Here is a 143,063-nt window from a genome sequence, read left to right as displayed (position 1 = left end):
TTCCCCTCACATGCTGGGTGTTCTTAATTTCTGAACTGTGTAGGGAGGTAGTGGAGAATGTGTGTTCGTGCACACACGCATGCACATGGGTGTGGGAACTAATAAGGGGCTGTAGAGGAAAGAGGGGGAAGGGAGGATAGCCCACGTCCCGCCAGAGTTCCTCCTATGCTCTGGGCAGGAGGACTCAGGAAGGCTGCGAGACGCTTTTCACTCGGCCCCGGGTGGGCATCTAAGCCACTGACCCCACTCGACGGGGGAAGGGGATGGACAAGGGGCAGCCCCCGAAACCAGGGGGGCCCCGGGCGATACCCTGTAGCCTCAGGGTTATGGGAGAGAGGGCGGAGGGGGAGAGTTTCCCACACAGGTGAGAGTGTGCAGCAGGCCTTGATGAACAGAGACAGTCTATAGTTTTAGAGCTTTATTGTAGAAAGGCAGGGGGAAAGAGAGAAGGTAGAAAAGAGAGAGAGACCGGCCATGGCCAAGAGGAGAGAAGGGGAAAGGAGAGAGAGAAGAAAGGCTAGAAAATAAGAGGGAGAGACCAAGAGGGAGAGAGAGTAAGAGGAGCAAGAGGAGTGAGAGAGCTAGGAGGGGCCAAACAGCCCCTCTTAAAGTAAGCTGCTATCTTTTCTGTTGCTAGGTAACTGGGGAGGAGTCTAGCCTGAAGGTCAGAAGCTTGGGACATTGCTTATGTGTCTACTAACCATGCTTCTCCTGTGGGGGCAGAGGTGGGGCGGTAACTTCAACGGGAGCCAGGGTCCAGGAGACATGAGAGAACTCCTTCTGTCCCATGTGGGTGAATTATCACCACCGGGTCCCGGGGTTCAACATCTCAGCTGGACTGGAGACCAGACTGTCTTTGCATAGCTCAATGCCCTACATGTGGGCACACCATGCATTCACACAGAAGCCAGAAGAGGACTTCCTGTTCTTTCATTCTTCATCTTACTCTCTCACTGAGCCTGGAGCTGGCTGGAAGCCAGGAAGCTCCGGCAATCCTCCATCTTCACGTCCCACAGTGCAGGGGTTGCAGAGGCCTGCACAACCATGCCTGGCTTTCTTTTTAAAATTAGTTTCTTAATTAAAAAAATTAACTGGGTTGTGATACACACCTTTAATCTCAGCTCTCAGGAGGCAGAGGCAGGCAGACCTTTGAGTGTGAGGCTAGCCTGGTCTACAGAGTAAGTTCCAAGGTGGCCAGGGCTATACAGAGAAACCCTGTCTGGAAAAACATAAAATAAATAAATAAATTTTCCGTACAATAGATTTTAACCATGGTTTCCCTTTCCCCAATTCCTCCTAGGCCCCTCCCACTCCCTACCCACCCAGCTTCATGTTTTTCTTGTCTGGCTTTCCCCATGGGTCTGAGATCCAAACCCAAGTGCCCATGTGTGCCTAGAGGCATCCTTGCCCACTGAGCCGTCTCTCCAGCTCTCTCCTCCCCACACTTCTCTCTCTCCAGGATCTCTCACTGCTTGGGGATCAGCACCTCTGCCAGGCTGGCTGGTCTCTGCCTTCCCCATGATGAGGTCACACAATCCCACCATGCCTGTCCGCTTACTGTGGGTTTGGGGGTGGGGGGTGTTGAATCCAGGTCCCCATGTATCAATGATGACTCACTGTATCAACTGAGTCATCACTGCACCCCAAGTCTCTTTCTAAAATATTTTGTAGCATCTCTCCTCCTATCCTGAAACCCCTGAATACTATCCAGAATGACTGTGACTTTAAATGATTACTTTAGTGTGATCCAGATGAGCCAGGTATGAAAGGTAAATCCTGACAGACAGATGCATTGCACCATAAGGGACACAACACTAATCCCACCACTGGTACTCTAGGTGCGCTCACAGAAGTCCACCATAACTGCTTGGGTTTGCTTGGCCCAAGTCACTGCCATGCCGGCCCTGGAACTTTCTATTCTTCCTCCTATGGTATCCTTAGTGTTCTGGAGTTGTTTGGTTTAGTCCAGAGCCAGGAAACCAAGAGAAAGACCCCGATCTATCTGTGTGTTCAAGGCTAAAGCAGAGGACTTCTTCATGACCCTGGGTCCTGTAGCTGGATAGATCATCACGTGCCTAGGTCTGACCCACCTCAGCCTTCTCTTCCTCAGGAGTTCATAGGACGTTAGGATCTAACTGAGCAGCCTTTAGTTTGTTACTGAACTGAGGACTGACTACCTGCCTGAGGCACAGGCGCTTGTGCCTGCCTCTCTCAATCCCTCTCCCTGTCTCCTGCCACCAGAGACCCCTGGTTGTGGGTGCTGCCTCTATGAATGGGGGGTGGGGGCGGTGGGAGCCAGTGGGCACTCCTGCCTTTCTCTGCTCCCTGTGGAATGAAGGAGCCAAACAGCACTTGGGAAGACTGAGGAAGCAATGATGTCTGTCTCTGTTGTCTTCCTGCACACATGTGGACAGCCAAGAGCCCCTTTAGCCATTGTCTCCCAATTGGCATATCAAACAATGCCCATTGAGATTCCCACCAAATCTCAGCAGGATGCCAGGGTAGGGATTTAGCCTCTAAGTGAAGCTAACTGTGTGGTCCACCGTTTGTCCTTTGATCTGTGACTGCAGTGATGAGTCTAGGGTGAAGCTCCATGGGTTTTTTTTTTGGGGGGGGGTAGGGGAGGACTTTCTGAGGTTCTGGAAAGGGCAGATCCTGTTAGGTCAGGGTCAGGTCACGGCCACTGTATAGACTGGAAGCTTCTGTCTATATAGAAGCAAACTCCTGCTTCCTTCTGCAGGGAATCGCAGAGCAGAACACTGCCCCTTCCCGCTGCAGTGAGCTGTAGCTTTGCCAGGGTCCCCAGCATTAAGGGGTGGATGGCTAGTGTCACTCACTGCCACTCTGCAGAGCCAGCGCTGCTGCATCTAAGATTGTTGCTGTCAGAGCTTTAGCCACAAAGAGGATTTCTTACCAGGATACAGAGTAGTCTCAGAACCGGAGCTCAGTGATGCAGCTGGTCCCAGGAAGAGCTGTGGTAGCTTAGCGGACGTGCACCCGAGCCCTGGAGGGAGGCTAACAAAGCCCCCCATCCCTAAGCTGCACCTCAGATCTGCTTTAACTGGGTTGAGGGTTCTTAAAGCTCCCCAAGCGACCAGTCGATCGATCGATCACACTTCAGCACATTCTGTGACCCACTGTCCTGCGCTCATTTGCTCTTCCGCCCCTTTGTCTCATCACCCGGGTCTCGTCCCATCGTGAGCTTAGGTTGCCCGTTCAGCAGGAGGAACTCAGGTAGACGCTCACTGAGGTCACCATGGAGACCTTCTGCTGGAGCCTCAAGAAAGCCCCAAAGGACTACCAGTCATTCCCAGATGTCTTATTTAGCATCTCCATAGCAACCTTGGCTTCTTAGTGCAAGATCCTGTTGATCAGTATCTCCGATCTGACTCTGTCCAGACTCATGCTGTCCCTGTTTCGACTTTGCCTCCCTTGTCCTGGTGAAAACTCACATGGTTTCAGCCTTTGCCACCACACACTCTGGCCCTTAGTGCTGACTGACAGGGGAGCTTGTATGTCACTCCTGAGCTGCCCGGTACCTGTGGCACTGGCCCAGGTTGTTTGCCTGTGAAGATTACTTGCCAGGTGTGTAGACTTTAACCCAGGTGTGTAGACTTTAACCCAGGTGTGTAGACTTTAACCCAGGTGTGTAGACTTTAACCCAGGTGTGTAGACTTTAACCCAGGTGTGTAGACTTTAACCCAGGAGGAATAGGTGATAGGTAGGACGGAGCCAAGAAACTGCTTCTGGACTCTGTTTCTGGCAGTTTCTCTGTCACTGGCCTGTAGCCCACACAATCAGCTATGTGAGGTGAAGCTCCCAGAACCGCTCTGTGTACTCCTCTGCCTCCCTGCCTGTGTCATCTCTCAAGCTTCCATATTCTTGATGAAATCAACATGAAGACTGCTCTCTCTGCTTCTGTCCTTGAGAGGACCAAGATAAAGATGTGTTTTGAAATGTTAAGACAGTTCACCTGGTTAACTGACAGAAGCAACCAACAATAATAAAAACCAGGGCTTCAGAATGTGATCTGAGCCTTGCCTGGCTCCGGGGGATGAGGGAGTGTCTCCAGGATGTAGGACTTTCATTGCTTATATGATGGAAAGTCTTAGGCCAAGCAGAGCCACTGGTCACCCTGGTCAGAAGGTGAGAGCTCTCACTGGTCCCTGCCTTCTTGTCTTTGATCCTATACGAAGGCCCCCCTCAGTTCTCTCAAATTTTAGAAAGCAGGCAGGCTGGTAACTGGTAGTCAATTAGTAAGGGCCTCCTGAATCATTTGGTTAATTCTCATGTGCACAGCGTTGTCCATACTAGCTGTCAAATCTTGGAAAGAGGAGGCCCATCAACAGTGGCAAAACAGGGGAAGGTGATGGAATACTGGGATATAGCGTCCGTTTCACTATGGTAGATTGGGATTGATGCGAACAACTCCTGCACCACTGATAGCTGAAGGCCGCAAAGGTGAAGGGCACTCGCTCACTTAATTCAGGAGACCTGAGCCTAAGCCCTGCAGGCCAGAGGGTGAGAAGCTGCACTGGGCATGCTTCCTCTGCTTCTGGGTTGCATGTACCAGAAACCCGCGGTCATTCGTTTTAATGGTTGCCAGAGACGTGCCAATGGCATGGCACATGTTAACGCCTTAACACAGTAGTAAACTTTCGAGAGATGCTAATCTTGCCTTGCATACTTCCCTCTTCTTCGGAGGGGAAGAAAAGAGGGAGCAGCCATGATGAGTGTCTGGGAACTTGGACCCAAGGCCTTTGGGGTCCGTACCCTTCCGTGGTCGGTGGCCTCGCATCTGGGTTAGCCGGGACGCCTACCCACGTGACAGGTGTCCGGCGCGAGTGCTGCGGGAGACTGCCCCGCCCCGCGGGTCCGTGGCTTCCGTGCACGTGACCGCGCAGTCGCGCTCTGATGCGTTTTCCGCGCCCGGCTGCTTGGCTTCCCTGGTGGCTCCGGCGGCGGCTTCGGGACGCCGGGCGAACTCGGGACGATCCGGCGGGGACCGGGGACCCGAGGCTCGGAGATGGAACCGTAAGTGGCGGGGCGGGGTGTCCCGGGGCCCGAAGTTAGGGGTCCCCGGCTCTCGCGCGCCGCGGAGCTCAGGGCGCGCGAGGGTTTCAGCGGGGACCCGCGGAGAGGGCTGCTCCGCGGCTGCTCCGCGTCCGGAGTCGGTGGGGGCGCCCGGGCTCTCGCATCCGCCAGCTGGAGCTGGACCCCCCGCCCCCCAACCAGCTGCGATCAGAGTCCCCAGCTGCCCCCGACGCGCTTCTCGGTGGCGTTTGGTGACGTGGGCACGCCGGAGCTGGCCCAGCTCTCTCGTAAGAGCTCTCGGGTGCTGAGTTTTATATGAGTTTTACAATCTGCTGACTTGGGACCCGAGTGGTTTCTGTAAAGTGCCGAGGTTTTAACGAGGAAAACTCAAACCCCAGGGACGCCATCCCTGAAGCTGTCGTCGACGCAGCTGTCGTTGGGGTGTGCACCGAGGTAGCGGTGAGGGCGTGACGGTAGTTGGAGCGGCCGGGCGTGGAGGTTGGTAGGTGGCCTCGGGGCGACCGGATGCAATTCCAAGGCTCATTTGGGGGTTCTGGAGGCAGCAGGGTAATTTGGGAAGCGTTTTCTCAGTGCAAGAGTCCACGATGGGAAGCCTTTCCTCGTGCTTGCATAGAAGTTTGACTTTGGTTACTTCAGCCCGTGATGGAATACCGGAATCAGGTGGATTAGAAGCCAGCTGGAGGTGAGTTAGCCTTGGGGATCTCTGCATAACTTACAAGTAGTCCTCACCTTCTTGGGAATGGAGTTAGGGTTCTGGAGTAAAAAAAAAAAATGCTGCACGCTTCAGGGTGTACTCACAAGCCTGGATCTGCCTGCCAGTCTAAAGTCCCCCTCCTCAGAGAGGATGTGAGGGAGTTGGGCCTCGACCAGTTCTGCAACCCAGAAGTCTGGGTTACAGGATAAGGAACTAGACCCGGGAGGGGAAAGCCATTGCTAGGAAAGGTTACTGGGAGAGATTGCAGACTTGAGCTTTGTAACGACCTGTTACCTATGTGTGGCAGCCCTGGGCGTTTGCCGTCTCCGAGACAGGTCTTGGGCTCTGGTAGGCAAGAGTAGGGTAATTTTCTTATGAATAAAAATGATGTCTAAAAAAATTAAAGAAAACTTCTTAAATGTTAGCTGTGTGGTAGAGAGTGTTGTATCTCTTTTATTTTTAATGTGCGAGAATATGCCGTGTGCGTGTGTGTGTGTGTGTGTGTGTGTCTGTGTGTTTGTGTTGGAGCCCAAAAAGGCCAGAAGAGAGTGTGGGCTCCCCAGAGCTAGAGTTATAGGTGGTTGTGAGCTTCGTGGTTGGGTGCAGGGAACCAAACTGGGGTCCTCTGGAAGAGTAGTGAGCTCGCTTAACTCCTGAGGCATCTCTGCGGCCCCTACCGTGTTCCTTTATACCTATATTCTTCTGGGCTTCTCACTGATAACCTCCTAGAAAGGAGTTTCTCTACTACACCAAGCTACAGATGTGAAAAAGGAAGCGGGCATAGGGGTGAGCGAGTGCCTGGATAACTCAAGCCTCAGTGAGGGGGTGGCTTCCATGGCCAGGCTCCAGAGCCCACACTGATGACAGCAGCCCTCAGCTGTGTGCTCCATCAAGGGTGTTGGGTAATCTGCTTCACCCTGGGTTCTGGGACTGTTCAGCCTGGGCACACGGGCCACATGCAGGTGGGCTGACCCATGTCTGACATGCTTCCTCCTCCTGTTTGGCTTGAGAGGGTGTCTGATGACCTAACAGCATGCATCTGTGAGCCTCTGGGCTTACGACCCGGGAAGAATACACTTGATCTCATGCTTTCTCACTGAGCCTTCCTCTGTTAAAATGTGGTGAGGTTGTTAGGCCTTGGATGACCACGGAATGCCTGCCCAATGGTTTGTAGTTTAGCTGGTTGAAATTTCAATCTTCAGATCCCCCTCCCCCTGCAGAAGTTTCCTGTCAAATGTCCATCATTTAAAAGGTGACTGTAGAGAGGTCATGAGGGGGATGGTAGACCCCCCTTCCCAAAGCTAGCCTTTCACATGATGGGGGTACATTGTAGGTTCAGACCCTACCCCTACCTCCTACTGACCTGAAACCTGCCCCCCATTTCCCCTTATACAAAATGGCCTGGTAATACCTGTGCTCAGTGTTAGTTCCCCAGGTAGCTAACCTGGTGTCAAGAAGGTACACAGGAAATACCAGCTTTCCCTCTCAGTGGCTGGGGCTAAAGGCGCAGAGGTTTTTTGCACAGTGGATCTTCAGAGATATGATGCTAAGGTCTAAAGTTTGGTCTGTTCTGTTTTGTATTTTCAAAAATAAGGAGAAAATCTGGGCATGGTGGGGCATGCCTGGAGCTCTTGGTCATATCTGGGGAGGCTAGGGCAAGAGCGTCTCTTAAACCCAGGTCTAGCCTGGGCAACAAATTAAAATCCTGCTTGAAAAATGAAACAAGTTGCTGGGTATGGGGAACATGCAGAGGCAGGTGGGTCTCTATGAGTTTGAGGCCAGAGAGTTATACAGAGCAGGTTCCAGGCCAGACAAGGCTACACCACGGGGTGGGGGTGGGGAGACGGACTATAAATAAATCATAATAAAAGAAGGTTCCCCTTCCAAGCAAAGACCGCACAAGTGATAACTAGCATGATCCAGATTTGGCTGCTTTCTCACTACGGACTATATTTGTTCTGTAGATTGACAACCTGTATCAACAGCCTTCTAAGGACTCAGCTTATCCCTATCCTATAGAGGAAGGAGAAAATGTCACTTGCATGGTAGAAAGCGGGGACCCAGGCTTCTGGACACAAAGCCAGTACACTGAGCCAAATAAGAGATTGTTCTTATGCCACTGTGAAAAAAAATTGACTCTTCACTGGAATGTGAAGTGGGATGGTAGATTTAAAACTTTTTTACCGAATTGGGGAATCTGGGTATAATTTGACTGAGTGGTAAACCTGTCATACTATCGAATGCTACAGGTTAGCGCTTCTTCAGGAGGCGTCTCTCCCCCCCCCCCCCCCCCCCCCCCGGCATCCACCACCTTGCGCTTTGAGATGGTCTTTCACTGAATCTGCAGCTCACAGATTTGGGTAGAATGGCTGCCAGTGAGCTCCAAAAATTTACCTGCCTTTGCCTCCCCGATGCTGGGATTGCAGGCGTATGGCAGGCTGTGCATGGGGCACATCTCACTCAAACCACCACAGTAGCTGAGTTTTTGAATGTGCCCAGCCTGGCGTCTGTGCAGGCCAGGTGACGTCTTGTGTTCCTTGCAGGTGATGGTGTGGGCTGCTGTTGGGGTACTGTAGAGGTGATGATGGCTAGCAAGGGCACCCTGAAGGGGCTTTCTCACACTCTCCACTGAGCTAAGTCCCTCCTTGTCGTTTACTTCCAGGTCTGGACAGTCATTAGCTCTCGTCCCCTGCCCTCTGCAGTACCATTTTATGGACTGAGGAGCCTGTGTGGCAGAGAGAAGTGCTTAGTGGGCATCATGGTGGGGGCAGGGACTCAGAGGCACTCAGCCAGGCTAATGGAGACTGGACTTTCCAGCTGGCCACGCCAGGATGCTACATGCACCTGCTGAGCGAGCACAGCCGTCGAGGACTGTGGCGTGGATGTTGGTCAGAGAGCCTTTGGACCAAAGTGTCACAGAGCTGCTTTGCTTGCCTTTGATGTAGAAGACAAAACCAGCCACAGGTGCTACTAAAAACGGACCTGGGTTGACTGTTTAGCAGAGCAGAGAATGTAGTAGAACCCAGAGCAAGAAAAAGATAGGCCGGGGCAGAGAAAGTAGAGCTTTGGTGACTAGACATTTCCCATGTATAAGACACATACTGCAAGCAGCAGGCAGTTCTGGGCTGGTGAGGAGGGAGGGCAGAACAAATAGTTGGTCACGTCTAGTAAAGCCCTCCGTCCTGAGAGGTAGCCTGCACTTCCTCTCACAGTGGTTGGGGTGTCTCACCCAAGGCAGGAGAGGCGCCTGGGGGCTGGCTCTAATAGATCAGCCAGTGGCAGTGGGAAGGGCAAGTCCTGCTGGCAGGATGCCTAATAACTGTCAAATGCTGAAAACATGAAGGATGCTGGCAGATAGGGATGGACATATCTGTGGGCCTTAGTATTTTAAGTTGGGGGGAGGACATACGTACTCATAGGAAGCTTTTGGCTTTAATAGACGATCTTGTGGGAAGTGGCTTAGCTTGCAGTGGGGACATGACCTCAGTTCCATAAGTCGGTGGCTAATGGCCAGGCTCAACCCAACAAGGCCAGACTCCAGTGACTTTAGATGTGACTTGCCACCTCCACACCAGACTGCTTGTGGCATCTACGATTCGGGCTTAAGCAACTAGGACCTCAAGTGAAGAAGGCTGTAGAGCAGATGACAGAGAGGACCAGGAGATTTGGGTCAAACAAGTCACATGGAGGTCTCTCGTTGGAGCCCCGAGTGGATCAGGCAAGTGGGTAGTTCCATGGGGGTCTGGACTGAGGGCTAGTTGGAGATGGAGGAGGAAATTCCTCCTTAACTTGTCCTGAGATAAGCCGGGACAAGCTGAGGTGTGGACAGAGACAAGACGCAGGGAGCAGCAAGAGCCAGGTGTGTCCCCGGTAGACACCTGTGTTGCAGAGAGCCCTGTAGCATGATTTGCTCATGTGCCTCGGTGTCTCCACAGACTTCCCCTCAGTAGAAGCAGTCCCTTGCGAAGCGGTCATGGCTGTAACATATGAAGGGCAGCAGGGCGTGGACAGTTTTGATTACGGCTGCAGTTGGGGATGGGGGTAGACTTTCCAATGAAGTCATGTTGTATTCCTCTGGGAGATAAGTCTGTGGCTGTAGACAGAGCTCAGAGCGTCCATAGGAATGGCCTGTTTCATTACATTTGGAAGATCTTCCAAGGATGTGCCAGCCCCAGCTTGGTCAGGCGTATAGGGCATGTTCGTGAGATCCCAAGTCAGGAGAGGTTGACAGACCTAGAGAGGGAAACTCCACGCCATAAAGGACAGCAGAGAGCCTTTGGGGGAGTGAGTAGGGTGGGGTCACAGAAGTCCTCCGCCCTGGAGAGGCAGGGATCCCTTCTCACTCCCTAGCATCTCACATTGGCTAAAGTGAACCACACACCGTAGTAGCTGGGGAATTTCAAGATCATGGTAGCCACAGAGTGGAGGTGAGTGTGGGCAGAACTGTGGGCCTCTGATTTTTACCTCACAGCCCTGCGTATAGCAGCTGCAGAAGTGGTCTTTGGTTGTTCTGACCCTGAAGGACAACAGGCTTCCCAGCCAGCTTGACATTTCAGCCGGTTGAGCTGGGCAGTTGGGATGCATCCGCCAGGCCGATCTCTGGTGGCTGGAATGGCTGTTCTGAAAAAGGACTGCTCTTTTCTCTCGGCTTTGGGACCGAGGCATCTCTTGCTTGTAAGTTATAGACTCAGAGTTTATCAAGGATAAGCTGAGGATTCTCAGCTATCAAACCCTTCAGATTGGGAGCTGGGAGAACCCTGGCTGGGATGGACGGGGCATCTTTTGCATGTGACCATCCTGTCTAGCCCAGTGCCCAGTTGAGCCCAGCACAGGTGGCTCCCTGGGGCTGCGACTCTCAGGCTCAGGGGTTAGTTTGCTATCCTGTGGCTTCTTCCCACTGATTTGGGGCTTGATTGCTAAATCAGGGAACTTTTGCTTGGGTTTAAGTGGAGGCTTTTTTTTTTTTTTTTAAGTAAAAAAATGTGTGTGTGTAATGTATGTGTGTAGAGATGTGGAGGATCAAGGTAAGCATCGGGTGTTTTCTGTCTTCTGTCTCTCTCACTTTATTGTTTGTTTTGTTGTTGTTGTTAATTGAAACAGCCTTTCACTGAACCCAGAGCTTGCTGAGTGCCAGTGATCTGTCTGTGCCCTTCAGCGTCAAGCTAAGCAGCCACTATCACGCCCAGCCTTAACATGGGCTCTGGGGATCTGAACTTGGGCCTCACACTTGTGTAACGAGCACTTTAGGCACTGGGCCATGTACCCAGCACCTCGGTGGAACACCTAGGAAGGGAAAATGTTGGCGGGCGGGGTGTGTGTGTGTGTGTGTGTGTGTGTGTGTGTGTGTGTGTGTGTGTGTTTGCGCATGCGTGTATGTGTACTCAAGCCAGTTAGTCCAGAGTTGTTTCTGCCTCCCCAGTGCTAGGCTTGCAGGTGTAATGCTGCGCCTGGCTATTTTATGTGAGTGACTGGTATTAAACATGCTTCCCCTGCCAACTGAGCCAAAGTGGCTCTTGTCCTGGGAGGCAGGGAGGGGAGGCACATGTTATTTACATTTGACCCATGTCATCAAGCACTTCCTGAATGTCTGCTTTTTTCTCATCTGCTGAGTGACTGAGTTTAGGGTGTCAATGATGCCTTTGTGTGTTGAGATGAGATCTCTCAAGCCCTGGCTATCCTCATGCTTGCTATATATATATCAGGCTGGCCTCGATCCTACAGAGATCTTCTCTGCTTCTGTCTCCAGAGTGCTGGGATTAAAGGCGTGCCCCATGGTGCCTGGCCAAATGATACACTTTTAATTCCAGGTTTAAAATCTAACCTTCCTTTGCTTTTCTCTGCCTCTAAGCCTCTGCTTTTAGCCGTTGGCCGAGGAGTTCTCCTTGTTGTTGATGTCTGACAACAGGACCCAGCCACTGAATACAGTGCAGTTGTAGTTCACAATGGCTCTGAGATCTCTGAAAGCCATTTTCAATCCATAGGAGAGTGGCAAAGACGCCACAGTTTCTGGATGGCCCTCTCCAGCCTCCCCTAGTCCCAGTGTCTCCTGGAGACCTGGCACATTTTTCTCAGTTGGCACCATTAATATGGGTGAGATACTGTTAGCGAACTCTGTTTGCACTGTTTCTGCCACCCAGTCCATTTAGCTTTGTGTAAATTTTGATTTCTACATGGAAATGTCTTATGCAGTTGCCTGGAAACCTTCCCTTCTTTACAGCATTAAAACAAACGTATATTCAAACACATAGTATAAAGAAATAGACAGCTGGGTCACAGAGATGGGACGAGAGGGACATTTGCTCTCCTGCCAGGACTCAGTTCCACGGGGCTTTTCCACACAGGGATTAACTGGGCCCTATTTCCTAAGGCCTCCTCCCTCCAGGGAAGCCATAGGTGCTGCCAGAGAGCATAGCAGTGACAAGCTGGGCAGGCCCGTCAGCCCCAGATCTCAGCTTCCCTGTAAACCCAGAGTGTGAACTGCAAAGCCCTGGGAAAGCCACATCTATCCTGAGGACCTGTAAAATGATTTTGGAAGTCGGAGCACAGCTGATTGAGAGCCAGAATTTCCTTCAGAGCTCAAATTCTCCAGTTGGCCATTTACCACCTACCTCTGTGTCCATTCTGACTTCCTTTTAACTGTCGGGCGAAACTTTTTCGATGTAGTAACAGATTGTACTGGCTAGTTGTATACAGCTTGACACAGCCTAGAGTCATCAGGGAAAGGAACCTCAATTGAGAAAATGCCTCCATAAGATTCTGCTGTAGAATCAGTGACTGGGGGTGGGCCAGCCCATCGTGAGTGGTGCCATCCATGGGCTGGTAGTCCTGGGTTCTATAAGAAAGCAGGCTGAGAAAGTATCCAAGGAGCTAAAGAGATCTGCAACCCTGTAGGTGCAACAACATTAAGAACTAACCAGTACCCCGGAGCTCTTGACACTAGCTACATATGTATCAAAAGATGGCCTAGTCAGCCATCACTGGAAAGAGAGGCCCATCGGACACACAAACTTTATATGCCCCAGTACAGGGAGAACGCCAGGGCCAAAAAAATGAGAATGGGTGGTTAGGGAAGTGGGGGGGAGGGTATGGGGGACTTTTGGGATAACATTGGAAATGTCATTGAGGAAAATACGTAATAAATAAAATAATAATAATAATAAAAGGAAAAAAAAGCAGGCTGACTGGGCCCTGGGGAACAAGCCAGTAAGCAGCACCCCTCCATGGCCTCTGCATCAGCTCCTGCCGCTAGGTTTCTGCCCTGTTTGAGTTCCAGTCCTGGGTTCCTTTGATGATGAGCAGTGATGTGGAAGTGGAAACCACTTTCTACAATATACACCCTTTCCTCCCCGAGCTGCTTTGGCCATGGTGTTCATCACAGCAATCGTGACCCTAACTAAGACACAGACCATTAGGCTCCACCAATCCCAAAGCTAAGAATATCATCATGGCATCTGAAGCCAACAGCAGGGATTTCCTGTTACAATGTGACCTGCCTGCCTAGTGGCCCCACTGATGTACTTGGTAAATGTTTTGACTGATAAAAGTTGATGTAGCTGATAAATGTATGCTGGAACATAACATCATCAAAGCAGCATGAATCTCGGTACCTGGTCCACGGTCACTCACCTTTAGCTCAGAATAAACTCTCTCTTACCACCCTTTGGAGAGAGCTGTGTTTTAAAGAAATCTGGCCCCATCCCAGAGGCCAGTTCCAGCTGATAGCACAAGGCCCTCGGGGCCCAAATTTGAGCCAGCAGCACATTGATCAGTTTCTCTATCATGCCAACAGAATGGTTTATGGGTCCCCTCGGGGAATGCAGTCCCACGGATGCCTTGGAGGCTCCACTTGGTCTCTCACCAAGTGAACAGCATAGACAGCCAGAAGTCTGAAAGTCAGCCAGCCTGAGAACTGGCTGGGTGGCTGCACAGGCCTTGCAGGATTAGCAGTGCCACGTGTCAGAGTGGCGATGGTGACCAAGCCTCACCTTTGTGTGGAGACCGCCCAGCCCCAACGCTCACTTCCCGCCTGCTATCCGGAATTTCAGGCACTCGTGGAAGGGAGTGGGTGTGTACCCTGAGCACAAGTCAACCTTTCTCTGTTCCCAGGCCACGCCTCTATCTGGGTTGATTCAGATTTCCTGTTGCTTTCAGCTCCCAAGTCAAGTACCAGGCTGAAAGTGAGCCCCTAGCTCCTCCCTAGGGGGCTGGCCGCCTCTTTAGGCCTCTAGTGAGGTTGGCCACTTCCTATCAACACTGTTTTTTTTTATTAGCGAAGCTAACTGGAGTGCAAGCACAGTTCAGACCTTGGCCACTCTGCAGGGCACAGTAGCCTCTTGGTTTGCCTCTCTAATAACGCAACATGGAACACTGAGGAGGACTTTTTTGTTTTAAAGATGTATTTTCATTTTTAAATTGTGTGTGTGCACATATATGTTTGGGGAGTAGGGGTCAGAGGTATGTGTCATTTTGCCCACTGGGGCCAAGAGGGCCTCAGATCTCTTGGCGCTAGAGTCGCAGGCTATTGTGAGCCACCTGGTGTGGGTTCTGGGAACTGGACTCAGGTCTTTTGCTAGATAGAGCAGTACGAGATCTCGACTGCCGAGCCATCTCTCCAGTGTCCCCACGCGCCATGCTCTGTTCTGAGGGAATGTGTAGGTGTATACTGGAGTCAGTCCTGTGAACGGCTTCGGTATTCCTGTAGATGACAGAAGCTTGTCACCCTGATGAAGGGAGAGATTCAGAAGCAGGCTTCTGGGAAGGCTGGGCTGCTCTTCACCAGGCTGAGGGTCTTTGGCCGGATCTCAAGCTATGAGGGACCCTGAGCCTAAGCTTGGGGCTGGATGGAGATGGCTGGTGCCTCTGGTCCTTGGGATTCTCAGTGATAGCTCTCCGATGCAGGGAGTCAAGGCTCCTTGTTGGTCTGAGCTATGGCTCTCCTCTGGCAGCTATGAGTAGGCTATGTAAAAGGTTATGCCACCTCTGTGGTGTGGTGACATTTCTCCCTGGCATGGGAACCCCAGTATTCATTCTCCCACCACATGAAGTGAGTCTGTCTGTCCTGCAGGAGGCAGGCCAGAGTGGCAGTGGCTCTGATGTACAGGAATGATCCATTCCAGAGGTGACCAAGCCCAGCAGTCAGGGGTGGTCAGCTGGCTTGGGAGCCGGCGTGCTTCCGAGGCCAGCACTGTGCTGGGGAGATGCCGGCCTCGTGCAGCCTGGGTGGTGGCACTGGCGTGGGCAGGGCCCTGACCGTCCTCACTCCCGGCTTCTTCCCTACAGGTTGGCACCCATGCGGCTCTACACGCTCTCCAAGCGCCACTTCGTCCTTGTGTTTGTTGTCTTCTTCATCTGTTTCGGACTGACCGTCTTCGTCGGCATTGAGGGTAAGTCTGCCTTTTAATCGTTTTTCCTCTTACAGCACTTAGGATCGGTTCTACCCGCCCACCCTCAGTGTGAAGGGAGATGTGCCTTCTCTCTGAGCCCGCAGGGCAGAGCGTGGTTACACCCTGCGCCTTGTCTTCCCGGGAGGCCTAGCAGGCATGCTGGGTAATGTCAGCATGCTGTTCACAGCTCAGGGCCCTGGATCAGTTTGCTGGGACTGGCAGCTGCTGCTACCTGCCATTTATTTGAATAATAATAATAATAATAAATTCATTATTATTATTTTCTCTTCCCCTGTTTCTCCTCCTCCTCCTCCTCCTCTTCCTTCTCCTCTTTAAAAAAGCCAACCTGGCTTTGAACTTGCTTTGTAACCCACGGAAACATTTCTAGAGTCTTGTGTCCTGGGGAATCCAGCACCCACTGTCTAAGGGGGATACAGGCCTTGTGAACATCTAGGTGAATGGGACTGGGGGTGCAGGGAAATTTGTCTGGTGACCCCAAGCTCCAGGACCCTGTGAAAATCATGGGCATTAGAAACTGCCCAATAATTTGTAGCTCTGACACATCCTCTGGAAAGGCTAGCCTATTTTTGTTGTGGTGGGTGGTGGTGGTATTATGTGTCTGTATGTCCAGATGTTGGTGTCAGATGTCTGTGCCTGTATCTGTGTATGTCCAGATGTTGATGTCTGTGCCTGTATCTGTGTGTCTGTGTGTCCAGATGTTGGTGTCACATGTCTTCCCCTGTTATTCGTCACCTTGTATATTAAGGCAGGGTCTCTCACTTGAACCCAGAGCTCACTGATTCAGCCTGTCCAGCCAGTCAGCTCGCTCTGGGGATGCCACTCTGCCTTCCGAGCCCTGGCATCTAGGCAGGTCTCTTCCTGCACAGCGTTTGCTTGGGTGCCAGGGTGTCAGGTCTAGTCCTCATACTGGCGCCTCACGCTCTTGGCCCGCTGGGCTGTTTCCCCAGCCCCCAACTTCCCTTTATACAGCCATAAAACAGCCACGGAAGCTGAATGGTCTTCCCAAGGTTTCAGGGGCTGGGGCTGTGTCTTTCCCCACCATGGGCAGCAGAAGCCAGCTTTGCCAAGAGAGTGCTCTCCTTCGTTTCTTTTCCTTTCTTTTTAAGTAAGCTAGCATGCTCATTGAGGGTGGATTGCATTCGCTCTTCTGAATGATGCATGTAACACTGAGTGTGGATTGCGTTAAGCCTCAGTTTTATATCCCAGGGGTGTTTGTGTCTCAGAAATCGAGGGTGGGAGATTGACATGCTTCTTGCCTTGTGGTAATGAAAAGGGCACAGTTGTCACCATAGCGACTACCGACAACTTCTCCTCCTTGCTGTTAAGTCACTAAGGGATTAAGTCACAGCAGTTCTCTCCATCGTAACTGTTACCAGGGCTCACCCATTGTCACCTGCATCTTAACCTGCCCTTTCACACGGGTAGGGAGGCATCAGGATTGCGTGCAGTCTCTGTGAGACATTAGCCAGCTTTTGTTTCCTCAAACAGCTATGTCTCAAACACCCTGACTATATTCAGCCTTTGAGATGAAGGTGGAAGTTGGTGCCCCAAAGCCAATACATGGGGCACAAGAGTTTCATCGCTTTCTCTCATGTGCAGATTACTATGCATCTTCTAGAGAAAGAGAAACAATAGGGAATACATATGTGCATATGTATGCACACACATATATATGCATACATGTGTATCCACTATATTATAATTACATCTCACTACTGTATACAATCATAATATATAATATAATCATTACAAACAATGGTATTTATCTTAAAGTGGAAGTGAATTACACTATAAATAATTGTCGGTATTATTACTAGATACAATATATTGCTAGATATGTAATATAATTATGAGATATAGCATATATTATATAATCATATATGATATTATTCTTATATCTATGTAAAGTAAAGGAACTGGAGCATGCGATTTGGGATATTAAGACATCTGCAGGTCTCTAGTCAGCAAATGGGAGCCAGTCAGGGTCCAGGGGCCCAAGACCCAATGGGTATATTGTGTGAGCCCAGTTCAGGTCTGAGTCTCACAACAGGAGACTAAGGTTCCTACTGAAGATGGGCGACCAAGTTCTCCTTAGCTATCTGTTCAGCTCTTTGCTCACTTTCCCTGCATAGGGCGGTCTGCTTTATTCAGTCGACTGGCTGAACCATGAGAATCTTACCCAGTTGTCCCTCAGAGACTTGTGACAGCCATGTTTAACCAAACACCTTGCCATCCACGCCCTATGACCCACTGAGATTAACACGTGAAGTTAACTGTTGTTAACACTCTCCTCTTAATTACTTTATGTGGCAGTGCTATATTGGAGAGCAGGGGTAGATTAGGGACTGCTATGTTACTACCTTATTCTGCAGACATGGGAACTGAGGCCCAGAGCGACTAGCTAGCTTAGCGTCCAGGTTCTTCAGGTACTGGTTGCTAAGTCTCTCCGAGAAGCCAGAGACAGTGTTGAGTCCGCTTGGGAAGCTCTTCCTATACGGAGACACCCTCACAGGATTTGCAGGCGCCTCTGAGACATGGCCTTGTACCGGTCAAGGTCCACACACTACACCAGCACGGTCTGAGTTGGATGGAGGAATGTTGGCAGCAAGCTGGGGCAGCCACGGAGGCAGCAGAGAATTGGCATCCCAAGCTGAGAATGATTTTCTTTTAATTTACTTTAAAAAGAGAGTCTCACTGTGTAGACCCTGACTTCCAGGTGCCATAGCATTGCCTTTAAAGACAAAACCGACTGATAAATAATAAAATATGGCTCACCAAAAGAAAAAAATTATAAGTACATCAGACTCTATCCTTGAAACCATGTGACAGATCTGCTAGACAGAACAGAGGCTGTGATAGCCGTCATAGAGAGTAAGAGGAAAGATCCAGAGAGCATTAGGGGATGCCGGGAAGGGAAGAGAAACTAAAAGGAAATTCTGGACCTAAAAAGTACCATAGTGAATTAAAACGTCCACTGGATGGGTGAATCAGATTGGAACAGGCCAAGGGGAAGCATCTACAAACCCGAAGATAGGCTGACTGGCATGTTTGAGTCTGGGGAGCAGAATAGAAATGATCGGAGATATTGAACAGAGCCTCCAGGGCCTTTGGGCCACCAGCAAGTAATCCATACACAGGTTGTGAGTCTCAGGAGAAGGCAAGAGGGCAGGGAGAATAGTTGCCAATTTGAACGAAAGGTGAATAAGCAGGAAGTTTAATGAGCTGCCGTGGTCTAACTTCAGAGTCTCCTACCAAGACACTACAGCCTACACCAGACAGAATCCCGACCAGAGCAAGAAAGAGGGACTCACTACAGACAGGCAGTCCTCGGTGAGGTTGCCAGCACGGGTCTCAGCTCAGTCGTACCGGGCAAAAGACAGACTGATGCATTGAAAATGCTCAGAGTTCTCAACCAGGAATCCTGCTGCAAAACTGTTCTTCAAGCAGGAGGTGGAGCTCGCGTGTGCTGGCTCACGCCTGAATTCCTAGAACTTGGATGTCTGAGGTCAGGCAAGGCTAAATAGCAAGACCTTGTCTCTAGATGAGAAAGTGGGGGTGAAAGGAAGATGTCCCCAGGAAGCTAAAGCCACAGGGCCAAAGGAGCAGCTGCCACTACACCTGTGCTGCAGGCAGAGCCGCGGGTTTGAACACAGCAAGTCCAGCAAAGGCGACGTTAGTAATTATAAAAGCTCATGTCATTCTGATATCAGTGTGAAAACCCACTCTCATTTTCCCATTGCTTGAAGGCCTGCATGTTTACAATGAGAATGTGAAAGCTGCTATTCCAGTAAGAATGCAAGTCCACACTTTGGTTCCTACGTAAGAGACTTAATTGTTAACATTATTTTATTGGTTTGGATATAAAATAACAAATAAGTGGGAGAGTACTTGACTACCTAGCACATTCGAGGCCATGGGTTTGATTCTCAGCACCTCTCCCGGTGATGTGCAAGCTGTGTATGTGTCTGTGTGTGTGTCTGTATGTCTGTATGTGCATATCTGTTCAGAAAGATCACGTCACAATTGTAACATGAAAGATGAGACAGAGTATTTATGTATTGTCATATTAAGCTGTTAGAAACTCCAGTCAGACTATGACTTTGGGTGTCAAGTGCGGAACAAAAAAGCTGTGGGGCCAATGGGAAACAAATGTGCAGGAAACAGAAATATAGAGGAACTGGCATGAGCCCTCCTAATGAGTAACTAAATATAAGGTGATTAAATCCTCCGATTAAAAGGCAGAGCTAGACTAGACTGAAAACACTACATGAGGGGTTGGAGAGATGGCTCAGAGGTTAAGGGCATTTGCTGAGAAACCATGAGGACCTGAGTTCAGATCCTAGCACCTGCCTGCATCCCCATTCCTGCTGGTGGGGAGAGATGGAGACGTAGCAATCACTGGAGGCTCGCTGACTTCCATCCTCCTTGGAAAATGTGAGTTCTAGGTTCAGGGAGAGACCCTGCCTCAGAGGACCGCCATCAGAAGTGAGAGAGGAAGACACCAGAGCTCTTCTCCCTGGCCTCTGCACACACATATCCATAGGTATTTATACCTCCCCTGTATGTGTACATCACGCATACTCCGTGACACACGTGTGCACATGCACAAATATGACACAGACCGTATTTTGTCTACAGAAGCCTTATTTTCTAACCAGGGACAACGTACAGGTTGAAGAGAAAGGGTAGAACAAATATCGCATACAAGTAGTATTTATGTTTTTTTTTTTTGTTTTTTTTTTTTTTTTTTTTTTTTTTTTTTGGTTTTTCAAGATAGGGTTTCTCTGTATAGTCCTGGCTGTCCTGGAACTCTGTCCATGCCCGGCTGTGGCACACGCCTTTAATCCCAGCACTTGGGAGGTAGAGGCAGGCAGATTTCTGAGTTTGAGGCCAGCCTGGTCTACAAAGTGAGTTCCAGAGCTACACAGAGAAACCCTGTCTAGAAAAACCAAAAAAAAAAAAAAAAAAGAAGAAGAAGAAGAAGAGAAGAAGAAGAAGAAGAAGAGAAGAAGAAGAAGAAGAAGAGAAGAAGAAGAGCTCTCAGCTTTTCTTGCTTATCTGTCAGGGAGGGGCCCAGTGAATCTGGTCAGTTTCAGGGACTTCCTGAAGCTATTTCGAGCTATTTACTTTCTGTTTAAAGCAGTGGTCCTCAACCTTCCTAATACTGCTATCCTTTAATACATAGTTCCTCATGTTGTGGTGATCCCCAACCATAAAATTATTTTCCTTGCTACTTTATAACTAATTTTATTACTGTAAATATCTGATATGTGACCCCTATGAAAGGGTCGTTCACAGCCCACAGACAGGTTGAGAACCACTGGCTTAAAGAGCTTCCCTGCAAGAAGATATTACACAGCAATGGCTCAGTGGGTAAAGCCAGTGGCCTGCTTGCTGCCAACCCCCCAACTCCATAGGAGGTCACCAACTACCTTGCATAGTCCTCTGATCACTTATGTGCACACACTATGACACATATGCAAACAAAAAGGAAAAAGAAAAAAATTAGACAACTTAGACACATTACTGCATGAGTCATGAGTACCCTGTACTAAATTAAATAAACCATTCACAAACAGATAGTACGGTGTGACCCCACCTAGCTGAGGTACACAGAGATGCCTGCTGGGCACAGGGAGGGGGGGCGGGGAGCTTACTAGTGCAGACTGAGTTTTACAAGATGGGTGACCGTGTCTACACAGCACAGAGTCCTGAGTCCTGCTGAATTGTACTCTACAATGTGCTTAAAATCGTAGGCTCTGTAATCGCTGTAAATTTAGGGGAGAAAGAACTTAATGAAACATTGATTTCAAAAAAGCCATATGTTTCGCTCCTGCTTAGTGTTTCTAGACAACTAGGTTAATTGGAGAAGTTCATTAACCAGTCTTCTTTCCTTAGTAATGTTTCATTGGGGCCATGTACTAGAAAGAGCGTTGGGGAAAGTCTGGCGATCTCACATTGCTTGCTGGTCTTTCCACCTTAATGCGCATGGAAGCTGTGTCACACGGCAGAGCGTCTACTGTGTTGGCTATTTGACCTGGTTACATAAAATCTCTTTTTTAAAATGGGGCCAGGTACGAGAGAGCTTTCTGTCTAATGTGTGAGTCTTTCTTGCATTTAATTTGATTACAGAATCAGTAAGTTATCCACTTTAATCCCTCGCTCCCCTTCTCTTTGTTGCTCTAGGACCCAGAGTGATCGAGACTTTGCCTGCTAATTATTCACTCAATAGTAGCAAAAAGGTAAGAGGTACTGAGCTGTAAGAATCGGGTGGTGTTCATCACACACTTCACCCTGATGAGAGCCTGCTGAGGATAGACTGCTCAGCCTGCTCTGCCAGCACACAGTTCTTCTTTCACAGTTGGGGTCCTGTCCACTGAAATTCCCTTGTTAGCGTCCTCGGTGTCTTAGGGGGGATGGTGGTGGAAGGACACTGTGTCCCCCTGACAGAACTACAGCTCACTTCCAAGCGTCCTTAACTCATGCTGACTGCTTATGTGGGATACCCTGCTGCACTCACTGTGATGGCACAATGATGACTTAGGCATCTGATCCTTTCCTTTAAAAAGCTTAATTTGTATATGTGCACTCATGCACATGTATGTGGAGGCCAGAGGCTAGCCACAGGTTAGGTCCTCAGAAGCTATCAGCTGGGTTTTGTTATGTCGTTTCTTTGTTTGTTTGTTTGTTTTTTGAGCTGAGTGTCTCTCGCTGGGACTTGGCCTTGCCCGCTAGGCTGGCTGGCCAGTGAGCCTAGGAATCCTCCTGTCTGTACCTCCCCAGAGCTGGGATTACAACTGTGCGCCACCTGGCCTGATGGATGCCGGGTGGGTGTGGGGGCGGGGGCATGGACCTCTGGTGCCCTTGCTTGCATGGGAGGCACTTAATGGCTGACCTCTCTCTGTTTGTCTAAGGTAGGACCTGTTCCCTGTTAGTTCCAATAGCAGCGGCTCTCTTTGTTGGTTGAGATTCCCTGCATGAGGGCAGCTTAAATGAAAGTCTGCTGGCCCCTATTTAAATGTTCCTTGATTTGTCATCACCTTTATCAAAAACAAGTCCTTCCAATTGGAGAAGTATCCAGTCTATAGCTGAATATGCTCCCGGGTCTTCAGAGCGCCATGCTGCGTGTGCCTTCACAGTCGTTTGTCCGTCCTCCTGTCTCCAGCCTGCCTACCTATTAGGGTCTCGTCTTACAATTTCTGATTTGTTTTGAGGCATTGGTCTCTTGGTTAGCCTAGAACTTGATATGTAGATCAGGCTGGCCCTGAACTCACAAAATTGCACCTGCCTCTGCCTTCTGAGTGCTAGCATTTTTCACAGTGCCTGGCTCCCTTACGATTTTTACAGTATACAGTTCTCTGCCACTGCCACCCTGGAGCCACCTCTGGGTAGCCAGCCTTCGAGGCCTCTTTGCATTCCTCGTCGTATTGAGCTCTGAGGCAGAGGGTCTGATTTGAAGGGGCACCACCATGAGGTTTCTTGACAGTTGTGGGTCTCATAGTCCCTGCCTCTCAGGGTCTCTCTCTGTGACAGGGAGAGTAACGGTCATCCCGTGGAACTCAGAGCTTCTAAAAAAAAACATTTTGCTTCAGAAAGACAACTTTCCTGTCTAATAGTTTTCACTCCCCAATGGCTTTCAGACAAGTGTGGTCCCAGAAAGTTTGGTAGAGACTCTGTTAGCCTGAAAACAAGATAAGACATTCACCTCTGCAGATGAAGCTTTCAAATAATTCTGGCTGTGGGAACGTAGGTAGGCACCTTCACCAGCTTCCTCCACAGCCTTGGCCATGGGAAACCACTGTGGTGTTTACAGGAGATAGACACTGTAGATGACCATTGTCACACGGCCAGCCGTCTCAGTTAACTCCGCTGGCAGGTTGACATCAGGCAGCGATGTCTGACCCCAATCACAGCACCACAGAGATGCGATGTCCACAGCCAATCACAGTACTACAGAGATGAGGATACTGTGAACATGGACAGTTCTCTGCTGTCTTGTACCACCGCACGAAGGCAGTGCAGCCAGGCCTCTGTAGGAAGCTAGTTCCTTGTGGTCTGCAAGAGAAAGCTGACCCAGCTCTGTCAGGGCTTGCAAGCTGAGCTGTGTGCAAAGTGTTTGTTTTATACTTTATGATGAGGTATTCAGGGAGTGTGAACAGGTCATGTGATTACTTTGTTTTGTTTTGTTTTTTTTTTTCTTCTGCTTCAGCTAAAGACAGTTATACCTTCAAACCCACTGTCCACATATAACCAACAACTATGGCTGACGTGCGTTGTGGAGCTGGAGCCCTCAGAAGGTATTTGGGGTGGCTTGTTGTTTTTAGTGTAAACTCTCATTCCAAAGAGGTGGAAAAGACTTTACATTGTCTGGGCACATGCTATCAGGTCCATGTAGGAAGATGGCCACGCCTTACATTAGAAAAATGCGTCCCAAGGTAAGCCAGGGTGCTCGTCTGTAGGGTGTGGGCAGCTGAGAAAGCATCGCGTCTTGACACCCCAAGGCATGCTTTGGATCCCTAGGGATGCTCGGTACCCGTGTGGACAGTTTGACTTGGGGAGAGGGAGTATCGTGGGGTAGAAGCCAGGGCTACCACTGCACGTGCTGGGCCTGTTCAGTCGGCAGTGGGAGAGGGGAGCAGCCCAGTCCTGGGGCACCGTTGCTGACAGAGACTAGCCTCTGCATCTTCTGTGAGGCAAGCTGTATTTCATTCTGGTGAGAACTGAGGCTGGTTTCTGATCAGCTGAGGTAATCCAAGAAAGAAAACAATCCCTTGATCATAGTAAAAAAAAAGTGAGAAAAAGCAAAAGTAAATTTTACATCAGGATGTATGTATTTAGATGACGGTCTAGGGAAAGGACGGACGCAGAAGATGTTAACTCTGGTTATTTGAGTGGGGTTTTAATTGTTCTGTGAAGCCACTTTTGAGTTATTGTTGCTGTTTAAATATCTGTGTACATGAGTGAGAGGGTGCATATCTGCTGCTGACACAGAGGCCAGAAGAGGACATCTGGGCCTTCTGTCACCCTCTGCCTGTTCTTTTGAGGCATGATCTCTCCCTGAACCTGGGGCTCACACTTCCTGAAAGCCAGAAAGGCTCAGCGATCCTCCTGTCTCCTCTCTCCACGGTGCTAGGGTCATAGGCGTGTGTGGAACACTTGTATGCAGGTGCTAGGATTTGAACTCCAGTCCCAAGCAGCAAGCCTTGGGAACGCCACACCATCTCTCCAAAATGTCCCCACTCTGTCCCCACCTCTCTCTCTCTTAAAATCTACCACATGTATTTATTTGAGAGAGTGTGTGTGTATGTATGTGGAGGTCGAGGTCAGCTAGAGGGAGTTGATCCTCTTCTACCATGTAAATAAATTCTTGGTGTAGAGCTGAGGTGGTTTAGCCATAGGCTTCTCTATCCACTGAACCATTTCAACAGCTCAGTTCTCTGTTTTATACTAAAAATATAATTAGACAAATTTTAGTAAGAAATAGAGATTTGTTTTATCTTGGTATAACTTGAAGAATCTCTGTGAAGAGTGAAAAGGGGTAATTTTATAGCCCTGCACCTGTATGTGAGGTGAAACAGATGGGTCATCGATGCAGGTTTGACATAGCACAGGCCCCTCAGCAATGGTGGGAGGTAGCAGAGCCTTCTCAGCACGTAGGGCGGGCGGGGTGCTTCCCAGATCTCTGTGGATGCCTGTCGGCAGGAGGCTCTGCTGCTGCGAGTTGCCCGATGTGGTCTCAGGTAACAGAGTTCTCTCTCTCTCTCTGTAGAAACATCCATCCAAACCAGCTTCACCATGACAGTGAAGGTCGATGGTGTGTCTCAAGATGGAACCACGACGTACATCCATAACAAGGTTCACAACCGGACGAGGACCCTCACGTGTGCAGGGGTGAGTGTGTTTCATGTCTCCACAGTCAGTCATGAGCCGCAAGTGCGTCACAGACCTGCTTGTCCACGTGCAATTTGCACACACACTTGGCTCGCATTCATCCCCTTTCCCACCGCCCCCTCACTCACCTGGCCCCTGGCCCCTCCACTGCCCACCCCTGTCATTTGTCTCGGCTCCTCTGTTCCCGTCCCTGACAGGTATTTCCATGTCACAGCCCCACACACACATGGAAACTCCGGTACATAATTTTTAAGTCTAGGTCCCACATATAAAACAGGCACTGGGCTGGTGAGATGGCTCAGTGGGTAAGAGCACCCGACTGCTCTTCCAAAGGTCCAGAGTTCAAATCCCAGCAACCACATGGTGGTTCACAACCATCCATAAAGAGATCTGACTCCCTCTTCTGGAGTGTCTGAAGACAGCTACAGTGTACTTACATATAATAAATAAATAAATCAAAAAAAAAAACAAAAAAAAGGCACTGTTTATCGTTTGTAGTTTGGCCTGTTTTGCTGAGTGTAAGGCTTTCTGCCACATCCATTTTTCAAACACCTCATGATGTCATTTTCCTTATTGTTAATAAACTCCGCTTTGTATACGTGCGTGTTTCTTTTCCCCAGTCCTCTGTTGGTCGGCACAGAAGCCTCTTAATTTACATAATCACACACACAAACATGCACACGCACATGCGCATGCACAGCCACAAACCCCGAGCCCGTAGGGCACCTGCTGACTGCTGTTCCTAGGCAATGGAGGACCAAGTCTCGGGTGAACCTCTGCCCTCTGTTCTAGGGTTAGTCCTGCTATCTATGGCTTCGGGTCGGTTATACTGGGTATTGAAAGCTCTGATCCATCTGTGAGCGGGGACAGAGTACCCAGGCCTCCTGGAGTCAGGGACTACTTTTGTAGGCCTCCGCGGTGGGATATAGCGTGTGGCCACTGGATCCACATAAGAATGAACTCTCACTCCATTATCTGTCGATACTATATTTTCAGAAGCCATCAACTCTGCCGGGCAGTGGTGGCGCACGCCTTTAATCCCAGCACTCAGGAGGCAGAGGCAGGCAGATTTCTGAGTCCGAGGACAGCCTGGTCTACAGAGTGAGTTCCAGGACAGCCAGGGCTACACAGAGAAACCCTGTCTAGAAAGACCAAAAAAAAAAAAAAGAAGAAGAAGAAGAAGCCAGCAACTCAGACCCCGATCCTTGAAACTGCCACATCGGGACTCAACAGGTTCCTGCAGCAGGAGCCCTTGGAGAGGGTCAGAACAGGCAGGGCGTGGAGGAGTTGAGGAGAGGACTCGCTAAACAAGCGATGCTGGCATGGGCTGCCAGGTCTCATGCTGAGGACCTTCTCTGTGCCACTCATTAAATCCTCACAGGAGGTCCACAGGGTAGGAGCTACTATCAAATTCTATTTTATAAAAGAAGAAACAGAGGCCTCAAGAGGTCACAGCAATTGTCCAGGTTGACACAGATGCTAAGTAGAAGGAACAGGATCTAAGCTGTTTTTTTTATCCAGAAGCCCTCTGGTGTTCTTTTATCCAGAAGCCTGTGTGTGGCTTTATCCGCATGCAGTCTGCCGAGTTACTAACAGTAAAAATACAGTTGATTTCTCCCGGGAAGGAGAGCGTTGAACAGGGAATGACTGTGCACTGGCCAGTCCTCGTCTCTTGTTTCCTTCCTGTTGATTCAGAGGGTTTAGAACTCGGATGAGGGCCCTTTCTCCACCTCAGCAACCCCAGCCATGGCTGTCACAGACAAGATGGCATTGGAGAAGTAACTGACGCCCACACATACACACCCGCCATCTCGCCTCCCATCTAAGCAAGCAGCCTGAGACATTTCTGGAATATATTCTCATCTGTGGGGGATTAAGCTCTTCTGGTCTGTTCTGGGAAAGTCACCAGGATCAAGGTCCCCCTGTGTCCTCACCATCCTGTGTGCAGAAGGCACACAAGTCAATTCTGTTGAGCAATGAGGATGGCATGTGTAGAAGTCCCAAAAGCATCTTTGCAGCCCCAGGCAGGAATGAGCAAGATCCCCTTGGCCACCAGAATGGGACACAGCTGCTCAGTGAGTACTAGTTCCATGGCTGCTGTGACTGGTCACCCTGGCTGGCAGGTCGGAGGCATTTTCCCAGCCCACAGGACTCTCAAGGAGAGTGGGCTTGGTGGGGTGGGGTGAGGTTGGGAGTGGGGGGCCTCCCTGCTCCTGGGATGCACCGTGGATAGCCTGCATAACTTTACACCAGTCAGGATTTGGGAGTGTCTCTCCTAGTTATCCACTCTGTAATCCCCTTATTGCTGCAGGGAAATGGTCCCACCTCAAGAAAACAAGGACTTTTTGTGTTAGATGGATATTCGTCACCCTCTTGGGGTTTTTACGTTTCTCTGTATGTATGTGTGAACTGTATGTATGTGCATTTCTGCATGCTTTTGTGCATGCATGTAGAGATCAGAGTTTGGTATTGAGTGTCTCCCTCAGTCATTCTGGCTTTAGATATTGTTAGGTTCATTCACTTGCACCCAGAGCTCACCATAGGCAGCCTTGCTTTAAGGATCTAGGATTCCAGTCTCTTCTCCAGCGTAAGGAATCCCAGGAGGCAGAGGTGGGAACGCTGACCTCGTACATGGCGTTCTCCACCAAGCCACCTCCTCCCTAGCCTTTGTTGTTAATTTGATATAAAAAAAACAAAAACAAACAACAGAAAAAAAAAAAAAAAAACAAAACCCAAACCACTCGCCCCTGAGGTGGTGAGGACGCGTCCATCCTTTTGCCAGGTGCTTTGTAATCTTTCAGAGCGTGGCTTGAGCCTGGAATCCACATCCCCAGGTTGCTTCTCTGTGGGCTGTGACAGTGCATCCAACTTGAGCTGTAACTTTTGTTTTTTAAGATTTATTTTATTTATATGTAGCTGTCTTCAGACACACCAGAAGAGGGCATTGGATCCCACTACAGATGGTTGTGAGCCACCATGTGGTTGCTGGGAATTGAACTCAGGACCTTTGGAAGAGGAGTCAGTGCTCTTAACCTCTGAGCCACCTCTCCAGTACCCAAGCTGTAACTCTTAATAAAACGCCTCTGGCTGGAGAGGTGGGTTGTATGAAGGTCATTTGCTGCTTGTCCAGAGAGCAGAGTTCATTCCCCAGCACCCACAGCTGGGGGGTCCACGACCTCCTGTAACTCAGGCCCTGAGGGATCTGATGCATGCTAGCACACACAAATAAAAATAAATTAATCTTTAAAAATGGTAAAATGCCCCACGAAAATTGGAAAAGATTCTTGTATGTTTAAGAAATGTTGCCGTCTCATGGAAGGTGTGCTGGTGTGTGCTGACATTGAATGTGCCTGGTCCTGGTTCCACTGAGTCCTTAGCTACACCTGTGACTGTCAGTCGCAGCAGAGAGGGGAGGAGCTTAGCTTCGCTGGGTATGTGAACCACACACTTTGGCAGGGCAGGCAGCCAGTACTGAGGAGGTGGGAAGCCACTCAAGAAAAGAAAGTTAATCCCAGGGTGACTCTGGGGTGACTCCTGCTTTGGCTTGGGGGATGGGTTAGTGAAAGAAGGACTCCTATCCAGATAACGGAGCAATGTTGAAGGTCCTTGTGGCAGGGTTGGAGCAGAGCTGTGATGGAGAATGGTCTCAGACCTTTGTAGGCTGCACAGCCACATGCCAGGGTGAGGTTTTGCTACATAGTAGGGCCCCAAGTCATCCTGAAGGACTGAGCAGGGGACTCAGTAGACTGCAAAGCATCCACATCTGCCACCCACAGCCTTGGCTTCTGTTGTGGGGAGGAGAGGCATAAGGGAAGGAGATCTGTGTAGAAAACAGCAAGCTGAAAGTGAAGAGAAGCAGCTATGGTACACACTCTGTCTGGTCACAGCGCTGCATAGGGAGCCCAAGACATGTAGACTGTGATGCTTGTGTGGTGGCTAAGCCTGCGACTCCTGTGCAGTAGAGATTACCGACTGGCCAGGCTGGTGTTCCTGCAAAGTTAGCTTTTCTATGCAGGTGATGTATTCAGTTGTCTGCTGGAGATTGATTCCGATCACTGTAAGTCCCATTGGGTGCTTGCTTTCTAGGAACCATCCTTGGCAGGCAGCTGCTGGCGTTCTCTGAGCTTTTGGCGGCGAGTTCTCCCATTCGGCTCATCTGTTGTTGAAATGAGTCGCTCCGGGCTGTGGGTGGCAGGGGTCCTCTTCACTTGCTTTTGTGACGTGGACCTCCTCCTTTCAGAAATGTGCAGAAATCATCGTGGCCCACCTTGGCTACCTGAATTACACACAGTACAGGGTTACTGTGGGGTTTGAGCACCTGAACCAGCCCATCAAGGATATGAACTTCACGGTGAGTGTGCCGTGCAGCCAGCGGCCAGCTTCTGTGACTCCCTTGTTAGGTGGTTTGATGCATCAGGGTCTCGTACAGTTTATCTCGGAAAACCAGCTTAAGTGTGTAGAACTCAAGAATCACTTAATCAAACAGCCCGGACACTGGAGAAGCCAGGGTGCGCTCAGCCAGCCAGCCATCCCACGCTTAGCTAGCTGCCTGTGATTTAAGGCTGCAGATTCCGTCCTCACATACTTTACTTATTTTAGGAGAGAGAGTCTTCCCACACTCAGATCTTACACACAAGTCTGTTTCTTTGCATGTAGATATTGGTGTTTTCTAGTGAAGGTTGACTTTTGATAGAAAATTAATAATTCAGATGATAATTTATCTGCTAGATTCACCACTTAAAACCATTTCAATAAATGTTGATACTTAAGATTTTGGATCTGTTCTTCAGTATAGAAGTAAAATTTGTTACAACATGTGAAACAGAAGGAAGCAGCATTTTAACCTCCTCGGTAATTGTTACTAATCGTTGGGCACCCTGTCATCCTGTCTTGCCCAAGCCCTCACCATGGGAGAACTGTTTCTGGTAGTCAGGTGTCGCCCCTTCAGGTGCAGATCTGCCTCTTGGTGTCTTGCGCACAGGCGTGCTCACACAGACACTGTCTGACCCCATCCCCGCCCCTGCATTTCCCGTTTCAGTGGAAGACATACAACCCTGCGTTTTCCCGGCTGGAGATCTGGTTCCGCTTCGTGTTTGTGGTGCTCACCTTCATCGTGATTGTGAGTAGCGTTTGCCTGAGGGGCTCTGCCGCGGTCACTGAGGGTGGTGCTGCTCTCTGCCAGCTCCAAACTCGGAGCCCTGCTGGGGCTCCCAGTGTGGGCTGACTGGGGCTCTGTGCTGCAAAGAGTGAATGAGGTGTCATTCTGTGCTCTCTCCTGTGTAGTGTGAGAGTCATTGCTGACCACTGGTGTCCAGTGAATTCCCACCCCTGTAAACACCACGTAGCCCTCATAGAAGGGAGCTGCCCTTGTTGGAGTGACAGTCTCAGTGCAGACGTGGCTTTCTTTTGTCCTGAACAGTTGAGTCTTTGGGCGTTTGAAAGCTTGCAGAGATACGATTCTGCAAATGCAAGCTTTTGGTTCATTTGGGACCTGAAGTCTGTGCCCACACTCACTTTGAAGAAACTGGCAGAGCATAGAAGGGTCCTGAGAAAGCCTAGCCGTAAAGACAGAGCGTGCTACTCGGTGGCTGATGGCACCGTTCCGCTGTCAGCTGCTCTGCACCTGGTGCTGACGGGGAATGTAGCATTAGGTCTGTATGGCGTGTGGAGATGGCCTCTCCAGCTGCATGGTGTGTTAGAGACCCACCGTGGAGACCAGCACATAGGCATGTGGCAAAGGTGTAGGAAGTGTGGTAGAAAAAGGGCCCTGGACCCTTGACTGGAGGCCATGGAGAATGAAGTGGACCACTGGCCTCCCTCATAGCAAGTCTCACAGAATTTTTTGTTTTGTTTTGGTTTTGGTTTTTCGAGACAGGATTTCTCTGTATAGCCCCAGCTGTCCTGGTGTCCCAGAACTCATTCTGTAGATCAGTCTGACCTAGAACTCAGAAATCTGCCTGCCTCTGCCTCCCAAGTACTGCGATTAAAGGCGTGCGCCACCACTGCATGGCTTTTTTTTTTTTTTTTTTTTTTTTTTGAGAACTACCTGGTGTCTGGATTCTCCTAGGGCCTAAAGATTGATGCACACAGCCCTAAATATGTTCTTAAATGGGGAAGAGGCCTGAATCTCAGTAGAAAACAGCACACAGGCCAGGAAATTAGTAGTTTATGTTAGATGACAAGGAAAAAGGATAACAGCCCTAGATATAACACACTGTACAGTGTGTGAGAGCTGTTTAGAGAACTTTCTCCCAAGGGCTCTACACACACATGGAGGTGTTTGAGAGAATACTTGCCTCTGGGTGGCATGACTTTGCCTCTCGGCCCAAGCCGAAATGCAAGGGTGCGACCCCTGTCACCCGTGGCCACACGCAGCAATCATATTTTTTTTTGTTTTGTTTTGGCTGTCACTGTCACTGATGGGACCACGTTAGTCATTTTAAGCAGTGACTGGCCCAATGGATCCTGCCTGGTACCTCCCTGACTGGGTGAGACTCACCCTGCAGGCAGTCAGTGGCTGTTTGCTTTGCAGTGCCTGTTTGTACATTCCCTGAGTGCTACGCTCTCTGGTCGAGTCAACTGGACAAGCCGAGAGGCTTAAAAGTCACTCATGAGGCAAAAGAGTTTCAAGGAAGCTCTCCTCCTGGAGTCTAGCGTTCCCTACCCATACAGCAATCTTTCATTCCCGAGTTCCATCCCCGCGTTAGTCTAGTGTATGGATCCACGTGCTCTCTTTCAATTTTTTCCTATCATAAGTGCCTTTTAAGATTGAATTCTGACATAGCTAAAGCCGTCCGCCTGTGTTCCAACAGTCCTAGTTCTTCCTTAGCAAGACCTTGGGCTTGGAATTCAGTACTGCCCCTGGTATTACACTATCTCTTTGAGTAAAAGTTAGGTCACTGCCCTTCACAGGAATTTACCATCACTAAGGAAGAAAGAAGTTTCTGACCGTAGGAGAAACCAGAATAGATATTTAGAATTATAGCTGAGTTACACCTATATACAGGAATTTACAATGGTTTAGGAAGTAGATCCAGCTGTGGTTTTAAAGTATTGCATTATTCATGAGATGGTTAGCTAGAACGGAACTCCCTAGTTAGAACCATGACTTGGGTGTGAAAGCCCTTGCACTAGGAGAGTAAAGTTCTCACACCTGGCTTCTAAGACTATAGCTGACCTTAGACAGGGCTGACTCTGTCTCAGTTGTTTTATTGCCCAGTTCCTTCCGATCTTTGCATTTTCATTCCTCTGTTCTGTGTAAGAGTCATTAAGCATCCGGTTACCTCATTTGTACCTTGTGGGTATGTCACCCAACTACCTTGTTGTCTTCTGCATAAAAAGTCTGATGTTCGATTTGACAAATTACATTCAGATTCCACACAAACTCTCCTGCGTGTGTGTCTGTCTGTCATTCATCCACGCTTTGCCCACCCGCGTCGAGAGACCCCGTTCCACGCAGACACAGGGACCCAGAAGGTCTGCGGCACCTGCGCAAGTTCTCCATGAGGGACTGGGGCATCGAGCAGAAGTGGATGTCTGTCCTCCTGGCCCTGCTGCTGCTCTACAATGGTGGGTGCCGTCTTTATCTCCAATCTTTCCCCGCTCGGATTGTGAGCTGGCAGGCATTGTAAAGAGTGGCCTGGTCCCAGAGTCCCCAGGAGTGCCCGAGGGGAGTCCCTGGGGGAGTATGTCGTGGTGCTCTTCCTGGGCCCCATGTCACACAGGCCACTGCAGATGCTTGGATCCTGAAGAGACACGAAGCTGCAGGCTCAGCAGTCTTGGAACTTGGCTGAGGTGCCCGTGCTCTGTCTCTTCCTCTGTCCCCATTCCAAAAGGCCCTTGCTGCAGTGCAGGAGATTCTCGGGCTGCAGGAGGAGCTGACGCAGGGGCAGATGGCTCTCCGCTAGGATCACTGTTGCAATCTGTTCTGTGCCTTTCAGACATTCAGAAAACAAAATGCTTTGCTACCTGCCCTTGAGCTCTGACCAGGGGAAATCTTGATATTGAGCCCTAAGCTTGAGAGTGGCCGGGGGCTCTGCTGTTTAGCAGCCTCCTCCGGTGGTCTTGACAGCGTTCCGCCTTCTCCCTTCCAGACCCTTTCTTCCCACTCTCCTTCTTGGTGAATAGCTGGTTCCCGGGGATGCTGGACGACTTCTTCCAGTCTCTGTTCCTGTGTGCCCTGCTGCTCTTCTGGCTGTGCGTGTATCATGGGATACGGGTCCAGGTAAGCAGACAGACAGAGCTTCAGAATATGGTCCCACGAGATGGTCTCTGGCCCACGCTGCAGAGCAGGGACAAGATGTGTGGAAGCGTTTGGGGTTTCTGCATGTCTGTTAGAATAAGACACTGTTTGCTGTATATCTTACTTTTTTCCTACTGTTTGTTTTTAGGGAGAGAGAAAATGTTTAACTTTCTATTTGCCTAAGTTCTTCATCGTTGGACTGCTGTGGCTGGCTTCTGTCACGCTGGGAATATGGCAGACGTGAGTAACGCAACGCTTCTGGGTGTGAAACGTCAGCCCTGGAAAGTGCTGACAACAGAGGGCAGGCTGAATCTGCCTGCCCTGCCATCTCACCCAGAAGACAGCTTCTGCCCAGCATAGTCACATAACTGGATCCAAGGAATTGGGCTTGGCTTGTGTGGCTTGCAGTAAAGGGGTCTTCTAGCCTAAGTAGAAGGTGAGAACGCCTGTGTCATCGTAACCTTCTTCAGCAAGAAATGACTCGGTTTGCTGGGACAGCAGACATGCTGCGATCCCCTCATGCACCTCAGACACTCTGATCCTTGCAGAGCTTCAGGCTTGACCCTGCTTAGAGTCACGTGACCCTGCTTAGACTGCCGTGATCCTAGTTAGACCCACATCCCTTTCTGTGACTAACTGCTTCCAGGCCTGTGTAGCACTGCCCAGCTCCTCAGAGACCCTGCTCAGCCCCTGATCAGCGTGGTTGGTCTGTGGCTTTTCATGCGTCTTTCGTGCCACCGTGGCCTGATGCGTTCTGCAGCATCCCTGCCACATGCCACTTACTTCCCTGAAGCTCAGGTCCCATGCCAATGCTAATTCTGACATTTAAGCTCATGCACTTTATAGTTACTTATTATCTATTTGGCTTGCTTTGCCTTCGTCTATCTCACATGTCTGGGTATGCCATTGAAATAGCCCCTGGGGCTGGAGAGATGGCTCCGTTAAGCGTACTCTTCCAGAGGACTCAAGTGTACTCCCAGCTCCCATGTCAGGTGGCTTAGAACCACCTATGACTCCTCTAGGGGAGCCTACAGCTCTGGGCTCCAGCGTCACCTGCACTCATGTGCACACAGCACTCACAGAAACACAATGAGCAAAAGATAAGCCTTAGCTACATAAGGCATAAATAACCCTGCCCCTTCGCCACACTGATGAGCATGGACACAGTAGGCATGTTCCCTTGCCGGCTTAGTGCTGGATGCTTTCTCAGTGTATAATACAGGATTGCTATTTTAAAATCCTCCAGTGGTTGTACCAAGTGCTATACAAGCAAAAAAACAAATGAAAAACCCAAGTTGGGGGAAGTGTGAAGTGTAGAGTAAGTGCTCTTATTAATCTGTATTTTCAACATCATCCTTTTAGATTTAATGAATTAAATGATCCCATGTACCAGTATCGGGTTGACACCGGAAACTTTCAGGTAAGCAGTATCCGTGAAGACTCCAGACAGACATGCTGATCTTCTTTGATGAAGTGCCTGGTTTAGCTTCTAAATGGCTGTTGAGATAGGAATATAGAAAGTTCAGGAGTGGGATATAGGCTGGGGAGACAGCTCACTTGCTCAAGTCCTTGCCACACAGGCATGAGGACCTCACCAGTGAGGGTGATAGACTGAGGGCGAACACTGGTCTCGCTAGGTACTGGGGGACCAGAGGAGGAAGACTCCGGGGTGAGGGGCCAGAGCGGGATGTCCTAGGAGGAGCTTAGCTCAGAAAGGGGCGTCAGTACTGCGGGGTGGGGAGCTTGGAGCCAGCTGTAGGCAGGGCAGAGCTTCAACGGGGTTTTCTGGGTGGAGGCTGGGTTGAGGAAGAGTCAGTGAAAGTCCAACGTTTAGAGGAATTGGTGGTTACAGACTGGTCTGCTCTTGCCTTTGTGTTTGTCTGGCCTGGTTCATCATTTCTGTGGGAAACTGAGGCAGGAAGGAAGGCTACAGAGTTAGGAGCTAGACTGCAAGGGTAGGCAGCGCAGGCCACTACAGGTCCAACTGGAGACTAAGCCCCTTACGTTTCTTCATCTGTGAAATGGGGGCAGTAATGGAATCTCTTTCATCACACAAGGGATGTAGAGCTCTTGGCCAAATGTCGCAGACAGGACTTCATCCTGAATTGTCAGCAAGCCCTTCCCTTCCCAGCCAGGCCATCTGCGATATAGCTTCAAGGGCCTCAGAACAGGGGGTAGCCCACACCCTTTACTGAAGGATACTGCAGGGATCAAAGACTGCCAGGGTGCTGGGAACAGCTGTCCTGCCCCTCCCCGCGATGAGGAAACAACCAGACTGAGGGTTCTTCCACAGCAGGAGCTGAACCCTGCTCTTTGACCTGCAGTCGCAATCTCGATGCTGTGACCATGAGAGAGCGGCTCTGCTTCAGAGAGATCAGGAAAGGTGTAGACACTCCTACCCACGGGAGCCTCATAGGCAGGGGGGCTCAGTGAGGAGGACATACATCATCTGGAACCTGCTCTCACCAGAGCCACTGACCTCTGACCCTCAGCAAGGGATTTCCCATCCTCCGACTGGAAGGGAATGCTCATTCCAGCCCCTCCTTTCTCAGGAACTCTGAGGCCCAGAACAGTCAAAGACTTGTATGAGGACCAGCTGGGTCCAGCCCTCGTTGGCGTGACCTTTGTCCTCAGTAGCACAAGGGTCAGGCCCCACCCCAGGCAAAGTCATCAGCCGCTAGCAATTGCTCAGCACACTCTGGCCTTGGGTTCTATTAGGCCAGGCACCTGTGCTTGTGTCTATGTGATCGTGACACGAGGTGCCCTGCTTGAGGGGCCCTTCCTGATGCTGTGGCAGTGTGGGTGACCCAAGGCTCTGGGTCGATTGCTGTGGGGGTGCTAGAGGACACATGAAAGCCTAGTCTCAACCTCACCCACCTCCTTTTTTCCAGGGCATGAAGGTCTTCTTCATGGTGGTGGCCGCTGTGTACATTTTATACCTTCTATTCTTGATAGTGCGAGCATGCTCCGAGCTCCGTCATATGCCTTACGTGGGTGAGTGCCATGCTGGGAAGCATAGGGCACCAGGGGCCACACCCCCAGAAGCCCTTGGCCCTAGGAAGCCAAGAGATTCCTCAAGAAGGATTAGCAGTGTTGAAAGAACCCTTTAGAGTAGAATTCAGTGGCCCCTGGTGCCACAGAGCTACGTGAGCTGCCCGGGACCTGTAAGGATCATTAATAACAATGTCCTTCACTGGGGCGAGCCACATGATTGAGAGGCCTTCGCCAGAAACCACTGTGTTGGCCCTGCTGTACGTAGCCTTTCCCAGCCACAGTAGAACAGACTTAGAGCATGCAAGGGTGAGGGCCTGCCCAGGGGTGGATTGGTTTTTGGTTTTGATTTTGTTTTTGTGTGTCAAACTCTGAGGTGAAGTGGAATTTGCATCTTCTTCTTTTTTCAGATCTCAGGTTAAAGTTTTTGACTGCGTTGACCTTTGTAGTGCTAGTTATTAGGTAAGACTTCACTGTGGGAGGGTGTGTGTGTGGGGAGGGGGGGCTCATGTATGTGTGCGCCTGCGTGTGCTTGGGTGTGCGTGCATGTGTGCGTATCTGGATGTGCATGCATTATGTGTCTGGGTGTGTATTCATGTGTGTGGGTGTGCTTGGGTGTGCCTGCATGTGTGTGTCTGGAGCCAGAGGGTTAACATGAGTATCTTCCTTTTCCATTTTCCATGTTTAATGTTAACTAATGTGTGTGTTGGGATGGTACAAATGTATGTGGAGGTCAGAGGAGAAGGTGCAGGAGTAAGTTCTCTGCTCGCTCCTCCATGTGTGATCCAGGGACAGCTCTCAGGTAGTCAGGCTTGGCCACAGGCATTGTAACCTGCTGAGCTATTTTGTTAGCTCAGCTCTCTGTCTTTCTCTGGACCGGGAGCTCACTAATAGGTTAGGCTGGCTATCCGACAGTCTCTGTGTCTGCATGCCCCAGCTCACTTCCCAATGCTTACAGATGCCCTCTGCCACTCCCACGCTCCCAGCTTTTACCTACGTGCCAGGCACCTGAACTCACGTCCTCGAGGCGACATGATGGGCCTCAAGCCTCTCCACAGCCCCGGGACTTCATGATGATTTAACACTTCATTTCCTTTCTCCCTGTTATCTCCTTGCATGGAGTTGATTCAGGGTGTTTGTGGCCACACATATCCACAAAGTCAGAGGGATGGTTTCTTAGGGTTTTGTTGCTGTGATTAGACACCATGACCACTACAACTCTTACAAAGGAAAACCTTTAGCTGGGGCTGGCTTACAGTTCTGAGGTCTAGCAGCATGGCAGCATGCGGCAGACGTGATACAGGAGAAGGAGCTGAGAGTTGTACATCTGGGGCCACAGGCATCAGGAAAAGAACCGTGTACCACTGAGCCTGGGCTTCCTCTAACAAGGTCACACCTAATAATGCCACTCCCTATGGGCCAGTCATCAAAACATGTGAGTCAATGGGGCCACAGCTCCTGATCAGTTATACAACAGCCGGATGGTGCTGGTGCACGCCTTTAATCCCCGCACTCCGGAGGCAGAGGCAGGTTGATCTGAGTTCGAGGCCAGCCTGGTATACAGAGCAAGCTCCAAGACAGCCAGGGCTACACAGAGAAACACTGTCTCAGGGGGTGTGGGGAGGAAGCTATAATGGCCTCGGTTACAAACGTTCCATCATAAGTGCCCAGGCATGTGAGGCATGTTAACCCACATTTACCCAAACCCTGCACATTTACAGTCAACTGCATCACGGAAGCATAGCCTGCAAAGTTTCCTGAAGGGTGCATGTGCCTAGAGACCTTTTTGGTGCTGAGGACAGGGCCCTGTGTGAGCAGTCAGCAGGCATCAAGGGGAAGCCACTGTTGGGACAGGTGGCAGCCATCCACAAAGCCCTCCCCCAGGCAGTGTTTGCTGGACTATGTTCTAAGACACAACTTGGTTAGTCTTGATCTCTACTCCCTAAAAGCTAAAGCGGCCCAGCAGAGGCCTACGCTCCTCTTTAGTTGCATTGGTTTTTTTGTTTTGCTTTTCCCTGGAGCAAAAATGACTGGGGGTGGGGTGTCAAATAGTGTGTCTATAGAAGCATAGAAGTTTCCTGTTAAGTCTTGCTGAGGTAAGCCCTTCTGTGTTTCTACATGGTGGCTCCCTCTTCTCTTTCAGCATCGTCATCCTCTACCTACGGTTTGGAGCACAAGTGTTGCAGGACAACTTCGTAGCAGAACTGTCGGCTCACTACCAGAACTATATCCTTGTCTCGGAGAGCTGGGCCTTGGAGCCACACTGTGTTCATGGCTAGCACCTTAGCCTTAGACATTTATGAGGGGATCAGTCAGTCCCTTTTGACCTGTGCTCAGCAGGCCTCAAGCATGGCTTGCCCTCCTTCTTGGCTTCCTGTTGGCCCTGGGAAGGGTGAGTTTCATCCGTCCTCCTCCTGAGGTAGGAGACTGACACACAGCAGGGCTGAGTCACTGCACAGCCTGAATCCAAAAGGATGACCACACTAGACCATTCTCGGTGCTCTGCTGCTTGCTTCTTGTGGGCAGTCCTGAGAAACTGAACAGTTGCAGATTCAAATCCCCAGTCAGTCCAGAGCTGTTGACTCCCTTAGACAGACAGACAGACAGACAGACATCCGGAGCGCACACCGAGGACCAGCCAGGGATTGGAGTCCTGGGTGCTGAGAGCACCTTCTAAGCTTCATTCAGGTGTAGCCAGGTGCCAGCATCGCCATGGTGTCAGCTTGAGTCTGTGGGAAAGCTCACACAGCGCTGAAGCTCTAGTTCCGCTGTGCCCACATCCGGTCCATAGCTTGTTGCTCTTGCTGTCCCTGTCTGAGGTCAGGCTGAGGGACAGCAGCTGTGTTGGGATGAACGGGGCTTCTGTTGTGTCCCTTGTGACTGAGCTCCAGCTGTCAGGTGCTCGGGGGTCTGTGTGTGGAAGAGGTGAGGACACTTCAGGTTTGCATTTCTTATGTCAGCAGACCTCAATCCCTCCTGTCCTTCAGGAGTCATAAACCTATATGGCACTAAGCCCCTGAGGCCCCTTATGGCACCTGGCCATGAGCTGGAGCTGCGGCGTCCTGGTATCTGGGCTGGACCCCCATCTGGTTTATCCTGGAAAGGGCTGCAGGGAATGGGAGGCAAAGGGCTTGTGTGTCCAAACCCATGCTTCTCCCTTGACCGTCAACACCAGCTGAATTCCTGTCTTTCTATGGCCTGTTGAACTTTTACTTGTACACGCTGGCCTTTGTGTACTCTCCGTCGAAGAATGCCCTGTACGGTAAGTCACCATGGCTCTGGGTCGCATTGGCTCAGGTGTTCCCCAGGTGTAGGGCACTGTGACTCACTGTGCCTTTTGTTAGGACAGAGGCAAAAGGCAGCTAAATGGTGTTTGGAACCATAGTATCGCAATCTCACAGAATGCCTCGGCCAAGTCCAGACGGGGCTTGGGATCCATCAGACTCCCACCTAGACTAATAACACAAAATGCTGTCATTAAAAAGGCTTTTGTTGTCTTTCAGAGTCCCAGCTGAAGGATAACCCTGCGTTTTCCATGTTGAACGACTCTGACGATGACGTGATTTACGGGTAAGTCGCCGCCACCTCGCGCAGCCCGCCTGGCTCTGCATGCGTCCTCACTCGCAGTATTTGAAAGCTGTCTCCATGGCAGTAGACTGTTAATGGCTTAGTTTTGTGTCCCTTGTGTGGATTTAGTAGCATTCCGTTTTGCAGAATGCATGCAGGGTGTGGTAACTACAGAACTATTCTGGGGTGCTGAGAGTCAAGTTGGAGAGAGTGGGCTTTTAGTTGACCCTAAGAGAGAGACCATGAGGTGAGTTCCAGGATAGCTGTCGGTATGACGGCAGAGAGGCAGCCAAGGGCTACAAGATGGTGGCTGTAGTGACTTACGCATGAGCACCCACATAAAATGCCAGGTTCTGAGCCGGGTGTGGTCGTATATGCCTTTAATCCCAGCACTTAGGAAACAGAAGCAGGTGGATCTTCATGAGTTCAAGGCCAGCCAAGGCTACATAGTAAGACCCTGACTCATAAAACAGCACAAGCCAGACCCCGTGGTGCATGCCTGTAACCCCAGCACTGGGGAGGTGGGAACAGAAGGCTTCTAGGCCTCCCAGGCAGCCACCCCAGCAGAATCAGTGAGCTCCAGGTCCTGTGAAAAACCCTGTCTCAAACCCTGAGGAGGTGAGCCATTGAGGAAGACACTGATGTTGACCTCTGACTTCCACACGCATGTGCATGTACAGAGAAGAGCTGCCAGAGTGGCCGAGGGTCACAGGTCTCTTTTGCCACAGGAGTGACTATGAAGAAATGCCCCTGCAGAACAGCCAGGCCATCCGTGCCAAGTGCAGGGAAGAGTCGGACAGTGACTGAGCCCCGGGCAGCAGATGGGACAGCAGGGGGCCAGAGGCCTGCCTGAGTGACACATTCTGGCCCCTTCTATCTGTTTGTGTCTGGACTCCTCTGTAAGCAAAGGTTTCCTGTTCCTTATTTGTTTACATATTTTTAAAGGAAAACCCAAATGGATTGAAATGTGGGGTGGAGTTTGTTTGGGGACAGCCCCACTATTTAAGAAGAGGGGCTGCCTGGTAGAGAATTCAAAGGCATATCCTGTACACCGACATCAGGTGCGATGGAGCCCGTATGCAGTCATGAGGAGAAGTTACCCATTTTTAATAAAAAGAATTATGTACTTTTTCTTTCCTTTTAAAAAAGCAATTGAGTCTGTGGGAGGCCTGACGATCAAGGTCCCAGCGTCGCAGTGATGACTCTCTCCTCTCTGTGGCACCGTTCTTGAGTGCCCTACCCTCAAGGGAAGTCTAAGCTGTGCCCGCCTCAGGTGGGCGGTCTGCCTCCATCTTCTCCAGCACATGGTGGGGTCAGTATGCTCACTCAGGCATCTGCTGTGAGACTTTGATTGTGTTTGATGAGCCACATTCAATAGCATCTTCAGGAATGGCAAGTGGCCAGGTTCCCGTCCATCATTGCCACCCCCCACCCCCAGCAGAATTGCCATCGAAGTTGAGTCCAGAGTGGGCTGATAGCCTGGAGGACGCCCAGGCAGCTACAGGCCAGTAGCGCTGTGGGCAAGGTCCTGTGTCATGGTGCTTTTCAAGGGTCTGTGTACAGTTAGGATTGGGTCTCCCTGTGCTGGAGGTGGAAAACGAGGAGGCCCTTCCGACCAAAATTTCTGCATCTTCACTGAGTGTGAACCCCCGGAGAGCTCTATTATTATTATTATTTTTTTAAATCAAAGCTACATGAAATACAACTGTATTAGAAATACTTTATTGCCAGAAAGACTTTCTGTTTTAATTAGGAACTAAAGTAAAGAGAAAGTAAGACATTTTGAATGGCTATAGAGACAGCTGCAGATGAAGGGACTCGCCCCAAGGTTGTTCTGGGTTTGGAGTGTGGCTCTGTGGAAAACGGATGTCACCCACACTGAAGTTCAGCATTGGAAGTCCTCAGGGCCACCGCCTTCCTTCCCGCTCCTCAGTTTCCCCACACAGCGTCTCTGCGAACACCTGGTAAAGGTAGCATCCTGCCTGCCTCTGTCTTGGCAAATCCAGAGGCCCAGTTCCGGTAGATCCCTCTTCTGTTCCCTTCGTCTGTGCATCGACTCAGATTTCCGCTCTGAGCTGCAGGTTACTATCCGTGTGGGCCCGACTCCAGGGTGGAAGACGTTCTTCAGTCTGCCTATCTTCTTAAACTTCATACTTTAATATGGATTCCATGTGCATTTTTTTTTTAAAACAAAACAACTTGTAACTATGAACATTGGAATGGAAACTCACTGCGAGGGTAACGGGTTTACATGAGTTTGCACTTGCTGTGATCACTGAGTCTGTTGGGGAAGATACCAGAATATCTTATGTTACCAGCCCTTCCCTTCCAGTGGAGCCCTGCAGCTGCCATCTTATGGACGCTGACTCGTACTGATCCCAAGATGTTCTAATATGTGAGAGTTTACATGTCTTCATCATTATAAATAAGTCTCCATGGTTTATAACACTATGTATCGGTCAGTGTAAGATATTTTAAGCATTTAGGTACAGACTTCAGAACTTTTAAAAACTGCCCTATAGAATAATTATAAACTGATCCTAGTGTCCGTAAAACTAAGGGAATATTTTTTTTGCTGTTGAAATATGAATTATAAAGCAGCACTCCTAGGGTCGTGTGCATCATGTATTAGATGCTGTGCAAAGCTCTGCTTACAGAGCTAAGACTTCAGTGTGTAGGCAGCAGCTCAGGGGTGAGGTTAAAACACTAAACACCGCCGGGACTTTTGATAGTCACCGGAAGACTGTTTTGTTCTGAGGGGATTAAAATTTTGTAAACTTAAATTATAAGTTCAAAGGGCTGACTTAGTTCTTTCAGGGTAACGGTTTGAATCCTACTGTCTTTGGGGTATTTTTTATATTGGTCCAATCCAGGGGAACCTGGAAGGTGACGGCTCCCTGATTCCCGGTGAGAGCTTCATTTTCCCTGTGGGTAGTAAATCTGCTTGATTTATTGTCATTCATTGCAGCAGTGATTTGGTGCCTTCAAGCCCCATCGAAAGGCTAGAGAAGAGGGTATGTAAACTTACACCCGAGGCTCATGAGGCGCTTGCTCTCTGTACAGTTAGACTGAAGTAAGCTTAGGTATGTAAAGCCATCCTGCAGATGGGCAGTTTATAAAGCAAATCTCGCCAGCCTCAAGTGCTGAACCATTGAAGGCACAGTTAGGATGAACAGGTTCAAATATGGTTACTAATCTTTATAGGAAAAACACAAGCACCCACAAAAGAGAGAACTAAGTCCCTCCATGAGGAACAGATATGAGGCTTGATATGTATTGTATATTTGAGCGTTTGCCTTAGTGATTAGATTTTTGGGGGTTGGGGGAGATGTGGCTCTTTTTTTTTTTTTTTTTTTTTTTCAGGCCAAAGGAAAATGGATGTCGTCAGAAGCCTTGCTGAATGTTTCTCTTGGTGGCTCGGGTGCTGCTAGGTGCTACCATTCTGTGATCTGTCCTGTGACACAGAACAGGTTAATTCCATTGTATGACAGAGGGATTGTCTGCTCCTGAAAACTACCTTTTTACAAATGTCTGTAAATATCTGTTAAATAAAAACACTAGCCTCTAAGTCCAGAAGGAACACCGTTTGACCATCAGTGCACCAGTGTTGTCTGAGCAGTCAGTCAAGGAATAAATGCTTATTTATGAAAAACTCAATAAAAGTCACATTTTGAGATTTTGTATGAGACTTTTTGTTGCTGTGACCGAAATCTGATGAAAAACCTCACAGGAGAGAGTCACTTTAGCTCACCAGTCCATGGCTGGCTCCTTCCACCATGAGCCCGGGATGAGGAACACAGTGCCTACAGAGTGTGGCCAAGTCACTCACCTCCTGGTAGCCAGGACTCAAAGCAGAATGACGGGAAGGGGCCAGAACAAGGCAGAGACCCTCACCCACTAGGGATGCTAGCAGTATCCTGCTTCCTTCAGCAAGCTCCACCTCCAAGTTCCCAGATCCTCCCCAAATGTCACTGCCAGATGAAGAGCAAGTGTTTGACACACACCTTGTCTTAGGGTTTTGTAGTCTTTTCTCTCTCAGCCCGAGTTGCCATCTCAGCTGAACCATTCGTTGCAAGCTGCAGGCCGGCCGCAACAGGGTTTTACTGCTGTGAACAGACACCATGACCAAGGCAACTCTTATAAGGACAACATTTAATTGGGGCTGGCTTACAGGTTCAGAGGTTCAGTCCATTATCATCAAGGCAGGAGCATGGCAGCATCCAAGCAGGCATGGTGCAAGCAGAGCTGAGAGTTCTACATCTTCATCTGAAGGCTGCTAGCAGAATACTGGCTTCTAGGCAGCTAGAATGAGGGTCTTAAAGCCCACACCCACAGTGACACACCTTCTAACAGTGCCACTCCCTGGGCCAGGCATATTCAAACCATCACACACCGATGGGGGACATTTCTCATCCATAACAAACCTTATCAGCTTCATTCTGACACTGTCTCTTGTTCACCGATGTTAATATATTTCTAATTTTTAATTCTTTATGTATTACTAGCTTTTTATATGAATGCTTTAGAAAGAAGACCACAGCAAGGCTCTTCAGCCAGGGATATCGGGGAGACAGGTCAGTGGGTTAAATGCTTGCTTTGTGAGAATGAGGGCCCAAGTTTAGAGCTGCAGCATCCATGTAAAAGCGGGCACAGTGGTGTGTGTCTGTAACCCCAGGGCTGGGAAAACGGAGCAGAGACAGGTGTGTCCCACTGTTTTGGTGGCCAGCAAATTTAGCTCAAACAGTGTGCTCCAGGTTCAGTGAGAGACCCCATCTCAGGAAATATGCTGGAACTGGGCACACACAAGACCATGCATGAGCGTGCACTCCTTCAGACATACACACACCAAGTGGCAATGCCAATCATAGTGCCTTAGGTGGCCCACAAGGAGCACCCCAGAGCGGTCAACAGACAACCTAGTCTGTTGGGGTCCCTTCTCACTAGGATTTATGACTTGAAATTAACTGGATAAACTGTGGGCCCTTTGTGATACCCAAGCTAAGCATTGTTAAGGACACAGCAATCCTGAAACCATTCTGTAAGCTGTAAAATTCTAAATATGTAGCTGCTGCTGCTACTAAAATGCCAAAGCCTAGGTCCGAAAGCAGCAGGCGAACTGCGCTGGGCCAACCAGACATAGGTCGGAGCTCATGGCTTGAACAACCGTCACGTCCAGGAAGCAGGGACTAGGAATGTAGGATTGCAGCATGGCTAGGTTCCTGTCCTACAGGTGAAGTGGCCTATTCCCATCCTGGAGGACCAAGGCGTTCGTTCATCTCGCCCTCTACTGAGAGGGCAGACATGTTTGCCAGATTGCTAGGGTAAGCTTTCCTCCTGTTCTTTTTGCTTCCTGGTTTGTGCCACCTGAGGCTGGCAGTGAGTGCAACGAAAGTAAACTGGTGGGCCAGTGAGCTGGTACAGCAGGTAGAGGGGTTTGCCACCAACCCTGACTACCTAAGTTCATTCCTGGGACCCAGTGGTGGAGAAAGAGCCAAGTCCCACAAACTGCCTTTGACCTCTGAACTCCACAGGTGTGCCATGGGACGCATGCTTACTCGCTCTCACACACGAATGTAATTAAAAAATTAAACAGAGCTAAACTGATGTAGCCCATTTCCCCAGACATCGGCCACTTTTCTAGATCTCTGCGTGAGGCCACATGTCACAAGTGCCTAGCCCGCCCCTGAGGTCTGTGGCCTCTCTCCAGCTCTGCCAATGTCAGCAGGTTTCGCCATCACAGTAAGAAACAGGCCCGCGGCTTCAAGCATGACCTGCAAAGCTGGCTGTGCACTGTCCTGAGACCAGCAGCTCAGGTATACTCGATGTCAGCATGCAGAAGGCTAAAAGCAACCTTCTCCCTTCTCAAACTCATTCTCGGGTGATGCTCCGGGCTACAAGGAACACAAAAACTTTAATTTTGAATAATTTATTATTCTAAGAAAGAATAAAGTATGGAAAGTTAGTGTATCTGAATCATTTCAGAAAGTAGAGCTGTTTCCACCAGCAGACTTGAGTTTTTAGCACCTTGGAGAAGACAGTTAAGACAAGTGGTACTGCCTGGCTCAGATGACAGGTGGCTGCTAATCTGGCTGAAGTCATGTGGTTCCTGTGACTGGGGAGTCATTTGGTTTTTTGAGAGTGCCACAGAACAACTTAGGAGGAAGGGGTTTGCCCAACATAGCTGGTGGTTAAGATGGACTGGAAATGCTGGGACCACGAGGCTGAGGCTGGCAAGGTGGTCAGATGGACAGTCCGAAGGTACTGACGATGCAGTACATGGTCTTGTTCTCCCATCGGACTGTGCAGCTTCCTGTGGGGGACACAGACAGGCACAGGAAATGAGGCAGCCCAGGAGATTCGGGTCCCACCATGCCAGCACTGCACTGCATGCCTGACATACAGAGAGGGACTTTACTGCCTAACTTTACTTATAAATGGGCAAGTGCCCCCAGAATGTTTTGAGATTTTGTTTGTTTTTAGATAGGGCCTCAAACTCACAGAGATGGCATGTGCACCAATCTACAGGCAATGGTGACTTACAGAATTGCATCGACGTTGAAACATCTAAGTGTGCGCTTCAAAATACTGCTTAGCGCTGCAGATCACCAAAATTGGAGCTATGGGCAAAATAACATTGCCTAGGAAGGTGAGAGTCCTACCGTCTGTGGAGCTGTCCCAGAAGCAGGAACTTGCGGAGTGTAACCCAGCACCGTTCTTCTGCATGATCACACAGGTCACTTAAATTAAACAAACGTGTTAGAAAAAGTCACAATATAAGGGGCAGACTGTGCTGTCTCACTTTGACAAACTACCGATTTCCTTTCTTTTAACATGTTCTCAACATGTCTGATCAGACATCCTATGAACTCTTCTTTGACATAATCCCTAAGACACTGGCATTAGCCTGACATGCAAAGCACATGGTACATTCACTACACAAGGGACCTGGTCCTGGAGAAACTTTCTTGGAAGTTCGACAACCAATTGCTAAGTGACCTTTCTTCCAGCACCAGACACACCTCAGATCAGCATTTAGAGAACCTCTATCAAAATACACAAGATGAAAATCCATTACCAATGTATTTAAATGGTCTCCCCAGTTTGGTGAGTTGGCTCAAAGTCTGTTCTAGGACATTAGTGGTCCACTGGTTGACTTTGCTGTGCTGGTAGGCATTACCACCGATGGCGCTTTCTATAGCCTAGGGGGAAAAAAGCACAAGAGGTCATGGAGAGAACCCACTCACCGGTCCGACATGGCCCATGGCCCTCCCAGGAACTGAAGACAGAACTCTCAGGAGATGCGAGCTTCTGCTCAGTCAAGGGCTCCTCTACGTGTGTGGCTTCTGCTAAGCAGCACTGACTGCATCCCATGTCGAGGAGCTTTACACGGCCTGAAGATGTGTGTTCTACAGAGCCTGTCAGCTGGGCTCCACAGTTCCACTGAACAATGGACTGAATAGTCATGCTGCTCTTCATTTCTAACAGTCAACACATTTTCTTATTGAGGCAGAAAAAATATTTTGCCAGTTTCTTACACATATACTAGTCATTTTTAGCCAAGCCATAAAACATACATGTGTGTGTTAGATGACATTTTATTGGGTGTTGGCACAACCTGACCAGTCTTGTAGTACTTGTGGCCTCGTTGTGTGGGTTTTGTCGTATCACACTTTCTAGATAACTGAACCTTTAACACTGGAAGCTGGAGCTTACAGCAGCAGCGTTCCCCCTGAGTCCCAGGGCTCCTGGATAGCACAGCTCACTGCCCTGTCCCTGTAATATCAGTGACACCCTGTGTCTTTCTCCAGCATCCTCTCTCCCAGATGCCAGTGTGGCTCTCAACAGCTCCCTCCCCACCCCTGCTAACCTGCTGGAAGCCTAGAAAAGGTTTCATGATTCCCTACAGACAAGGCAGACACAGGTCCAGGGGCCCTCACTGCACACGGTGGAGGAGTGGGCCACACACTCCACGCTGAGGGCAGCGACAGCGTATGAGGGATGCACCGTGGTTTCCACCTCCAGACTTGGGGCTCGGATCCAGCTCCTCTGTCCCGCCTGCCCACTCGAGGCTGAGAGCACACTGTGGGCTCAAGACTGGCTTTAGTAAAGGTAAGGCTAGACACAGAGACTGTCAAAGGAGGAAGAGCAACCCCCTCTGTGCACTATGAAGTCCAGTGTTTAGGGAGAAAGGAAAACTCTAATTTTGGACCTACTCATTCCAACTACTTAATACTTTTTTAAAAACAGCTTGAGGACAGAACGAACCTACAGCCAGGGCAAAAATGCTGAGTCACCTCATGCTTCCCTATGGACTGCTGATGGCACTTCCAACCACCTGCTGCCTAGCAACACAGGAAAAGTGGATGCGGAGACAGGAGGCAAAACTCAGCCCTAACAAACCCACTCTATTCCTGCCAGTTCTGGTTTAATCCACCACCTTTCTGCTTCCCACCTGTTCCACTGGAAACACTGCACGGAAGAAACAATAAAAGGCAAACTTACACTCCCTGCAAAGCACCAGAAAAGTCACACTGGATGCTGAACAATGTACATAAAAGTGAGAAAATCATTTTGATTATTGAGTACTTCTCACAAAACAGTGTGTGGTTCTTTAACACTCTAGCATTATTGACTTCAATATTGGGCATCAAAAATCTTATATTGTAGTAGATCCAAAATTACTTCAGGGAACATCAAATAGGAAGAAGGGTTTATTCTAGCTCCCAGGCCATGATGGTGGGAGAGTCCTGGCAGTCGGGGTTTGAGGCAGCTGATCACAGCTGCAGTCAGGACTGCTGGGCTAAGCACGCTTTCTCCTTTGGCTTCAGATTGGGGCCCTCCCTGCCTGTGGAACAGTTCGTCCACATTCTGGGTGGGTCTTTACCTCAGCTAGCCTAATCTAGAAAATTCTTGCTGAACATAAAGATGCGTGGTGACCAGCCACCTCACAGTCCTGCCACCGTGGTGGACTGTCTCCCTTCCAACGGTGAGCCAAAATAAACTTCCTCCCTAAGCTCTGCTGCGGTCACTCCCACGGTGTCCAATTCCCTGGGCCTGTCGTCCACCTTGTTTAAGAGAAGTACTATGATTGCTATCAATAATGTATTTTAAAATGTAAGAAAAACCTATGAATAACCCCGAGCTGTATCTCCAGGTCCTGAGTTATAGACGTTGTTAGATTTTCTCTGCAGTTGCTCTTCCTCACGAGCACTGGAGACATTTATGCGTGCATCATGAGTCTTCATGCTGCAAGGTTACGGAATCTGCCTCGACACTTTCTAACGCCACTTAAGACTTCTTGATTCAGGTTATATAATTTATGTAATATAGGAGTCATTTTACTTAGATATAAAGTAAAAATGTTTGAAATGTCAAAACACAGAAAGCTTAACAGCTCTTGAGATTTTTCCATTTTAATTCACATAGCGTTCTCCTTCATACATGCTATGCTGGCTCCTTTTCTGTCAGCCTGACACAAGCTCAAGTCACTGGCAGGAGGCAACCGCAATTATGAAACTGGAGTTGTAAGACATTTCTTCTTTCTTTTTTTTTTTTAAAGATTTGTTTATTATTATATATAAGTACAATGTAGCTGACTTCCGAGCACCAGCAGAGGGCATCAGATCTCATTATGGGTGGTTGTGAGCCACCATGTGGTTGCTGAGATTTGAACTCATGACCTTCAGAAGATCAAGTCAGTGCTCTTACCCACTGAGCCACCTCGCCAGCCCCCTCCTCTTTCTTTTAAATAAAATTTTTAATGATTTATTTATTTATTTGCTTTATGTTGTGAGTCCACTGTAGCTGCCTTCAGACACACCAGAAGAGGACTTCTAATCCCATTACAGGCAGTTGTGAGCCACCATGTGGTTGTTGGAAATTGAACTCAGGACCTCTGGAAGAGTAGTCAGTGTTCTTAACCGCTAAACCATCTCTCCAGCCCATAAGACATTTTCTTAATTAAGGATTGACTGGGAAGGGCCTGGCCTAGGGTGGGTTGTGCCATCCCTAGGCTTGTTGTCCTGGCTGAGCAAACCATAAGGAGCAAGCCAGTAAGCACGACCCTCCATGGTCTCTGCATCAGCTCCTGCCTCCAGGTTCCTGCCCTGTTTGAATTCCTATCCTGACTTCCTTTGATGATGAACTGTGATGTGGAAGTGTGAGCTGAAGAAACCCTTCTTTGTTCCTCAAATTGCTGTGGTCATGGTGTTAAATCACAGTAATGGTAACTCCAAGACACATAGTATCAACCAAACGCCTGGAAAACAAGACTGTTTCCTCTTACCTCCTTTACAATGCTGCTCACTTCATCAACAACAAATGCAGTCTGTTAAGGAAGAAAATGTAGGTAAGTTTGGTTTAAAAGAGCTTTCTGCAGAGCATCAATGAGCACACAATGAGATACTGAACGTGACTTAGAAATCAGGCTGTCGACTGTGCAGATGAACCTCAGAGCCCAGAGGTGTGAAGCAGCTGAGTGTCACACTGCAAGCCAGGTGTCACTTCAAACTAGAATCCTGTCTCTCCTTCCCCTGCAGCTGGCTGTCAGCACCATTAGCCAGTGCAGGTGCCATATTCCGAGCCACTCCACTGCCATACAAAGCAGCTGAAGAAACATAAGTCATCATTGTAGAGATACTGACTAGGATGTTTAACACGTAAAAGGCTCATGTGTGCCCATCATTTTCTTAACCCCAATGAACTACTTCAGGACGAAGCATCAGCTGACTTGAGGGCTGCCAGCAGCAAGGTGATGCCCGAAGTAGTTTTCTTAGTCTCCTCTTAACATAATACTGGATTTGAGTGGGTGTAAGGGTTTCCTGAAAACATTGGCCAGGCACTAGCCTGCAGTATGCTTCTTACCTGAGAACAAATGAACTATTCCAAGTTCTGGGATAGCCTTAGCACTGGACAGGCCCTGGATCGGATAGCACAGCCTCCCTCGGCAGTCACTCAGTCCTGTTTTGCTACAGACTTCCCTTACTGCTGACCACAGTGGACCCTGCCCTGTTCCAGTATTGAGTATCACCCCTTCCTCTTCAGGAGAATGAGCATTGACCACCCAAAGCCATTTCCCTTGCTAGACCCTCTAAGAAGTCAGTTGGAAACAAAGCCGAAATCACTGAAATAGTGAAAATGTGGTGACTCTCCAGGGTAAGTCGACTGAAAGGCTCTTCCTAAGTGACTACAGTGATCCTAAGCCACAAAGCAAAGCCCTAGTGTCACTTCCCATACAGTCAGAGTAAGAAAATAACAGAAGAGAAATTATATTGAAATCAGGGAGCACTGCCAGCTGCTACCAGAGAGGGAAATGAGCTGAGGGAAACCTGGGGAGCTAGAGGCAGGTAGAAAAGGCTCAGCTGAGAGGGCTGCTGGGTAAACAATGGAGAGTGGCCGTCCTCCTGCTGCTGACACTCTGTGTAAAACACAGATCACTGTCTGGACACTTCACTTCAGTCAGCCTACATGTACAAGCTGGAATTAGAACGCGGTTGTCAGGGCTACCTTTTCACATGGCCATTTCCTTCCTATAAAGTCTAGCTGGCTGTGACTACCATAAAAGCCAATCTTCAGCCATACATGAGATCGCTGTCTGGCCAAACATCCCCTGTGCTGCTGCTTCGGAATCGTGGCTTCAGAGTCTTTACTTGCGTTCCACCAACGTTCAAACAAAATGATCCTGACTGCCGAAAATAGACCAAAACTGAAAGATTCTGATAAATGCAAATGTCTTACTCTTCCCTCAGAATATCCTTAGTTGACACTTTAGAAATGTCAAAAGAGGAAGTGTTAGGGTTTTATTATTATTGTTTTTGACAAATTGTGTGGGATTTTTGACAAATTGTGTGTAGGCTCATCAGCCTCGGGCCAGGTGGCCGTGAGCAGAAGCTGTGTATTCCCAGACCGGGCCCCGCCACACCCGGATCTCCGCCGCCACCCTCCCTCTCACGACCCAACCCGAGGTTACCTCCTCTGAGGCCTGGAAGTCTTCCATCTTTAACGCATCTCCTTCGCCCGCCGAGTAGAGTGGACTGCGCAGGCGCGGTCAGGCCACGCCCACTCCGCCCCCGCGCGGGGGACCCTGACCACTACCAATAACCACCTACGCTCTAGGGCCCCGCCCCTCCACCAAAGGCTCCTCCTACCACCGGCCCCTCCACTAGTGGCTCCGCCCACCCTTCGGCCCCGCCTGCTGCTCCTCTTCAGTCTCCAAGTAACAGGGCTTGTGTGTCTCTGAGCCCTCTGGGATGTGGTTTCCAAAGCAAACTGTCAGAGCCACCTAACCTCTCTCTAAAAACCGACAACCCAAACCAAACAAAGGAACAAAAGCTGGTCTCTGAGGGGAAGAAAGAGGTCCTGGCCCTCCCTCCCGCTCACACTATAGAAAATGAAACTTTCAAACAAATCTTGACTAGGAACAAATTGTAGAATGATTTCCAACAGTATGGAGCATTGGTTGCTTCTCCTTGCGGATCAGCTATCTGCACAAAAGTTGGGAGCTCTCACCGGGCGTGGTGGCACACGCCTTTAATCCCAGCACTTGGGATGCAGAGGCAGGCAGATTCCCGAGTTCGAGGCCAGCCTGGTCTACAAAGTGAGTTCCAGGACAGCCAGAGCTATACAGAGAAACCCTGTCTCGAAAAAAAACAAAAAAAAAAAAAACAAAAAAAAAAAGTTGGGAGCTGTCATGGTAAGAAGCACATTGGCAGGCTAGTGCCTGGCTAATGTTGTTGTCAGTCATCCACCTGATGATCCTGTGGCCAAGTCAACATCACCACTCTTTTAATCTACTCTGTTTGTACCTACCTGCTCAGCTTCTACACATCTGTCTCTGCCAACACCGTGACCTGCTGCTCATTGTAGTTGGGAGCTTCAGATGAGAGTCTCCAAGCTCCCTTTATTGTTTCCTTTGTAACCCAAAGATATATTTTTAAATGATATACTCGGACATAGACTCTTTTGCTGAATAGCAATGAAGTTTAAATTTTTTGCTTTTTAATAATGAAGAGAGGGCCTAGTGAGATGAATCAGCAGTTAAGAACCCATCCTCTCTTCCAGAAAAGCTTGGCTCCCAGCACACATATGAGTCATTTCTCATCCTGTAGCCCTTTCTCTAAGGGAGCTGATGTCTTTTTCTGGCCTCAGCAGACACATAAATAAAAAATAAGATCTTTCAAAATAAATAATAAACCCAGGAGAGCAGGGCGGGGGGAGGGGATAGGGGACTTTCAGGATAGCATTTGAAATGTAAATGAAGAAAATATCTAATAAAAAATTGAAAAAAAATAAACCCAATCTTCACATCTCTGTTTTATGAATAAATAAAAATTTTAAATGACTAGAAATAACCCAGGCATGGGTGGCACACTCACGTAATCCCAGCACTTGGGAGGGTGAGGCAGGCGGCTAGCCTGGGCTATGAAGCAAAGAGAATGTAAAAACAATAAAAACAAAAATGAAAATGGGCCTCACTCAGCCTTGCCCGTATCTTAACCTTGGGCTCCCAAATTGTGAGAAAAGAAGTTGCTATGCAAGCTGCCCCTTCCGTCATATTTGTTATGCAGCCAAGCAGACTGAAGTGTCTACATTTTAGGTAACGATTCTCATTTTCAAAGCATTTTCTCTCAAATATTCCTAAATGGGTTGACTCAGCACTTCATGCCTATAGTTCTACTAACCAATAAATACAAGTTCCTATTTATTGAGGATTTTACCTTAGGGCCAGAGCTTCTCCATCGCAGCCCCTGTGGTGGTACCCAGCCCATAACAGACACACCACAAACACAGCGATTGAACGGGAGCAGGCTATCAAGCCAGGAGGCAAGCCTAGTGAGTCTCACCAGGAAGTGGGGATTCACAGAGTGATTTGCTTGAGATTGCTCAAGATTGGTGTTACCCTTTACTCCAGTTTTTAATGTATTTATTTGTGGTCATGTGGTATGTGTGTGCACGCGTGTGCATTTGTAGAAGGCAGAAGTAGGCATAAGCATAACCTGCTATTACTCTTTCTTATTGAATCAGGTCTCCCACTGAACCTGGAGCTTGCCATTCTTCCTAGGGAGGAGGAAGGGGAGGAGGAGGAAAAGAGTACCCAAACTCTTTTGCCTCTCTCTACTCCTCCCCAGCACTGGATGACACCTCTGCACCTGGCTGTTCTGTGGGTACTGGGAGTCCAGACTCAGGTCATCATGCTTGGACAGTGTGATGGTTTGTATATGCTCTCCTAATGGGGTGGCACTAGTAGAAGATGTGGCCTTGTTGGAGTAGGCGTGTCACTGTGGGTGTGGGCTTTAACACCTCATCCTAGCTGCCTGGAAGCCAGACTCCTCATAGCAGCCTTCAGATGAAGATGTAGAACTCTCAGCTCTGCTTGCACCATGCCTACTTGGATGCTGCCATGCTCCTGCCTTGATGATAATGGACTGAACCTCTGAACCTGTAAGCCAGCCCCAATTAAATGTTGTCCTTATAAGAGTTGTCTTGGTCATGGTGTCTGTTCACAGCAGCAAAACTCTAACTAAGACAGACAGCTAGTCTTCTATCTGCCAAACCATCTCCACAGCCCCCAAAGCTCACCCTCTTACTTTAGTCTCCCTACTACATCCCAACCCTCAGCATCTATGCTGAAGGTGGGCAAGTTCAGGGTCCTGATACTGGCATCTAGGTCATATACAGAGGGAAGGCATCCCATAGCAGAAGTGGAGATGGAAAGAAGGGAGGGAGAAGAAGAGGAGGAGGAAGCAGAGGAGGAAGAGGAGGAGGAGGGGGAGGAGGAGCAGTAAAGCACCCAAACTCATTTTCTTATAAGAAACCCACTCTTGGGGCTGGAAAGATGTCTCATCCGTTAAAGGCTAGGCTCACAACCAAAAATATAAGAAACCCACTCTTGAATCAAGGGGCCCACTCCCAGGATGCTACTGTTAATCTAGCCTGAGAGTAGAGACCCTGTGGCCTTCTCGTCACACCACTGATACCCAATGCCATGGCAGTTACATTTGAATAAGTTTGAGAAGGGACAGCCATTCAGAACATGACAAATATGCTTATGATTTACATACTATCCTGCATGCATGTCAGCCTTCAAAAAAATTTACCCTAGAAATGCCCATGACGGTCCATGAGAAGCTGTTCTTTGTGGTGTCAGTAGTCATGCACCTGAGGTCACACACAGGAAACACACTGTGCTCTGCTGGACGTTTGGGGGGAAGGATGAGGCATTTCACCGAAGTCTCTTATCTTCTAGCTTGCAGTGTAAAATCCTCATGTGAGCTCCTTGGCGTAGCATTAGGACGTCTCCGCTGTCTGGGTCCTTGGTGACGTGGGATTAGCTACAGCCACACTTGGGACAGCCATGTAAACCATCAGCCTCAGCCAGTGCCTGGCAGGCAGGAAGAAGACACACAGGTCAATGGTGAAGGAACTGACTTCCTCATCAGGACACACTCCAGATTAAGGTAGGAGGAAGCCCGGAGTCTACATGGGAGCTCGTGGTCTTTCAGCTGTTAGAGCTGTCCCTAGATTGATGGCAGGAACAGCAAGCCTTGTGATTGTGTTGAATAGGAGACATTGATAATGTAATGATGAGCCTGGCAGTGGTGGTACTCAGGAGGCACAGGCAGGTGGATCTCTGTGAGTTTGAGGCCAGCCTGGGCTACAAATCAAGTTCTGGGGCAGGTTGAGCTACTCAGAGAAACCCTGTCTCAAGAAAGAAAGAAAGAAAGAAAGAAAGAAAGAAAGAAAGAAAGAAAGAAAGAAAGAAAGAAAGAAAGAGAAAGAAAGAAAGAAAGAAAGAAAAGAGAGAGAGAAAGAGAGAGAGAGAGAGAAAGTAATGATGTTCTAATCAGGAAAGTAACTTAAGATTTAAAGAACAAAACACGAGACAGCATACCAAAGCCGCATGGCATGCCTTCTTAGGCAATAGCATAGCATCTGGCTACCTTGGCTTTCAAGGTCTTATGTACACCACTTGTTTTGTTCTGAATCAGCTTCACTGGTTTAGGCTGTTTTCGTCAACCTTGACCTCTAGTTTGAAGATGAAAGATAAATATAATTTTACAATAAAGAAGTAAAATTGCCCAGGACCTACTTTAAACCCTATTTTCTCTCTCTATCTTGACAGGTTCTCACTTTGTAGAGATTTTTGACCTAAGCTCACTATATATAGACAAGCTGGCCTCAAACTTACTATAGGTAGTCCAGGCTGGCCTTGAACTCACCGAGATCCACCTACCTCTGATTCCTGAGTACCGAAATTAAAGGCATGACCCACCAGACCCTTAAATTTCTCTTAATTGAGCTTTATTCAGTCCCAAATAGATACCTCAGTATGACATAAGTTGTCAAAGGAAAGTGTATATTAGATCTTTATTGATAGTAGAGTTGATAGAGAAAAAAAAATCATTCAGACAAGATAATTAATTGGAGACTATAACTTCTTAACTTCTGTATCCAGACAAAGAATCAGGTTTCAGAGTCCCAGTGTGACTTCAGGTAAATTACCAAATACCCTGCCTCCATTTTCAAATCTGTAGAGTGGGTACACTGACTTCAGCCTGCCACAGAGACCTTTAGTGTATAACATACTTGCTAATCTGCGGGGCCTAGAGGGAGTACTAAACTAACAGTGGCTATCCCAACAACAAAAAACATAGTGACAAGAGTCTGTGGTTGCCATGGCAACGTTGTGTTAATTTTTACTTCTTTGAACTTCTGTGTGAAGAGGTCAAGTTTAAACCATGAAAATCCTGATTTTTTTTTCCCCTCTCTTTTACTCTGATTCTACAAGACCATGGGAGGTGCAGGGGAAAGCTGGGTAGCACGGATCCACCAAAATGAGGAGCATACATAGCACTCTCACAGAGAGCCATGGTTCTGCCCCACTGGGATAGCCTTCCGGGAGTATGTTCTAAGGGATCTGAGGCTGACCCGCCTTGTAAAAACTGTCAAAATAAACATTAAAGAAACGGGACCTTGGCCGGGGCTTGAATTCCCCAGAAAACACACCAATGATTAATGATAATCGGCAAAGATAAACTTTTTGAGCACACAATTCCCTTCCTGTGCAAGGCTTTCTGATAATGTTCATTTACGCAAAATCTTGGAAGCCTGTAAATGGGAGCCCAGTTCTGGCTGGAACTAGAGATAACCGCTCTTATTCCTCTTCTGCCTTGGGTGGGCGCGTGTTCTTTGCGGCTATCAAAAACCTTCATAGAGAAAGAAGCTACACAAGGAACATAAAGGGTGTGATTTCTCAGGGACAGTGTGAAGGTCTATTTGGTCACCCCGGCTTGTCCTTTGCGTTGGAGGCAGAAGTGTTGTGGTCCCACCCTGAAGCTGAGAAGATTCTCAAAAAAAAAAGCTGTGGTGGAACAGCTGGGCCTAGCTGCAGCCTCCAAAAGCTCGAGGCTCCTCAGTGAGTGGCTGTGGCCTGCAGGCTGTGGGAACAGAGCGGGGCGGGGTGGGACAGTGTGTTCTCAGGCAGGCTTGCACTAGCACACTGCTACCTGCTCACTTCCATTCTGCTGGCGTGCTGGCCCACACAATACAGGACCGACATCTATTTCCTTTGGTTCAGTGGCTGCCAGCTCAAAACACCCATCAGTAGGTAAAGAAGCAAGGGCCTGGCTACAAACAGTGTCGGCCTCCCCTTCTCACCCCCTTTGTCTTTCTACTCTCCATTTCCTGTTCTGGCTCCCTTGCCAGCAGCTCCAGATGCCTGAATCAAGGTCGCTGCCTGCCGGGCCCAGGGCAGCAACCAGCGTTGTAGCAAGAATGAATGCAGGCATGTGTCAACTACAGGGACAGGTTTTGTCCCAGAGTGTGAGGTTTGCTGATATTGTCACTGTGCAAAGGCCACAGAGCATAGATGGCTTCGACATCCCCAGAGGACACAGTGTTCTGGGACTGCATGGTGGTTAGCTTTAATTGTCAACTCGCCCCAACCTAGAATTCCCTAGCAGGAGAGTCTCAGTGAGGGACTGTTTGCATTGCGACAGTCTGGAGGCATGTATGTGAGAGATTCCCTTAACTGAGCTAGTTGGTGTGAGTGCCACCATCCTAGACAGGGGTGGGGGTGGGGGTTGGGGTTCTGAAGTGTATAAAAGTAGGAGGATTGAACTGATCACAAAATTAATTAATTAACTAAGCAAGCAAGCAAACTTGCCTGTGCTCATACTCTGTCTTGTCTATGGATGTAGTGCGACGAGCTATCTGAAGATCCCGCCTTCACTTCCCCACAGTGAACTTGGAATTGTAAGCTAAAACCAATCCCTTTTCTCTCTGCTGCTTTGGTTGGGATATTTTATCACAGCCACAGAAATGAAGCCGGGACAGGCCGCTGTTCTATATGAGGTCTCTATAGCTGTGTGACTTTTCCCATCGTAGACGCCACCCCTGTGCCCTAGTCAGCCCTCCCTGGTTCTTCCAGCCCTTTCTTCCCTCCCAGTGTGCATTAAAGCATGCTTTCTTTTCCCAACCATCCTCCTGGAGTGTGAGTGGTTTGTTTGCCCGCTATTTTTCTGGCCTCTGGAATATAGATTGGGTCCGACTTGGCTTTGCCTTTGCAGTTCCTCACACCTGGCAGCAGCAGGTCAGTAAATGATGCTAGATGCTGCACCACGTCCCGTGCACAGACGGTCTGGATGCTGTAGCCCACCCTTCCCCTGGGATCCAATATGGCTACACAGACAAAATAGAAACACAGTCAGTCCACTCCTGAACCATGGTTACATCTTTCACATTTTTAGTTACTCAGGGCAACCATAATTCAAAAACTTGAAATGGCTAATTCTAGAAGGACGCATTTCACGTGTTTTAAATAATTTACTGTGGCCTGTGTGGTGGTTGGTTTCTGTCAATTTGCCACAACTTGAAAAGAGTGATTCTAAAGAATTAACCCCAACAGATTATCCTCTGTGTCTGCCTGAGAGTGATTGTCTCAACTATTTATTTTGTTGGATTTTTTTCAAATTATATATATTTTTTTTTTTTTTACTTTTTCACTTTACATCCTGCTCACTGCCCCCATCCTGGTCACCCCCTCCCACAATCCTTCCTCCATCCCCCCTCCCCTTCTACTCTGAGTAGGTGGGCCCTCCCCCTGGGTACACCCCCCCCTCTCCCTGCACTTCAAGTCTCTGTGAGGCTAGGCACTTCCTCTCCCACTGTGGCCAGACAAGGCAGCCCAGCTAGTAGAACACTGCACGAGTGCAGGCAGCAGCTTTTGGGACAGCCCCTACTCCAGCTGTTCAGGACCCACATGAAGACCACGCTGCACATCTGCTACATAGGAGTGGAGAGACCTAGGTCCAGCCCGTGTATGTTCTTTGGTTGGTGGTTCAGACTCTGAAAGCCCCAAGGGTCCAGGTTAGTTGACTCTGTTGGTCTTGCTGTGGAGTTCCTATCCCCTTAGGGGCTGCAACCCTTCCTCTTATTCTTCCCTAAGAGTCCCCAAGCTCCATCCACTGTTTGGCTGTGGTTGTCTGCATCTGTCTGAGTCAACTGCTGGGTGGAGCCTATTTTATTGGTAGCCTTGACTGGCTTGGCTTTGCTTAGTAGACCAGGTTAGCTGAACTCACAGAAATCCTCTTGCTTTGGCCTCCTTGGTGCTGGGATTAAAGGCGTGTGCCACAGGGCTCAGCCCTTGATTGTTAATTGATGTGGGACTTCCCACCCTGATATGGGCGGACTGTTTCATTGGCTGGACCCTGAACTGTGTTAAAGAAAACTGAGTAGGAGCTGGTAGCAGATCTACATTCATTTCTCTTTGAGGCTGTGAGTTTCTGCTTTGACCTCCCCTCTGTTATGGACTGTGTAAGCCAAATAATGTGGGTCCCCCCTTCCCATCCCACGCTGCTTTTTGTCTGGGTGCTTGTGGGAACAGAAATGGAATGACTTTCTATGGTAACCTCTGTATTACTAATCTTTGATGCCTAATGCTTACTTATATCTGAAACTTCATTAGAGGCATGATAGGAAAGACACTGTATGCCAGGTGGGTGTGGTCTGGTGCTTCCAGGTCCTGAGTGGGAGGGCTGTGGCTGTCTAGGGACCCCTCAGACACAGTGCCCTGCGCCACACAGCCCCAGAGAAACGGCTTCCCTTGTTGCTCCTCTCCTTCCTGAACAAACAGGATTATAGACATCGAAGAAAACTGGGTCTGGGAGGTCTCGGGGTTCTCGCTGTGCCATTGTGACAGTCTGTATGAGATCACTGGCTTGTGATCATTTCTAGAGTTCGTTTCGAGTTTAGGAGTGACTCAAATTTGCGTATGTGCTTCAGAGTTCTGACACTGCAGCTTTCTGCATATTCCCATCCCTGACTGTCTCCCTCCTGCCCTGCTGCCTCCTGCTTCCGGCTTTAGTAAACCTTCCAGTCTTGTTGTGCACAAGGTTTCTCAGTTCAAGCCAGGCACTGGGTACCTCCTACCGTAACCCGAGACTCCCATTAGAGAGAAACACGCCAGCACAAATGAAACTGAACCCCCTATGGAGAAACGCAGAGTGGAAAGAATGAAGGCTAAAGGTGAAGGGGTGATTGGTTTTGACTGGAAATAAGGAAAAACTGACTGAAGGGTTTGGCACCCCGCATGGCCCTTCCAAGACTAACATGTCTTAGTCAGTGTTCTCTTGCTGTGGTGAAACACCATGACCCAAAGGCAAGTTGAGGACGGAAAGGGTTATTTGGCTTACATGTCCACGATGCTGTTCATCACCGAAGCAAGTCAGGACAGGAACATGGAGGCAGGAGCTGATGCAGAGGCCATGGAGGGGTGCTGCTTATGGCTTGCATGGCTTGCTCAACCTGCTTTCTTGTAGAATACAGGACCACCAGCCCAGGGATGGTCTACCCACAATGGTCTGGGTCCTCCCCTATCAATCATTAATTAAGAAAATGCCCTACAGCCTTCCCCACAGCCCAATCTTGTGGAGTTATTTTCTCAGTTGAGGTTCCCTCTTCTCAAATGACTATAATTCATGTCAAGTTGATATAATTCTAGCCAACTGTCTTAGCTAGGGTTTTACTGCTGTGAACAGACACCATGACCAAGGCAAAGGCAAGTCTTATAAAAAACAACATTTAATTGGGGCTGGCTTACAGGTTCAGAGGTTCAGTCCATTATCATCAAGGTGGGAGCATGGCAGTATCCAGGCAGGCATGGCGCAGGAGGAGCTGAGAGTTCTATGTCTTCATCCAAAGGCTGCTAGTGGAAGACTGACTTCCAGGCAATTAGGGTGGGGATCTTATACCCACACCCACAGTGACACACCCATTCCAACCAGGTCACACCTATTCCAACAAGGCCACACACCTTCAAATGGTGCCACTCCCTGGTCCAAGGATATACAAACCATCACACCAACACACAGCAGTTCTGTGAGTCCTCCTTCAAGCATGTTGCTAATATCAACCGGCACTTCCTGCCTGCCATACACCATGCTGTTCTCTGTCTGTATTCACACTTCACTGTCAAAGGCCTAGGAACATCCTGGGTGTCACTCTGATTTGTGAGTAACAACATTAAGTCCTGGGTGGGTGGAGTTCTGTAAGTTGCTCAAGACCTCAGCGGTGAAGCAAGGGACAGAACAGGGCTACTTACAGGACAGTAGCCTCTTATTGCCCTCAGTTGTTTAGAGTAAATGAAATTTAGTTGGCCAGAAGGAAGAGTAGAGAAAGTATGGAAGAGTATCTAATGTGATGTGTTTAATAGTCTGTGGTTGCAGGGGGCGGGGCGGGGGTTGATTTTGGAAGAAGAGTCGGTTCTGCTAGGCACGTGCAAATGCAGGTGTCAATGCAGCCTCAAGTGCCAGTCTTATGTTCCATCTTGTTTGAGGAGGGTGTCAATGTCGGTAAGTTTCTGGGGGAGTCTTCTGACCCCTCACCTCACTGTAGAATGCTGTTCAGCTTTTACGTGGGCTCTGAGGATCTGAACTCATGTCCTCACACAAAGCACTACCCACCCAACCATCTCCCTGGCCCCATATGAATGGGTCTTAAATGACTTCATGGGGAGAGGGCAGGAGCAGGCAACATTCAGGAAGCATTGAGGATGGAGAAGCACAAACCCACCCTCGTGTGGTACATGAGACATCACTTTCTTCTCTTGCTCATTCAAAAATGTTACAAAACTGAAAAGCATCCAAGAGAGAACTATGTTTGTTTCATCCATATTTTTTTTAAATACCTGAAAAACCCCAAAGTCCTTTTAAAATTTCTTGGTAGTGCATGTCACCAGAAATCAAGTTTGTGACCACGTTCTTATTCTTGCTAAAACTGTAAGTGTTGGCTTCTTTGACGGGCCTGTTCATCTTTTTGAAGTCTCTGGGGAAAGGATACTATGAACCAAGAGTAGTTTCAATATTTTTTTTCATCAGCCAGGCTCTATGCATCCTAGGCGAGCATGTTACCCAGGACTGTGCTCACAGCCCACTGTTTTATGTCTTCAGACAAAGCCTCACCAACTATCCTGGGCAGGCCTCAGCCTCCCAAGCAGCTGAGATTGCATGAGGTGCTGCTGGGCCCAGCAGGAGCTGATTCTGAGTGAGTTGGAAAAAGAATTCCACTGTAGAATCTCCACATTGGCAAATGACTCCCAAAAGTCCAGCGCCAACCTAGCCAAGAGGAAGCTTCAGAGGATGTAGATACACACCGGAGGTCATTTAAGTGACTGCTATTGAAAGAGCAACTACAAGCTTCGTTACAACCCAGAAATCAGGCAGAATTTAGTTCATAATCAAACTAACTCAGAAAACTGTTTATAAGCTCCAAATGAACCGATTCTCTATTCGTCTCTGCCCCGATCTCCTCCAAACCAATGGCAAATTGGAAAGTGAACAAGAGTGATGGCATTAATTTAGAAGCCACCTGGGCAGTGAGGGGGTCTACTAGTTCATAAGTTCAGGAACCAGTTTTTATAGGAACTGCCTTGTGCCTCCCGTTCTCTCCTGGAGTTAGTGTATGCACAGCGTAACTTATGTAATGATTGTAACAGTAATAAAAAGAAATAGGTATGTGTTGTAATGATGTGACATGAACTTCTCTATAAAAAAGAATATCAGCTGACAGAGGAGGTAACCAGACATCTGTGGCTGATGGTATCCGCACGCACACACTGTTGCTGGCCTGTGATTTATTGACCCAAATCCTGTAAGTGGTGATGTCTTTCTCGGATGGTAAATGATGGCCAACGTTTTGTTTTCCTTCAGTGTACACAGTAGCCACTTTCCCTGAAAATCCTGATCATGCACGACATCCCTCGTGTTTCTGTGAGTTAACTTCTGTCGCCAGGTTGTGCGCTTTCCCCATAAGCTGGTAAGAAAGTCAACCCATATTTGGGATTTCAGCACAGTTCAATAACAGAAGCATACATATATCTCTAAACCAGGGGTGGTACAGACCCCAAGGAAAGCCTGTAGCAAGTTCCAGTGTTCAATCATAGTAAACAGAATGTCCTAAGCCTCTGAGCGGCATGACGATGAGAAGACACCGACAACCACAGAGCAATCACCTACTGGCTTGCTAGTCCATCTTTTTGGTTTTCTGAGACTTTCTGTGCAGTTTTTCCTGAACTTGAGAGCCTTCTGACCTTGACTCCTGAGTGTGAAATGTCAGGTGCACACTACAGACCCTGCCTTCCACTGACTCTTGTCATAAATGACCTTGGGATAATGTTTTGTGTCGCTATTTTGAAAGGGTCTTTTCAACCCTCTTAGGGTTGCTATTGCTTCTATGAAAGACCATGATGAAAAAGCAAGTTGAGGAGGAAAAAGCATTTACTTGGCTTCTACTTCCACATCACAGCATCCTAGTCTATCACTGAAAGAAGTCAGGATAGGAACTTAAGCAGGGCAGGAGCCTGGAGGCAGGAGCTGATGCAGAGGCCATGGAGGGATGCTGCTTACTGGCTTGTTCCTCGTGGTTTCCTCAGCCTGCTTTCTTGTAGAACCTAGGACCACCAACCCATGGATAACCCCACCCACAGTGGGCTAGGGTCCCCCCCCCACTTTTGCTCACTAATGGAGAAAATGTCCTACAGTTGGATCTTATAGAGGCATCTTCTCAACTGAGGCTTCCTCCTTTCAGATAACTCTAACTTGTGTCAAGTTAACATAAAACTAGCTAGGACAGCCTTCTAAGGCAAAACAAACAAACAAAACAAAACAAAAACAAGACACGTTTCAATCAGAAGGCTTTACTGATCTTCCATGCTCACCAAGTATCTGAGATACTAAAAATCTATAGAAATGAGGATAAAGTCTCCCATTTGGCTGAATGTACAGAGAAGCTGGGATCCAAGTCCCCAAGAGTTGAGAGTAACCACGGCGAAATGGATTTGGAATGCTCACAAACCACTGTCCAGACCACTGGGACTGTCCAGACCACTGTCTCTCTGTCTTTTGGAATACCAGAAATCCATGCGGGCTATAGCTGAAGCCCTTTTGGTGAATTTAAATCTGTGTTGTGTCCTCGGCTTTGAGTTTGTGTAAAGATGATATGGGTCATCGTTCTTCTTCTGCTTTCAAACTGCTGATGACGTGGTCGGCCAACTCAGCGACCCTCAGCTTGAGGACCAAGGCCCTAAGCGTTTCTTTTGGTTTGTTCGAACTGTATGTACCCTGAAGGTTTCTGCTGTGTTGTGTTTTGCCTTGGTGACAAGGAAGATCAGAGGTCTGGCTAATGCTGATGGGCAGTTGCTTCACTCCAGCTTCCTGGTAGAAATTTCAGCCTCTTTTCCTTGCTGGTGACGTCTCTCTGACTTTATTCTCCTCTTTACATGCTTTTGCTATAATCCCCTCATCAGACACAGCAAATGGAGGTGCCCAGAATAGTGTCTGGTGCTCTACAAATGCCCAACAAAGATGGCTAGATCGCACACAAGGGGGAGCCAGTGTTCTCTTTCTTGAACAGGGTAGTTCCCACTCCTTGATCCTGGCCGGCCCAGGATGGGGAGGGAATAGTGTTTCGTAGATAGTTGTATTCCTGAAATGCACACGACTGAAATGCATATTTGCTGGGTAAGCATCGAGGAGCCCAGGTTCCTCCTGTGGAAATGCTGTCGTTATCCCTCCAGGATGGCATTCACTGGGGCCCTACCTTAATGAGAAGCTGGAGACCCAAGCCGGAGAAGAACACATCCAGCCACAGGAACTGTTCACATCCACTGCTTTGTTTATTTAAAATAACTGAGAATCAAGCAAACCAGCAAGTGACTCTGCAGGCTGTTCACAAATAGAAGACAGCCAGAAGTGAGCTCAGAGGCTACACTTGGGAAGCGCGAACACTAACTTGCTTCTTGTAGCATTGGTCACACTGTGTTCTAAGGTGTGTGTGGGTGTGTGCACAGGTGCATTTGCGTGTTCGTGTGCGTGAAAACCAGAGATCATCCTCTGCTCGCTCTCTCTCTCTCTTTTAAAGATTTATTTATATATGTAAGTACACTGTCGCTGTCTTCATGCACATCAGAAGGGGGCATCAGATCCCTTTACAGATGGTTGTAAGCCACCATATGGTTGCTGGGAATTGAACTCAGGACCTCTGGAATATCAGTCAGTGCTCTTAACTGCTGAGCCATCTCTCCAGCCCCATCTTCCACTCTTCCTCCTCTGGTGCCATCTCTTTGTCTTTTGAGTCAGGGTCTCTCATTGGGTCTCGCTGACTAGGCTAAGCTGGAACTTCCTGCCTAGCTCCTAGGGTTGGGATTACAAGGTGTGACACTGGATTGAAGACCGGTCCTTACCTGCCAGGCAAACAGTTCATGGACTGAGCCATCTCACAGCTACCACATCTCCCTGTTGTTCTCCCTTTCCATGGAGACTTGGAGCTCTGAAACTGAGATCTGCTAGTTCACTTCTGCACCTGGGAAGTTGGAACAGGGGAACCCGAGGCTGTGGCACACAGACATGCTGTGTGGCTGCTCCTGAAGTCCCTCTTGCCATGTGATTCCTGATGCCTGGCTAGGAACAGAGCAGGCACCTAAGGGTTCTTTACTGGTGGGAAGCAGAGGCCAAGCAGCCCCTTTTCAGGTCTCTAGCTTTTCCCGTTCATGCAACCCCCACAACTGTTACCTTAATTTCATCTTACAATGAAATCAATAAACGTGTAATTTCTTAGGCCACAGTCCTTAGCCTGTCTTGGTCTGTGGGAAACAGCATCCTTCTTTTCATTAATCTTTTTAAGAATATATTTTATTACATGGGCATATCTGCATACCACTTGTGTGTCTGGTGCCCTCAGAGGCAGGAAAGGACATTGGACCGCATAGGACTAGAGTTACAGATAGTTGAAAACCATTATGTGGGTTCTAAGAATTGAACTCAGGTCATCTGGAAGAGCAGCCAGTGCTCCTAAACACTGAGAGACCTCTCTGGGCCCTGTTTCCATTATTCTTTAACTAAAACTTAGCATTTCCTTCCATTGTGAATGAAAGCAAAGGCCAAGGTGAAATCAGCCAGACCTGTAACTTTGTTCCCGACAGAAATCCCAAGTGTTCTCCTGTGACATCATTTGCCTTAGAAACAGCAAAGTTTTGTCTCTATCCCTGCCACTTTGACATTGTTTTTTTTTTAAATATTTTTTTTTAAAGATTTATTTATTGGTTATATGTAAGTACACTGTAGCTGTCTTCAGACACTCCAGAAGAGGGAGTCAGATCTCGTTACAGATGGTTGTGAGCCACCATGTGGTTGCTGGGATTTGAACTCCAGACCTTCAGAAGAGCAGTCGGGTGCTCTTACCCACTGAGCCATCTCACCAGCCCTTTTTAAATATTTTTATCAGGTATTTTCCTCATTTACATTTCCAATGCTATCCCAAAAGTTCCCCATACCCCCCCCCCACTCCCCTACCCACCCACTCCCTGGCATTCCCCTGTACTGGGGCATATAAAGTTTGCAAGTCCAATGGGTCTCTCTTTCCAGTGATGGCTGACTAGGACATCTTTTGATACATATGCAGCTAGAGTCAAGAGCTCAGGGGTACTGGTTAGTTCATATTGTTGTTCCACCTATAGGGTTGCAGCTCCCTTTAGCTCCTTGGGTACTTTCTCTAGCTCCTCCATTGGGGGCCCTGTGATCCATCCAATAGCTGACTGTGAGCATCCACTTCTGTGTTTGCTAGGCCCCGGCATAGTCTCACAAGAGAGAGCTCTATCTGGGTCCTTTCAGCAAAATCTTGCTAGTGTGTGCAATGGTGTCAGCGTTTGGAGGCTGATTATGGGATGGATCCCCGGATATGGCAGTCTCTAGATGGTCCATCCTTTCGTCACAGCTCCAAACTTTGTCTCTGTAACTCCTCACTTTGACATTGTTAATCATTACATCAGTGCTGGACCTTAATTATCTCACATATCAATGAATACACAAGCTACTATGTAACAATTTTTAATACTTTAGTGTGGTCAATTTCTTTTATAAACCAATGTACTTTATTGTGTGGGCCTCCCCAGACTACCACAGATTACATAAAGGGTTAAGAGTATTTGTCGAAAGAGAGTGATGTCATAGGAGTCTGTTGATCATCCATGAATTCAAAAGTCATCAAAGTATAGAAAGGACCCTCATGACTACGGGACGAACTAGGCTGGATTATCAAGATGGCGTTACAGAAAGCATACTGCTTGAATTGTCTACATTTTCTTGGTGGATGGAGGCCTGCAGAATCTCTTGGCTTGAACTAAGCAGAAGCAGGGCCCGGTGCCTAACGATGCTCATAGCACTATTACAGGACATAAATAATTGATAGGTTGAGGCTGCCGTGGTTATGCACATTCCCCTAATTGATGGCACTCTTTCTGAGTTCTGACGATACTTGTAAAAAATAATAGCCGAGAGCTGAGGACGTCCTTGCACTAATGTGTTTTCAATCAAAGTGGTGTGAAGTTAGTTGTGTGCTTTGTAATGATGCTTCGGTGAACAACTGCATAACACATATGTAGCATAATGGTCCCATAAGACTATCACAGAGATGGGAGGTTCTTATCTTACTCTGCATGTTTGTGCTGGTTTTGCTACAACCATACCTACTGCATGGCTGGGGTGGGGCATAATAACTTTCTTATGTATGAAGGACATTTGATAATGCTAAATGACCATGATACATGTTTATGCATTTAATACATTATATTTTTACTTTTATTTTAATTACGTGTGTGTTTGTGCATATGAATATAGTACCCATAGAAGCCAGAAGGTGGCTTTGAACCTCCAGAGCTGGAGTTACAGGCAGTTGTGAGCTGCCTAGCATGAGTGCTGAGACCTCTGGAAAAGTAATGAATGCTCTTCACCACTGCACCTCTGCTGCCCCACCACACCATACTTTTTTCTGGTGTGTGTGTGTGAGTGTGTATGAGTGTGTGTGTGTGGTGCATGTTTGTTCACATGTGTGCAGGAACATGTGTGCAGGTACATGTGTATACTCGAGCATATGGAAGCCAGGTGCCAGCCCCAGCTGTTGCTCCTTGCACATCACCCACCTTGATTTTTTTTTTTTTTTTTTTTAAGACAGGGTCCTTTGCTGGCCCAGAACTAGCCATTTGGCCTGCTGATCAATAAGCCCTAGAGATCTGCGGGTTTCCACCATCCAGATTCTAAGTGTGCACCGGCACACATGGCTTTTTTCACTTGGGTACTGAGGAGTAAGGTCCAGCCTTCTCCAAAGACAAACATTCACAGCAGAGCCAGCTCCATAGCCTCCGTATTTTAAATGTTGTTTTTATCATGTTTGTCTTCTTCTTTTCTTCTTCTTTTCTTTTTCCTTTCTCCTCTTCCTCCTCCTCCTCCTCTTCTTGTTCTTCTTCCTCTTGTTCTTCTTCTTCTTGTTCTTCTTCTTCTTCTTCTTGTTCTTCTTCTTCTTGTTCTTGTTTTCTTCCTCTTCCTCTTCCTCTTCCTCTTCCTCTTCCTCTTCCTCTTCCTCTTCCTCTTCCTCTTCCTCTTCCTCTTCCTCTTCCTCTTCTTCTTCTTCTTCCTCTTCTTCTTCTTCTTTTTTTTTTTTTTTTTTTTTTTAGCATTTCTTTTTTTTTTTTTTTAAAGATTTTATTTATTGATTATATGTAAGTACACTGTAGCTGTCTTCAGACACTCCAGAAGAGGGAGTCAGATCTTGTTACGGATGGTTGTGAGCCACCATGTGGTTGCTGGGATTTGAACTCCTGACCTTTGGAAGAACAGTCGGGTGCTCTTACCCACTGAGCCATCTCACCAGCCCCCTTCTTCTTCTTTTAAAAGACAAATAAAAGAAACTGACCACCAAGGAAACCTGCTGTGTTTTGTTGCTCTAGCGCAGGGTTCTCAACCTGTGGGTAGCAACCCCATTGGGATCTGAAAACATACCAGATACTCTATGTATCAGATATTTATATTGTGATTCATAACAGTAGCAACATTTTAGTTATGAAGTAGCAATTGAATGATTTTTTTTTTTTTTTTTTTTTTTTTTAAATCTTTTCCCCTGTTTTTTTTTTTCTTTTTTTTAAGATTTATTTATTTATTTATTTATTGTAAGTACACTGTAGCTGTCCTCAGACACTCCAGAAGAGGGAGTCAGATCTCGTTACGGATGGTTGTGAGCCACCATGTGGTTGCTGGGATTTGAACTCCTGACCTTCGGAAGAGCAGTCGGGTGCTCCTACCCACTGAGCCATCTCACCAGCCCCAATTGAATGATTTTTATGGTTGGAGATCACCATAACATGAGGAACTATATTAAAGGGTGGCAGCGTTAGGAAGGTTGACAACTACTGGGCTAGCACCGACCCCTGCACACCTTGAGTGGTACCCCCCTTCTCTCATGCTTGATTTAATCCTGTATGGTTCTGTTCACACCAGGGGCAGTGGGCTATATCATTCATACATACATACATTCATACATACATACATACTTACATACATACATATAGCCTGGTATGCAGCAGGCTAGACCATCTGGGTCTATGTAACTAAATTAGTGAACTCTCTAATATTTGCACTGATGGAATGGTTAACATTAAACAATAGATGTTAACATTAAACTCGGGTCTCTGTCCTCTCACAACTGAAGATCCAAATTTTTGATAGGAATGTCTAAGTTTAGAAATTATACAAGGTATTGAAAGATGTCTTCTTCAACGGCACGTAAAAATCATAGCTGAAAACGCCAAGCTGTGTCTGTCCTGAGTGGTCTCACCTCTGGAGTGACGTTGCACAGGTGTGCAGCCGGGCAAACCGATGATGGCTTTTGTTAGTTCTTTGTCTTTTTTTTTTTTTTTTTTTTTAAACAGGTTTTAAGGCATTAATCAGGCTGGACTCTGTCACTTCTGCTGACCTGGACATATTTTTTCTGGGGAAATTTTGCTACCCTAAGTCTTAGGGCTCTCTCATGACTGCTGGTCAACTTCCTCAGGCTGGAGATTACTAGCGCTTCACAGAAATTATCTGCTCAGCAGCCATGCATCATTTATAACAATCTCTGGCAAAACCTCAGAAAAAGATACGCGCTTGTCTCATCTGGCAGAGCCCAGTGAAAACACTCTTCGGGTGGAAGCGACTCCAGCCGTGGGGCAGCCTCGTGGGGTTTGCTTCTCTGAAGGAGTATGACCCAGTTAGGAAGGAAGGAAGAGCCACACGTCAAACACAGTCACCAGTGAAACCAGAGAGGGGCTGGACTCCGGCTTCTCCACAGGACAGTGGACCCCTTCTATCGGAAATGGCCCACGAAGTGGACCTGGAGTCCTTCAAGGAGTTGGAACGGGACATCATTCTCCGTGTCCTATATCGTGATCAAACTGTTCAAAGCACCGAGGAGGAAAGGGTCCGGTAAGCTGCGCTTCCACCTGGGGCTGCGCTTCGACCCGGGGCGGTCCAACAGGGCTTGGAGTTTTCTGCTTAGAGGCTTGGCTCTGCTCCTTGGCTTTCTTGTGACTGCCAGCTCAGGGCTAAGCTTCTCACCCACGCGAAGCCCATTGAAGGTGTAAGGCATGGGGATTGTCTTTGCAATAGAACTAAATTAATCTCACAATTCTTTGGAAAAAGGAGCCTTTGTGATGTTTGTGGGAGCTACTAAAGAAACACTGCCAAGCTTCTGTCAGCCCCCCAAGGGAAAACATCCAGTTAAGGTTCCCCACCTTGATTTCTATGGTACCTGGAGGCACAAATCGGGGGGGTTGGGGGTCAGAAACAGAAAACCGGGAGAATCCATTTCTGTCTTTTCTCTTTGTTCGCTTTTGCCTTAAGGCTGGCTTAGAGAAAGGAAGGTGAACCTGCTAAGCCTGTTCCCTGTCCCTGTATCAACAGGACCTTCTTTTCTGGCCTGGCTGGGTTGCAGCTGTTTGTGCTCACTGGCAGCTCTGGACATGGTCAGAACCTCCCTGTTAGCTGGGAGGTTCCCTCTGTAAATACATAGAGCTTGTTTTTCCTTATTCGAGGCACACCAGAAATCTCACTACCTGGGGGGTAGACGCAGGTCAGTCAGGGCTAGAGAGATGACTCAGCAGTTAAGGCCACGTTTTGGTCTTGCAGAGGATCTTGGGTTCAATTCCCAGGACCCTCAGGATGGGCCACAACCATCTGTAACTCCCAGGTCCAGGGGAACCAATGCCCTTTCTGGCCTCTGTAGGTACCAGGTACTCATGTGGTGCACATGTATACATACAAGCAAAACACTCATATTCACAAGATTGAAAGAAATCTAAATATTTTAAATTAAAAAAAAAGAGTTTAAGGTCAGCTCCCAGCTTTTAGGCATATTTGAAAGCAAGCAGGTTATTGAGCATAGATATGCTTAGCACATCAGAAACCATTCAGTCTCAGCACCAAGCAGGGGGTACAAACGAATGTTTTTAATAGGAGAACTTTTCCAGAGTTACAGGGGAGATGGCTCAGCAGTTAAGAGCACTGGCTGCTTTTCCAGAGGGTCTGGGTTTGATTCCCAGCACCCACATGGTAGTTAATCATCTGTAACTCCAGGCCCAGGGGCCCGATACCCTCTCGGGCCTCCACATGCACAGCATGCCCATGACGAACTAACATACATGCATGTTAAACATCTACGAGGAAAAAAAATACCACACACGTAAAATAACATTCTTAAGGAAGGAAATGGTCTGCTTAGCCAAAAATACAATTTTTTCCCTTGCTTGCTTATTATTTATTTATTTATTTAAGACAAGCTCTCTTTCCACTAAGAGTTCCCAGAACTCCCAGTGTATGTAGACCTGGCTGACTTTGAACTCATAGAGATCCACCTGCTTCTTTGTCCCAAGCACCACGATTAAAGGGAGGAGCCACCACGCCTGGTCCCGCCTTTACTTCAAAACCCTTTAAACGTACTTGTAAACTCTGATTTACTGGGATAATAACAGACCGAGAAAAATGGAACTTTATTGGATTTTAGAATAGAATAGCTGTTTGGAATAGTAACAGTGTCTTGGCCACTGGTGTGGAAGGTTTTATTCTGAAAGGGCAGGCAGAGCCTGAGCTGCCTCTGGGATCTACACTGTTTCGCTTGAGCCCAGGCTTCGACGGCTGAGGTGAGAGACCAGGGTAAGGCGCTGTGGAGGCTCCTGTAGTTTAGCTTCATAAATCTGAGTTTTATCTCTGTTGCTATGAAAAATCACCCTGGGGGGAAAAAAAGCACTTTGAGGGAAAAAGAGGCTGATTTCATCTTATAATTCCAGGTTACCACCCAATATTGTAGGGAAGTCCAGGTAGAAACTTCAAATAGCCAGACACATCACACCCATGGCCAAGAGCAGACAGGAACCAATGCATATTTGCTTACTTGCTTGCCCCACTCCATTTCTCCTTCTCATACAATTCATGCCCTGTCTAGGGGATGGTGCCACCCACAGTGGCTGGGTCTTTCTACATTAATTAACTTATGACAATCTCCCACAGATACGTCCACAGTCCAACCCAAGGTAGACGATCCTTGTTGAGGCTCTTCCCAAATGATTTCAGGTTATGCCAAGCTGGCAATGACAACAAATCATTACACCAACCAATCATTATTCAACTTGTTGGGTCACAGGAAACTGAAATCACACCTGCAGCATCTTCGGTGGAAGGGGGCGAAGAGCTCTAGCCAGGAATACAAGGAAAAGTGCTGTGCACGTTGCCAGCGGGCTCTGGGCCTTCTGCTGAACCGTGGGGCCGTGTGTCAGGGCTGCAGCCACCGCGTGTGTTCCGAGTGCCGTGTGTTCCTGCGGAGGACTCGTGCATGGAAGTGCACGGTTTGCTTTGAGGACAGGTAAGCATCGCGGGTAGGGTGTGCGTGTGTTCGTATGTGTAATAGTGCTCTGTTTCTCCTCTGACCCAGGACTCAGGGATGGCCCAGCACACCTCAGTCATCAGTAAGTGTTTCCTGAAAGCCATCATACCAAGTCTGATTCATAGATTCCCAGGCTGCATAAGCTACAGATGGAAAGGAGATATTTAAATTTAAAAATGGCTTTATCATGTAAACTTTATTGGAGAGAGGGTCTCACTGTATATCCCTGGCCAATCTGCAAATTGATATATAGATCAGGCTGCCCTCAAATTTACAGAGATCCGACTCCTGCGTGTTGGGATTAAAGCCATGTGCCATCATACCCAGCCATAAAACATAAGACATCTTTATTTATGAATGTTTGGTGACTGATGATAGACTGTTCCATAACTTGTCATTTTTTGGGATTTCTCGACTATTGACTTAGTTTTTATTGTTGTTGTTGTTTATTTTAAAAGAGGGTCTCATCAAACCCAGGCTGGCCTCAAACTCAAGATGTGTAGCCGAGGCTGGTCCCGAGCTCCCGATCCTCCAGCCTCTTTCAAGAGCTGAGATTTCGGGGCCACTGTACACCCAACCCAATGTCTTGATTTTCTCAGCCCTCATCCCCATCAGGAAAAGTATCAGGGAATAACTGCAGGGATGCAAGTAAGGTCCTGAGTTGCTTTCTGGGATTGTGTTTTGAATGAGGGAAGTGGTTTCAAATACAGAAATCAATGGTACCTATTGATCATTTACTGAGTCTACTGCTATATATTTTACATGTATGTGTGTCTGTGCATAGTGTGTATTCCTGATGCCCATGAAGGCCAGAAGAGGGCATTGTGTTCCCTGGAACTAAAATTATAGATGGTTGTGAGCCACTGTGGATTCTGGGAATTGAACCCAGGGCCTCTGGAAGAGCAGCCAGTGCACTTAAACAGTGAGACATCTCTTATGAGATTTTGTTTTGTTTTGAGATGGGTTTCTCTATGTAACCCTGGCTGGCCTGGAACTCAGTTTATAGACCAGGCTGGACTGAAACTCAGAGATCCACCTGTCTCTGCCTACAAGTACTGGGACTAAAAGCGTGTGTTGTAGCACCTGGTTGCTACTGAGGTTTTTAAACATAGACATGGTGTCTTTCAACAAGCCATTTCGAAAACTAAGAGCACATTGGACCTGCCGTCCCACCATTCCATGTAAGAGCAGATTGTAGGTGTCTTGAGAACATGAAACTGGAAGAGAGAGTGAGCAGGCACTCTGGTCTGAGAGCAGCTTGTAAAGCATTACTGCTCCTGTCAGAGGTCTCTAGACCAGATCGTGGAAGATGCATACACTCACAGAGCACCATAAGCCTGGCTTTCCTTCCTGGACCAGGAGGGCTGTCTGCCTGGATACCCTAACATTGATGCTTGGTTTTCTGTCCCTTTGCAAGGCTTAATGCATGTCAGGCATCCAGCAAAGGTGCAAGGCGCTCTGCCCTGTCCCTTCTGTCACGGCACCTATGGCCCTGTCCTGGATCGCCTGCCCCCTTTCCTGGGATGGCTGGAGTAAGGCATCCTTCAGGTTTTCTTAGTTCAAGAGAAAAACCCCTCAGCAGGACCATAGCTACCCTGACCACATGGTGTGGGTGTGGGCCTAGAGAGGGGAGTGCATCTTCAGAAAGTTCCAAGGACTCCCTTCCCTGCTCAGTCAGCCACCTGGCTTGGATGACTACAGTCAACCCTAATACAGGCTCTAAACAAGCCCTTCTAATAGTTAACTGCAAACTAAAGATCAAGAAAGAAGGGCTGGGCTGGGGTGCTCTCCTAGGAGGGAGCTCTGTGTTGAAATCTCTGCCCTAGGGCATCCTGCCCAGCACTGTAACCTGACCCGCTAAACACACAGAGCTATAGTCAAGTCTATAACCCCCAGCTTCCTTATTTTGCAATAAGGATGTTTTTCAAAATAACCTGCAATCATTGCGTCACTCCAGGTGGGTTCATGAAGGAAGCCATGTTAGAAGCTAATTTGCAGCAAGTGGGGCTTTCTCTCTCCTCTTTGCACCCCTCACGCCTGTCTCCAACTCTGTCCTCTTGGGGCCACCACCCTGCATAGCTTAGCTGTCCGCCATCTCCCTGTATCACATGGGACCTAGGAAAGGGTCTTGATTCCAACCACGTTTCTTCCCCTTGCTTTTTCCCTCAGAAAAAAAAAAAAGAAAAAAAAAAGAACTGAATGAGGGAACTAGACTTTTTAAATCAAGAAAGAGGGAGACTTGGGGGTGCCAATTAAAAGTATACAAAGAAGGGGCAGGCATGGTGGGTTTCAGTAAGTTCCAGGCTATGCAGGAGTGAGACTTTTTTTGTTTGTTTTGTTTTGTTTTTTGTTTTTTCAAGACAGGGTTTCTCTGTATAGCCCTGGCTATCCTGGAACTCACTTTGTAGACCAGGCTGGCCTCGAAATCAGAGATTCGCCTGCCTCTGCCTCCCAAGTGCTGGGATTAAAGGCGTGCACAACCACGCCCAGCTAGACTCTTTTTTTTTATCATTATTAATTTATTTGTTCACTTTACATCACAATCTCAGCCCCCCTCCCCCCTCTCCTCTCAGTCTTAACCTTACAAGCCCCTCCCCTTCTGCCCCCTCCCTTGGGAAGTGAAGTCCCAGCAGGACTAGGCACATCCTCTCACACTGAGGCCTAGCCAGGCACTCCAGATGGGGGAAAGGGAGCCAATGGTCTGATAGTGAAAGAACTCAGTGGGGAAACCCCCACTCAGCTCCCGATTCGGCGTGCACCCAAGAATCACGAATAGAACACAACACCTTGATGTAACAACAAGAGGTTTTTTAATGGCGGAGCTCCGGGTCGAAACGTATCTCACACAACAGGAGACAGTGGATTCGACCACGAGGCTTGGAAGCTAGGGGTTTTTATAGAAAAGGAGTGGGGCTGGGGGAGGAATTGGCGCGGTTTCACATCATTGGTCCATTTAAACATCAGCAGCCTGTAACATTTAACTTAGGTCAGAGGGGTGGGAGCTAGGGAGGCGATGGGCTTGCCCGGGCATGTCCTGGTCTGTTCTGCTATGTTTTCAGCCCCAGGTTTCAAAGCTCAGAAACAACTCTTTGGGCTATTTAACATACATTACATGGATTACAGTTTTATTTCCTTTCAATAGCCCATGCTCCAATTGCTAGAGGACCCATATAAAGACCCAACTGTATATCTGCTACAAGTGTGCAGGGGGCCTAGGCCCACCCCTGCATGTTCTTTGGTTGGTGATTCAGTCTCTGTGAGCTTCCACGGGCCCAAGTTAGTTGACTCTGTAGATCTTCTCATGGTGTCCTTGGCCCCTCTGCCTCACTCAATCCTATCCCCTACTCTTCCACAAGTCTCCCAGAACTCCACCTAATGTGTGGCTATGGGTCTCTGCATCTGTTTCTATCAGCTGCTGGGTGAAGCCTCTCAGAGGACAGTTATGCTAGGCTCCTGTCTGCAAGCATAGCAGAGTGTCACTAATAGTGTCAGGGCAGAGTGTCACTAATAGTGTCAGGGATTGGCTCTCTCCCATGGGATGGGTCTCAAGTTGGGCTAGACACTGGTTGGCTGTTCCCTCAATCTCTGCTCCATCTTTATCCCTGTGCATCTTGTAGGCAGGACAAATTTTGGGTTGAAGGTTTTGTGGGTGGGTTGATGTCCCCTCCCTCTACTGGAAGTCCTGCCTGGCTACAGGGGGAGGCCACTTCAGTCTCCGTATCCCTAGTATCCCTAGCTACTAGGATTCTCAGCTAGGGTCACCCCCATAGACTCCTGGGAGTCTCCCCTGTCCCAGGTCTCTAACTACTCTCTTTTTAAAGAATGGTATACAATTTAAATTTCTACAGAGCAAATGGCCGGTGAAGTGTGCTGACTGTAAGCTGCTGGAGGCCCCAGATATTTGGCAGCCGACTTCTTCCTTCAGGGCAAGTTTTCTCTTGGAGATCTGCTGAGACCAAGAGCTCAGAACTGGGAGAGATGGGGAGCCAGACTCAGAGCTGCCAGTTGCTCCCAGACCACAGTGGTGGGAAAGTCCTTTTAAGCCTTGCTTAGAGCTCCAACCTACCTTAAGGGCGGTTACTTACTGCTGCCCACATTTTGGAGGGGATGCAGAAGCAGAGGGCAGGGTGCCTGAGGCTGTGAAGCAGTGTAGAGCCTGGAGCCTCGGCTCCTCTTTATTGATCCTGGTCTGCCTGCTGGGATTAGGCAGCCCTGGAGAAGCCTAGTCTTGAGAGGCAATGGAAAGCTTCTGCTTCTGTCCTGGGTCCTGGGGACTGCTGTTAAAGTGAACTCTAACCCACAGAAGCCACAACAATACTATGGCTGTCATCTGGTGGTCTGAGGTGGAAGACTGTGCTGATAGAGCAAGAGGAATGCTCTGCAAGTGTGGCCTTGTAATTCTGCTTTCTCCAGAAGCTGAGGGGTTGGGGACCCTTCCTAATGCAACCTTCCTAATGCTTTGACCCTTTACAGTCCTTCGTGTTGTACTGACCCCCAACCATAAAATTATTTTGGTTACTACTTCATAACTGTAATTTTGCTAGTCATAATGTAAATATCTGTATTTTCTGATGGCCTTAGGCAACCCCTTAAGGGGTCCTGACCCACAGGTTGAGAACCACTGTTATAGAACCAAGGACCCCCCCCCCACCACTCCCCACCCCCACCTCAGGGACGGCCCCACCTACAATGTGCTAGACCCCACCACATCAGTCAGTAGTTAAAAAATGTCTTATGGTCTTGCCTACAGCCCAATGTTATGGAGGCATTTTCTCAATCGAGGCTCCCTGCCTCAGATGACTTCAGCCTGTGTCAAGTTCACATAGAGCACAGCACACAGAGTTTGAGATGGAGAGTTCCAGACTGCAGCAGTCGGTACTGATGTTCTGGAGCTCTGTTCTGGATGGCTGCAGTGTCCTGGACGCACCATCATGATGGCAGAGGAGAGGGGATTGAGAGAGTCCAGTAGAAAGCTGACCTGGCATCCGCCCAGTCCTGAATTATTGCTATAAGCAGAAACCATTGCCATACGATTCTGGGATGTGTTAGAAGGGACTCGGTTTGGTTCAGAAAGCCTTTTCTTTTGTAGCACGTGTGTGTACGTGTACGTGTATGTGTGCGTGGCGGGCAGAGATTGATGTCAGGTGTCTTCCTCCACCTTATATGTTGAGTTGGGGGGTCTCTCACTTGACACTAGAGCTCATCAGCTGCGCTCTTCTAGCCGGCTTCCTCCAGGGATCCCCTGTCTCCACCTTCTGTATGCTGGAATTATAGATGGAGTGGCCACGCCCACCCAACATGTATATGGGTGGTAGGGAGCTGAATTCCGGTACTTAAGGGTTTTTGTTTGGTTAGTTTGGTTTGGTTTGTTTCGTGGCCAGTATACTGCCCTCTGAGCCCTAGATTAAATCACTTTTTAGATTAGGACTTGGGGAGTGGAGCCTTGCATGTGCCAGGCAAGTGCCCATCACCAGGCTGAGTTTACGTGCTTATATTTACCCATGAGTTTACGTGATTATATTTACATTTTGAGCCACGGTCTAGTTAAAAGCCTCCCTGGCTTTGTCCTTTGTCCTGGCAGTCTAGACTCAAGCTTGTGATTCTCCTGCATCAGCCTCTGCCATAGCTGGGACTCCAGGCCCGTATCACTAGATCCTGCTGAGTTGGGATTTGGATCAGACATAAGTGTGCTCTTACGGGATGGCATGTTGTGTTTTCTGCATGGCATGGGGAAGTTTTATTGAAAATCAAGTGACATTTTAACAAAGGTCCTGCAACAATTATGTTTTGTATTAAAGTTAAACTTCCTAAAGTTTAGGGGATGGGGGGAACCCTATAGATTTCAGACCAACCCTCAGTATTTCCATAATTCCATTGTTTATACTTTCAGCCCGCAAAGGCATGTGACCCATTGTGAATGTGAGAGATGTCATATTCTCTCTTTGTCTGTGCATGCAGTTACTCTGTGAGGAAGGACCAGCCATCTGAAAAGACAGCAAAGTGACAGCCGGGCACGTCCAAGCAGGCTTTTAATTGGTGCTGAGGATAGAGGTCAGTGTCTTCACTGCCCACTGTTTGTTTTAAACGCCATAGGCTTTCCCAAAGCCCACTGGTAGCACTGTGGGCAGAGACCTCCTTTCCAGAGCCTCATTGCTTGGGGGCAGCGGGCTGGGGCTGGACCCCGGGACTTTCCATGAGCTCTGTCTCCAGACCCTCGTGTTTCCCATGAGGTATAGACAAGTCAGGGATCGTCTATAAAGTACTTCACATAGTCAGACATAGCCAGGAAGAGTTCCTAACTGGCAGTGTTATATGTCCAGTTCTCACGGTGTGACACAGTTCACTTCATGTGTATGCTTGGATTGAGAGCAGGGACACTATTTACAGGGTCATGATATTTTATTCATGTATAAAAAGAAAGTAAAGATTTTTAATATTCTTTAAAGTCTTGAAGACAAAGCAGACAGTAAAAAGGTAGAAATTGTTGGACAGTGGAGCCGCATACCTTCATTCTCAGCTCTCAGAGGCAGAGGTAAGCAGATCTCTATGAGGTCGAGGCCAGCCCGGTCTACAGAGTAAGTTCCAGGACAGTCAAGACTACACAGAGAAATCATGTCTCAAACAACAACACCGCCAAAACAAACGAAGCAAACAAAAATCCAAAATGATAGAATATCTTTGTGTGTGGGAGTGTGCGTGTTGATGTATGTGTACACGTGTGTAAATGTGTTCACACATGGAGATCAGTGGAGACACCCTTAGGTATTGGTCTTCGCCTTCTCCCTTTGTCTTGTAAAGATTTATGTTTTGTTGTGTGTGTCTGGGGTGGAGTGTGTGCATGCAAATGCTGGTGCCCTCAGAGGCCAGGGGCATCAGATCCAGAGCTGGAGTCACAGATAGTTGCGAGCTGCCCTATATGGGTACCGGAAACTGGAGAGCAGTATGCACCGCTGAGGGGTCTTTAGAGCCCTGTCTTCCATTCTTCCACCTTGTCTGAAACAGGACCTCTTTAACGTTCACTACCGCGTATGCCAGGGTAGCCAGCCTCTGAGCTCCTGAGAATTTGACCCTTCCTCGGGAGTGCTGGGATTATAGGCTCAAGGTATCACGTCTAACTTTATGTGGCTTCTAGAGATCCAAACTCGGCACCAATGTACCCACTGAGCCCAACCCTAGAATACCTTTTTGGTGCTTAATAAAGAGAATGCATTTTTGAGACAGGGCCTTGCTAGGTAGTTCAGGTCCAGGGTGGCCTCAAACTCACAAGTCTCCTGCCTCCACCTCTTGAGTGGTTAGGATTAGTAGGCTCACACCAGCATGCACAGGGAGAACATGATCGCAGTGACCATTTCTATTCAAGGCCAGGCTCAGTTTGTGGTCAGTGTGCTTGAAACCCTTTAGAGAATTCATGAGCTTTTTATTTAATTACATCTTTGGTTTGCTCTCCCGGTTGTCATCTACTTCATTCAGCTGAAGCCGGTCACCATGCAAAGAGACTGTTTGCCCAGGCTAGCACTTGCATGATAATCAGGCCAAGTGCTACCTAGTAAGCACTCAAGGTCACAGAGGGGTGGAGTTGAGAGTCTGGGCAGGTGGGGTGGGTATTTCTGTAGACAATGTTTTCATATGGATTTCCATAATAACATATTCGTGTTCACAAGACAGACCAGGGTGTATTCCCAAACCAGCAGTCGTCATAAATGAAGTACTGGCTCCAGATGCCTCAGCCTCTGCCCTGGTCACTCATGCAGCCATTTCAGTATTGTCATGAATGAGTCTCTTTTATGCTGCCCTGGTCTTTCTGCTGGATCGTAAAGCTGATGTTGGGCAGATATGCTCTGAAATCCCTCCTACATTGTGCTGTTTGGCCAATGGTGGGTTAGGTTCTGGAATTTCTTTTTGATTCAAATGCATACTTAATGGTCTTTGGAAACCAACAAAGTGCCCCTCTCATAAGAGAGCAGTCGGGTCTGTCCGGTTCCCATAACTGCCCACTCGCCACACAGTCACTGCTGAAGGCTGCATTTTCCAAGTCAGTGGACTTCAGTGACCTCGCTGGGTGTTTAATCCTGGGTCTTGCCCTTTTAATCAAGAAATGTAACAAATATCTTCTTGTCTTTTGGAATGTAATATTACAGAGGCAATGGGCCCTGGTTTACCACTATTCTTTATGCCCTGAAAATGCACAGTTTCCGGTCCTTACAGTTAAGCTTGTCCGGGGAAGGTGGTCTTTCCAGCTGATCTTTATGGACCAAGGAGGCACCCTCTGAACTTTTGGTGTTTCAGCTTCTTGAGTTTGCCCATTTCTATATCAGCACCCTTTACTTCTTCTTTTTTTTTAAAAGATTTATTTATTACGTGTAAGTACACTGTAGCAGTCCTCAGACACACCAGAAGAGGGCATCAGATCTCATTACGGATGGTTGTGAACCACCATGTGGTTGTTGGGATTTGAACTCAGGACCTTCGGAAGATCAGTCCGGTGCTCTTAACCGCTGAGCCATCTCGCCAGCCACCCACCCTTTACTTCTTTTCAATTTGATTATTTCAATTTCTCATTTGTGCCATTCCTGCCCTCCTCTTTCCTTTCTCTCCCCTCTCCCTCCCCTTCCCTCCCCCTTCTCTCTCTCTCCCCTCCTTCTCCCCTACCCCACCCCCTTCCTTGTACTGAGAGCTGAACTTAGAACCCTGCTCAGGCTAGGCAAATGTTCTACCACTAGGCTCCAAATCCAGGCCAGAGAGAGACAGAGACAGAGACAGAGACAGAGACAGAGACAGAGAAAGTTAGTTTCAGTGGGCAGCTTGGCCTCACACTTCATTCATGTGTGTTATCTCCCCTCTGCATTTTATGTCTTTGTTGTCGTTTGTGTTCAGGGAAAGCAACTGAACTGAAGCAACTCAGTGTGAACTTGGCTGATTCAATTCTTTTAGTTCTGTCTTCTATCTTCTTTTACTTACAGTGATCCCTGTGTTTGGGCCTGGTCAGTGTCCTAAAACCCCTGCACTCCGCCCCCTGCCCCTCACTCCCGCCTGGATAACCTGCTGTGGTGGGGCTCTTTTGCCTGGAGGCAGCAGCCACAGCAGCTGCTCCCTGCTAGTCCTTTCTAGTTGCCATGGTGAGGCTGGCTTAGCATGGCGGCTCCCAGGTCTTCCACGCCCTGCAGATATTGTCTGTGGCGGTTTGCCAGCTGCTCTTTGCTGTCTACTCAAACCTCATGGTGTGCATACTGCAGATACTTACATGGGGATAAAACACACTTACATATAAATTAAGCACACAAGTGCTTGTCTGGTGCCCTTAGCACTGTTCTTTTGGTAGCACAAACCCCTTTGAAGGCACCAAAGCACAGCTTTGGAGCCTACCTTATCCCTCTTTGCTCAGGGCACTCCCTGGAGACAGGAATACTCATTTATTCTCACTGCACTTGGTCCCGTGAGTGTGTCTCTGAGGCCCTGAGGTTAGGGAGGGGGACACTGGGGAATGTTTTGCAAGAGGAATTGATAAAATCATTGCTCCATCTTCGTCACGAGTGTCCAGTTTCTCATAGTCGCCTAGGATTTAATCGCTAACATCCGGTCTGTTTTCCTGTGCCACGGTCAAGAGCAGCTCAGCTGGGCTTGTGGACAGACAAAACAAACCCACGCTAATTTGAGTCAGCACCCAAGTTTGTTTGAAGGAAAGTTTTCAGCTGGGGGAATGGACAGACTTGCTCTTAGCAGGAGTTAGAGGCTGGACGGGTCTGCCCACACAGGACACCTGTTACTCTGTTTCACAGTTGGAGTTTTTGCTGCCTGAGCACCTGCCAAGCCTCCAGGGTCTCTTTGGGAGTGTTCTTGAGGCTTCTTTGCCATCAGGGCCTTGGCCAGAGAGCAGACCTGCAGAGCATGCTGCTTTAGGCACTCAAAGAATTCTGAAGACACAGACCCATCTTCTACCTCCTGTGGAATGATGAAAAAGTTATCCTCAGCGTCTCTGGAGCTGCCTCGTGTGACCTTTCTCAGCACATAAAACATAAACATAACTGCTTCCCCACCTGCAGATGCAAAGACGCGACCCCCTAAGTGCCTATTTAATTCGCTGCTTGATCAAAGCAGTGAGGTCAAAATAGCTTATCTGCTCGGCTCCTCCGGCCTCCCCCTCAGGAAGTATCTGTGTGCTGGAATTTGCAAAGCACGGTCAACAGTTATCTCTCATTTGCTAATTGGGCATTAGCAGGGTTGAAGGCTGTAAAGATGGATGCTGGTGCTTCTGGAAGCAGATGGAGTGCCAGGTGCTTGATGTTTTTAATTCCAGCCTCCATCAGGCAGGGCAGGACCTTCTAGGATTGTTCAACCTGTGGCTCTTGTGTGGCAAGTGGATGTATGTACATTTATGTGATATCTAGACACAACACCTGTCATCTACAAAGACCCCATGCTGGTTAGTTTTTGTCATCTTGACACAAACTAAATCACCTTGGAAGAAGGAACATGAACGGGAGAATTGTATCCATTGGCTTTGCCTGTGGGCTGCTCTGCCCGGCATTTTCTTGATTGATGATAGAAGTGGAAAGGCCAAGCCCACGGTGGGCAGTGCCATCCCCTAGGCAGGTGCTCCTGCGTTGTCTAAGAAAGTAGGCTGAGCAAGCCATCTGGAACAAGCCAGTTAGCACATTCTTTCTTGTGGTCTCTACTTCTTCCTGCTTTGACTTCTTGCCCTGGCTTCCTTTGATGGTAGACTATAACCTCTAAGCCAAACAAATCCTTTCTTGCTTTTGGTAGGTGTTTGTCACAGCAACTGAAAGCAAACTAGGACAGTGTGTTTGAGCATTCTGAAAATTATAAAAGAAAATCATCCCCCCCAAAAAAATCTCAAAATGTCTTTAATAAGTTTAGAATTTTGTGTTGGGTCACACTCAAAGCTGACCTTGGGTTGGATACTTCTGTATGTGTGGCCCAAGACAATTCTTCCTCAAGCCAAAAGGTTGGATGTCCATGGACTACATAGAGAGAGGCCAGGGGCAAGCCAGGTAGCTGACCATTATCTTTAACTTCAGTTTCAAGGGATCTGGCACTCTAGTGCCTGAAGATACCAGGTATGCAGATGATGCATGACATGCAAGCAGGCAAAGCACACTTAAAATAGTGCTATTGTTTAAAAAGTATTATCCCAACACTTGAGAAGCTGAAGCAGGGGTGAGTTTGAGGCTGGGCTGCATAGTGAGTGCTAAGTCACCTGGAGGCAGAGAGTGGAGCACCTCTCTGAAACAGATGATTCTGTTTGCTTTTCAGAAACGTGAAAATCAAAACCGGAGAATGGTTCTTTGAAGAACGAGCCAGGAAATTTCCAACTGCAGGTAAATGCTGTTAAAACTGTAACCCGTGTAAAATGATCCTTCCTAGTTTTAAAATATTTGGTGTTACGTTTTTTAGTTGAAAGGAAAAAAAAAGGTTCATGGTCTTGGAATTGTCAAGACAAGAAATTACAGAGCTTTTGAGACAATCATGCTGGCTTTTACTTCTGCATCATGAACGGAGGTGGCCTCCGATGTATAACATCAAATGAGAGAACTTTAAGCAGTCACCCGTAAGCAGTGATAGACAGCAGGGTTCACAGGGGAGTGGGGGGGGGGGACGACGACAAGCAGCCAATGCCACCATGTGTCTTCAGCTTACTTATTTGGTAAGGGCTTATTTGCCTGATGTAACTGTTGTCCCCAAGGCTTACTGCCTCAGTCTGTTAACCAGGGCTGTAAGGACTTCATATGCAACTCAGATCAAGTAGAATTTCCATTTAAAAGGTCAGTGGCTGGGGTTATACTAGAGGTAATGTGCTGGGGTCACATGAAGGAGACCTGAGTACCAGGGGCAGGATGACATTTTTGACACATATGGGTATAAAATTTTATTAAGTACAACTTCATATTTAGGCATCCAAGCTTAAATTTTCTTTAGGTTGCATAATTTGCCTTTACAAACAAGTGCACATACACATAGGCATTAGAAACTCAGTCTCCAGAATTCTCAATGAAGATGTCCGAATGACGCTTATGGAATTGGCCTAGCAGTTTCTTCTTCTCTTTGGCAGAGTTTTGAATCTTTATCAATAGTCTTTAGTAAGCTCAACAGTTGATCTTTGGTTTTCTTCTTTATACTGCTAGAATACTCACGTTCATCAATTCTCTGGCACTAAACATAGTAGTGTTAAGAGTTAAAAGCAGAAACTCCCGTTAGTGACTCTAGTCTGCACATTTAACTAGAAAAAGAATGCAGTGGCTTCCTTCCTATTTCCCTTCAGCGCTCTATAAAGTGCTCTATAAACCTTGATGAAGTGTCTTAACCTACCCTGTGAGATGGCTCATGGGAAAGGTACTCGCCGCTAAACCCGATGACCGGAGTTCAACCCTTGTGACCCTGATGGTGGAAGCCAAGAATCAACTCATGAAAGCTGGGCAGGATGGCATTGGATTCATTACTTTTCTCTTGCTCACTCACACCAAAGACAACTTAAGATGAAGGGGTTTGGCCAGGTGGTGGTGGTGGCCCATGCCTTTAATCCTGGCTCTCAGGAGGCAGAGACGGATGGCTCTCTGTCTTAGAGCCTCTCCAGGCTAGCTGGCACAATTAGAGAAATCCTGTCTCTAGGGAGGAGAAGAAGTTTATTTTGGCTTATGGTTCCAGGTAGCAAGCATGGCATGGCATAGTGGCAGAAGCAGTAAGCTGGCTAATCATGTTGTATCCATGTACAGGAAGCAGAGAGTGCAAACAGGAATTGGGACCAGGCTATTAACCCTCAAAGCCCATATTCTTACCTCCAGCAAGGCTCTGCTTCCTTAAGGTTCCATAGCTTCCTGTCCCCCAGCACATCATCAAGTGGGCCCAAGTATTCAAACACATGAGCCTACAAGAGGTATTTCCCCTTCAAACCACCGCAGACATCTCTGAAGTGTATCTACGACTTTATACATCAGATATAGTGCCAATTCATTTACCCTTCTCCCCACTGCCAGCGACTATTCTGGCTCATTTGGTCCTCATGGGGCAGGATGTTTGAACATCCTGTACAGGGATCTTGGCAGTTCTATGTCATTCCCTTGGGCGGATTTCGTAGGGGCAGAATGGCTGGCTGGAGGCAGGGACACCTGAAAGGGTTCTGATGTTTTGCCCGAGCACCGTCTAGGAAGGTCAGTTCTTTTGGTATGCCTGGCAGGGTGGGCCGGCTGCTTTTTCCCAGAGAGGGCAGCCCTCTCCGAAGCATGATGTCTAATTCCATTTGTGCTTTTTGTTTTGACGATACTCTGTGTTCACTTAAAAATTCGAAAGTGAGAGGCAGCCTGGGGACAAGGCTTGGTAGAATACTTGACTGGCAATTGTGGGGCCCTGGGTTCTGTCTTCCCCCTCAAAAAAAGAAGAGGGGTAAGGGGGAGGGGAGGGGAGAAGGAGAGGAGAAGGAGGAGGAAAAGGCAGAGGGGAAATGTTGAAAGCATAGCAAATTCACCTAGAAAACAGTTGCAAATATTCTGTTACTTCAGTATTCTTCCCCCCCCAACCCTGAACACACATGTGTGCATGTGGGCTTGTGCTTCCCCCCCCCATATCCCCTCCCCCCCATGTGTGCATGTGGGCTTGTACTCTCCCCTCCCACATCCCCTCCCCCCCACATGTGTGCACGTGGGCTTATGCTCTCCCCCCGCATCCCCTCCCCGCCATGTATGCACATGGGCTTGTGCTCCCCCCCTCCCCCCCATGTATGCACATGGGCTTGTGCTCCCCCCCCGCATCCCCTCCCCCCCATGTGTGCATGTGGGCTTGTACTCTCCCCTCCCACATCCCCTCCCCCCCACATGTGTGCACGTGGGCTTATGCTCTCCCCCCGCATCCCCTCCCCGCCATGTATGCACATGGGCTTGTGCTCCCCCCCCCGCATCCCCTCCCCCCCATGTGTGCACATGGGCTTGTGCTCTCCCCCCATCCCCCCCATGTGTGCACGTGGGCTTGTGCTCTCTCCCCCCATCCCCTCCCCCCATGTGTGCACATGGGCTTGTGCTCCCCCCCCCTCGCATTCCTTACCCCCAATGTGTGCATGTGGGCTTGTGCCCTCCCCTGTACATATATTCACATTTTAACAACCAGAGACCAGTGAGATGACTTTTGGGGGAAGGATGCTCACTGCCAAGCCTAACAGCCTGGACAACCTGAATTCAATCCCAGAAACCCACATGATGGGGGGGGCTGACTCCCACACCTTGTCCTGTGACACCCACCCCCACTAAACTAGAGTGTACTAGAAATCTTAATGGGTTTAGTTATTTTAATACATTAACTTAATGTATTAAAATCTTATTTAGCTGAATCACATGAGACAGGTTTAGAAATGATTGGAGACAATTTCATAGGGTAATTCCTGTAACTGGGAGAAGCTTATCTTTAATTTTATCCTGGCATTTCTCTGTATAGTACTTCATAAAGAATGTTTTCCAGATACTTAAACATCGTGGACCACATGGTTTCCAATGGCCATGTCCCATCCTTTGTTTAGCCAAGCTGTGGTCGTGAGTGGCGGACAGGGCAGGACAAGACAGGACTATCTGATGATAAAGGCAGGTGTTATAGGCGGGAGTTCCTACCTCAGGCTACGTTTGGATGCTCTTTCTTTTTAGCACTGTTTAGCTGCAATTCCATGGATCCATGCGCTCGCAACACAGGTTTCCTTTGTATCTGCTTTACCTCTTTCTCCCTTAATGGTTATCAGGTAGAGCCATTTACGATAAATGCTACCAATGTTTCCACTAAAGTAGACTAGATGCAAGTAATAATAGAGAGTACTAGAGCTGGATCGTGGTGACACTTCCTGTACCAGGCTCCCAACCTTCAAAAAGACTCAAGGGGGGCAGCAAGACAGCTTGGTAGGGAAGAACATTTGCTGCTCAATTATGAGGTTCTGGGTTCAAATCTGCAGATCTGATAAAAAGCTAGTTAGTGTTGATTGTGTATATGCCAGTAACCACGGGACCGTGGTGGGGGTTGCTGGGACTTCCTGGCCCCCAGTCTACTCCAGGTTCAGTGAGAAAACCTGTCACAAGAGAACATGGTTGGGAGTGGCAGAGCCAACACCATGAGTGTGCACACCATGAGTGTGCAAGGCATGTACCCCCTCTTAGGTCTATAGTATGTATATACATTGTACCACACACATGATAAATAAAGGTCTAAGAATTAGCAAAAATGAGCTCCAGTTTCCCACTCGGCACAGAAAACATCTGGTTCCTTTGGCTGAATTATTTTTTTTCTGATGATACACTGCAACTTTTAAATTAGTTTCATGGTTTTTATGAAAGAAATAATTTATTTCATGTGTGTGCCCGAGTGTATGTGCATGCACCTTGTATATGTGGTGTTTGTGGAGGCTGGAAGAAGAGTATTGGTACCCTGGGACTGGAGAGACCTGATGTGGGTGCTGGGATCTGAACTCGGAGCCTCAGCAAGAGCAGCAAGTGCTCTTCTCTGCTGACCCATCTCGCCAGCCCGGGTTCCGTACCTGTGCTTTGGAGATTTATCTGTGCCACTAGAAGCTTGTGTCCAGAGCCTCACAACTTTAAAGTGTCTTTGGGGAACTTCCCTGGCTGTCCTGGCAGTGTTCCCAGTAGATCTGCTGTCTGCAGGACTTGGTAGTGTGTGCAGAAGTTTCTTAATGTGATTTCTGGGACCCTGGCTTCACCATCAATTGAAAATGTTCCAAGTTTGTAGCTGCTGGCTTCACACGCTAAAGTTCCACTTCAGTGAAACACAGGGGTCAGTGGCTCCTGGACAGGGTTGTGTTGGGCAGGTCCCCAGGACGTTCTTTATGAACACTGTGGGTTCAAGTGCCACTAGTAAAGTGGCAATGTTAATTGTGGTGGGCCTTTTCTTAGGTCACTAGTAATTGCAAAGCTGAAACTGGAAATCCACCTTTACTCTTGGCACCATCTTGTGGCTGATTGCTGTAAGTGCACATTTTCCTTTGGTGCTTTTGATTTGTTCTACAAACAGGACACACAGTTTGTAGAGTGTCTGCTTAATGTGCACAAAGCCCTGGGTTCTATCCTCTGCACCATATAAAAGGAGGCACAGTTGTGCACGCTTGTAATCCCAGCACTTAGGTACATGGCAGGAGGATCAGAAGTTCAAGGGTATCTTCAGATACAGGGCGAATTTGAAGCCAGCCTGGACTACCTGACCCATTGACTTAAAAAAAAGTATGTGTGTATACTCATGTAGGTATATATGTGTGCATGTATTGTGTATATATGTTTACATGTGTGTATATATGTGTGTAGGTGTGTATATATACATGGATGTTAATGTATATACACACATGTGTATATATGTATACATATGTATGTCTGTGTATATATCATGTATGTATATGTACACATTTGTGTGTGTGTATGTATGTATGTATGTATGTATGTATTAGATGAAAGTCAAGCATTAAGTGTATCTGTTGTGTATCTGTGGTTTCAGTGAGATCCTGTCTCAAAGACAAAAGTATCAGAAAGCAACATCAGGACTTAATATGTAACACTAATATTTAATACTACTCCTTCTCAAGTTAAAAGAGGGTAAATGTTACTTGTAAACAATCTCTATTGTTAATAACTGGAAACAGAACGACTTAGGAAGGTTGGTCCTCCACACACCCTCAGCTGTGTCTCTGTGGCTCACTGTGTCACTAGCCAGTATGGCTTTGCTTCTGGCCATTATGGAGGGACAGAAATGCTTACCCCCTTCTGGTAGCAAGCAGGGTTTAATCTTTCAAATATTCAGCTTTTGAGGTTGTTTTTGTTTTTGTTTTTGTTTTGTTTTGTTTTGTTTTGTTTTGTTTTTGAGACAGGATTTCTCTGTGTAGCCCTGGCTGTCCTGGAACTCACTCTGTAGACCAGGCTGGCCTCGAACTCAGAAATCCGCCTGCCTCTGCCTCCTGAGTGCTGGGATTAGATGGTGTGTGCCACCATGCCGGGCTATAGCTTTTGAGGGTCTTATTCTACACCGGCAACTTAGTCAGTGTCCACCTGGTCACAAGGGTTTGAAGACAGAAGCAGACCAGTGTGGGTTTGAAGCACACAGATGCATTAGTGAAGAGAGAGGTGGAGGCTGGGGCTGTAGCTCAGCGGCAGGATGCTTGGGCTGGTGTGATGGCCCAGCCACCAAGCCTGGTGACCTATGCTTGGTCTCCAGTCTCTGCAGAGAGAATTGACTCCCAAAATGTGCCGCACACATGCACACAAATACAAAGCACAAAACATTTAAGTGTGATACCATCTTTAAAGAGATAGAAGTATGTGTGAAATTGAATTCAAGGCTGTGCCTGTGTCTCTCCACACTATTCACTCAGTGAATGCCACCTACCTCAGTCATCAGAGTCGGCAAAGGCAGTTTTGAGCCTATGGCCAATAGTTTGTGCGAGTCCACTCTCCTATTAGTATCTTTAATGAAATTACATTTATTTTCAAGAAGTAAAACGCTCTATTTCTTATTTTAAAGAAAAGATACGATCCTGGTTTTGATTGCGCCTTTTCTTTCTAAAAGGAAGGACTGCAGACTCAGCCCCTCAGAGTGAACTGTGAGTCTTAGAAGCACTGTTCCCAGCAGGCAGGCAGGCATGCATGCTGGGCGCCTGCCTGTCAGGCTCCTGAACTTAGGAACTTTAGACTGTTCCAGTGAAGCTGGGTAGAGCAGAAATGATCAAGTCAGATTTCATGATCAGCAGATAAAGACCCCAGCCTTTACATTTTCTGCTTTTATCCAATGTTTGTATCAAAGACAATGTTTGTATCGCAAAGCAGAGTCTCACCCTCCCCCCCTTGGCAATTTTACAGACGTACATAATGCATCCTGGTTTCTCTCCCCCTGGCCCTTTCCTTCTCCTTCCCAACTCTGTAAAGTCCTCCCCCATCCTCACCTACCCTTCCCCTCCCCCATCCTCACCTACCCTTCCCCTCCCCCATTCTCACCCACCCTTGCCCTCCCCCATCCTCACCTACCCTTCCCCTCCCCCATCCTCACCCACCCTTCTCCCCATCCTCACCACCCTTCCCCTCCCCATCCTCGCCTACCCTTCTCCTCCCCCATTCTCACCTACCCTTCTCCCCATCCTCACCCACCCTTCCCCTCCCCCATCCTCACCTACCCTTCCCCTCCCCCATTCTCACCCACCCTTCCCCTCCCCATCCTCGCCTACCCTTCTTCTCCCCCATCCTCACCCACCCTTCTCCCCATCCTCACCACCCTTCCCCTCCCCCATCCTCACCCACCCTTCCCCTCCCCCATTCTCACCCACCTTCCCCTCCCCCATCCTCACCTACCCTTCCCCTCCCCCATCCTCACCCACCCTTCTCCTCCCCTCCCCCATGCTCACCCACCCTTCTCCCCATCCTCACCACCCTTCCCCTCCCCCATCCTCACCCACCCTTCCCCTCCCCCATTCTCACCCACCCTTCCCCTCCACCATCCTCACCTACCCTTCCCCTCCCCCATCCTCACCCACCCTTCCCCTCCCCCATTCTCACCCACCCTTCCCCTCCCCCATTCTCACCCACCCTTCCCCTCCCCCATCCTCACCTACCCTTCCCATCCCCCATCCTCACCCAGCCTTCCCCTCCCCCATCCTCACCTACCCTTCCCCTCCCCCATTCTCACCCACCCTACCCCTCCCCCATCCTCACCCACCCTTCTCCTCCCCTCCCCCATGCTCACCCACCCTTCTCCCCATCCTCGCCTACCCTTCTCCTCCCCCATTCTCACCAACCCTTCTCCCCATCCTCACCCACCCTTCCCCTCCCCCACCCTCACTTACCCTTCCCCTCCCCCATTCTCACCCACCCTTCCCCTCCCCATCCTCGCCTACCCTTCTTCTCCCCCATCCTCACCCACCCTTCTCCCCATCCTCACCACCCTTCCCCTCCCCCATCCTCACCTACCCTTCCCCTCCCCCATTCTCACCCACCCTTCCCCTCCCCCATCCTCACCTACCCTTCCCCTCCCAATCCTCACCCACCCTTCCCCTCCCCCATCCTCACCCACACTTCTCCTCCCCTCCCCCATGCTCACCCACCCTTCTCCCCATCCTCACCCACCCTTCCCCTCCCCATCCTCACCCACCCTACCCCTCCCCATCCTCACCCACCCTTCCCATCCCCCATCCTCTTCCATTTTCCCCCAGATTCATGGCTTCTGGATTTGTCTTGGGCTACCTCCTATGAGTTGTCAGGCAGACTTAACAAGCCTTCGTGTTACTATTCAGATGGTGTCGGCTGCTATCAACGCTATGTTCACAGCACCATTCTTGCATGGAAAGCTGCCTTCTGTGTAGCTCAGATGAATAAGAGAGGGTCATATCCTCAGATTTCTCAATCGAATGGGTGTATGAGCAGACACACAGCTTCCTGTGGGGAAGGCACAGGGACTTAAGTCCAAGTCTGTACAGTAGCCATTGTATGAGAGTGACCAGCCTCATAACGACAGTCGCTCATTGTCCACGTTCATTTCTGTTGCTGTGATAACAACAGCCAAAAGCAGTTTAGGGGAGGAAAGAATTCATCTGGCTCACAATTTGAGGCCACAGTCTGTCACTGAAGGGAAGTCAGGGCAGAGACTCAAACAGATGGCCACAGCGAATCCATAGTCAAGAGAATTGAATGCGTCCTTGTTCGCTTGCTTTTTATACCTATACCTTTTTATACCTTTCTTCCGTCAGATACAATCCTGGGCCCCAAACTAGGGAATGTCACTGCTCATAATGGGCTGGCTCTTCCTACATCAATTCATAGTCCAGACAATCTCTCAGAGACATGCCCGGAGGCCAGCCTGGTGATCTAGACAATTCTGCCATTGAAATTCTCTTCCGGGTGACGAGCTGACAGTTAAAACAGCATACAACAGTCATCATGTCTCTGTAAACAAACCTCTAGCAAGACAGAAACGAGAGATACAGACAAGGTCCAGCTCCAGTGAGAGATGCTTAGGGGGAGTATGAAACATGGGTTAGGCACTGTGTGTCTGGGACACTCACCTGGCCAGACCAAGTATAGGGGACAGTAGTGGCAGCAGGTGAACCTGGAAAGGAAGGCGCCACAAAAAAGCACTGTGGCCTTTGTCATTTTCACAGCTCCAAGCAAGGGAGAGTTGTTGTTTGATGTTTTAGCCGGTGTCCGTGAAGGCGTACATTCCCTCGTCTCTGCAGCCCCTGCTTGTCCTTGGCTTTTAGAAGCTTTACCCCAGCCCTGCCTCCACTGCTACACAGCTACCTCCATTTTGTCTTCACTGTGTGGAGGTCCAGCCTGGGTTCAAGTTCCCTTTATAAGATAAGGACTGTGGTGGCTTCCTCTCTGTATCTGCCTGCAGAAGTTCTGTTTCCCCCAGGGTCTATTCTTTAAGGTGGGAACAGAGTGGGCTTTGTGGGAAGTGTCTAGGAATGCAGGGTACTCCCTGCCCCTCAGAGGAAGCTGTGGCCCCGGAGTTTCATTCTGGGTGGTTCCGGGCGTTGACTTGGGAAAATGGGAAGAATAATATCACCAAAGTGAAATTATTACTGTCACGTTTGAAAACTGTGTGTGTGTATGGGATCTGATGCCTTCTTCTGGCACGCAGGTGTACATGCAGAAAGAGCAGTCATATATATTAAATAAACAAATCTTTTAAAAATTGTGTGTGTGTGCACGCGTGTGTGTGCCTGTGTGCCTGCACATTCTCCAACTGCCCTCACGATCAGTCACATGGTCTCACAAGGAGCCCTGGCTGTCTGGGAGCTGGTCCTGCCTGCAGCTGGGCAGGAGACGGGTCTCTCCAGTCCTACTTCTCTCTGAACTCCTGGGAATGTTATCTGTGCACATTCCTTCAGGGGACTACAGGAATTAGAAACTTCAACAACAACAACGACAACATATTTAGTGTTTTTGAAAACCTAAAAGCAAAGCTCAGGGAAATGGTAGTGAACGGGAGAGAAGCAAAGCCTTGCCAGGCAGCACACTTCAGATCCCTGGGTGCACCCAGTCACCCTCACCAGAGGGTCTCACACCCTGGAGGTTCTGACCTACAAGGGAAGGGGCATCTGGGGCTCTGCATAGCCTCCCATTTCCCTACACGTGGATCGGAGGCAGATTTATTTATGTTGTAAGTGTTAGCATTTTGTCTGAACTCTGCACCACGGTTACCTGGCAATGGCAGGCGTGCCTGACTCTCTATAGAAGGGGCTGCTCGCCCCCTCTGCTGTCTCGAGCTTAAGGCCTTCTTGCTCTCACTCTGTCCTCTCATCCCCTTCCCCCTCTCTCTCCACGTGCTCATGGCCGGCCTCTACTCCTCTACTCCACCCCCACCCCACCCCCACCTTTCTCTGCCTCTACTACCCTCTCAGCTTCCCTCGCCATGCTCTGAATAAACTCTATTCTATATGTCCTCTGTCCTGTGGCTGGTCTCTCAGCATGGGCCTGCAGAGGAGCCCCCTCCCCCCATTCCTGACCACACATCTACCAAACATATTCTCCCCCTTCATCTTTATCTTTTTATAAAACACAACAGTAAGCTAAGAGGCTTTTTTATTTTTAAGTATTTTATTTTATGTGTATGAGTGTTTTGCCTGCATGTATGAATGTGTATCACACACGTGTTTGGGACCCACAGAAGTCAGGAGATAGAATAAGATCCTCTGATGTTACAGAAGGTTGTGAGCCACCATGTAAGTGCTGAGAACTGAACCTGGGTCCTCTGCAAGAGCAACAACTGTTCTTAACCACTGAGTCATCTTTCCTGCACTGGAGAGCAGAAGTTCTTCTTGTTCTGTCTTGGGCCTCAGCTTGCCACAGCCAGCAGGGGGCAGCAGAGAGCTAGCCACACAGCAGAAGACCACTGTCATTGGCCGCAGGAGGAACATGAACTATGGAAGCCAGGCTGGGGGTTAGTTAGAGGGTTTGAGAAAAAGAGCCTGAGGTGGGACTGCCTGGGGAAGTAGCCCAAAGAAACGAGGTGGAGGTGACAGTAGTTGCGGAGACAGAGGTCAGGTATGGCCCAGGGAAACCGGGGAATAAGAAAGCAGAGAGGGAAAGCAAGGGATGCAGATGTGGAGGAACCCAGGCAAGACAAGAACACCATGGGGACACCATATGGGGCTTGTGGTTCAGGTGGCAGAATGATTGCATCAGATTTGGGGTTGGGGGACAACAGTGCCTTGGGGGTCCTGCCTCTGGGCCAGGTATTACAGATATCCAAGGACACACGGGTAAGAGAGTCTAAGGGAAGGTAAACGGACCATGGAGTAGGTGCTCAGAGCGTTATGTGCCCCAGCAGCCAGGCTGGTATACAATGTTGCCATTTTCCTTCTCTCTCTTTCTTCCCCTTTCCTAGCTCTCCCCTGCCTCCGTGCCCACTCCCATCCTGCTGTGAAGTTGTCTGTCTCATTGCCATCCAGGCAGCTGGGGACTCCAGGCACTGCTAGCTGGGCTTTCTAGTTTAACTTCCAGCCTTTGGGAGAGGCCTATTGTTTGCACTGGAGAAGTATTGCATGTAGGGTCCTGAGTTCTTTTATGAAGCCCCAAAACATTTGGGTTGGGATAAGACTCAGTTGAATAGAATGTTTGCCTCACATGTAGGAAGCTGGGCTTTGACTACTCACTACATAGAACCAGGGTCAGCGGTACATGCCCTAGGAGGTGGGAACACCAGGATTTGAAGTTGAAGACCTCTTCCGACTATGTAGTGCATTCAAGGGTAGCCTGGGCTACACGAGCCACTGTCTCAAAACAAAACAAGACAAAAATCCTTTGTGATTTTTAAGGATTCCTGCCCCTTCTGGGGCCAGCCCAGCTAAAGACCTGGAGCTGGGGCTGTATCCTGCTTTGAGGGTTGGAGCTTGACACCAGGGCTTAACTCTAGATGTTGTCTGCCCCTCCCAGAGTCCCCCTCCCCCTCGGTATTCTCAACATCTCTCTCTGTCCCTGTGTCCTTAAGCTCTGTCTGTGTGTCCGTAAGTAGCATTGACACATCTATGAAGTGAATTAAGATCTTCCAAACAACACAAGAGCTACCCTGACCTCCCAGAGCCGTGGCCTGGTGGATTGGGCTGTGTAAAGGCTCTAGACATCTCCTTGAGCTACAAGCCTACCGCTGTGCTGCAGGCCTCCCTAACCCCCACCCCCATGCTGGTAGCCAAGAATCCCTGAGTCACAAACCGTGGTCAGGCAGAATTTTATTTGGGAGGATTTAATACATCAGGAAACAAGCAGGGCTCCTGTCGCTGGTGCAGTCTGATTTAGCAAAGCATTGGTCACTCTGACTAGACTTAAGGAGATTACATTTTTTTAAAGAGATTAGGTTAAGTCTTCGTCACAAGGGGCATTTTGAGGGATGCATTCAATTACGCGGTATTTCCTAGGGGAAGGCACTGAGGAACTTTTCGAATTACCCAGATTTAGAAAATCTCATTCAGCATCAACTTCTAACTGAAGCAGACATTCCCAGACACGACAGATTGAGGGGCAGGGGGCTGCCAGGGCTGTTAAAGCCAACCGTTGTCCAATGCATGGGAAGTTACACAATAATCCCACCATCTTTATTTTTCTGTTTATTTTTTATGTGTTTGAGTGATTTGTCTGTAGGGAAGTCCATGCTGCACACGAGTGCCCACGGAGGCCAGAAGCAGGTGTCGAATAGCCTGGAATTGGAGTTACAGATGGTTGTGAGCTGCCATGTGGGTGCTGGGAATCTAACTCAGGTCCTCTGGAAGATGAATCAGTGCTCTGAACTACTGAGCCATTTCTCCAGCCTTAAATGTATTAATAGTGTGTGTGCACGCGAGAGTGTGTGCCAGGTGCATGTGTAGAGATCAGAAACAGTTTGCAGGAATCTTTGTCTCCCTGTGTCATGTGGATTTGGGGGGGGGGGGATGAAGCTCAGGTTGGCAGGTTTGGTGGCAATGGCCTTTACCTGCTGAGCCATGTCACCCAGCCTCCACCATCTGATTTTTGAGCATTTTCGTCATCCCCAAAGTGATATTAAAACAATTTGAATGTATGGATTCCTGGGTGTATGTTATCTACAGTTTGTTCTCGGTACTGACTGCCCTTGGCTTGTCTCCCCCAGGCCGACGCGAGACCGCTGGGGCAAAGTTCCTGCAATCTTTTTTTTTGATTTTTCATTTTTTTTTTTTTAAAGATTTATTTATTTATTATATGTAAGTACACTGTAGCTGTCTTCAGACACTCCAGAAGAGGGCATCAGATCTCATTACGGGTGGTTGTGAGCCACCATGTGGTTGCTGGGATTTGAACTTTGGACCTTCGGAAGAGCAGTCGGGTGCTCTTACCCACTGAGCCATCTCACCAGCCCCCGCTCCTGCAATCTTATCAGAGGCTGAGGTGAGTGCAGGACGGAGCGTCCCACCCGTATTAGCAGCAGGAGCACAGAGGACGCCCTGAAAGAACTCACAAGTCCTGGACCTTCAGAGGTCACTGCTCAGGAACATTACTTTTTTTTTTTTTTCTTTCTTTTTGAGACAGGGTTTCTCTGTATAGCCCTGGCTGTCCTGGAACTCACTTTGTAGACCATGCTGGCCTCAAACTCAGACATCTGCCTGCCTCTGCCTCCTGAGTGCTGGGATTAAAGGCGTGCGCCACCACGCCTGGCTCAGGAACATGACTTTTTAAATGATAAAGTTCCTGGAAAAGGTTGAGAGGAGCTTCTAGATTCTCCTGAGGAGTCTTCTAGCTATCCTGCGTTTCATGTAATATTCTTCCCCTTCAAATTCTCCCGAGATGCTGTAAAGAGCAAAATACTGTCTTTGACAGTGCATCTGGCCAAGAAGTCGCTTCCACTCTTCTTTCCTTTCTCTGGCGTCTTCCTTGGTTAAGGCGTGGACCTAATACATTTTTGAAGTTAAAAATACCTACTGGCTGTCAAACAGTGTTTTGAGAGAGGTTCACATCTTTGCACAGAATTCTGAGTCCCTGGCAGCCTTGAAGCGGCAGGTCACACACCCTGTCCTGCTGAGTTTAGTCACTGTCACCGAGAGTTCCCGTGGGTGCTACATTTTTTGGTGCTCATGAAATTTATCCAGTCTTAGAACATAGAACTTCCTCTTCTTCCTCCTTTCCTTCTTCTCCCTCCTCTTTCTTTCTGCCTCCTCCTCTTCCTCCTCCTCTTCCTCCTCTTCCTCCTCCTTTTCTTCTTTCTCTTCCACCACCTCCTCTTTCTCCTCCTTTCCTTCTTCCTCCTCCTCCCCCTTCAACCTCCTTTCTCTCCCTTTCTCCTCCTCTTTGTCTTGCCATGTAGCTCCATGGTCTGGTCATTAATGTGTAGTCCAGGCTGGCCACGGATGCTGGCAATCTTCTTGCCGCAACCCCCATGGATGTTACAGGCGTTCGAGCACACCACTACAGGCATGCGAGCATACCACTTTTCACAGATGTTACAGGCGTGCGAGCACACCACTTTCCACTCTTATTTTCCCTTCCCACATGTGTTCCTACTTCTTTCAGCTCATTCCTCCAGTTTTTCTCAAAGTGTTGAGTTTTTGTTTTTCTTTTCACATTGTGCCTCTTATACTGGTGTGGTTAGCACTAAGAATGCAGTAGTCCAACTAGGATTCCATATACGAAGTCTGGGTCCAAGAGCAGCTGGGGGGTGGGGGCAGGGGAGCCAAGGTCCCCTAGTGGCTTCAGAGTGTGCTGGGACAGTCGATGCCTGGGCTGAAGGTGGTGACATCCTCGTGCCCAAACCCAGACACACTGAACAGAGAAGTGCCAAGCTGCCACGTTATTTTCTTTAAAAGAAAAGAATATTAGATGCAAACAAAGCTAAGAGCTTGAATGATAAACTCAAATATTTGTAAATCTGTAAGCCAGTGACTTAAGTAGTTATAACCCATTATTCTTGTGTTTCTCCTTGGCAGCAAAATCTCTGTGGTCCCTCCGACACCACCACCTTTCAGTGAGAGCCAGTGCAGCAGCTCCAGCAGGGTAACTTGTCTGTCTGAGTCCCTGGGTGGGATGCGGGGAAGGAAGGCCGGGCTAGGATCCTGGAGAGTTGGCTCAACAGCCTTGTAGTGTGCAGCTCTGACTTTGCTGGAGCTGGAGGTGGAGAAGTGATCTCCATTTCTTTCTGTGGCCAGGGACTGTCTGCAGTCTCAGCTGGCTCCTTCTGCTTGTACCCCGAGACATCTTGTCTTGATCCTTGTCTTCAGTGTTCGTTGCCACTTCTGTCCTGTGCCTTTAAGTGTGTGTGCATCTGGCATGTGTTGTGTGTTGGGGGTGGGGATGGGGGCTGTGCTTGCTGGAATGAGAATATATCTTAGTATTTGTAGGCTCCAGGGGGACCAGAACCATTTCCACCCAAAGAACTTAGCTGTGAGATCTCAGGGAGTTATCTTGGCTTTCCACCTGAGAAGCAGAAATAAATCTTTCTCTGTCCTTGTCCCCTGTGCAGAATGGTGTCTCTGTGTACTTGGAAACTGAATGCTATGGAATTGTATGGCTTTGGTTATCTTCATCAATCTGTGCATCAAAGGGATCAATTATGTCTTACACGGGATAATATATATGTTTGTTTGAGAGACAAAAACGTGTTCACTCTTTCCCAAGTTCACAGACACCCTGGGGTGTCTCACGGTCCTATTCTGTTTTCTCCTACAATCATGTTTTAAAGATATATCTTTTGGTGGATGGGTGGATAACTGATTGTTGTGTGGGTAGATAGTTGAATGAATGGATGGTGAGAAGGTGGACAAATGGATAGTCAGTGGGTGGGTATGAATAAATGATCTCTGGATGGATGGTGGACAGATGGACAGACAGACAGGTGGATAAATGGATGGACGGACAGATGGATAGATGGATTTGTGGGTAAATAGATGAGTATATGGAGTGTTGAGGAGGCAGTGGATAGACAAGTAGAAACTGCCTGGCTGGCTGGCTGGTTGGCTGGACAGATGGATAGATGGCTGGACATTGGATGAATGCATGGATAGGTAGACAGATGGGTAGATGAGTTGGAGTAGATAGATGCAGATGAATAAATAGTGGACACATGAATAGACAGTAGGTGAGCCGAGAGATGGATGGCCCATGAGTACCGGGTAGATGGATGGATGAGACCTTGACAAAGTCACTGTTACCCCTCTTATTATGTTCCCTTTTGGGGAGAGAACTCTTTGTGTTCAGCTTGGTCACCTTGTTCCTATAGTACTGTCAGCCCCCATGTCGCCTGCATTCTGTGCCTTCTATATGGAAGTTGGGTAGGGCTTGAAGATGAAGGAGTAATTAGCCAAGTACCATCTTTGAGCCAATGAAATGTCAGTCATTACATCTAAGAGGTAGTTATCTTGTGAACTGCCTGTTGATAATGCTCCATCCTTTAATGGGGCTGCAAAACCCAGAGAAAGGTGGCAGCGTGCCAGGGATGCCTATTTCCTGGGGGCTTGTCCCCTCCAGACACAGGCCTTCCCACTCCTACAGTGTTTGGAGGCTGGCAGCCTGGAGACAGTAGGGCAAAGACCGCTGGTGACATAATCACACAGCCTCCTGTTTCTATTTTAGTTACAGGAACTTGGCCACTTCAGAGGATTTAATAAGTCTGTGGAAAACTTGTTTCTGTCTGTCACCACCCAGATGAGAAGTAAGTAACCCTCAGGATGTATTTGTTCTTCTACCGTGCCCTGTGCAGGTCAGCTCAGGCAGCCTCAACCGGGGGTCAATGGAGCAGCCTCTAGCTCCCTGTGGAGGGCAGGTGCCATTTCAGTCTGTCAGCCTCGCTCTGACTCCTGCTTGTTTTGCCCGAACCTGCCCAGCTCAGCAGCACAAAGGATTCCAGAGGGACGGAAACAAAACTACCTTGCTAGGAATCCAAAACCAGCGTCTTTCTAGCTGCCAGAACTCAGTACCTTCTACTTGTCTGTTCTTCTCCCTGGAAAGCTTTCCTGCAGGTGGTAGTTAGTAATCCCCATCTTCCCGCATCTGCAGGTGCAGTTAGCCCAGGCTTGCCCTGCCTGGGCACTTGATCTCTTTCCGTGTTTCTTCTTTTTAGATATGCTTTTACCTGTTTCTGCTTCTCACACTTGGGGCGGGGTTTAGAGCAGGTCCAAATGGACCCTGGGCACACATTTCTCTTTCTCTGTTATTTCTTTGTCCTCCATTTGCCATGCCCTTTCTGTGGCTGCCTACGGATGGGTGCGTTGCTGCTGGCTTAGAGCCAACTGTGCAATTTGATTTAAATGAGTTGTCTGTATTCCACGAGAGCTCTGTCACGCAGATGGCCAAAATGAAAGCCCTACTCTTGAGCTAAGCAGTGAGCTGTCCTGGGTCTCTTTCAGGAGGAGGAAATTGCTGAATTTCATGGGTCTATTTACCCCTCTGTGACAGCTGGTGCTGGTCCCATGGCAGCCTCTAAATCAGTCCCCTGCCCCAGCCCATATGGCTTTTATAAATTCTCCATCAGTGTAAAAGCACAGCTCTCACTTCAGAGGAAACAAGAGAGAGGTTCTTGTTTTTTGAACCTCTGGTCTCTTGTCATCAGCCGAAGACAGAGACATCCAAAGCCACCTGCCTGAGCCTGCAGAAGTGGGTACAGAAGATAGCCCAACCTTACTGGAGAGAAATGTGGATCAGTGCCAGGGGCCCTTAGTGATGGGCTTGTGAAGAGACCAGAGCGATCTGAGAACCAGCGGCCAAGGATGCTAAAGTTGGTTTGGAACCACAGGGTTTGAGAATAAGGACCCGGAGTGGCACCCTCTGGCTGCCAGTGTTGCCCAGAGTAGCTGAAAAAAGTGAGGAATTCCAGTCCTTTGTAAAACCCATAAACGTCTCACAATGGCCACCCGCTAGGCCCCTTTAGCAGAGGAAGATGGCCTTGATTCCTCCTTGAGAGCATTCTGTTTCTTTCTGCTCCTTCCCTCCCCTCTGCCCATTAGACTGATGTAGAATCCTACTTGTTAGAACTCCAAACTTCTCAGTTTTTTCCTCTACGTTAAGTCATGACCTTGTAATGGACCAAATAGGTACCATCTCAGGATAGGCTAGTGGGAACAGACCGATGACAGAGAGTTCCTACCAACAGCTAGACATAAGGGCCTTCTGTGCCCTTCACATCCAGGCTGCTGGCCTCTCTACCGTATGCTAGTCTTTTCCGATTGCTAGCATCAACCGATGCCAGCAGGATGTTTCTGGGTAGTAGATTTGAGACTGCTAGGGTGGTGTGGTTCTCAGAAGGGAAGCTAGGAAGTGAGGTTGGCAAACTGGATGCTCTGGGCTTGGGAAGCAGGTCTGGGAAGGAAGACCTCCAAGGCTCTCCTGGACAGTGTGGATGATGTGGACAGCAGCAGGCAGCAGAAGTCTGGGCTCTTCCCAGCCATGTATCTGTGTGTGGACAGCAAACAGGGCAGGAGCAAGTGATGCTCATGAGTTCCCAAGGGACCACTACGAGCTGTGTAGCTGGAGGGAGCTGTACCCTAGGTATGGGTTTCAGAGATTTGGTGTAGTTGGTGAGTGATCTCACCAGTAATTTTAATATTCATGATCTATCTTAATAAACTGAATGTTGAATAAAATGCAGAGTTAAAAAATAATGTCACCTGTTTCTTATGTAGTATGGATAAGGAAAAACTTTAGAATAGTATAGGTAATTCAAATCTTCTCTCTAGAGAGTGCAGCTATGGAGATAGTTGAGGGGGCCTCTTGAGAAGGGTGGTGGAATTTAAGGGAGAGTCTGGCTGAAAGCTGGGGTTTTCACTTGCTTGGGGTCCACCTCCCCCCCCCGCCTTGTTCTTTGTCATTTTAATGTGTGTCCCAAGACAATTCCCCATCCAGCATAGCCCACAGAAGCCAAATGGCTGGATACTGTCATACTGAGAAATCCAAAGCTGAAGTGACCTTTCCAGGGCATAGTTACTGAAGCAACCTTTGGGCCATCTCAAATCTGACTGCCTTCCAATAGTCACAAGAGAAAGTAGTTTGTCAACAGTCTCTGTCAGGAACCCCTAAAAAGCCAGCTGCTTGTGTCTGGACAGGCTGTTGATCATACAGGTGGGTTGGGATGCAGGGAGCTGGGTGAAAGGTTTCCTTTCAACCCCACCCTGACGATGGCTACCCACAAACACATGAGCAGTGTGGACCTTGGAAGAGTCCAGCCTTCCCTCCTCCTCTGGCACTGCCACCCCTGGAGCCCTTTCTTCTCTGCGGATCTGCCATATCTGCCACCCTTGCCTAGTCATCTTTTTTGTGGCCTTTTGGGGCCCTAGGATCTGTGGGTGGTAGAGAACCCCAAAGAAGGCTCCCTCTGGTCTTGGCAAAGCTTGTTGCTCTCGACTTTCCCCCCTTGTCTCCTAGAGCTCTCCAAGTCCCAGAATGACATGACCTCTGAGAAGCATCTTCTGGCCATGGACCCCAGGCAGTGTGTGGGCCACACGGAGAGGCGGAGCCAGTCAGACACTGCAGTCAACGTGACTTCCAGGGTAGGCTGAGACCACTGAGGCCACTGACCACGTTCATGCCATCTTTCCTGAGTGTTCTGGCCTATTTCTTTTTTTTTTTTCCTGCATTTACTTTTCTTTTGATAGAAAGCCTTAATCAGCCAGGAAAAGCTAATTATATACAGTCTGTATTCAGGCACACCAGGTCAAAGGAGGCACAGAATTTAAGACCCCAGTCAGATGCAGTAGTTTATGCCTGTCTTCCCAGTTATTGGGCAGGTTAATGCCGGAGGCTGAATCAAGGAACTGGAAGTCAACCTAAGGAACAATGTGAGACTCTTCTTCCTGGAACAAATGAAAAGAAAGAATTATTCAAGGTCACCATGAACAATTCAAGATCACCATAGAGGATTGTTCATATCAGGGGTAGGCTTTAACCTGACCCAAGCTCCCAAGGCTGCCTCTCTCTGGTTTCAGTGCCACACCAAAAGCAAGCCTTACCTGCAGGATGACCTGCCATTTCTTGGGGTCTGCAAGTCTCCTCTCATGATTAGGAGACCTCTGGTTAGGCTCTGCCTGGGCCTCTGGTGGAAAGACAAACAAACCCTGCACATGCACAGGTAAGTGGGAGGATTGCTCCCACCCTGTGATCGAAAGCAAGAGGGCTCGCTGGGGAAGGAGAGCCACCAGGGAAGCCACGTCTCTGCTTTCTGCCATGTGGGCTATGCCAAAAGCGGGTGCACCCAACTCCAGACAGTGCCTGGGTTCTAATCCAGCCCAGGTGACCTGTTGGCAGGCCAATATGTTTGATCTGCTGAGCTCTACAGGACCCATGTCCCCTCCTCTGTGGCTGTAGGCTCCATCCACGATGTCCCCCAGACTGTCCCTTTTTTTTGAGACTGTGGTAAGCTTAACCTTCTCCCTTTGGGAACATACTCTACAGCAGTGGCTCCCAAACTGTGAGCCTCGTCCCCTTTGGCAAAGCTCTATCTCCAAACATATATTATGATTTATAACAGCAGCAAAATTACAGTTATGGAATAGCAACAAGAATAATTTTATGGGTGTGTGGGGGGGGGGGGTCTCCACAGCATGAGGAACTGTGTTAAAGTGTAGCAGCATCGGGAAAGGATGAGAACCCCCTACTCTAGATATCTCACAACCTGCCTCTGTCTGCGGCCTTCCACCTGCTCCCAAGAAGGATAAAAATAAAAACAGTAGGGGTCTCTGTCTGTCCAGCATGGAGTCAGTCCTTTATGCAGCCAGTGAGAAACTTGCCTTTAACTTGCTATCCCAGTCTTGCAGGTAGATTCCTGCACACAGAGCTTTATATGACTGTCAACCCTTCCAAAATGGGTAATAAATACAACCCGGTTTTACACTGAGAGCCGAGAGGCTTAGTCAGGTCCAGGCCTCTCCTGGAGATGAGGATGCTGTGCTTCAGTTGGTCTCATCTTGGTTTGGCGACTAAGCTCTGGAGTAACTACTCCAGGTATAAGCTGTGGCTGGAGGAGAGTCATGGGGCTCTTGGAATACAGACTCCCATACGATGGAGTTTTCCCCGGGAATGAGATTCAGAGGCTCTGGGGCATCTGTGCTGAGCTTCTGGTGATAAGGGCCTGCAGATGCTGGTACTTTCCCAATGGCTTGTGTCTTTAACATGTGGGATGGACTCAGCAGGGCTTTTGAAATTCCCAGGTGCATACGAGTATCTGCTCACAGTGGCATCCCTGGAGCCAACCGCTTTTCTTCAGGGCTAGCATAAGGTCCATTTCCAAAGCACTTTGTCCTAGGCAGATGGTGCCTTCATAGCCTAGTGTATCATGGAAGGGTGACTTGCTCCCATGACCATGAAAAAAACCCTGAGCTTTCCTCCTTGGCCAACCAACACGTCCTGCAGCTCATAGCTAGGGAAAGGCAGTGCCAGGAGTAGAACCTGGGTTTAAATGTTGCTAATGTCTTAGGCTGCTGCAGTTTCCCCTGTGAGGACACAGGTGAAGGCCTGAAGAAGTAGTGTTCAAGGAAGGGAAGCCCAGAAGGACGGCACTTAGCAGTCAGATTAAGCTGATCTAATGGTAGTACTGACAAAAGGCTAACCACAAGCCAGGCATTGTCCCCTGTAGAGAGGCCATGTTGCTATTTAATATTATCTTTAAAGCAGCTCTGTAGAATCTTTCTCCATTAAAGATAAGGGCATTGGATAGCGAGACGGCAGAGGAGAGGTAGGCCAATGTTCCAGCCCCTCACCCAGCCATGAGAGACACTGTATTTTTTCACTTGCGGTGAGATGTGCCCCATGTGGGGAATCCCAAGTTCTCTCAGGCCTCACTTTTGACATTCTGAGTGCAGGTATCATGTGGCAGCCTTGGCATGTCCCTCCCCTGCTGCGTGAGCCAGTAGAATAGAAGCCTTCCAGGCAGTCACAGCCCAGAGGCTGCCTGCTGGGTTGTGAGCATTTGAGAGACCCCAGCAAGAAAGCACAGGAGGGGCTGTGGACAGACAGCCCTGCCATGTAGACACCACTGCACAGATGTCCTCTGTGACTACGCTCAGCATGGAACAACTGGGGACCAGCTAAGCCATTTCATTTTACTTCAGCTGGCTTCCACTGAAGCAATCCCCTGAGGTTAGTGGTTAACACTAAGAAGTACAGCTGTATCATTACAGAAGAAATATCAGTTACTAGCAAAAGAAACAAGGAATAAATACAATTTAAAGATGCATTTTTCCTCCTTATGTGCATGTTAGAAGTAAAAATGTTAGTCAGTGTGAATACTATACTCCACCATGATTACCTGTCATGATCATTATTAAAAGCAGAATTTAAACTTCTTTAACACTTTTTGTATTCCAAAACAGCCCACCTGTTGAATGTTCATGACCATCCCCAGAGACTCTGCCTCGGGGCCCTGCTGGTGTATGGGGTGTGTAAATTCACCCAAACACGCGTCTCCCGACTCAGTCACTAGAAGGTTGTGTGTTAAGAGAGCAGTTCACATATGCAGGCTGGGTTGCCTGCTAGCTCGGTTGTTACTGAACCCTCAGTCTGATCGGGATGTTTGTGTTTACTCTGTCCAGAAGGCCAGCACACCCGATATTCTGAAAGCGTTCCATCAAGAAGATCCTAAACACCCTCCCGACCCTGTTTTGAAGCAAGACACTCCCCCGTCCAGTCCGACACACAGCGCTGTCTTCTCTGGAGGCTTGAGACACGTGAGTCTTCTTCTAATACTGTTTCTATAAGATGTGTGGTTATCAAGATATTGGGGCCCACACAAATAGCTCAGGAGCAGAGCACAGGCATGCACACAGCATAAGTCTGTGCTGAGTCCCTAGTACCAGGGAAGAGAACCAACCAGACAGGATCCGGCTGGCCTAGTGGACAAGGTGTGGTACATTGACTGCAAATGGCCCCCATAGACTCATATATTTGAATGCTTGGTCCTCTGTTGGTAGAACTGTTTGGGAAGAATTGGGAGGTGTGGCCTGGTCAGAGGAGGAGTGGGCTTGTACTTTGAGGTTTCAAAAACCCGTGCTATTCCCAGTTAGTTCCCTCTGCCTCCTGCTTTTGGATGACATGTAAGCTCTCAGCGACTGCTCCAGCTCTCTGCCTGCCTGCCTGCCTGCCTCCTGCCATACTCTCCAATAATGATGGTCGTGAGCTTATCCTCTGAAACTGTGAGGCCCCTATATACTTTCTTCCATACGTTGTCTTGGTCATGGTGGTATCAATAGATATAAGACACAAAGAAAGGCCTAGACTGTTGTCTTGTGGTCAGAGGGTAAGAGTAGAGCTTCCAGGAGATCTTCAGTTAGGTTTGGGGATAGGGAAAACCTGGAAATATGTTAAGGCTTGCTTTTTACCTTTTAAAAACTATTAACTTGTTGAGAACATTTTTATACCTTCAAAAAGTAATTGATAACTGTACAGGTTTGTTTTTGTCAACTTGATACAAAACGGAGTCATCTGAAAATGAGCACCTAGGTTGAGGAACTGCCTCCATCAGATCGGCCCGTGGACAAGTCTGTTGGGCATTTTCTTGATAGATGACCAAAGAAGGGCCCAGTCCTTTGTGGGTGGTGTTACCTGTGGGTGGGTGGCCCTGGGTTGTATCAGAAAGCAAGCTGAGCAAGCCATAAGGCAGTGTGCCTCTGTGACCTCTGTTCAGTTCCTGTCTCCTGGTTCCTGCCTTAAGCTCCTTCCCTCCGCTCTTCCTGATGGGCTGTGGCCTATAAGCTGAAATAGCCCTCTCCTCCTAAAGCCGCCTTAGGTAATGGATTTTATCATAGCAGCAGAAAGCAAACCAGAGCAGTAACAAAGCAGTGGCGTGTCTTAGGAATAGTTTTAGAGTTTGTTTTGTTTTGAGATAGAGTCTCTCTATGTAGCCCTGGCTGGACTGGAACTTACTATGTGGACCACACAGTGAAGACAGTGTTCTGTTTTGTCTAGAAGACTCAGTAAGAAGTTTCCATTCGCCAGGTGATGGTGGCACATGCCTTTAATCCCAGCACTTGGGAGGCAGAGGCAGGCGGATTTCTGAGTTCGAGACCAGCCTGGTCTACAGAATGAGTTCCAGGACAGCCAGGGCTACACAGAGAAACTCTGTCTTGAAAAAAACCAAAAAAAAAAAAAAAAAAAAAAAAATAGCAGAATGAAAAAAAAAAAACTTACAGAGAAGAGTTTATTCCCTGGGTGGTGGTGGCACACGCCTTTAATCTCAGCACTCTGGAGGCAGAGGCAGAGGCAGGCAGATTTCTGAGTTCGAAGCCAGCCTGGTCTACAAAATGAGTTCTACTAAACAGAGAAACACTGTCTCAAAAAACCAAACCAAACCAAACCAAACCAAAAAAGAAGTTTCCATTGATGTTTTCACCTGTCCCCTGACTGGCCATTTGGCATGATGCCGTTTGGTTGAGGCTAATTTTATGTGGCTATTTAGTCAACATGGCGTCCCCTTTAAAAAGCCTGTCCTTCCTCTACAGAGTCGGTCATTTTGTCCCATCAAGTCTTAGGAGAATGCTCCCTGTTCTGGCCCCTTTCCCCTGCATCAGGTCCGTCCTCATGCCTAGAGCCCCTTGTCTTACTTTGTAAGTTTGGAGGTATAAGTCTTCCAGTTTTATTCTTCTTTTCACGGTGGCTTCATAATGTTTAAAATCTGTTCAGTTTCTAGACAGAGATCAACTATTCTAGATTCTGGACTGGGATCAACTATTCCAGATCCTGTTTTCTGGATAGGGACCACCTACTCACTCATTTACTAAACAAAACCAAATGCCTAGAAATTTGATGAGGGACCCTAAGGCCTCAGTTAACAGTAACTTTGATCTGTTTTGTGTTGCTATCTTAAAATATCACTGACTTAGTAATTTGAAAATGATAGAAATTTATGATTCCGGAAGGTGGGGTGCCAAGAGCAAAGCAGTGGCAGACTCAGCCTGGCTTCATCACGGGCCTTTCAAGCTGTCTTCTCACCCAGTGGAAGCTCCAAGTTTATCATATGTGAGCCAGGCGGTGGCGGCACACGCCTTTAATCCCAGCACTTGGGAGGCAGAGGAAAGGCAGATTTCTGAGTTCAAGGTCAGCATGGTCTACAAAGTGAGTTCCAGGACAGCCAGGGCTACACAGAGAAACCCTGTCTCGAAAAACCAAAACCAACCAACCAAACAAACAAAAAAACACCAAAAAACAAAAAAGTCTCTCCTATGCTTAGCATCTTCTATGTAATATGTACTTTACCCCCCTACCTTTCATCAGCTGCTCACTAGAGTGTAATTCCCAAGTCCCCTGAGCAGTGTCTGACACTCAAGTGACCCTTGCTAAACACTTAGCAGACTATATGTTAATCATCCATCACAGCTATCACGCTCTCTGAAAGCCTGCCCCGATAGCGTCTCATCCCATACATTGTCATGTGACCCTGTGGCAGGTACTGCCAGTCCACCTTACAACTCAGCAACCTGAGAGTCCGGAGGTCAGATGGTTTGCCAGAGTCCTACTGGGGCTTCGGGGCTTGAGGTCAACCAAGCCAGGGATCGTAGGATATCAGATATGACCCACAGGTTTGTTGAGCTCTTGTAAGAACTGGTTTGTCTTACTTGTGCTGTCCTTGTTTCTCCTCTCCTTATAGCTGACCCCTGCCTGGAAAACCTTTGAGAATTAAGGTTGGGCAGAGGAAATGGTTCAGTGGGTAAAACTTATATCACTGATGGCCAGAGTTCAAATCCCCAGAGCCCTATAAAAGCCAGGGGCTGTGGCATGTGTCTATAATCCCAACACCCCTACAGTGAGATGGGAGGTGGAGACAGGAGACTACCCCAAAGCTCAAGGCCAGCTAGCCTGGTATAAATAATGCAGAAGGTGAGGAACAACACCCACGGTTATTCTCTTGACTTTCATGTGTGTGCTGCGGCATACGTGCCTTCACATGAACACATATCTATACATATTCGTAAACATTATACAAGAAAATGGATTTCAGAAGGTGTTTTAGGAAGAGTTAGGGCCCCTACACTGAGCAGAGAGACAGTGTGATGGGCCTTTTTTTTTTTAGGATCGTTTTTCTTGGCTTAAACTCAATAAGGAACTCCATTCTCAGCCCTTCTCATCTTTTTCTTGTGTATACCCTTCAAATTTATGATGTGAGACTAAATTGTTGTCTCAACAAAACATCTTTTAAATCAAAGCAGTGTTTGCCTAAGGGACTCAAACTTTTCCATAAGGCAAGTAACTGCTTTGTTATTTCTTGTCCAAAGATGTTTCCTGCCCTTTCTGGAAGAATTCACAACTCTGAGAAATAAGAAGTTGGGCTAGAAAAGGCTTATGAAATGGACAACAAATAGAACCAATTACCCAACCTCCCAAGTAGTGAAATCAGGGCAAAATTAAAGCAAAATATTATTTTGGGATGATGTTCATAACATTTAAAAAGCCGGGGCCCAGGGCAGCAGGCATCTGAAAACGTGGTGAATGGAAATGGCGACAGCTTCCCTGGAGGGCAGTTGGAAATAAACGCATACAATACACACACATCTCCAAAAGTCTTGAGGTGTCTTCTCCCTGCTTCTGCCACAGCTTGCTCAACACACCTCTCACCTCTGTGTTTCACTTCTAGCTCTGTGGGATCTCTTGAATAATTTAATAGACAGGAATTTAAAAAAAAGATTTATTTATTTTATTTATAGGAGTACACTGTCGCTGTCTTCACACACACCAGAAGAGGGCGTCAGATCCCATTACAGATGGTTGTGAGCCACCATGTGGTTGCTGGGAATTGAACTCAGGACCTTTGGAAGGGCAGTCAGTGTTCTTAACTGCTGAGCCATCTCTCCAGGCCTGACAGAAAATATTTTTAAAGAGTGCCCTGGATGTTGCCCCAAATGTGCACCTCTGGATGTCCAGGGCAGTGTTGCTTATAATTGTTTTAGTTTTGGAAATTTGGCAGCAGCCAAACAGAAAACAGACTGTGGTTGCTATGCACATAAAATGCTCTGAACTGTGTGAACAGTAAAATAAGGTAGAATATTTTGTAGGGGCTGGTAGTCACTATCTAACAAAACCATAGGGAAAAATGAAGTTGACTCACAGGTGGTTTTGAAGCAGCCTGTATTTGACAGGAAAAGGATGGGCTAATACAAGGAGGGAAATTGCTGGAGACAGCATAGCCAGCCGGGTAAAAGTCTGCCTGTCACCCGATAACCTACTTTGTAGTACTTTTCCGTGTGTTCTGGGTTACTGGAATTTATCAATTAAAAGGAAACAAATCCAAAAGCTGTAATTCTCATAGATTTTCTACCTTTGTGAGGTGGCCAGGCTCTGGACTCTGCTTGTGGTGATAGTTGATGATCTTGTGGCCTTCGGGGGTGGGGGTGGGGGGGTGGTCCCTGGCAAGTGAGATCCATGACACTTGGGTGTGGGTGTTTTTTACTTTGACGAGCGTTGGCTTTTGTTTTTAAGACGGACAGAGTCAGGGACACTAACAGGAATCAGGCCGCCAAACGTCATTGCTCTTTTGGGCCAGAACCTTCATGTTGACTCGATTTGCTGCTCAAGACTTGCAGCTTCGGTTCTGGGAAAACCAGAACTGAGTCCAGGGTATGAGGACCAGCAGCCACCTCTAGAGAAGTGTGCACCTTTGTGCAGAGGGCAAAGTACTGCTCCTCCTGGGCTGATTTCCTCGGCAAAGAGTTCCTGAGCACAGAACCCAGGGCCTTCTGCATTGCAGGCAAGCTCTTTATTGCTGAGCTGTAGGCTCAGTACTAGCGTTCATTAGCTCTGCCGTTCCTCCATTTCTTCTGTCTCTTAGTTTATAACCTCTCTCCACATCTCCCCAGTCTACGTTTTTTTAACTCTCGATCATTCTCGTTGCTGCACCGTCCTGTGGGTCCTTGAATGTATACTGTTTTAAAGTTGTTTTCCATTCTGGCACTCACATGGTTTGATAAGACAACATTTTTCTGCATTCTGGCTATATTCTTGGCATTGGTTAATTCAGGTTCCAGGACCTTTGAGATAATTTGATTTGTTTTTTATCTCTCTGCCAGTTCTGGCCATCCACCATAGGCTTTCTTAGTTTCTTCTCAGAGTACAGAGGAGCCAGTTGGGTATTAGAAGGAGAAATTATTTAGGCTTCACTGTTTCTATAAAGTCAACATGCTGAGATGGACTGCTCACAAATGGGGCAGTTAAGTAAATTTAATAGTGATAAGATGACTTAATCTTTGAGGCACAGGCACCCTATGGTACGTACACACCTTCATGTGTCATTTAAGTTTAATCTACTCTAATATTTGGCAGTAATTTCCTTTTTTTGGTGCCCATAAGATTTAAATATAATTTATCACTATCTCTGCACAGTCCATCCACATAAGACATTTCACATAGTCTTCTTCATAATTTTGAGACTAGCATTATCTTTCTCTGTTAGATTTTGACATATCCAGCGAGAGGCAGAATCAGCCAAGCCCGGGAGCCCAGTTCTCTCTGATTCCCAGCCTTAGCCCCTCAGCCTCACTGTCTGCTGCTTTACACACACTTTCCAGCCATGGATACCGCCTAGCAGGAGAGTTACGCTAACAGAATGGCATATGAGCTAGCTTGCTTCATCCCAGTGACTCATGATAAAGGCTTTGATGGGGTAACCTTTATCACCAGGCTGAGACATAACGAGACAAGGCCTGGGGAGGATGCCCCATTGCCTTAGGATTCAGCAGGTGGCAACTTAGGTTAGCAAAATGTAAGAGGGTGCATTTATCAGTTGAACATGAGTCAGATGTACATTCACATTAATTGGGATTTATCATGGAAGCAGAATTGCAAAATATTTAACTGTGAAGTAATTTATTATGTCTGCCATTGATTTCAGGGAGCATCAACAGCACCTGCACAGAGATGGGTAATTTTGACAATGCTAATGTCACTGGAGAAATAGAATTTGCCATTCATTACTGCGTTAAAAGCTGCTCTTTAGAGATATGCATCAAGACCTGTAAGAACCTTGCCTATGGAGAAGAAAAGAAAAGAAAGTGCAATCCGTAAGTTGTTGCATTTTTCTTTTGTTGTTACAGTTGGATTTTTGTTTGTTTGTTTTTAATTGAAATTTTGGCATCAGACAGCTGTGGTACTTTGCTAGTACTTTTTTGTTCATGCAAGGGTAAAGATTGGTCAATATAGAATCAGAGTCTGGCTTTATGGACCTTAGCATACATGAGAATTTGGATGCTGTCTTAAGATTTTACTGCTTTGAAGAAATACCATGACCAAGGCAACTCTTATAAGGACAACATTTAATTGGGGCTGGCTTACAGGTTCAGAGGTTCAGTCCATTATCATCAAAGTTGGAGCATAGCAGTGTCCAGGCAGGCATGGTGCAGGAGGAGCTGAGAGTTCTACATCTTCATCTGAAGGCTGATAGGAGGATACTGGCTTCCAGGCAGCTAGGATGAGGGTCTTAAAGCCCATGCCCACAGTGACACAGCTACTCCAACAAGACTATACCTCTTAATAGTGCCACTCCTTGGGCCAAGCATATTCAAACCGCCACTGATGCTCAAGGAGTGTTTTAGAGCATTTGAGTTGCTGTAACAGAAGGCTGGAGACTGAAGCCGCAGACATTTATCTTCACCATTTTGGATGCTGGGAAGTCCAGGTGCTGACAAAGCTGGTATCTGGTAAGGACCACCTCCCTGGTTCATAGATGGACATCTGTGCCAGCAATCCATGGGAGAAAGGGGGAAGAGCTGCTCTTTGAGGACTCCTTTATAAGAACACAAATCCCACTCCACGAGGGCCACTCTCAAACATAACCACATCCCAAAGGCTCCACCTCCAAGTATACTCACGCGGCAGTTCAGTTCCAGCAGAGGCGCTGAAACTCAGGAGCATTCAATATCCAATGGCGCTACAGCCAATAAGTGGGGAAGGGTGACCTTCAGAAAAGGGCGTTGGAAGTTTGATTTCATACAGGAAAAAAATTACCATCTTCCTTCACACAATTCTTAAATAATTTTTGAAGATCTATTTTTATGTGTATGGATATTTTGCCTGCATGTATGTATGTGTGTCACATGTGTGCCATGCCCATGTGTCTTAACGGCTTTTCTATTGCTATGATAAAGCACTATGACCAAGCCTTGCAGTTTCAGAGGGTTAGACTCCATGATGGACTAGTAAAGGAACGGCTGAGAGCTCGCATATTGACCCACAACCACAGGGCAGAGCGGGAGGGAGAGGGGGAGGGAGAGAGATTGAGTGATCAAGATGGAAAACTCAAAGTCTGCCCCCAGTGACACACCTCCTTCAGCAGAGCCACACCTCCTAATCCTTCTCAAACAGGGCCACCAACTGGGGACCAAACATTCAAATATATGAGCCTATGGGAGCCGTTCTCATTCAAAATCCCAGGAGAGAGGGTGTTGGACCCTATAGAACTGGAGTTACTGTGTGGGCTCTGGGAGGGAACTGGGCCCAGATCCTCTGTGAAGCAGCAAGTGTTCTTAACCCCTGAGCTGTCGCTTCAGCCCCTCATAAAACATTTTTTTTTAATTTCCCTACTGACATGAAAAGAAATATCACTATTTATGGAAAGGTGAGAATTAGAAGAGATGAGCAAAGGTTCTTCTTGTTCATATGGTTGGGCTATGGTTTGGGTTGACTTTGGTTTTGTTGTTTGCTTGTGTGTGTGTGTATGCACACAGATCCTCCTGGAGGTGGTGTGCATCTCTCCCTTTTTTATTTTTTAATCGAAGCTCATAAATATCTCTGTTGGCTGTAGAGAGGAAGGAAAAGACTAGTCGGAAGATGATTGGAAAAGTAAGGAGGAGAAGAATTATTATTCCTGTAGCCACGGCGACAACAATGATCCAATGTAGCCAACTAACAGGGTTCAGAGCTAATAGACTGAGCCAAATCTTCTATATCAGTCGATTCAACATGTGCTTTGCTCATAGCAGAGATTTGGGCTTGTAATTGAGCCATATCATGAGTGATATCATGGTCTTTCCAAATTCCAAACAAATGATTTTTAGTAAAATTCCAATTATGACTTTTATTATAAGGTAATGGCATTATACATATATACTGAAAGCTGGCATGGCACTTGGCAGAAAGCTGAATTTTAATATTTTCCACTTCATGTCCTAATACCAAAACTACATTCTCTAAAACATCAAATTTTACTTCTAATTTTTGATCTATAATTCGTTGCCTTGCAAGTGTTAAAGAGACATTTTTGTTTAAGTCATCAACAAAATGTGCAGTCTTTGTATCAGAGACTAAGGTGACTGTTGAGACTGTAAGTGGAGTAAGAATGGCTACTAGAGTAATATTAATTGAAGTATTAATGCCTACAATTAAAGTTGCAACAAAACGCTTTGGACTTATTAGCTCACTAACTCTCTTAAGTGTTTGTAAGGCTACATCATCAAACCAAATGTCCTTTTTTAAATCTACAGGAAACATAACATAAGGAGGTCTTTGTAATATCAAAATACTGAATAATTCTTCATTGAAATAGGATCAACACAGTTAGTTAGAATACATTCGGAACAGCTGACCTGATAAGATCGTTTTACTTTAATAATTTTAAAATCTGAGGACTGGCCAGCGAGTATACCATAAGGATAGTTTAGGCAAGATCTAATTGCCAAAGGAATCCTCTTACATTCCTTAGGCTTTTTAAAAAAGAACCATGTTAGTTGCAGCAAAAAGTCTAAATAACCCTGAAAAAAACATTAGAAGTATTATGTGAAAGAGAATGACTGACATAAATAGGTTCCACCCGTCCTGCAGTGAACCATCTATTAACAGACTTATTTATAAATGTATCAGGCCTATATCCTTGAAAGAGCTATAACTCATTAGTTAATTGTTTCCTATAATCATAAAATGGAGAGACTATGGAATAATCATAAACTTTTTCTTGAGTTTTCCAAGGATCATGTACTGAAGCCCAAAAACTAAACCCTCATTTAAGCCATTTGGACTATCACCTGAAAGCAAGGATAACCACAATTTATCATTGTCCCTATATTCTTGTGGACATTGTTTCAGAGGCATAGGTTCTTTGGCCTTATAAAAGTTTCACTATAATTAGAATATCCAAAAATCATTATTGAAAGCTCTCACATTAATCTTTTATGATTTGGGGGGGGCAACAGGATCTATCTGAAAGAAAAGTTCTATAACTAGTGGGAAGGCAACCCATGGAGGTTATTCCCTTTAAAGTAACACAGATTGGGGCAGAATCTGACATTCCCTCATTTAAATTACAGAGGAAGTCAAATGGGGGGGGGTATCAGCGTGTCCCCCAGCAGCTCAGAGTCATGACTCTGATTATCTCCCCAACCCACGGGGTGAAGAAGGGGAGGGTGGGGACATAGGCCCAAGACGAGGTTGCGGAGGCACAGCATACCTGCATAGCAACCTCAGCAAGCATAGCATATTTTCTGCTGATGGTGGTTTCCCGGTATCAGAGATTATTTGTTGTGCTCTCTGGGTGAGTTTCTCCAGTTGTCCCCAAGTGGGTGGATCTATCCCGTGGTCGATGACCGTTCAGGAGGAGCCGAAGCCGCCTGTGAAGAAGAGATCAAGCTTCTTCATTTTCTTCATGACTTCTTTTGCCTTCTTTTGCTTCTGGGTTCTTGTAGAGGTTTTCTGGTGGAAGGTCAATAAGTCTGCCTGGGATGCAGATTGGGGTCTCTGCAGTCTGTGGAAAACACATGCGTATCCTCTTCCCCAGGTGATGAACACATCTGGCCCTCCCATGCGCCTGTTAAAAGATCCTTCCACATCACTAAACGAGTAACAGTCTGCAGTAGGGGAGCCCAATGCCTTTGCATAGGGGTAAAGCCTTTATCACCTGTATTAAGGTGATTAATGGTAAATGAAGCCTGGCTTAGTAATTGATGAGGCGAGTAGTAATGAGCACTAGATCTTAATCTCTGAAGTTGTACCTTAAGATTTTGATGAGTCTTCTATGATAGCCTGACCTTGGGGATTGTATGGAGTTCCTGTTGTATGTTCTATGCCCCATTGAATGCAAAACTTTGCTTGAGAAGTATAAACTGGACCATTATCAGTTTTAATTCTTTTTGGCACACCTGAGGAGGAGAAGCACATAATAAGATGTTGTATGGCAGCTTTCACAGCCCCCCCAGTTCTAGCAGTAGCCATAACCACATGAGAATAAGTATCTACAATAACATGTACATAGGCAAATTTTCCAAATTCTGGGATATGAGTTATGTCCATTTGCCACAAAACTTGAGGTTTAAGGCCCCTTGGATTAACTTCCATTTTTAATGAATGATCAGGAGAATGTTTACCATCCTTCACAATTTGCCTAGCCTGTTCTTGTGTCAAGTTGAACATCATTGATGCAGGAGCAGATAGGTCTTGCATTGCAGGAAAAGACTGGCCTGGAACATGGCCTGTAGTTCATATAACCTCTATTCTGGTGGGATTGAGGCTGGCTCCCAATGTAGCTCAGAGTTCAAAAACCCTGACATGGGAATGTGAAGACAAAGTGGGTACTTCTCAACCTCACACTACTTCCTCTCTGCCATTCTCCCTATGGGGAAGAGATATCTTAGGGGACATGAAAATAAAACTAACCACAGATGAAAAATGGAATGAGCAGCATTTTTTATAGGGGTTGCTGATAAATTATATGCAGATAAAATTTCATGGATCAGTGATGAGCCTGTGTGGCTGAATCAGTGGCCCCTAACTCAGGGAAAGATACAGGCTTTAGAACAATTAGTAGAAAAAGTAGAAGAACAACTGCAATTAGGACATATTGAAGAATCTAGCAGTCCATGGAATATTCCTGTGTTTGTCATTAAGAAAAAATCAGGTAAATGGAGACTCTTACAAGATCTTAGGGCTGTTAATAAGACAGTGCATGATATGGGAGCTTTACAGCCAGGACTCCCATCCCCAGTAGTTGTTCCAGAGGGTTATTATATTATAGTTATAGATTTAAAGGATTGCTTTTTACTATAAAATTACAACCAGAAGACATACAAAGATTTGCTTTCAGCATTCCCTCTGTTAATTTTCATAGGCCATTTCAAAGGTATCAATGGAAGGTCCTCCCCCAAGGTATGAAGACCAGTCCTACCCTTTGTCAAAAATTGGTAGATCAAGCTTTAAGATCCATTAGGGCTAAGTATAAAAAGGCTTTTATTTTACATTATATGGATGATAGTCTTATAGCAGAAAAAAACAAATGATTTTAATTGGATTAGACCTTATTTAAAAATTACCACAGGACAGTTGCATCATTTATTTGAAATTCTTAAAGGAGATCCTGATTCCAAGTCTAAGAGACAGCTCAAATGATTTAACTGAATTAATTTTGAAAAATATGATTGAGGTATTAACCCAGCATGGACTAATAATAATTATTACCCCTGATAAAAACAATTCATAATGAATATATCATATTTCAAAAATAGCAACTTAGGATTGATAAATTAAAAATACTTAATGGTTTTTTTTTTGTTTTTTTTTTGTTTTTTTTTTGTTTGTTTTTTTTTTGTTTTTCGAGACAGGGTTTCTCTGTATAGCCCTGGCTGTCCTGGAACTCACTTTGTAGACCAGGCTGGCCTCGAACTCAGAAATCCACCTGCCTCTGCCTCCCAAGTGCTGGAATTAAAGGCGTGCGCCACCACGCCCGGCAGTACTTAATGGTTTTTAAAAATTATTGGGAAATATTAAAAAAGAAGCCTTAAAACAACTAGAATTGATAGAACAAAAGATGCAAGATGCAAAGGTAAAACAAATAAATTATTTAAAACCATGGTCTCTTATTATACTTAAAACAGCTTACACCCCTATTGCATGGCTATGGCAAGAAGGTGTGCTAGAATGGATTTATCTCCCTCATATTCAAGTAAAAATGGTATCTTCTTATCCTTTTATGTGTAACAAATTAATTATTAAAGGGAGGATAAGATCCAGGGAATTATTTGGCAAAGAAATGCATGAAATTGTTATTCCCTACAATAAGGAACAATTGGAGTATTTACTTCAAACTGTGGATGACTGGGGAATAGCATTTGCTCATGATATGGAACAAATTAAGTATCATGGACCTCAATGCCCTATTGGAACCTATTTCTGATGCCATCTTGGTATTTACAGTTGGGTCATTTAATGGAACCTCAGTTGTTTATATAAAAGATAGACCTACAATTAGCAAAAGAAACTTCTGCACAGCAGGTGGAAATTATTGCAATTATTACTGCCCTTGAACACATACCTGAAGAGTTTAACCTTTATACAGATTCAAAATATGTAGTTCATTTATTTCCTGATATAGAGAGAGCTCTTATATCTGGGAATTCCAGAATTATATCACTCTTGCTTCATTTACAAAATATAATTCAATCAAGAAAAGGAAAAATTTTTTATAGGACATATCAGAGGACATACTGGCCTGCCAGGTCTATTGGCTTCAGGAAATGCTATGGCAGATTTATTAACAAAGGAACACTGATTGCTAGTGTGGTTGAACAAGCATTGGAAAGTCATGCTTTACATCATCAGAATGCATTGGCCTTGAGAAGGATGACATAGTAGGTTTATCTGCCTTTTTCCTAACAGCTAAATTCTGAACCACTTCCCTTGCTCTATCCTCATATTCTGTCCTCCATACTATAAACTGTCCTGGGCTAAGAGTGGACTTTGCAGTCTGATGCCAATCATAAGGAGTTAGCCACATGCTACCCAACATTTCCACAATCTGTCAAATGTATGGAGCACTTGGACCCATGTTCTTAACAGAATACTTTAGTTCTTTAAGAGTTTTTAAAGAGGTTCCCATTGGGGTGTCTCCCCTTCAAAATTTGTTACTGGGAAGCAGAAGTCCAAATCTCCCTTTCGCCTGGCTTCTTTCATGGCCCCTAAGAATCCCCTATTGGTTGACATTTTCCTTTCAGGATTGACTGATCTTGTTTTAAAAGCAGGAGCAGCAGCAATTAAGGCAGAGATGTCATCTATTTCTGTCCTAGGAATTTTGTATATTTCTAGAGCACTAAAATATCAGCCATTTTAATAATAGTAGAAATTGCCTACTTCTTTTTAGAAAAGAGCATAAAAAATGTAAAAGGAAAAGGACTACTTCTTAATATTCTAACCCCTAACTTAACAAGGAAGCCCATAAAGTCAGGCTGTATAGCAGTAACAGTTGCTTACACCTTGCGATTGGTTTCTTACAGATGAGATCTATGGGAACAGCTTAATTTCTACTGTGATTGACAGCTGCAACTGCTCAGACTCCAGTGATATCGAACTGAGTGATGATTGGGCTGCCAAGAAGTCTCCCAAAATCTCCAGATCTAGCAAATCGCCCAAACTCCCAAGGTAACAGTAAGCTTCCTGTCATTGTGCCTCTCTACATGGCATGCATTGTTCTAGGTCCAGAATTCAGTTCAAGCTGACTGTAATGAGCGTTCTGAGCCTCTAGCTCTAGAACCTCTCTGCATGACATAACATTGTTCTAGATCCAGACTTCAGTTCAAGCTGACTGTAACGAGCGTTCTGAGCCTCTAGCTCTAGAACCTCTCTACATGCCATAGCATTGTTCTAGATCCAGACTTCAGTTCAAGCTGACTGTGATGAGCGTTCTGAGCCTCTAGCTCTAGAACCTCTCTACATGACATAACATTGTTCTAGATCCAGACTTCAAGCTGACTGTAATGAGGATTCTGAACCTCTAGCTCTAGAACCTCTCTACATGGCATGGCATTGTTCTAGATCCAGAATTCAGTTCAAGCTGACTGTAATGAGGATGCTGAACCTCTTGGGTCCAGATTGCTGCTTAGTTCTGGAACCATTTCTACCCAAATAAACCTGGAGGAAGGTCACAATTACACAGCAGCAAAATCAACTCCCCTTTTGTTTTCTCACTTCTCATTCTGGAAGATTCTTTCTGGAATAATTACAGCCTGCCTGCCTGCCTGCCTGCCTGCCTGCCTTTCTCCTCCAGGGTAGATGGTAAATGAAGGCCTCAAGGTGTCACTAGGGTCAGCAGTGAAGGCACGTGACCTGGAGCCACCACTGCTTCCCAGTTTTCTTGTTGTCCCTTCCAGTTTAAGAACAGGAAAGAAGGTGTCACAGCAGATGTGTCATTGTTTTGACGAAAGTGCCTAGCTCCGTGCCTGTGATAGATACCATCTGAAGAAGACAGAGGTCTGGTGTCACCACCTAGGAGAGCACTGTCTCTCCACAGGACTTTTCTGTGGGCAGTAATGGACAGACAGAACCTCATCAAAGCCCTTGCTTGTTGACAGTTCTGTGATAGTATGCAAAATCAAGGTGCGACTTACATACCACCCTAGACGTGCCCAGATGGCCATCTTTCAAATATCTGGTTCATTGGGCAGTAGGTTGACTGATGAGTCGCCATTTCAAGATAATGGACATGCCCATCATTCTAGAAGTTTTCGTGTGCTTCTTGCATCCAGTATGGCTTTGTTCCTATAGGTATGGTTTGGTTTTTTTGTTGTTGTTGTTTTTTGTTTTTTTTTTTTGTTTTTTTTTTTACTGTTGAATGAATATGGGTATTCTTCATTTAGCTTTTTCTCTCAGCACAATATCATAGATATCAGTAGTTTGCCTTTTTATTTTAAAACACTTTATGGTATTATTTCATTATAACAAGCATATCACTATGTGTTATGTGCTTTCCCAGTCAATGGATATTGGGCAGTCTCTAGTTAGAACTGTGATGGATAAATCCAGTATAAATTTTTTTGTGCAAATCTTTTGGGAAATATTGCACTCATTTCTCTTGCATATAGTCTTATAAAAGGAGTTACATGGTCATAGATTAATTACATTTTAAACTTTAGTGGAAACTACCAAAGAGCATTACCAGGTGACTATACTAAATTAAATTTCTACAACAGTATAGAAGGTTTCCATTTTCATTTCCAGCTTTGTGGTGACTTTAAGAGTTTTACCCATTCTAGATAAATGTGTGGCTGTGTAGTGACAGTGGCACTGGAGTTTGATTCTGGAATCTCCAGGGACTGGTGATGTCGAGCTGAGCACTTGTCCTGTTTATATCAGCATCTGGTTATTGCTTTTGGTCAAGTGTCTGTTTGAATTTTTCCTTCATTTTTTTTAACTAGATTGTTTAATGACTTGTAACAGAGAGGACTCCATATCACACAGACATTTTGCTAGATAGTCCAATATGAGAGGTCCGTTTATAATCAGTCCCTCTTGTACTGCACTTAGGAAATCTCTGTCTGTTCTAAGACCATGAGAGTCCTTCTTGCATCTTTAAAATTTTATTTTTTACATTCAATCTCAGATCTGCTTTATAGCCAAACCAGTGTTTGTATATGACATGAAGGATAAACAATTATTTTTACTATCCAACTGTTCCAGGAATGTAATACATTGGGTTTGCTTTGTTTTCCTCTAAAGTTTGTTTAAACTGTTCATAAAATTGAGAACTTGTGTCATTCTCTAGTGTTTTTCACTACCTAAGCAGATCATTTGCCACACATTTTATCTATAAATACCCTCTGAAGGTCCTGCCATTCTTGTGAATGGTGCCCCCTTCCTCGTTCTCTCTGCCTGGAACACTCAGTCCTCCGTTTTTCCATTTTCCTGGAGCCTGAAGTTTCTTACCAATTCCGTAAACAGTCTATATCTGCTGCTGTATGCACTTTTCATAGGACGCTATGAACCCTGCCGTAGCTGTTTGCATAGCACCGTCTTTTGAGTAGACTAGTGTTAAACACCTGTAAAGGAGCAGAGCTAAAATAGAACATGGAATCAGAAGCAGCAGAAAAGCTTTAGATTCAGTGATTTGACCTAAATATTATCGGTGGTGGTGCTAAATAGTCTGCTGAAATCCAAACTGACATAGAAGAAGTTTTGTAAATGGCGGTGTCGTTAGGATGAGAAAGTCTTCTCTCCTGCCACCTCCCTAGGGCCGATTCCGCAAACTTGTGGCAGAAGGCATATGCGCTTTTCTAAATATACTGTAAGTCAGTAGGTGGTGATTGTACATTCTCTAGGCTCTTACAGGTGAATCACCAGGTGTCATCTCCATTTTTTAATTCTGCATATATTACTTAGTATTTAGTTGACATTCTTTCCCCTTGTTTCTAAATCAAAAGCAAGAGAGAGCTTTGTGAAATTAGTGCCCTGACTATTGAGAGCCAACATTCTACAGCTGAGTGTCAGAGGGAGTGGGGTTCTAGATCCAGATGCATCCTTCTGTGGATGTCTGACCCCTCATACCTTGTTCCCACAGGATCAGCATTGAGGCCCGAAAGTCACCCAAGCTTCCACGGGCTGCTCAAGAGATTTCTCGGTCTCCCCGATTGCCCATGCGCAAGCCCTCCATGGGCTCGCCCAGCCTGACACGGAGAGAGGTTCCTTTTGAAGACATCACTCAGGTAGGCTCATATAACTGACAACAGAGCCTGCACACAGTCCAGCCAGCAGGCTACCTGGAAATACCGCCATCCTTCCCAACTTGCCCCGTCTTGCTGATTGCCACACCTGCATGCATGCACACCGCGTGGCTGTGTCCCACATACCTCTCTGTTGCTGGAGTCTTCCTCCAGGACAGCTCTGAGTGAGGTGTATTCCCTTCTTCGTGTCTGCCTCCTGGTCCTGCAGTGACTCCTCAGTTCCAGGAAGGGGACACTGGCCATAGCCCCACAGTCTGGCCTTGCCTGCCTTCTCTATGCCTGTGTTCTGCCACAGTCACCTCTCCAGCACCTCCCTGGTTTTGCCCTCACTCTCAGCCCTAACTGTTCCAGTGTGGGCCTTCTCTGTGAAGGCTTCCTGCCCTGGACAGCTAACACAAGTCTAATGCCCTGCTGGTGTTTATCAAACACCACATTGTATACAAACCAACAAAAGCCTTATTGTGCATCATTAGGTCCTGAGTTCCTCCAGGAGCTATATTGTACTCACGCCCACCCTGAGCATAGCACTGACTTTGTAAGATGCTTTTCATCGACACATGAAACAGTAGGGTAATTGGGAGGTTCAGGGACATAATGGATTCAGTTCAGTTGAAATCTGCAGAATTTATCCATGAGAAAAAGGAGAAATGAACAAAAATTGTGTCCCAATCATTTTGGTGGCCATTTTGTTTGTTTAGTTAGTTTAGTCTAAGTTCTGTCTTTATTTCACATAATGTCATTTCTTTGTTATTTTATTGATTAGTTAATTAGTTTCAGATATTTCTGGTAGCCCAGACTGGTCTGGACCTGAGTATACCCCTGCCTCAGCTTCCCAGTTGCTGAGAGCACATCCTGCCACACCTGCTTCCTGTTTTCCTGATTGTAACAATGAGGCCACGCCCCCTTCTCCTAGGCTCAAGTACTTCTTCATTGTCCTCAACTGGTTGAAGCTACAGACATACACCACTACTCTGAGCTTTGATAGTCTTTTTAATTTTATTATACAGACAGGGTCTCCTCTACCCTGGGTGGCCTCAAGTTTGCTGTGTAGCCAAGGATGACCTTGATCTTCTGACCCTCCCAGCGTAACCTCCCAAGTCTGGGGTTTCAGGCTTACCTCGCCAGGTTGAGTTGTGCAATGGCAGAGGTCAACCCAAGGGCTTCATGCATGCTGGGTGGGCATTCTGCACACTGAGCCACATTCCACAGCCCTTTAATAACCCTTTAAGAGATGTTTTAATTTATGCATGTATGTGTGCTTGTGTGTGTTTATGTACACCAGGTGCATAGATGTACCCACTGAGGCCAGATCCCCTGGAATTAAAGTTACAGATGGTTGTGAGCCACCTGATGTGGGTGCTGGGAATGGAACTCCTGGCCTCCATGAGAACAGCACGTGCTCTTAGCTGCTGAGCCATCTCTCAAACTGCTAATGCCCTTTTAAAACTGAACACATGTGGACACTCGGGAAAGAGCCAGCACTCCCAGCTCAGTGTCCACCACTGGGAAATGGCAGCCATCACAGTCTGGTTAACTAACCCTTGATCTGTAAAATGGCATCAGGTGGAGAGTAAATGTTGCTGGCAGTGTCTACTTAAGCATTTTACATATTAGTTCATTCTAAGTAGACAATTGTATGAAATGGACTGAGGTTCTTTGTCTTTTTCTTTCCCCCTCCCCCACAGCACAACTATCTTGCTCAGGTCACATCCAATATCTGGGGAACCAAGTTTAAGATTGTGGGCTTGGCTGCATTCCTACCAACCAACCTCGGTGCAGGTAAAGACTCGCTCTATTTTCTCACCGTCCCATTGGAAATCAATAAAAGTTCCCATCTCAACCTGTGGCAGTTTAAGTTAGAAAATGAGTTCTTAAGACAGCACCGGACTCCTGTCTGTCTCCTTGACTCCAGCCACTCGCTGTTAGAGAAGCAGCTCTGTCGCTCACTGGCTTTGTTCCTGGAGCTTTCATGTGTTTTTCTTTGATAAGCTCTGTTAGTAGCCAAAATCTCTAGTAGAAGACTTTGAAGGACTTGTAGACATTTGGCTGTGCTGAGCAGATCTAGGTTTCAGTGCCTGGGTCCTTACGTTACAAGAAACTTCTAAAGAGAAGTTAAAGACCAAGAAGGTAGCTGTCTCCTTTTCTTAAGAATTTAGTTCTTGCTTTTCCTTATCTAGTAAGCATCTGCCTGTGACAGATTTAAGACACAGAGGGCACTTATGTGAGGGGAATGGAAGCTGAGGCCATGCCAGGCTTTGGTTTTTATTTGCTTCCCTATCCCTGTGAGGCGTACTTGCTACCTTACCTCAGGGGCAGGGAAGAAGTGGACTTAGTCACAGACCTTCCCATAGCAGCCTCCTCCTGCTTGCTGGGTCTTCCATGCATAGCTGTGCTGCACTCCCTGCCCACCCCCATTGTAGTTTATAAAACAGCAGTATAATGTGGTAGGAGGGGGCACCTCAGTGGCCCAGCCAAGGTGTTCCCCTGAAGAATCCCCACCATGCGACAGGCCTAGTACAAAGGAATTTTATTGAGGGAAGGGAAGGGGGCCTGGAAAATGAGTAGAGGCAGAGAGAGAATAGGAGAAGGGGAGGAAGAGGGGAGAAAGAGAGAGAGCAGGAACTGAAGTGCAGGAGACAGAGTGCAGGAGGTCTAGTGTAGGAGAGCGCTAGAATGCTAGAGAGCTCATTTTCCAGGCCCCCTTCCCTTCCCTCAATAAAATTCCTTTGTACTAGGCCTGTCGCATGGTGGGGATTCTTCAGGGGAACACCTTGGCTGCAGTGCTGCTGCTGTACACCAGGTTGGCTGGCACTGGACTGACAGAGATGCAAGCTGTTGCTAGGTAGTTGCCACCCCCCACCCCCACCCCCCATCTTCTTGGTTTGCCTCCTTGCTAATCTCACTTGTTTCTCTCTGTGAGGCCAGGCAGGCCTTGGCCCTTGATCTAATGTGTGCTCTCTACAGCTAAATTTAAATTGTTTTTCAAGAATTATATTTATAGAAGTTGTATCCTATGCAGACTTATAAAATAAATTATTCTTAAAGCCTGAGACTCATGGAGTCAGGAATGCCTGAGTTTCGAGACCAGAACACAGTAATGAAACCAAGTTTCAGCCCCGGTGGTGGCGGCTTCGGTGGCAGAGGTGGCTTTGGTGATAGAGGAGGAGGCCAAGGAGGCAGAAGGGGTCGTGGCTTCAGGGGATGAGGAGGTGGACGTGGCCAAGGTGGAGGCTTCCAATCTGGGGGCAACAGGGGTCAAGGTGGTGGCCGGGGAGACAAGAGAGGAAACCAGTCAGGGAAGAATGTGATGGTGGAGCCGCATCGGCATGAAGGTGTCTTTATCTGTCTCGGAAAGGAAGATGCCCTTGTCACAAAGAATCTCATCCCTGGAGAATCTGTGTATGAAGAGAAAAGTCTATTTCAGAAGGAGATGACAAATCCTGGGCGATGTAGACCAGATCCACATCAAGCGGGGCTGGGGGTGGGAGGGAAGGTGCTCTACCTTGGAGCAGCTTCAGGCACCGCCGTCTCCCACATCTCTGATATTGTCGGCCGGGATGGTCTGGTCTGGTCGATGCAGCTGAGTTCTCCACCACTCTGGCCGTGGCCTCATCAACGTGAAGATGCTCGGCACCTACACAAATACCGAATGCTTATCTCAACGGTGGATGTCATCTTTGCTGATGTGGCCCAGCCAGACCAAACCCAGAGTGTGGCCCTGAATGCCCACATCTTCCTGCAGAATGGAGGACACTTTGTGATTTCCATTAAGGCCAACGGCATTGACTCCACAGCCTCAGCAGAAGCTGTGTTTGCATCTGAAGTGAGGAAAGTGCAGCAAGAACATGAAGCCCCAGGAGCAGCTAACGCTGGAGCCTTCTGAGCCAGACCGCGCTGTGCTTATGGGTGTGTAAGGCCACCTCCCAAGGCGAAGAACTGAAACTCAGCTGTCTGGATTGAAGAGATGTGTGTTGCTGCTGTTGCATGTGTGGCTTTTGATTTTTTGGGGATGAGGGAGTTGTTTTTTTTTTTTTTTTATTTTCCTATTAAAAGACTCATCTGTCAAAAAATAAAAATTAAAAAATGAATTATTCTTGCAAACCAAATTCTACAAATGCATTGAGGATGGAGTGCAGCAGGGCTGAGGCTTGAGGTTCGACCTCTAGCACCGTTACCTCAGCTAGTTACCTCAGCTAGTTACCTCAGCCCAGCTCAAACGCAGTCTGCTCTGTGTGCACTTGTAGGGTGCACTTAAAACAGCACCAAGTTTAAAGCTTTCAGTATGAAGTTTTCACTTCAAATAAAAGTGAAGCCAAGCTGGGCGTGGTGGCGCACGCCTTTAATCCCCAGCACTTGGGAGGCAGAGACAGGCGGATTTCTGAGTTCGAGGCCAGCCTGGTCTACAAAGTGAGTTCCAGGATAGCCAGGGCTACACAGAGAAACCCTGTCTCGAAAAACCAAAAAAAAAAAAAAAAAAAAAAAAAAAAAGAAGAAAAAAAGAAAGAAAGAAAGAAAAACAGTGAAGCCAAAGTAGAACATGAAATTGAATTGGATTTAGTCCTTGGCCTCACAAAAAAATAAGGCTTGCTGTGTATAATGTGATAAAGAAATGACGTGACAGGGCCAGTGTGAGTTTTTATGTGGTCAGTGTGGCTTTACTGCATGAACAATGGGTCCTTCCTTTTCACTCCTCACTTCCTACCGTAGCACACAGCTCTTTTCTCCAAAGGGAATTTCTTAGGATACTTCAGTGCTCTGGAAGCTCTGATGACCACAAATGTTGAGTCGCTCACGTGTGCCCTACTAACTTGTTAAATGTCACCATTACCTCCACCTTAGTAAGCCTCTGGGAAGTTAGCCTTTCTAAGATAAAGATTGGGAAAAAAGACTGAGGTGAAAGTTTATTTAATGTATCCTTGTCAGCTTCTGTCCTTCTCTTCTTGTGAGTAGATCCATAGTTAAGCCAGTTAGGGAAACTAAACTGGGAGCCTCTGCTGTTGTAGTGTGAGTTAGCCTGTGAGGACAAAGGCTTCCTGAGACACAGCATGGGGTCACTGTTCTCCTGACCAAGGAGCAATTGGTCCATAAACTGTTGTGACCAAGCCTAAAGAACTCCCCACTTGATTATAATAGACAAAGCAAGTTTTGGATTAGGAAGTGACTATTCATGTTACCTTATTAATCTTCTCAAATACAATGTAGGATGCTCTAATGGACTTGGAAAGTGAGTATTCCCTATTATTCCTTACATTTAATAATTTGTTTCCTTCAATTAGAACACACTAGCACATGGGCGAGAGGTGGGGGGGTAAGCTCAGTATACAGACTTACTGAGGGAGAGGGCAGACAGCAAGTGGGACTGGCTTCATCATTGGCAGCCTCTCTCCTCCTGACAGCTAGTGTGTTACTCACCTCTCCTCCTCCTCTTGGCACCGCCCCCTCCACTCTCCTCCCACTCCTCCTCAGACAAGGTCTCACAATGTAGCCATCCCACCCTCAGTTTAACTTATCTCCACACTCTGCTGATAGAGGGCAGGAAGCCACACACCTCCAAGGCATGTGACATGTGACATCCAAGGCATGTGACATGTGACATCCACATGAACTCCATCTATTTGCTAATGATCCCAGAAACTCACTGGCTGTGTCAGAGCCTGCTCACGTATTTTGGTCACCTGTAGTCCTTGGGGGAAGGGGGGTACACAGAGCCGTGGTGGCTGTGACTGATCCAAGAAAGTTACTTCTTTTTAGTTTTTTATATAACCTATGTATTATGTCATAGACTCGAAATTCAGAAGTTTTAAAGGATGGTTCATAGAGTGGGGAAGAGGGACGGAGAGAGAGAAGAAATGGAAAGAAAGGAGAGAGCGAGAGGGAGAGAAAGACAGAGAAGGGAAGAGAGAGACAGTGAGAAGAGGGAAGAAAGAAATGGAGAGATGGGGCAGAGGAAGAACAACATGGAGAGAGGATGGGAGAGAGGGAACGAGCTCTGATTTATCTTTCTACTGTCAACCTGCTTTTGTTCCCTAGAGGCAAATGATGCTTGTAATCATTCCTCAATGCAAAAATCAAATGTTCTTTATTGCTCTGGACAATACTTTTGTACTAACTCAGAACAGCACAGAACTTTTCCACCAACATTCAGATTGTGTTTTGTAGGTTAGTATGCTGAGACTGTGGAGGAAAGCCACCTCGAGCACCAGCTTCAGACTGAGGCCCCTCTAGATTGACTGGTTTGTCAGGCCCAGAGCCAGTGGTAGACATAGGATGTGGCTTTTCTTACTGAGAATGCCGTTAGTGTGCCTGTGTATATCGTTTCCCAGGGGAGAGTATTAAACATAGAAGATGGGCCACTGAGCTTGCCCAGTGGGTAAAGGCATGTTCACAAAGGCCAGACAACCGAAGTTTAATCTTGTAGGATAGAACTAGCCTCCACACGTGTGTCATGGCACACACACACACACACACACACACACACGATTAAGTTAATTATTTAATAAACATTTAAACACAAAAGAGAGTTGACAGAAACCTAATCTTGCTTTTAACCTACTTGTGAAACTTATATTCATAATTTTATAATTAATCCTATCTTTTCTAACTGTTTTAATTCCAAATTCTTAGATTTCCTCATACCTGTGTTACTAAGTTAACCTTAAGCTTTGAACAGACTGTAGGAGTGCTGTAAGTCCCTCCACAGAGCACTGCAGTGAGACGCAGGAAGATAAGCCTTCACTCTGAGCAGCAGTGGCAGCTCCCCAGGCCTCCAGTCCAATGAAGCTTTTAAAGACTTTTCTCCTGCGTCTGCTCGTTGTAAGGAAGGATGAGTCCAAGGCATATTTTTGGCATTTAAAATTTGTGGTTCTGTAGACAGACTAAGAATTTTCCTATCCCAGATTGTGTTCATCAGCAGACACTAAAGGTGTGCCTCAACTAACTGTGTCCTCCTTCCTCTCACCAGTAATCTATAAAACCAGCCTGCTGCATCTCCAGCCTCGGCAGATGACCATTTATCTCCCGGAAGTTAGGAAGATTTCCATGGACTATATTAACCTGCCTGTCTTCAACCCAAACGTTTTCAGTGAAGATGAGGATGACTTACCAGGTGAGTCTGTCACAGCTCCTCTCTCAGTGGACCATGCCAGGGGACAGAGTGCTCAGTCATTGAGTACAGTTGCTAATGAGGTTTGAAAAAGGCCCACCTCGCTCGCTAAGCTTAAGAGGCATAGTGTATCCTAGGAGGAAAACCGCCATGGGTGCTTTTTGGCAGGAAGGGAGCTCCCAGAGGAGCTTCCATGGGTGGTTTCGATGCTAGTGACGAGTGACAGTTTGCAGAGCATTTCTCACATCGGGTGTTGCCTTTCTTTGCTTTCCATTGCTTATTTAAACATCGTGACCAAAAGCAGCTTGGGGAGGAAAGGGTATTTCACCTCACAGCTTATAGTCTGTCAGGAAGGGAAGTCAGGGCAGGAGCTCAAATCAGGAACCTAATGTAGGAGGGCTGTGTAAAATCAGAGCTAAGTCCTGTCTCATAGCATCTGTCCTTTGTACCTCTGCTTTGGACCACCTCTCTAGGGGTCTATCGTGCTCCCAGGACTCAGAGCCTTTGCATTTGAACACCCTTTCACCAAGTCTGTACTGCGACCTGGCTTTACTATTTATTTAGCACACGGCTTTTAAATTTAACTTTACAAACTGTCAGACATCTGTTGGCCTTGAGATTTCTTTGCTATAGTAGGGGATTCTTAAATAGTCTTGTTTTATTCCCAAACCAGAGTGTTTTCCAGTGGCTTCCAATAAGTTGTATCTTACTATTCTCAGTTACTCAAGGGCGCTTGAGAAACATTCTTGCTTTTTAACTACAAGTTTTGTAGACCCAGACTCTACTTCTGCACCAGCACCTGCCATTTAGTGAATGAACTTGGGTGCGTAGCTTGACACACGCTCTGCTGTTTCAGACTCTGGTTTGGACATGGCTCATACTTTCCCTTGACAATCTCTTTGCTGTCCCCAAATGCAGTGATTAGAGTTTTTTCCTTCTCCACAGTTGAATTGCTGCAGCAACTGGCTGTGTGTGTGTGTGTGTGTGTGTGTGTGTGTATGTGTATCTGTCTGTCTGTGTGTGTGTGTGTGTGTGTAGTTCTCTGTTGAGAGGCTGAAGTACACTGTCTTGGGGCTCACAGTCAGGGATTGTGAATCCGTTGGTGAGGGAGATACCTGAAGTCGTTGCTCCCTAGACACCAAAGAGTATCTCTTTGAGAGATTAGCATGCCAAAGACAGGAAGCCTGAGGTGGGGCCAGACTCCTAAGCCAGAGGATGAACTGTCTCTCTCAGGGAGATCCCAGCAAACACATGGTTAACAGGCCCAAGGCCAGGCTTGACTTGTGTTGGCCACATCCTGCTGTTTGGGTGAAGTCAGCCAACCTATAAAATAAGCCTGTTAGATCCTGTTGATTGCTCAATTATTTGTTGCTATACAGCATTAAACACCAAGTTTTAAGCCTCTGGGCCTCTGACAATGTGCTCTGAGGAAGAGACACAGCCACTTAGTAGGCTAAGGGAGCAAAGCTAGAGTCAGCGCCACTGCCAACAGGTGTTGGGAGCCGCCCCCACATTCGCCGTTACAAGATGGCGCTGACATCCTGTGTTCTAAGTGGTAAACAAATAATCTGCGCATGTGCCAAGGGTATCTTATGACTACTTGTGCTCTGCCTTCCCCGTGACGTCAACTCGGCCGATGGGCTGCAGCCAATCAAGGAGTGACACGTCCGAGGCGAAGGAGAATGCTCCTTAAGAGGGACGGGTTTTTCGTTTTCTCTCTCTCTTGCTTCTCTCTCTTGCTTCTTGCTCTCTTTTCCTGAAGATGTAAGAATAAAGCTTTGCCGCAGAAGATTCTGGTCTGTGGTGTTCTTCCTGGCCGGTCGTGAGAACGCGTCTAATAACAATTGGTGCCGAATTCCGGGACGAGAAAATCCGGGACGAGAAAAAACTCCGGACTGGCGCAGGAGGGATACTTCATTCCAGAACCAGAACTGCGAATCAAGGTTATAAGGTTCCCGTAACACAGACTGTTGAGAAGGATTCAACTGCCGAATTCAGAACTTTTCAGCTGGGGAACGAGGTAAGTCTGATCTTGAACTTTCTAAGGAAATTCAAGACAGTCTATCAGAAGTAAAGTGGAAAATGGCTTTACAAGTTAGGTTTGGCCTTGAACTTTTTCTAGTGTTAGGAGCCCTTTTGTTCCTTTTCACATGTTATATAGTGCTTAAGGCAGGGCTAAAAATTCTAGAGGAAATTCAGGACAGTCTATCAGAAGTAAAGCGGAGAGAGAGAGTAGGAACAAGGAGAAACGGTAAGTATACAGGCCTTTCCAAGGGTCTTGAACCCGAGGAAAAGTTAAGGTTAGGTAGGAATACCTGGAGAGAGATTAGAAGAAAAAGAGGAAAAAGGGAGAAGAAAAAAGATCGATTAGCGGAGGTCTCTAGGAGATACTCGTCACTAGATGAGCTCAGGAAGCCAGCTCTTAGTAGTTCTGAAGCAGATGAAGAATCCTCCTCTGAGGAAACAGACTGGGAGGAAGAAGCAGCCCATTACCAGCCAGCTAATCGGTCAAGAAAAAAGCCAAAAGCGGCTGGCGAAGGCCAGTTTGCTAATTGGCCTCAGGGCAATCGGCTACCAGGTGCACTCCCGCCCTATGCGGAGTCCCCGCCCTGCGTAGTGCGTCAGCCCGTAGTGCGTCAGCAATGCGCAGAGAGGCAGTGCGCAGAAAGGCAGTGCGCAGACTCATTCATTCCCCGAGAGGAACAAAGGAAAATACAACAGGCATTTCCAGTCTTTGAAGGAGCCGAGGGTGGGCGTGTCCACGCTCCGGTAGAATATGTGCAGATTAAATATGGAATCAATGCTAATTTTACCTTGGTGCAGTTAGACAGGCTTGCCAGCATGGCACTAACTCCTGCCGACTGGCAAATGATTGCAAAAGCCGCTCTCCCTAGTATGGCCAAATATGTGGAATGGCGAGCTCTGTGGCAGGAGGCGGCACAGGCGCAGGCCCGAGCAAACGCTGCTGCTTTAACTCCAGAGCAGAGAGATTGGACTTTTAACTTGTTAACGGGTCAGGGAGCTTATTCTGCTGAACCTGATAAGAGGTATCAATGGAAGGTCTTACCACAGGGGATGTCCAATAGTCCTACAATGTGCCAACTTTATGTGCAAGAAGCTCTTTTGCCAGTGAGGAAACAGTTCCCCTCTTTAATTTTGCTCCTTTACATGGATGACATCCTCCTGTGCCATAAAGACCTTACCATGCTACAAAAGGCATATCCTTTTCTACTTAAAACTTTAAGTCAGTGGGGTTTACAGATAGCCACAGAAAAGGTCCAAATTTCTGATACAGGACAATTCTTGGGCTCTGTGGTGTCCCCAGATAAGATTGTGCCCCAAAAGGTAGAGATAAGAAGAGATCACCTCCATACCTTAAATGATTTTCAAAAGCTGTTGGGAGATATTAATTGGCTCAGACCCTTTTTAAAGATTCCTTCTGCTGAATTAAGGCCTTTGTTTAGTATTTTAGAAGGAGATCCTCATATCTCCTCCCCTAGGACTCTTACTCTAGCTGCTAACCAGGCCTTACAAAAAGTGGAAAAGGCCTTACAGAATGCACAATTACAACGTATTGAGGATTCGCAGCCTTTCAGTTTGTGTGTCTTTAAGACAGCACAATTGCCAACTGCAGTTTTGTGGCAAAATGGGCCATTGTTGTGGATCCATCCAAACGTATCCCCAGCTAAAATAATAGATTGGTATCCTGATGCAATTGCACAGCTTGCCCTTAAAGGCCTAAAAGCAGCAATCACCCACTTTGGGCAAAGTCCATATCTTTTAATTGTACCTTATACCGCTGCACAGGTTCAAACCTTGGCAGCCGCATCTAATGATTGGGCAGTTTTAGTTACCTCCTTTTCAGGAAAAATAGATAACCATTATCCAAAACATCCAATCTTACAGTTTGCCCAAAATCAATCTGTTGTGTTTCCACAAATAACAGTAAGAAACCCACTTAAAAATGGGATTGTGGTATATACTGATGGATCAAAAACTGGCATAGGTGCCTATGTGGCTAATGGTAAAGTGGTATCCAAACAATATAATGAAAATTCACCTCAAGTGGTAGAATGTTTAGTGGTCTTAGAAGTTTTAAAAACCTTTTTAAAACCCCTTAATATTGTGTCAGATTCCTATTATGTGGTTAATGCAGTAAATCTTTTAGAAGTGGCTGGAGTGATTAAGCCTTCCAGTAGAGTTGCCAATATTTTTCAGCAGATACAATTAGTTTTGTTATCTAGAAGATCTCCTGTTTATATTACTCATGTTAGAGCCCATTCAGGCCTACCTGGCCCCATGGCTCTGGGAAATGATTTGGCAGATAAGGCCACTAAAGTGGTGGCTGCTGCCCTATCATCCCCGGTAGAGGCTGCAAGAAATTTTCATAATAATTTTCATGTGACGGCTGAAACATTACGCAGTCGTTTCTCCTTGACAAGAAAAGAAGCCCGTGACATTGTTACTCAATGTCAAAGCTGCTGTGAGTTCTTGCCAGTTCCTCATGTGGGAATTAACCCACGCGGTATTCGACCTCTACAGGTCTGGCAAATGGATGTTACACATGTTTCTTCCTTTGGAAAACTTCAATATCTCCATGTGTCCATTGACACATGTTCTGGCATCATGTTTGCTTCTCCGTTAACCGGAGAAAAAGCCTCACATGTGATTCAACATTGTCTTGAGGCATGGAGTGCTTGGGGGAAACCCAGACTCCTTAAGACTGATAATGGACCAGCTTATACGTCTCAAAAATTCCAGCAGTTCTGCCGTCAGATGGACGTAACCCACCTGACTGGACTTCCATACAACCCTCAATGACAGGGTATTGTTGAGCGTGCGCATCGCACCCTCAAAGCCTATCTTATAAAACAGAAGAGGGGAACTTTTGAGGAGACTGTACCCCGAGCACCAAGAGTGTCGGTGTCTTTGGCACTCTTTACACTCAATTTTTTAAATATTGATGTTCATGGCCATACTGCGGCTGAACGTCATTGTTCAGAGCCAGATAGGCCCAATGAGATGGTTAAATGGAAAAATGTCCTTGATAATAAATGGTATGGCCCGGATCCTATCTTGATAAGATCCAGGGGAGCTATCTGTGTTTTCCCACAGAATGAAAACAACCCATTTTGGATACCAGAAAGACTCACCCGAAAAATCCAGACTGACCAAGGGAATACTAATGTCCCTCGTCTTGGTGATGTCCAGGGCGTCAATAATAAAGAGAGAGCAGCGTTGGGGGATAATGTCGACATTCCCACTCCCAATGACGGTGATGTATAATGCTCAAGTATTCTCCTGCTTTTTTACCACTAACTAGGAACTGGGTTTGGCCTTAATTCAGACAGCCTTGGCTCTGTCTGGACAGGTCCAGACAACTGACACCATTAACACTTTGTCAGCCTCAGTGACTACAGTCATAGATGAACAGGCCTCAGTTAATGTCAAGATACAGAGAGGTCTCATGCTGGTTAATCAACTCATAGATCTTGTCCAGATACAACTAGATGTATTATGACAAATAACTCAGCAGGGATGTGAACAAAAGTTTCCGGGATTGTGTGTTATTTCCATTCAGTATGTTAAATTTACTAGGGCAGCTAATTTGTCAAAAAGTCTTTTTCAGTATATGTTACAGAATTGGATGGCTGAATTTGAACAGACCCTTCGAGGCTTGCCATCATTCAGGTCAACTCCACGCGCTTGGACCTGTCCCTGACCAAAGGATTACCCAATTGGATCTCCTCAGCATTTTCTTTCTTTAAAATATGGGTGGGATTAATATTATTTGGAGATACACTTTGCTGTGGATTAGTGTTGCTTCTTTGATTGGTCTGTAAGCTTAAGGCCTAAACTAGGAGAGACAAGGTGGTTATTGCCCAGGCGCTTGCAGGACTAGAACATGGAGCTCCCCCTGATATATGGTTATCTATGCTTAGGCAATAGGTCGCTGGCCACTCAGCTCTTATATCCCATGAGGCTAGACTCATTGCACGGGATAGAGTGAGTGTGCTTCAGCAGCCCGAGAGAGTTGCAAGGCTAAGCACTGCAATGGAAAGGCTCTGCGGCATATATGAGCCTATTCTAGGGAGACATGTCATCTTTCATGAAGGTTCAGTGTCCTAGTTCCCTTCCCCCAGGCAAAACGACACGGGAGCAGGTCAGGGTTGCTCTGGGTAAAAGCCTGTAAGCCTAAGAGCTAATCCTGTACATGGCTCCTTTACCTACACACTGGGGATTTGACCTCTATCTCCACTCTCATTAATATGGGTGGCCTATTTGCTCTTATTAAAAGAAAAAGGGGGAGATGTTGGGAGCCGCCCCCACATTCGCCGTTACAAGATGGCGCTGACATCCTGTGTTCTAAGTGGTAAACAAATAATCTGCGCATGTGCCAAGGGTATCTTATGACTACTTGTGCTCTGCCTTCCCCGTGACGTCAACTCGGCCGATGGGCTGCAGCCAATCAAGGAGTGACACGTCCGAGGCGAAGGAGAATGCTCCTTAAGAGGGACGGGTTTTTCGTTTTCTCTCTCTCTTGCTTCTCTCTCTTGCTTCTTGCTCTCTTTTCCTGAAGATGTAAGAATAAAGCTTTGCCGCAGAAGATTCTGGTCTGTGGTGTTCTTCCTGGCCGGTCGTGAGAACGCGTCTAATAACAAACAGGGGCACTGCCAACTGTGGCTCTGAGCACCTGCCTGCAAGTCATGGCTGACGTTTATGGTTCATGACGTGACCTCTGGATAGTAAATGGAATATCCACATGCTTTTATTGGTTGGTTGTACCTTAAATGCTGTTTGAAATATTAAAAAGCAGTAAATAGGCAAAGGGCATTCAGCCAATATGCCCATTTCTAGGGATTCTATTTTATTTTTTATTTTTGGTGTTTCCACTTTATTTTACATAGGCATTTTATGAGCAAAACCACTAAAGAGTTCTGTAGACATTTATGTGTAATGGTATCATGCAAGCACATGGTACCAAATTCAGAAAGTTAGAACACGTTCATTGAGATGTTTTGACAGTACCTTAGAATATGCTCAACAGGCAGGCCATGCTGCACACTCCTTAGATGGCTATGTTCTTCCAGAAGGGTTTGAGAAGCTTCGTGAACAGCATAGGGCTGGTGCAGTCCCTGCTGACCAATCAAAATGTGCAGTTGGATGTCTTAGTGGGTACATTTTGCTTGGAAAAGATCAGATATATTTCAGTATGCGTCTTATTCTGGCGTAGTTCTATTGCACTGTTTTGCAACCGATTTTTTTTTTTTGTTTCTTTGTTTGTTTTACAGTTACAGGAGCATCAGGTGTCCCTGAAAACAACCCGCCTTGTACAGTGAACATCCCTATTGCACCAATCCACAGCTCTGCTCAAGCTCTGTCTCCCACCCAGAGCATAGGGCTGGTGCAGTCCCTGCTGGCCAATCAAAATGTGCAGTTGGATGTCTTAACCAATCAGACAACAGCTGTAGGGTCAGCAGAGCATGCAGGTGATGCTGCTACCCAGTACCCAGTCTCCAGTCGGTACTCCAATCCTGGACAGGTGATTTTTGGAGGTGTAGAAATGGGCCGCATCATTCAGAATCCTCCTCAATTGCCTTTGCCACCACCGCCACCACCACCACCACAGGCGCCTATGCAGCTGTCTGCGGTGGACCATGGAGATCGGGACCATGAGCACCTGCAGAAGTCAGCCAAGGCCCTGCGCCCAGTGCCTCAGCTGGCTGCCGAGGGGGATGCGGTAGTTTTCAGTGCCCCGCAGGAGGTCCAGGTGGCGAAGATGAATCCCCCACCCCCGTATCCAGGAACTATCCCTGCTGCCCCCACCACGGCTGCACCCCCACCCCCTCTGCCACCACCACAGCCCCCAGTGGATGTGTGTTTGAAGAAGGGTGACTTCTCACTGTACCCTACAGCAGCACATTACCAGCCTCCACTAGGCTATGAGAGGATTACCACCTTTGACAGCAGTGGCAATGTGGAAGAGGTGTGCCGGCCTCGGACTCGGATGCTCTGTTCCCAGAACACCTACACTCTCCCTGGCCCAGGCAGTTCTGCCACCTTGAGACTCACAGCCACTGAGAAGAAGGTCCCCCAACCCTGCACCAGTGCCACTCTGAACCGACTAACTGTCCCTCGATACTCCATCCCTACAGGGGACCCACCTCCTTACCCTGAAATTGCTAGCCAGCTGGCCCAGGGGCGGAGTGCCGCTCAAAGGCTGGACAACAGTCTCATCCATGCCACCCTACGAAGGAACAACCGAGAGGTGGCACTTAAGATGGCCCAGCTGGCAGACAGCTCCCGTGCCCCACTGCAGCCCCTAGCCAAGCCTAAGGGGGGTGCTGCTGGGGCAGTGGCACAGCTCCCAGCAAGACCTCCACCTGCCCTATACACCTGCAGCCAGTGCAGTGGAGCAGGGCCCAGCTCCCAGTCAGGTGCAGCCCTGGCCCATGCTATCAGCACCTCCCCACTGGCCTCCCAGTCCTCCTATAATCTTCTAAGCCCTCCTGACACCTCCCGTGATCGTACTGACTATGTCAACTCAGCCTTCACCGAGGATGAGGCCCTGTCTCAGCACTGTCAGCTCGAGAAGCCTCTGAGGCACCCCCCACTTCCTGAAGCTGCTGTCACCATGAAGCGACCTCCCCCTTACCAGTGGGACCCCATGCTGGGTGAGGACGTTTGGGTTCCCCAGGAAAGGACAGCACAACCTACAGTGCCCAACCCCTTAAAACTGTCCCCCCTCATGCTAGGGCAAGGCCAGCACCTGGATGTGGCTCGAGTGCCCTTTGTGTCTCCCAAGTCTCCGTCCAGCCCTACTGCCACCTTCCCGACAGGCTATGGGATGGGAATGCCATATCCAGGCAGCTATAACAACCCCTCTTTGCCTGGAGTACAAGCTCCATGCTCCCCTAAGGATGCCCTGTCCCAGGCACAGTTTGCACAACAGGAGTCTGCTGTGGTACTTCAGCCAGCATACCCACCCAGCCTTTCCTACTGCACCTTGCCCCCCACATACCCAGGAAGCAGCACCTGCTCCAGTGTACAGCTGCCGCCCATCGCCTTGCACCCTTGGAACTCCTACAGCACCTGCCCGCCCATGCAGAACACCCAGGGCACTCTTCCCCCCAAGCCCCACTTAGTGGTGGAGAAGCCTCTTGTGTCCCCTCCACCTGCCAAGCTCCAAAGCCACATGGGCACAGAGGTGATGGTAGAGACTGCAGACAATTTCCAAGAAGTCCTCTCTCTGACAGAAAGCCCTGTACCGCAGAGAACGGAAAAATTCGGAAAGAAGAACCGGAAGCGCCTGGATAGCCGAGCAGAGGAAGGAAGTGTTCAGGCCATCACTGAGGGCAAAGTGAAAAAGGATGCTAGGACTTTGAGTGACTTTAATTCTCTCATCTCCAGCCCCCGCCTAGGGAGAGAGAAGAAGAAAGTGAAAAGTCAGAAAGACCAACTGAAGTCAAAGAAGTTGAACAAGACAAACGAGTTCCAGGACAGCTCAGAGAGTGAGCCCGAGCTGTTCATCAGCGGGGATGAGCTGATGAACCAAAGCCAGGGCAGCAAGAAGGGGTGGAAAAGCAAGAGGAGCCTGCGGACCGCCAGTGAGCTGGAGGAATTCAAGTGCCGCAAAGCCAGTGAGAAGGAAGATGGGCGGCTGGGCAGCCAGGGCTTCGTGTACGTGATGGCCAACAAGCAGCCACTGTGGAACGAAGCCACACAGGTGTACCAGCTGGACTTCGGAGGAAGGGTGACCCAGGAGTCTGCCAAGAATTTCCAGATTGAGTTGGAAGGACGACAGGTAAGGAGACTGTGGTACTGTGGCCACTGAGCAAGTAGGGCCAGTGCCTTGAACTCTGGGAACAAGCATTTAAAAGGCCTCCACACGTGCTTTAAATCCAATGACGCGTACCCTGTTAGGCAGCCGGTTAGGAAGGGAAAGCACAGCCCCCACGCATTCCCTCACCACCTGCTTTTCAGTTGCTGGTCTCTGCTATCTCTTTAAATTTGCAAAAACATGTTTTTTATTTATTGATACTTCTAATTTAGCCATCATGTGTTGCCTTCCTCCTGAGTAACTCTAGTGGATTGTGCTGTCTGTTTCCCTGAGGAGTTGGCAAACTTACTTAACTGCCTCTTTCCTCCTTTTCCATTTCATGACTTTGTTTCCCACCACCTTGACCTCAAGACAATGCAGTTTGGACAGACTGACTGTCATATGTACAGTACTCCTTCCTAGCGTTTCATTACCAGCTATGGAAGAAGGTTATGTTTGTCAGCCCTGCCTCCCCTACCTCATTAGCACACACGAGAGCTAGCCGTACTTTCCCAGTTTAAGCACTAGGTACTGGTGACGGCCTTCTGTCACTGAGTCTCTTAGTTAGGGTGTTACTGCTGTGAAGAGACACCATGACTGTAGCAACTCTTACAAAATGAAAACATTTCACTGAAGCTGGCTTAGAGTTTCTGAGGTTTAGACCATTACCATAGCAGAAAGCCTGGCATCACACAGGCAGACATGGTACTGAAGAAGGAGAGTTCCATGTCTTGTTCTGCAGGCAGAAAGAAACTGCGTGCCACACTGGGCTTGGCTTGAGCATAGGAGACCATAAAACCTGCCCCCACAGTGACACACACTTCCTCCAGTAAGGCCACACCTCCTAATAGTGACCATTCCCTCAGCCAGGCATTCAGACACATGAGTCTGTGGGGAAGGGGAGGGCAGACCTTTCAGACCTCCACGCCAAGTGACTCACAGCTGTGCCTTCGATGAGTTTTCCTCAATATTTCCATTTCCTAGTTATTGTTTGCTTATCTCTGTGTTTATTGCTAAGTCCTCCTCCAGTTCTCTAAAAGAAGGCAAGTCTCCTTGGTACAGGTGAAGACCACGATGACAAGACAGTGCTTGTCACAGCGTGGTGGCCTCTGTAGCCCTGCCACCTCACTTTACCTCCTGAGCATCACAGGAGGCCCATCCATTTTAAATTTCATTTTTACTTAATTAACTCAGCAAATACTTTTGCTGCCTGCTGTGTGCCTGGCAGTTTCTAAGCCAAGAATTGGCAAACTGGTCGATACATCCATATATCCCTTTTCCTGTTGTAAATCAATTCTGTAAGTCTATAAGTTCATCTGACCTGAGCGGAATGGAGTGGTTGATTCTGCAGAGCATGGGAATTGCAGGGCCTAAAAATGTTTAACGGCACTTACATTACGCCTGCCCACCCTTATCCTAAGTGAGATCAAGACAAGTGAGAGACATGGAAGCAACTGTTACTGTGTGTCTTTCAAAAGAAGAGAGAAAGACCACACGGAAATGGGCGTATATCTTGTATCCTATGCTGTGGTGCGGTAATCTCATGTTTTGAGGCCACATGAAGTGGCAAAGCCACAGGTTCAGCAGGACAAGGAGGAGCATAGAGGAAGGGGGTTGTGATACTCTAGAAAGTCACCAGGGAAGCCTGCTCCAAGGCAGAGACCTTTGACAACGTTGGCACATCTCTGAAAGTCTCTCAGCGTCGTATGGAGTCTTGTCTTTCTTTTCCCCGGAAGACCCACTTTATCTTATCTGTAGCACTCCATGTGAGCTCCTTGTTCCCCCTTACGTTATTAGCCATGAGCCTCTGTCTTGTTTCCCTAAACCTGTAGTTAGATCTAGAAGCCCATCAGATTCAGTTACTTGAGTTTCTAGAACTCTGTCCTAGACTGCACTCTCTGGCTCCCTCGGAGCGGAGTGGACACAACTGGCTGTTGTCTCACTTTCTTTTCCTTTCTTGTGTTTGCCTCCTACATCCTCTCCCAGGTGATGCAGTTTGGACGGATTGATGGCAACGCATACATCCTAGACTTCCAGTACCCCTTCTCAGCTGTTCAGGCTTTTGCTGTTGCCCTGGCCAATGTTACTCAGTGCCTAAAATGAAGAGACAGATGCAGGAGTATACATGGCAGGAGCCTTTGGAGGCGGAGCTCATACTGCTACTACCTGAGAAGAACAGGGGAAGCCAGCAGGCCAGGAGGGTGCTGGTCTGTAGGCATGGCCCGGTCGTTCACTTAGCCTTTATTGTCTCTTTTCTTTTGCTAGAGTGGTGTTTGGAAGTGAAGAATTTGAGGTACCTTGTGTTCTTGAAGGCGGTGTAGCTTGGCTATAGAGTGTACTGCATTTACTTCTCATGGCCAGGACCAAGGGCCTTTGCAGAGAAGATAGGTTGCTCGGCCTTGCTCTTCTTTTAAACATATGGAGTGTTAGTGTTCGTTCTTCATGTCATCTGCCCTTTATTCCAACATTCACTCATGAAAAAAAAATTTTTTAAACACAACCAAAACTCTGGAAGAGTCAGCTTGTACTGGGTTGTGGAGGACAGCATTTCATTCACAGATGTGTGCTGCTCACTAAAAGGTACCTGGATGAATGAGGGATACATATGCAAATGCCTTGTGCTCTGCTTAGGTAAACCACCATAGATGGGTACTGCCACCATTGTCAACGTGATTTGATAGGCAGTGTGTGAGGGAAGAGAGACTGCCCATGGACA

The 143,063-nt window shown here is 47.5% G+C and overlaps 1 protein-coding gene and 4 pseudogenes across 4 annotated transcripts; 4 read left to right on the top strand and 1 right to left on the bottom strand.

The window, feature by feature from the left end:
• Window positions 1-31,056: 31,056 nt before the first annotated feature.
• Window positions 31,057-43,049, top strand: Tmem181b-ps (transmembrane protein 181B, pseudogene; annotated as a pseudogene). Its single transcript, NR_033520.1, has 10 exons — window positions 31,057-32,613; window positions 33,138-33,268; window positions 33,435-33,526; window positions 34,649-34,706; window positions 36,178-36,280; window positions 36,688-36,739; window positions 38,421-38,503; window positions 39,450-39,539; window positions 39,781-39,847; window positions 40,573-43,049. The product of NR_033520.1 is annotated as a transmembrane protein 181B, pseudogene (transcript).
• Dynlt1b (dynein light chain Tctex-type 1B) lies at window positions 41,551-52,521 on the bottom strand. Of its 2 annotated transcripts, XM_030249643.1 has the most exons (6): window positions 51,813-52,521; window positions 50,130-50,171; window positions 46,920-47,043; window positions 46,504-46,581; window positions 43,849-46,154; window positions 41,551-41,805 (listed from the first exon to the last, which is right to left on the bottom strand). In XM_030249643.1, the coding sequence occupies exons 1-5, from the start codon at window positions 51,837-51,839 to the stop codon at window positions 46,084-46,086; spliced, it is 342 nt and encodes a 113-aa protein (XP_030105503.1). In that variant the 5' UTR covers window positions 51,840-52,521; the 3' UTR covers window positions 41,551-41,805; window positions 43,849-46,083. The 2 variants fall into 2 exon arrangements, with proteins under 2 accessions (XP_030105503.1, NP_033368.1); NM_009342.2 differs by lacking the exon at window positions 41,551-41,805 and having other exon boundaries at window positions 45,755-46,154; window positions 51,813-51,939.
• Window positions 52,522-55,108: 2,587 nt separating this feature from the next.
• On the top strand, window positions 55,109-125,238 carry Gm29719 (predicted gene, 29719; annotated as a pseudogene). The gene is made up of 12 exons (NR_163600.1): window positions 55,109-55,299; window positions 70,095-70,629; window positions 72,842-73,060; window positions 84,353-84,417; window positions 98,979-99,045; window positions 100,621-100,699; window positions 103,405-103,529; window positions 106,566-106,700; window positions 112,850-113,018; window positions 120,207-120,351; window positions 123,263-123,407; window positions 125,111-125,238. The product of NR_163600.1 is annotated as a predicted gene, 29719 (transcript).
• Window positions 123,255-142,647, top strand: Gm2792 (predicted gene 2792; annotated as a pseudogene).
• On the top strand, window positions 126,472-127,489 carry Gm17879 (predicted gene, 17879; annotated as a pseudogene).
• Window positions 142,648-143,063: the final 416 nt, after the last annotated feature.

The sequence above is a fragment of the Mus musculus genome, chromosome 17 (assembly GCF_000001635.26).
Source record: "Mus musculus strain C57BL/6J chromosome 17, GRCm38.p6 C57BL/6J".
NCBI classification, from domain to species: domain Eukaryota; kingdom Metazoa; phylum Chordata; class Mammalia; order Rodentia; family Muridae; genus Mus; species Mus musculus.
The sequence above is the reverse complement of the archived record's forward strand: the minus strand, read 5'-3'. Positions and strand labels throughout refer to the sequence as shown.

Bases quoted from the DNA above. Each gene is read 5' to 3' on its own strand.
- Dynlt1b (XM_030249643.1), bottom strand. From the start codon at position 51,839: ATGGAAGACTTCCAGGCCTCAGAGGAG. The intron at 46,582-46,919 runs GTAATGGATTTT...GTTTAATTTAAG, and splicing joins GAGACCATTTAAATACATTG to TGACCTGTGTGATCATGCAG. The intron at 46,155-46,503 runs GTAGGACTCTCA...TGTCCCCCACAG, and splicing joins CTGGGACAGCTCCACAGACG to GAAGCTGCACAGTCCGATGG.